Source organism: Pieris napi, chromosome 18, assembly GCF_905475465.1.
Source record: "Pieris napi chromosome 18, ilPieNapi1.2, whole genome shotgun sequence".
NCBI lineage: Eukaryota > Metazoa > Arthropoda > Insecta > Lepidoptera > Pieridae > Pieris > Pieris napi.
Window position 1 is genome coordinate 9463109 of NC_062251.1, and position 144179 is coordinate 9607287.

Consider the following 144179-nt stretch of genomic DNA (forward strand, 5'->3'; position numbering starts at 1 on the left):
CTTTCCTATGTTTGCCAAGACTGCTTGTCAGATCGACGATTTTTTATTCTCATAAAATTTTTATTTTTGACATTTGTGAGATTATTGATACTTAAATATTTGAAGCAATATTGATTGTCTCAGGCGCGAGCGCATTGAGGTGTGTCATGTGATTTTGTTACGGAGCTATCGCAGCGACGTATAAATTTCGTTATTTAAAATGACGGACGTTGTGAAGTGCAATGTTTGCAACATTGTTATAGATGAACTATCAAAATATTAGGTTTATGCCCCGTATTCATGGGAAACATTTGTTGAGCAACAAAGTTGAATCAACGTGTTGCGGAGTTGCTGTCAACATGTTGCTGGCAACACTGCGTGTTGCAGAGTTGACAGCATCATGTTGACAAGCTCTCGCCCGACAAGCGTAAACATCAGTTTAGCGACAATTGTTGACGTGTGTGGACGAGTTTGCAACAGTTTATAAACATGGCAGTAGTGTGGAGCAATGATAAAATAATGCAATTAATAGAATTATTTCAATCAAAACCATTATTATGGGATTGTTCTATAAAACAATACAAAGATAGAAACAAAAAGAACGATGCATTCGAAGAAATTTCTCAAGTCCTAAATATACCCAAAAAAGACGTAGAAACTAAAATACATGTACTGCGTACTCAATTTACTAGAGAGAAAAAAAAGATGTCGGCAAAAAAACTACAGGCAGCGGCGCAATAGAAAAATGTAAATGGATTTATTACGAGCCATTGGAATTTTTGTTATGTGGTGCAACTACTTCTGGTGAAACGGATACTATGAATAAAACAGTAAGTTGTTTTTGTATATAATTGTTTTATACTATTGTCTGTAAAATTATTACAATTACGCTACATTATTTTGCCATGGAACTCTTCCCTCTGGAGTTATAAAGTAATCGGCAAACTGTTCTCTAATACAAAGAGCTGATTGTGATGCAGGCCTGCCCCGTCTTTGCAAATCAATCATAGGAAACGAACTTAGTTCCCTTCGCCAAGAACCTTCTAATAGGTTACCTTCAGAGTCTTCAAAATCAAAAGTTTGTGGAGGTGTATATATGGATCTGGAAACTGAGTTACGTCTTAAGAAGTTATGTAAATATACACAAGCAATTACCACGAGTTCACAATTGGCTGGTTTTAACGGAATAGGTTTAGTGAATACACGGAACACCACACATAAAATGCCAAAAACATTTTCTATAATCCTCCTAGCTCTTGATAGTCTGTAATTGAATATACGCTTTTTGTTCCCACGTTCATGAATGCCAGGATATGGTTTCATGATGTTCTCCGTTAGCGCGAAAGCACTGTCACCTACAATTACATACGGCATTTCTGTTCCGCCTTGTGTTATTGGTTCAGGCCGTGGCAGTTTAAGTGAGTTTTCTAACAATGCATTATAAAACGGTGTTTCTTGAAATATTCCACTGTCGGACGACCGACCCTTAGCTCCATAATTTGCGTAAATAAAGTTGTAATTGCCATCTGCAATTGCCATAAGTACCATGCTGAACTGATTTTTATAATTGTAGTATTCACTTCCAGAATTATTTGGCGCCACAATCATAACGTGTTTCCCATCAATGGCCCCAATGCAATGTGGAAAATTCCATCGTATTTCGAATTCACGACTTATTTGTTTCCATTCTTGTTCCGAACTTGGAACCTAAAAAATAAATAAATATATAATAAGATAATAATTTACAGGTAGATGAAAACAATGCACTTGAAAGTGGTATGGAGTCAGAGCCATCTCAATCACCAAGGCCGAATGCTACAACATCTACATCTTCGAGGAAAAGAAATAAGACAGATGAATCAAATGAAATATTAGAGGTTTTGAAAAGTGCTAAAAAAAAGATGGATGAAAGGGAGAAGAAGGATCCATTTGATATATATGGTGAATATATTGCTGCTGAATTAAGAAGTGTTAAAGATGACCAAGCCGTGACACAGGCAAAGTACCATATTAATAATATACTGTATGAATTAAAAATGGGACGATATAATACATATGGATATCAAACGGCATCTTCTCATCCATCATCAACACCAAATAATGTTCAGGAAACTGAAATAAGGGAAATTGAGAGACACGAAACAAATAGACTAGATGCATTACGAGACGAAACAGAAGATTCGGCTATACTAAACTTAGTTAACTATCTCAGTGATGAATCAACGCAATAGCATACACTGTTTTTTTTTTGTGTTTTTTAATTAATAAAATACTTGATTACACAAATAGTGTTCTTGTACCTTGACATATCCTGCTAGTGAGTTAATTAGTTCTTGACATACATCTGGTATAATTTTGCTAATCAATTGTTTTGATACTCTGAATGTGTATGAAAGAGAACTGTATGAATCTCCAGTTGCAAGATACCGTAATGTAATAGCCAGCCTCGTTTGAGGTGAAACTGGCTGACGAATATTTGTTTCCCTTTTGGCTATTGATGGACCAATCATTTCTAGAAGATGTTCGAAATCACTTTTCGACATTCTCGTAAAGTTACAAAATGATCCATCTGTCATTCTGAGGTCACTCATCAAATTTTCTCTTTGCAAAAGATAATTTCGAATCCACCATCTTTTTCTCTTTTTTTTATTAGAGATTCTATACATCTGATACAGAGAACACAACAACACTACCTCCTCGGGCAACATTTTAACGCAGACTGGCGTGTGGACAACCTGTATTGATTTAAACATAGTTGCTAGCAACATTCTCGCCGCTCACCAACAATGTTTAGCAACTGTTGCTAAACAAATGTTTACCATGAATACGGGGCATTATTTTCAATATTGCTTAAGTCACAATGTCGGTGTAAATCAAACTCGTCTAAGTCCCATTCGACCAATGACAGACAGCTCTGCGCATTGTCATGGCCGCCATCGTTTGAATAAACTGGTGGAGTTCGTATCGTGCTTTAATTTTTATCAAATTATGGAAGAAAAAATAAATGTTGTGGAACCATAATTAGCGACTTAAAAAATTCAATATGTTATCTCTGTACAATCGGAGAACTCTAGCCGGTGTTACCTTTTGCATATATTGCTCAATAAACATATACAGAGCAGTGACCTCTTACAGGATATCAAAATTGTCGTCCCTTACTCATTCCCTAGATTTAAAATCAACAATATCTTCCAAATTCCTTCTGCCAAAACGAACCTAGAAGTTCAGGCATATCTCGTTCCAATTCTTCGCGATTTTAACAAATTGAACACAGCTTATCCGGAGCTGGATATATTCGGTAGTGGGCTGATCGGTTTTAGAGAAAGCATTGTGGGGTGCCTTTCTCGAACCTAATTTCGCTGTTTTGCTGTTGATTTAACTTTTTTTTCTGCTCTAAATTTCTGTAATTTTATTTTATTTTATTATGTGCTTGTAGTAACGAATAAATTTTAATTGTATTTTTTAATTTTTATTTAATATTTTTTTGTGAAACTTATGTTTACATTAACTGTCACACATTTTAGATGTAAGATTTTGTAAAATAATTAGTAGATTTATTACTGTGTGTGATGTCGTAAGCTTAATAACTAAATAAATAAATAATTAGCTAAAAAAGTCAAAGTTGAAGGTTAATGAAAAACATAAGAAAAGACAAAAGGACTTGTAATTTCACATTGCTTGAGTTGTGTTGTGGTCACGTAGTGATTCATACCGTTCCATAACAGGGCCTGACTTCAAATACTATATATTAACAACTCCGGGTTCACAGTTGTGTTTATAAAATGGAAAATATATATTTTACTATTATTTTTACTTAGTTACCCAAAATGAACCTTTTTAAGCAACTTTTTTTTAATTAAGGGTTTATAGTAATAAGAAAAACGTAATAATAAATTATTAAATTAATTTCCTTACCTAAATCTTTTAATTAATAATATTTTTTTCAAATTATTTATAATGTTATAAAGTTATAGATACGATTTCTGCCCCATATACCTACTATTTACGTTTTCCCTAGATAGTCATGTGTCTTTTATTGATAATAATACATGTATTTGTTTCTTAAGTTATGCTAATATAATATATATTAGTATTGATGCTTTCAGGTACTCTGCAAAAAGCTTACCAGAAGAACCGAAGTGTCAACACAACAAAAAAAGTATATACAAATGTGATATGTTAAATTCAAACGACATTTTTTACTTTCACAAAAAGTTTTACGTCATCCTAATAAAATTAGTTAGGACAACTAAGGTGACGGTGGCAAAGTGCGCCTACCGGGCAAGTGCACCTACCACAAATATCTCGAAAACTACCGATTTGATACTAGTAGTGACACCTTATATCGATGCTTTTTTTTTTTTTTTATAAAACAGGGGGCAAACGGGCAGGAGGCTCACCTGATGTTAAGTGATACCGCCGCCCATGGACACTCTCAATGCCAGAGGGCTCGCGAGATTATGCTACAAACTAAATCATAGTTCTTGGTGAAACTCATATATAGCTCTAGTCATGTGAGTTTGAGACACGAGCCATTTTATTTTTACTGATATTCAAAGTGGTGAGGAGAGATGACTATGGCGTGATCATCGTCGTAAATCTCAAGAAATCGAGTTTTTACCGATATACGAGTGAGGTAAGTGCACAATTTAAATATTTTGCTTTTAGATTCTGACTTTATTTCACTCCTATCTAGTAAAATATATATATTTCTTGCAAGTTAAATATTCAAACCTCAAATTTATATAGTTGGGGAAGCGCGCCATACTGACTTATTATATGGCGCACTTCGCCGCAATCCAGAGGTTACAAACTTTTTAAAATGTGTCTACAATAGACTAGTATAAGTCACAATTATTAAATCATTATTTTATTATTTATGATTTTTGTTTAAGATGGGGCGCTATGAAAGAAAAACTGTAGGTCCTTCGTGGTCCAGAGAGGCTTTGAATGAAGCAGTTGAAGCTGTTCGATCGGATAGAATGTCTGGGTATGCAGCCGCATCAACCTTTGCTATCCCAAGAAAAACTATTATGGACCACGTCACAGGTCGAAGGGGCCAAAAATCATTAAGTCTAGGCAGACCACCAGTATTTAAATACGAGACAAAATGATGGCAAAATGTTTGCCTATAATGGAAAAAAATGGCTTCGGCCTGACTCGTACAGAATTTCTAGATATTGTTAAGGGATATGTCAATCAGAACGATCTAAAAGCACCTTTCAACGTTGGTACTCCCGGCAAAGATTGGTTTTCAAGCTTCAAAAAGCGTTGTAAGTTATCAATTAAAAAACTGCAGGCTGTAGAGGTTGCTCGTAAGAATGCCGCAGACCCATTTGTCATCCAAGAATTTTATGATATTTTAGACAGAGTGATTGCCGACTTAGGGCTTCAGGACAAGCCTGAGCGAATTTAAAATTTGGATGAAACCAGTTACTGCAGTGATCCACAAAAAAACCAAAGTCTTAGGGGATTTCCATCGACTCGGACTACATCATCCTCTGGAACGTCGATCTCCTTCACTTTAGTGATTAAGTTGTAAGGGTAACAAGCCTTGCTTGATTAATGTTTTTGAATAATTACAACTATGTAATATATTTTAGAAGATGTTTGTCATTGATTTTCTTTTCGTTACCTAGTTTTGTTAAGAATTTATAATAAATATTACACTTAATAACTAATTTCAATGACTAACTTCTTATTTCAGTCCCTTTATAATACTGATACCAAATAAGTACCTAGTTCCAAACCATGGTATTCCCATCGTAAATAAAAGAAAAAATATACTTGACACTCGATTATCAATATTTAAAAAAAAGGTTCATAGCCTCTGACTTAAGATTGTATGGCGCATTTAGCCGAAATTTGGTTTTAAATACATAGATTCTTCTAGAATGTGGCTATGAAAAAATAAAAAATGGCATGCGTTTTGTTGCTTGTTTTCTAAAAATAATATAGGGCTGTTTTTATTCTGATGCTTTATTATTGCGTTTTATTAATACTAGGCGCACTTCCCCGATTTGTCGGCAAAGTGCGCCGGGTCAGACTGTTTTCAAATTTTATGCTAAAATTTATTAATTTGCCGTCAGATTCTAATGACACGACATTAGTTGTTGTTGCAAAACATCACAGATCCTTATGGTACCATGATTTAGTGTCACTCGTGAACTTAAGCACAAGTAATATTGCACCAAAGTCAACTATGAAAAAAGTATGGCATTATATTTTGCAACATTTAGTTTAGAACCCTGTTAAAAGGAAATGCCCAAGAAATAATACTCGAAATGGGCGCACTTTTTCAAAACAGTATTTTATTAGTAAGCACAAAACCAAAGAAAAAGTTTCTGTCTGCCTCGCTGCATTTTGTGGGATATTAAAAATTAAACAGGGCCGTATAAAAGGGGTTTCTAATCGATTCGCAGCAACAGCAGAAACTCCATCAGAAAAATGTGGAGGAGACCGAAAGTACTTCGATATCACAAGTTGGAAAGACAACAAACAAGTACTATTACTTTCCACGTATGTTGGCGCTGAACTAGCGGATACTATAACCCGCTACGAAATAACTAAAGGCCAATGTTCAAGTATCATGTCCTCGGGTCATAAAAGAATATAATGCACACATGGGCGGCGTTGATTTGATGGATAGCTTCATTGGTCAATATCGCATCCGCATAAAGTCGAGAAAGTGGACAACGAGGCTCTTCTACCACTTGTTAGACATGACTGTTATCAATGCTTGGGTACTATACAAAAAGGTAAACACAATGTGTTCACGCGCACAGCTACGCGCTCATCCCTAGCATGAGGGAACGGCGATTGTCTATGGACCGCGTCCCATCCCTAAGAAGCCCGGCGGGGAGCGGGCGGACGCGAGGGGAGGGTCCGAGCAGCAGCGCACGCGCCGGACACGTCACTAGCCACCTCCGCACGCTACTGAGCACACGCGCTCTTACCTCGATAATTTCTAACCTTGTTACTTTATCCAACTTAGATTAAATGTTTTGTTTTTGGGGTATAATTATTAAAAGAACCTAACATGTAAAAATCGTTTTGTTTAAATGAATCACAAACACAATGAAAGGAAAGCTTCAGAAGAATATTATGAAGATAGCAGATTTTAGAACTGAGCTTGCCGATACTTTATGTAGATATCAAAGTCACTCGAAAAATAAAAGGGGAAGACCCAGTACCAACAGTCGACAAGACACTACAGTACCTTCTAAAAGACCCCGGACAGGTGTACAAGTACTTCCCTCTACTGATGTGCGTTGCGATTGTATTGGTCATGAAAAAATATTTATGGATTCTAGAAATAAGTGTAAATTTAATGTAGGAAACTTACCTCCGGTTCTGTAAAAAGTGTAAAGTGTTGTTTATGCGATTATGCGCGTTATGCGATAATAAAAACAATCAATGTTTCGCATTATTTCATGCATAGGTATATCTGATTTCTTTATGGCGTTAATGCCTGAAGTACCAAATTGATACCTGTTTTTTTTTTCTAAATAAATATGTAAAATAAATATTGTGATTTTTTAGCTATTTTTCCCTTCATCTAGACCCAAGCAAACACAGTAATATTAAAAATAAATCACTTTCGTAAATCAGGCTACTAAGGGTTAAGTCAGACAGCAGAAATACCATATCCTCGAAATGACTTAAGCACGTTTGATAAGTATCGTGTGTCGATACTTATAAAAGATACCACTAAATTTGAGACTTCTATGAATGATGTGGAACGGCTTGCGTGGAAATCTTTTGTAGCAGTTGTAAAGCAGGAAATCCTGGGAAATCATAAGGCTGAGAACTATGTAAAATTAGTAGAAGATATGCTGGTTCGATTCAACGATTTAGGCTGTAATATGAGTATGAAATTTCACTATCTCAACAGTAATGTAGATCAATTCCAACACAATTTAGGAGACCTAAGCGAAGAACGAGGAGAACGATTTCACCGAGACATAAAAACAATGGAGAATAGATACCAAGGAAGATGGGACACTCATATGATGGCCGAGTACTGTTGGGGAATCATGCGAGATTGCCCAAGTCAATGTAATTCGAGAAAATAGCTGTAAAGACAATTTCTTGATGTTTAATGCCATAAAAATATATATTTATTGTAAAAAATGATTTTTTATTTATCTCGGAAACTAGAGCTGATAGAAAAAAACCGATAACATTTTTGATTTCACCATGTCTTACATGCTTGTAGGCATCAAAATGGATTGTAGAAATAAACGTCATATTGATAAGCTATTGTTAAAACGGTTAGATGTAAAGATATTTTATCTGTTAAAGTAGTTACTGGTGAATCTGTGTATCTTAAATTGTTTGATTCTGAAATGAATTTCCGATTTGAATTTGTATACCAGATGGTACTCGTAACGCCGTTCACCACATACGCACTACACCAGGTCTCCCGTATCTTGCACTCGACGTCGCATAGCTCCCTGATACGCTTATAGTTGTTAAAAAAGAGTTTGAACCTATGATTGTTTCTGGTGTAGCTAGACCATCAGAAAGTCAATGGTCTCCTCATTTACATTTGGCTCCAAAGAAAAATAATGGACGGCATCCGTGCGGTGATTATCGCAAACTGAATTATCGCACTGTACCCGACAAATATCCAATCAGACACATCCATGATTTTACTTCAAACATTTCTGGTTTTAAATCTTCTCCGCCATTGATCTGGAGAAAGCCTACACCTACTAGTGCTGCCATCCATAGACTGCTATCACGACACTCTTTGGATTATTTGAATTTCCATATTTGGTCTCGGAAATGCGAGAAAAAAACGTTCCAAAGATTTGTTGATGAAATTACACGTGGGTTGGATTTCGTCTACTGTTATGTCGATGGTTTCTTGGTATTTTCCAGGAGCGGTGAGGAGCACGAGTAACATTTACGCGAACTTTTTACGGTTATGGTAATTAAAATACGGTATACTTGTAAATACTTCCAAATGCGTTATTGATGTAAAGGAAGTGGAATTTTAAGGCTACTCTATCTATGAAGGTGGTACGAAACCGTTAGCCCAAGGTGCAATTTGCAATGTGCAAGGTTCAAGTTCAAGGTGCAAATTCTCAAAGAGAAGCAAGAGCACGAAGTAAGAAAAAGAACAAAGTTATGCCCGTTTTAAAGTACACAAAAATATTCACAAAGGTGATCCTTCAACTCTTTGTGCTAGTTTTGATCTCGAAAAAGTATCAAACACACCTTTTGCCCAATCTATGCTTCTGTACTACAGTAGAAAACTAGCAGTGTATAATTTATGTGTTTACGAAAATGGAACCCGTAATGTTTTCTGTTTCTACTGGGATGAGAGCAACGGAAAGCGTGGCGCTAACGAGATTGCGACTATAATGCATAAATATATTCAATCAGTGGATGCTAGAGGCAACGTCACTCGATTACTTCTTTACTGCGACTGTTGTCCGGGCCAAAACCGCAACTATACTGTATTGGCAATGTTGCACTCCTCATTACAAGAGTGTAAAAATATAAACACTATTCAAATAAACTTTCTCTTGACTGGACACACTTACATGCCCGTGGATAGTGTTCATGCTATAATTGAAAACAGATTAAAAAATACAACTGTTTATGCCCCATCACAATGGTTTACAGTTATTGTAACGGCTAGGCAGAAACCATCACCTTTCGCCGTTGAGTTACGAAGATTTTTATAAATGGGATAGTATTAGTGACAAATATGTTAAGGGTAATCTAACAGGAAAAATAAGCAAGATCCGTGTTATGACTTTCAGAAAGGACAAGCAAGTTGTTAAATATAAAACATCTATGAATGCAACTGCAGCATCTTTTGATGTTGAAGTTCAGTCAAAAGCTAAGGTATCACTTTTACCCTGTAATAGATCTCAGCTGCTCACATCAAAAGCAAAATATGATGATCTAGTCAAACTTTGTACTGATAAAGTCATGAATTTGTAAACATTCCATGTGCAACAAACGTCAAAGATTGTCTACCTGAATCAGATATTGAAGATAGTGAGTGAGTAGATGAGGTGCCGTCTCAAGAACTTGTAGAGTTAGCTTCATCAAATAGCTTACATTCTAAACAGCCTTCAACAAGCTCTGCTGAAGTGCAACCATCTACATCTGGTCTTCATCTGGATAGGGGCCGCTGTGGTATCAGCGAATCATCCTCACCCGATGTTGCTCCCAGTGTCCTAGCTCAATCACTAACACCTACGGTACCAGATACAGCCATGTCTGATACAGATGAGTCAGATACTGAGGAAAATGAATGGAAAAAGGTGCTTTACCCAGACTCCCGTCATAGAATACTTTGATAGCATAAATTTTGAATCTAAGCAATTTATGCCAAGTAGGACCAGACCTGTTACTTATTTTACGCATTTTTTTTACCACAACGTAGTAGATCTCATAATACATCAAAGTAATAATTACGCTGAGCAAAATCGCAGCCGTAGCTGGACGCCTGTTGACACTGCTGAATTAAACGCTTTTCTAGGCATTATTATTTTGATGGGACTCCACCCACTGCCAACTATAGATTTATGTTGCTCGAGTCATCCATTTTTTCGTAATTCTGAAATTGCATCTATTATGACATGGAAACGATTCAAGAAGGAATTAGAAAATCTACATTTGAACGACAATTTGAAAATGCTGCCGAGAGGAACACCTAATTATGACAAATTGTATAAAGTTCGCCCGCTTCTCGAGATACACAACAAATCCTGTCAAAGTGCTGCAAAAACTACAACTTCCCAATCTATAGACGAGTCGATGATACAATTCAAAGGCATTTCATCACTAAAACAGTACATGCCACTAAAACCTACCAGCTTTGTTTCTTAAAGTTTAGTTTAGTTAATTTCTGTATTCAATTCATGCTAATAAATGAAAAAAAAAAAATAACAAATGGAGCTGTAGCTCCTGATTCCCCTGAAGCCTCGACATCAAAATCTATAAAGACTAATAGATATTAATACACAGCCTTACTCTGATCTGCAGTTTATGCGAGGTGATAATAGATTAAAATGTATGTTCGAAAACATTGCTTAACAAAAAGGTAAGCTACAAAAAAACATGAAAAGTGGATTATTAATTTTAATTTTGTGTACGAAATTTGCTTTGTTTCAGAGGGTGAGTCACAAAGAATTGAGTCTCAGTGGAGGGCAGTAAAAAGACTTTTAAAAAAAGATAATTATAATAACACTGAAAATTTTACAGATCATATCTATGAATATTTATGGTTTCGAAACGATATAAAATATTAAAAAAAACCATTTTGGAGCTAATTAAAGTAGAACCATAGAGATAGTGGTAGAGTTGGAAGAGAAATCATCGACTCTACCGTAGAGTCAGTGGTAGAGTTGGTAGACTTTTAAATATGCAAAAGAGGAGAGTGAAGCCTTCGGACAGTGAGGATGAAGGAATGATCAGGGCCCGCTCCAATTCGAGGAAGCGGGCTTTTTAAAAAAAAACCGATTAGGGATGGGGACGAGGACGTGTCTCCTCCTCCTAAGGGTAAGCCGCCAAAGGAGGCAGAGGGAGTTACAGATGACAATCAGTCATGCTTCTGAAAATACTATACCTCGAAACATAGAATATATGATCAGAGAAACATACAACTGGTTTTGTCTATCATCAAAACGTCAAGATGAGTATAGAAAAATATATGAGACAATAAATTGCGACAAAGCACCTTTGAAAATACTTAAAGTGTGTACGAGTCGATGGCTTTCCAAACACCAAGCAGTCTTTCGTATTTTACAGCAATGGGATGAACTGAAATTGCATTTCTCTATTTGCAAAACTTGAGAAAACTTACTCAGCGGAACTTCTCCATTCTATGTTCCAAGATCCAAACAATTTGCTTTACTTAACATATATTCATAGCGTATTAGGTGACGTTATATAGCCTTAAAAGTATTTGAGAGTGAAACGCCGATCCTACAAAATTGAGGACACCCTTACTTTTCTTTTGCGATCGATATGTAGACGAGTGATTTATAAGCCTGCTAACATAAACGTCCTAACTACGTTTATTCAGGAAAGTCATCTCAATCCCTTCACGACACTTGGCTATGCTTTTGAAACTTGTGCTAGCAAATTACACTTAACGGAGGGCGATATCAAACTGGTAAAAAAAAGGTGCATTGATTTTACAGTGAAGCTTTTTTAGCATCATCTTGATGGTTGGAGGTCTTCCACAGTCCGTTTCACAAGGCATTTTCTTTTGCGAACTAGCGAACTGTGGAATCGGCTCCCGGGGGGGGTCTTCCCTCAGAGATACGCCCTCCAAATGTTCTAAAAGCGAGTCTACTCCTCCCTCAATGGCCGGCACTAAAAATGGGTGTCTATGGGCTGCGCAGACTGCCCTTTTTGGTCGTCAAGCTCGTTTGCCCCCCTATTTTATTTAAAAAAAAATATATATTAAAATCTTAAGTAAAATGAACAAGCCGTCTGTAAGTGAAGTTTTGCGAACTAAAACTAATGATAATGATATTATTGATCTAGCAAAAGAAACTTCATTCCTATAAAGATGCTGCAAAACAAAATCCATTTGAAGAATTTTTAGCGCCATGAATTTAATAAAATCAAAATTACGTAATCGCATGGGGCTAACAACATTAAATTCTATTTTAATGATTAAATGCACATTAAAAGGAATGAACAAAAAATGTTTTGACTACGAGTTACCATCAGACTCTCATGAAAAATGGAGCAAAATAGTGACGGAATGGTACCCTAGAGATGGAAAACGAAGAAGAGGTCGACCACGCAAGAGATGGGAGGACGAACTGAAACTAACAGCAGGCTACAACTGGAGAAGAGTCGCAAAAGATAGAGAACAGTGGAAAGGGTTAGAGGAGGCCTTTGCGAAGAGGCAAACCGAACTCCGAGATATACTCGAGTGAAAATATATTAAAGTTCAGATATATAAAATTACAGAGTTTCGGAATTTAAAGGCTATATTATTATTATACTATCAGATGTACTCGGACTTATTGGAACCAATAAATCATACTCATTTAAGAGTAACAGTGATCCACAACCTTCAACCTCAACATCCGGGCAACATCTTGATAGTACCATGATACCATCTCTAATTTATAATTATGACGACGACGCGGATGAAGACGAAACAGTAGATTTATAGTTTATGTGCTTTTAGAGGCCAATAATTAGCTTAGCATAGGGTTTACTTATTGAAGATTGTTTTAATTACATAAAATGTACATATGTATTATTAATAATATAATGTTTGACATTTGACACAAAAATGTGGTCACTGAAAGTTATCGTCCCATCATTACCTAACGAGATACTTTTCGGGATAGCCCAAAAGGGGGAGCTCGTTTATGCGAATAAAGAATATAATACCTAATTTAAAACTCTTCTGTATAATCATTTCTTAACCTTATCCTATCCTGATCAACCGTGACTTGTATAAATCTTGTATTTGTAAGATTAGCTTTTAAGTTTTTAGTCTGTTATTAATATTTTTTTTGTATTACTTTAGATTAAGATACTATATACATATATTTTTTTATATAACATTTGGTTCTGCACTTCTCGCACGCATCATGTTTCTTTATTTTTTTAGTTTTTCTCTTTAACTAGGGTTGCCTGGAAGAGATCGCTTATTAGCGATAAGGCCGCCCGTTGCATCCCTTATAATTTTTTTGTATTGTGTTTCAATACGTTTTTTTTAGGTTTTTCTTCATACCAAACAAACTTTCATCATCTAGCGACTTCTAGCGACTTTTTAACCTAACCTAGCGACATTTGCTTTAATCGAGTTGGCAACACTGTTCATGGGGCCGCTTGCTTTAAGCGAGATTATTGTGTGAAACAATTTTATTTAAACAACAATTCGCTCATTACTTTGAGACGCTTATTTCGCGTTGAATACGATTTACACGACTTAAGTCAATGTACGAGTTCCTTTACTTGTTCCTTTATTAAAGAAATGGGTGAAGAAGTTCGAACAGACGGGACCCACTAAATGTGAAGCAAACCGACGGCCAACGGACTTCTCGGAGCGAAGGGAATGTGCAGGTAGTTTCCGCTTCTGTTCGACGTGATCCAGATTTATCGACGCGCAAACGTTCGGCTGTATTAGGACTATCTCGCACATCATTACGCCGTATTTTGAAATTAGATTTGAAGTTACATCCATATAAGATCCAGATAGTGCAAGAACTAAAACCTAACGATTTGAATTTGCGTAAGTCGTATGCCGCAACAATGTTAGATCGTTTCAGTAATTATGATAACCTCTTATTTTCCGACGAAGCCCATTTCCACCTCAACGGACATGTCAATAAAAAAAAATTTCGTTCAAATTAGCGAAAATCCTAAAGCTAAACACGCGAGGCCACTTCATTCTCCTAAGGTAAGTATGGGCTGCAATTTCAGCAAAATGAATTATTGGACCCTGTAACGCGACAGACTCGCGTTGGCGTAAACAATGTCACACTACTGCCAAGACGCATACACGCAACGCACACATAGAAGCGCGTGGCTTCTATATAATGCGATGTCCGATCAAGCTCGTTGCAGGCTTTTTAGAAAGGGACGAATTTCCCCTTTCGACGGAGCAACCCACGTGCTTAGCTCACAGCATATGCGAGCGTTACACTGTTGCTACGTTTTAGCTTACTTATCGAACTATCACCATGTCAAATTATATTGATCCTTCCCGTCACGTTCCCCTTAACAGAGGTACATTCAACTTCAGCGATATCGACGAGGTTCTCGAATGGGTTGATTTCTTTCAACCAAGCGATGCCTTATTCACGATTTCCGAGTTCCAGCGACTAACGGGTCTAGACTTCCTATCGGAATACAGAAATGATTTTGGACGTGAATATCAACCACCTACAGACGACGTGCCTATGGTTGAACCAATACCCGAACCTTCTCCGGATTTTAAAAGAGAAGTTTTGTTCTACTGGGGTGAACTTCAACATAACCCCAAACAGAAGAAATTTATGGTTTACACCACGCCAAGAGACGTCGAAGAGTGGAATGAGAAATACGCTCCACGGGCTCATGCTTTGTCCCAGATGGACGAACTTGACAGTGTCGAGAGTGCGCCTCAACATCTTGAGAGCCAATGTGTCCTTCCTAATGACGAAAACTGCTCTCAGACATCTACCGAACCACAACGCCATCAGATGGTATCGGTAACTTCCGCAATAGCCAAGCTTAGCACCGGAAGAGTCACTACTACAGCTAGTAGGACCGTCATTGACACCATTGATCAAGTGGCAGCGCCAAAGACACTACAACAAGTGTCTGAAGAAGGCATGACAAGCCAGAATCTGTCCGATATTATGACAGTGGCTGATACGTATCGAAGGGATCCATCCGCCGGAGCAATCCGGAGTCCACGGAGGACCCGGTCGAGCAGTAAACTAGACGAAGTCTTAAGAACGAGACACCCTAAGACTGCGCCCGATCTCATTGACATAACAAACATGGATCAATCTGGGCGGCGCAAATTCGCTGCAGACAAAGAGTTCATCTGCCTCGAATATCATGGCAAGATGTATGCAGTTAAAGCGCAAGACCATTCTGCTGCGCTGCGCTATCTAACATCGTTTACTACTTGACTGACGTGTTATGCTGAAGGAAAACAGCAAAATTAAACAAACCCGTCCGGTGATAATAGACGTTAATCCATCCATCATGGCCTGAGTCATAAAATTGTTGGCTTTGACGACCCAACACCATAAAATAAATAAAACTTTATAACACACTACCGCCGCCGCCAGACTGCGCCCGGTGCTCCAGTCGAGCCTCCCATTGCGACAAAAACTGGCCCTATACAAGATCTATATAAGACCACATCTCACGTACGCGGCGCCCGCGTGGTACGCTCTCGCGGCCGAGACGCACCGGCGTCGGTTGCGCGCCGTGCAGAGCACCACCCTTCGACGTATCGTCGACGCGCCGCGTTACGTGAGAAACGCGACCATCTCGAGGGACCTAAGACAACAAGGTCTGGATGACTTTATCGGCGAGCTGGCGAGGCGCATGTTCGAGCGTGCGGACGCCTCCGGCTTCGAGCACCTCCGGCGCCTCGCCCCGCATCATACTCGGCCTCCAGACCACAGGCGAGCCTTCCCGCGCGAGCTGGTCCGCGCGGAGGCTGAATCCGACGAATCCACATAAAATTACGACAACATCCAAGACTAACGGGCTGGACCCCTCCCGTCGGCGTCTCGGAGCGCGCAGAGGATTCGTCCGCTGGTCTGCCTCGCTGGGCTTCCCTCGGGTAACCGAGGGTCTCACCTGGTGTGGTACGACCGCGCCCGCGCGCGCCCGTTACCGCCACGGGGGGGCGCCACCAGCCCCACGGACATGACACGAGAGACGCTGCGTGAGCGAAGACGCTCCGCAGCGCAAACGAAGTTCAGGGCCGCGCCAGGCCCAACCTAACGACCGTCCCGCCGTTGAGCGGGACGCGTACCCCGCAACCCCCCGCAAGCTCATGGGCGTAACGGGGTTTCCAGCGCCACTCAAGGGTGATTGCGCGGAGGAAAGCAGTTAGCTCGTTGCATTCGCTAGCTAGACGTCTGCAAGTACGATAGCCCACCGGGTCGTCTGCTTGTGGATCTTCAGTAGCTTTTCTTGACCGATGCCCCGCGTCGTTAAGTTAAGCCTTAGCTAGGTGAACATAAGGGTTGCGATGCCCCGCGTCCTCCCTACGGTTCAATGTTAGGTTAGTCGTATTGTACCTACCTACTGTAATGTTTTCAATATTGTAACAAGAAGAACAATAAATTACTTTCTTAAGGACAATTGAGTTTAATTCTCAACACGCCCTTACAACCCTACTTTTTCGAAGATTCTCGCGGCCGTTCGGTTAATTATTCTGCTGAGTATGTGAAAATGTTACGGGTGTTCTTGGCACCGATGCTAATGGAATTTTCTGTCTACAACCGTAACACACGGTTTCAACAAGATGGAGCCACTTGTCACACATCCAAGGAGTCCATGCCGGTGGTCAAAGAAATGTTTCCGGAAAAGCTGATTTCCAGAAGAGGCGACATCCCATGGCCACCCAGGAGCCTAGATCTGTCCCCAGCAGACTTCTTTTTATGGAGATTTAAAGAGTCGTGTCTACATCCATAAACCAAATACACTACATCAACTAAAAGAAAGAAGAAGAAATGTCGGCAATCTCGCAGTCTCTTTGCCGTCGAGTATCCGAAAATTTAGGTACTCGCTTAGAAGAGTGCAAAAGTCGAAACGGTGGCCATTTAGATATTATTTTTAAGAAATAAATTCCAATTAACAAGCTTGCTTTTAAATAAATAATTTTTAAAATATTTCAAATGGTTTTTTTTATAATTTTTTTTAAATGTTTACTAATTCTTGGCCCACCTTGTATAACGCTCTGGTGCGCAGTCATGTTGAATATGGCATTATGATATGGAATCAACTATATGCGATCTATTCGCAAAGCGTTGAAAGCATTCAAAGGTCTTTTACGCGACACTTGGCTTTCAGTATCAAGCTATCGATACCGCAGAGAAATGCAAATTACGAATTTCATGAGGAAATGAACACTCTATACTTGCAGCAACGCAACGACCAGCTACCTGAGAGGAGAATGCAGTCGACTTCTTCAATAAATCCTTCAAATAATGTTAACAGACCTTTCAGCTTGCCAGCTCCGCGACCCTTTACTTTCCCTTAATCGCTAAATTATATGCCAGGAACTTCTAGACCTATGTTTCAACCGCCTAGGCCAATACAAATTTGGAAACCGCAAACGCCTTTTATTCGTGGCCCCACGCGAACACAACAAGTTTTCGGTGCACCACCACCCAACTATAGACCTCAAAGTAATGTGTTTAGAATGCCCCAACAGAGAGGTTTCCAAGCCTCGAACAATGGCCCTCAGCCTATGAGTGTTGCTATCCACTTTGTTACTAAGCCCATACCTAGACCCCTGACAGGACACGACTGGACAAAGCAAGGCAATCCACCGCCGACTAATTATTTTAAAACCCGAGAAATGAACTTTAATGACACTGACCATTGTGATTATTACGTCTATAATTTTCCCTACAAATTTATAAAAATAACATCTCGTATTATAACCCTTTGACCAGGATGGCTCGTCAATATAACGAGATGGCAAAAGGCAATCACTTACTTGTGGACATATTCTGTCACAATATTAATAAATTCATCAGTGTCATTAAGACATCCTCCATCGTAGGTTAACTGCTGACCCTTGTGGCCCTGGTTGCTATACCTAAATGACCCACCCTCATCGTTAAACTGGTGTCGAGGAACTTCTTATTTTTTTACTATGTTACCTTTAATAGTCATAAGCTTTTTCATTATTGTAACATTAATTTTGCAGTGTGCACATAGTTATACGTTAGAATCCAGTTCAAAACTCTTAGTTTTAAGTTTATTTTTGTAAAGATTGTAATGTGTTTTGTGCATCAAATAAATAAATAAAATAAAATATAATGACTATTACGACTGTTATGAACCAACTTACGATGAACCTACATATCACCAAATGTATGAGCAACAACTTTATCATAATGACTATGTACCTGCTTATGTAGAGGAACCTCAAGACGAGGCTCCTGCTGAAAATCAGGAATTTCAGACCACTCACAAATCAGACAAACAAAAATAGAAATAAATTTACAAACACAAAAACAACTTGAGCTCCTTAACAATATGAGCTCCTTCAACTAATCATACAAGGCAAAGTGGCAGGTAGAAGGAGACCTGGCCGCAGACGCACGTCCTGGTTGAAAAACTTGAGACAATGGTTTGGTCAAAGCACCAAGTCATTGTTTAGAAGCGCGGCATCCAAAATTAAAATAGCCATGATGATCGCCAACCTTCGCAAGGAGATGGCACTATAAGAAGAAAAACAACTTCCGTACATACAGATTACAAATCCACCCTTAAAACTATTGGTTGATACAGGGTGAATCAATCATTTATAAGCCCCGAGGCTGTAGAAAAATTATATCCTAATACTACGACCCTTTTGAGGTTACTAACATTCGACCACTCGAAATGATTATTCCATAACTACGTAGTTGGTCCCAAAGTTCTGTCACTGGCACATTATTTCTAAATTTCGAGCAGTATTTTATAAAAAAGTTATTGCATTCTATTTTGGAATGTTTGACTATTGTTTTTAAACAAAAAACAATAACTTTCCGTAATTTTTCACGATATAGTGGACATTGAAAGAAGACCGAATAGTTGTTATTGTGTTGCACCGCTGTGGGCACTCGCCGAGTACTATTTTCAAGTTGCTCAAAAATTTGAATATAATGCTCACGTTTGTGTACGGTACTATTGATAGGTACCTTGAAGTCTCCTGTGTTAAGGACAATAAAAGAACTGGTCGGCCACGCTCCGCAAGTACACCAGCAGTAATCAAAGCGCGGATAGTAAGAAATTCTGTCCGAAAACAGAAGTTGATGGCTTTGCAGATGGGTGTCAGTAGGAAAACAATAAAAAAGGTTTTAAATGAAGATCTTGGTCTACGAGCATACAAAAAAAGAGTGGGAACTTACTTAATGCTTGTCTAAAAGCAATAAGGCTTAAGAGATCGCAGGTGTTGTTTAAGCGGTACGCGAAAAACCGACACCGTGATCCTCTTTACGGACGAAAATTTTTTCGATATTGAAGAGAAGTACAATAAACAGAATGATACAGTGTACGCTAAAAGTTCTGAAGAAGCTGAAAATAAAGTTCCGAGGGTGCAACATGGACATCATCCATCATCAGTAATGGTCTGGTAGGGAGTGTCCTATTACGGGCTAACTGAGGTTCATTTTTGCGAAAAGGGGGTCAAAACCAGGGCTAAGGTGTATCAAGAGACGGTTTTGGATCGCCTTGTCAAAGACCTGTCCAGCACCCTATTTGCGGGACATCACTTCGTGTTCCAGCAGGACTCTGCGCCTTCATACAAAGCCAAGACCACTAAAGCCTGGTTTGAGCGTCAAAACATCGACTTAATTAGACATGAGGATTGGCCTTCCTCCAGTCCGGAACTTAATCCTTTGGACTATAAATTTTGGCAGGTCTTAGAGAGGAAGGTCTGTGATACACCCCATAAAAATTTGGAGAGTCTGTCTCGTCGTCGTCTTTAAAAGTCGTCTTTAAAAAAAATCAGTGACTGAAATCGACATCGACAAGGGCCTGTATTAAAAATAAGGGAGGTCATTTCGAATATTTTTATGCTATTCCTATTCCTTAATTAATGTACTATGAATTCATATATCACTCATTAAAAACTGATCAGTACTTTTGTTTTTATCATTATTTCCATTTCTGACAGAACTTTGGGACCGACTACGTATACCATGTTTTCGCGAATTTAGTGAAGATTGTGATATAACCTTGTTCATATATACATTTCACAACTATTTCGATGGCTTAATTGGTCTCGACTTGCTGGAGAAACTGGAATCTAGCATTGATTTAAAAAACAAAGTCCTAGTTACACGGAGATCTACCAACCCCTGCGGATGATTCATGGAACTGTAATATTTATGAGGAAATAATACCGGCCAATAGGCCGGTATTATTTCCTCTAGAATATTTCGTGTTCCGATTAACTTTCATGACGGTGACGCATTTGTGACTGAACAGACAATATCTAATTGCACTATCCATGACTGTCTTACTAATGTAAAGAACAACCGAGGTATTATTGAAATTACCAACCCGACTAAACATGATGTTGTATTTTCGATGGACCGACCAGTTAGCGCCGAACTATTTAATACCCAGTGCACGCGCACTCAACAACATACCGATAGCACATCCGAAGTACTTTCGCGATTACGTACGAACCATCTGAATCCTAAAGAACGAGCCAACCTAGAATCACTCTGTGTTCGATACGCTGACGTTTAGTTGACAAATTTGTTTCGTTTTAGTAGGTGACATAAAAAAACGACCAACAGTGACAAAACCCTTCGAAACCTATACCAGAACGACTGTACAACTTTCTGAATCTAACTTGACCAGTGACGTTATTAACGCTGTGGCGAACAATAATATCACTCCTCTTTTCCATCGCGTCGGTGATTTTACCGCTATGTGTGACGACACGGGCGCGGTGGGTGGAGCCTGCAGCCAGTCGCAGCGCGACCAGCGGGCAGTGCGTTTAGAACTGTCAAAGGCGAAACCCGTGCGCGATTTAGGAATTATCCCTTAGTGACGTATAATTTATCTATTCTTGTACTTTCTTGTGCTTTCTTTTCTCTAATTGTACTACAACTCTTATCATTCAACTTCGTTCCTTCTGTATATGTTGTAATCATTATTATATACTTTTAAAGTCAAGAAGTTTTCTTTGTTTTCCCACTGCGGCCACTACCTAGCCTAGAAACTATTATTATATGGTGCTCGGCTCTCGCGCACCTATAACGCACCTATCTCGGACCTGTCATAATACACAAGTCCTGTAATAGTCGCTGTTCTTCGGAGGGAGGTGTTACGCTTCTCGCCTAAATCGCAGCATTGCATCGGCCCGACAAACATTCCACACGGCACCAGGAGGCACGAGGCGTATGGTCAGCGGAATGTGACGTTAACGTCGATCGCCCCGCGCAAGAATGGATTCCATTTTTATATAGTTTTATAATTAGATCTAACATCAATCATTTAGCACTTATTTGTAATTTTAATTAATTGTAATTTCTTTTAAATATAGTCTTTTTCTTTCTTTTGATTGGACAATTCACACCAATTGACCTAGTCACATGCTAAGCTGGTGAAGCTTGTGTTATGGGTCAGTACCCATAACTTGTTGTGTGTGTGTTGCCCAGTGGCAACGGATATACATACATATTATACATAGATAGACCTAACACATAAATACATATTTAAACACCCAAGACCTAAGCACAACACCAAATGCTCATTACATCGATGTTCGTCTCAGCCGGGGATCGAACCAGGGACCCATGGATTCGCAGTCAGGGGTACTAACCACTAGACCAATGAGCTTTTAATTAGTAAACTTGCATTTTTTTGCATCCCTCGGCTGCTCCCTACATAATTTGCCTTAGATTTAGTACTATGTATGATGTGGTAAACTTTAATAAATAAATAAACTAAGTTTATCGAAAACCATAAACAATTCGCTATTGTTGCCTTTTAAATAAAGCAGTGTTAGAAATTCGTATAAAAATTTAGTGTTTAAGGCACTCAATTTATCTCAATTAAAAAGGTTTCATTCAAAACATTTAATATTTAAACTTAACCTTAGTTTTTGGGAACTGGAGTCTGTTAATAATTAATTTTATTGTCAAAATATCTCAAAACTGTGGCAACACTGATACACTAAGTATGGCAACACCGACCCATCTATTCCGCGGCTCAAACATACCAATAGGCCTTAATCAGGCTTTCATGGGCCAATATATTGGTGAAACCCGTGTAAGAGTATAAATTACAGAGGCGTGTATCCCTAGCGGGTGGGCTGGTGGAAACGACTCCCCGTAGGAAGTACCGAGAGGTGGACTGTACCAATGCTGGGAACGCTAGGCCCCCACCACTATCCCCTTTACAAAGGGTTGTACCTGAAAAAAAAACATATATATGTATAGCCAGGTTTATATAAGGCTGATCAGATTACGTAACGTATTTTGGGAGGGGGTCCTATTGTAAAACGTTACGATGCGGGGCGGGGATTGAATTACGCGTTATTAATATTGTCTTTGATTGACATAAACGTTACACATTTAAAGAAAAAACTGTTTTTAACGGATTAAAGTTATGTATTATTATAACCAATGTCGATACCAACTCCGGGGAAATAAATACAGATAATGCAACTTTCTCTGCAGCTGTGATACTTTTTTGACATACAACATCTTTTGTCTTCAGTCACCGTGACCACGCACGCTGTAAAGCACGCGAAACGTCGGATAAATTGAAAATTATGTTAAATAATTGTAAATTTATAATAATACATAACTTTAATCCGTTAAAAACAGTTTTTACGCGTTATTGTTAATATAATTTTCGACTTTCCAGTACTTTACACCACATAATGGTAACTTTTAGGTATAAAGAGTCATTAGGTGGTCACGAAACGTTTTACTATTACAGAAAAACGTTACGGCGCGTTACATGGTGGGGGTCAATAATCTCCAAAAATTGCGTTACGTAATACTTGAACGCTCCCTAAATAATTAACAAAATATCCTATAATATTACGTTACACTAGTAATATACCAACTACACTAAACTAGACGTAAATCTTAAAATAATAATATTAATAAAATTTAAAAGAAATCTTTGGGTCAGAAGATTCTTAAATAAATTATTTTTTATTAATTATATCAAGGTATTGTAGACTTTAGTTCATCATATATAAAACTGGATTAAAAATATTGCAAAAATTCAAAAATCATTTATTCACGTAGATAACACAATGTACACTTGTGATGCGTCATTAAAGAAATAAATATTAATGCTTCTAATTTTACATTTGGTGCCAGTTCTCAAATCAAGGGCGTAGAACGGAAGAGAAGAACTGGCAATAAACTCTCCGCCACTCTTTTTAATCGCCATGTTTTTTTTTTTTTACACAACGTTTGTAAGGAGCTGCAACCTTTACACCATGTTCCACGAGACATCTTAAGTAATTAATAATAATAACATAAATTAAAAACAAAGACTTGCATATTCCTTTAGTCAAACCGTTGCTTGATATACAAAATTAAAGATAATGGCTATTCAACATGGCGTTTTCACATCCCACATTGTCGAACAAACATTGGCAGGAACTCACCAATTAATAGGTTATGTCGCTACCATAATGATATTGCACAGAGTTTTAACATTTTTCATGGTTCTCTCAGCTAAGAGTAGAATTAGGACACAGTACCGATAATTTATTTTCTTGGTTCAAATAGTTTAATTCTATTATAGTTTGCATTTTTAATTTTGGAACGAAGTTCCTTATCGCGCGTTGTGAAAGGGGGCTAGACGGAAAAAATTCTTACGAAAACTTGTCACGACACTTTTTTGCTATTTGCATAATTTATTTTCTTGGTTCAAATAGTTTAATTCTATTATAGTTTGCATTTTTAATTTTGGAACGAAGTTCCTTATCGCGCGTTGTGAAAGGGGGCTAGACGGAAAAAATTCTTACGAAAACTTGTCACGACACTTTTTTGCTATTTGCATAATTTATTTTCTTGGTTCAAATAGTTTAATTCTTTTATAGTTTGCATTTTTAATTTTGGAACGAAGTTCCTTATCGCGCGTTGTGAAAGGGGGCTAGACGGAAAAAATTCTTACGAAAACTTGTCACGACACTTTTTTGCTATTTGCATAATTTATTTTCTTGGTTCAAATAGTTTAATTCTTTTATAGTTTGCATTTTTAATTTTGGAACGAAGTTCCTTATCGCGCGTTGTGAAAGGGGGCTAGACGGAAAAAATTCTTACGAAAACTTGTCACGACACTTTTTTGCTATTTGCATAATTTATTTTCTTGGTTCAAATAGTTTAATTCTATTATAGTTTGCATTTTTAATTTTGGAACGAAGTTCCTTATCGCGCGTTGTGAAAGGGGGCTAGACGGAAAAAATTCTTACGAAAACTTGTCACGACACTTTTTTGCTATTTGCATAATTTATTTTCTTGGTTCAAATAGTTTAATTCTTTTATAGTTTGCATTTTTAATTTTGGAACGAAGTTCCTTATCGCGCGTTGTGAAAGGGGGCTAGACGGAAAAAATTCTTACGAAAACTTGTCACGACACTTTTTTGCTATTTGCATAATTTATTTTCTTGGTTCAAATAGTTTAATTCTTTTATAGTTTGCATTTTTAATTTTGGAACGAAGTTCCTTATCGCGCGTTGTGAAAGGGGGCTAGACGGAAAAAATTCTTACGAAAACTTGTCACGACACTTTTTTGCTATTTGCATAATTTATTTTCTTGGTTCAAATAGTTTAATTCTATTATAGTTTGCATTTTTAATTTTGGAACGAAGTTCCTTATCGCGCGTTGTGAAAGGGGGCTAGACGGAAAAAATTCTTACGAAAACTTGTCACGACACTTTTTTGCTATTTGCATAATTTATTTTCTTGGTTCAAATAGTTTAATTCTTTTATAGTTTGCATTTTTAATTTTGGAACGAAGTTCCTTATCGCGCGTTGTGAAAGGGGGCTAGACGGAAAAAATTCTTACGAAAACTTGTCACGACACTTTTTTGCTATTTGCATAATTTATTTTCTTGGTTCAAATAGTTTAATTCTTTTATAGTTTGCATTTTTAATTTTGGAACGAAGTTCCTTATCGCGCGTTGTGAAAGGGGGCTAGACGGAAAAAATTCTTACGAAAACTTGTCACGACACTTTTTTGCTATTTGCATAATTTATTTTCTTGGTTCAAATAGTTTAATTCTATTATAGTTTGCATTTTTAATTTTGGAACGAAGTTCCTTATCGCGCGTTGTGAAAGGGGGCTAGACGGAAAAAATTCTTACGAAAACTTGTCACGACACTTTTTTGCTATTTGCATAATTTATTTTCTTGGTTCAAATAGTTTAATTCTTTTATAGTTTGCATTTTTAATTTTGGAACGAAGTTCCTTATCGCGCGTTGTGAAAGGGGGCTAGACGGAAAAAATTCTTACGAAAACTTGTCACGACACTTTTTTGCTATTTGCATAATTTATTTTCTTGGTTCAAATAGTTTAATTCTTTTATAGTTTGCATTTTTAATTTTGGAACGAAGTTCCTTATCGCGCGTTGTGAAAGGGGGCTAGACGGAAAAAATTCTTACGAAAACTTGTCACGACACTTTTTTGCTATTTGCATAATTTATTTTCTTGGTTCAAATAGTTTAATTCTTTTATAGTTTGCATTTTTAATTTTGGAACGAAGTTCCTTATCGCGCGTTGTGAAAGGGGGCTAGACGGAAAAAATTCTTACGAAAACTTGTCACGACACTTTTTTGCTATTTGCATAATTTATTTTCTTGGTTCAAATAGTTTAATTCTTTTATAGTTTGCATTTTTAATTTTGGAACGAAGTTCCTTATCGCGCGTTGTGAAAGGGGGCTAGACGGAAAAAATTCTTACGAAAACTTGTCACGACACTTTTTTGCTATTTGCATAATTTATTTTCTTGGTTCAAATAGTTTAATTCTTTTATAGTTTGCATTTTTAATTTTGGAACGAAGTTCCTTATCGCGCGTTGTGAAAGGGGGCTAGACGGAAAAAATTCTTACGAAAACTTGTCACGACACTTTTTTGCTATTTGCATAATTTATTTTCTTGGTTCAAATAGTTTAATTCTTTTATAGTTTGCATTTTTAATTTTGGAACGAAGTTCCTTATCGCGCGTTGTGAAAGGGGGCTAGACGGAAAAAATTCTTACGAAAACTTGTCACGACACTTTTTTGCTATTTGCATAATTTATTTTCTTGGTTCAAATAGTTTAATTCTTTTATAGTTTGCATTTTTAATTTTGGAACGAAGTTCCTTATCGCGCGTTGTGAAAGGGGGCTAGACGGAAAAAATTCTTACGAAAATTTGTCACGACACTTTTTTGCTATTTGCTATTGTTCGACCACCGGTTCTCGTCCGATCACCTAAGTTAAGCAACGTCGGGCGAGGTCAGTACTTGGATGGGTGACCGCCTGAGGACACCTCGTGATGTGGGCTTTTTTTTGTAGGGATAAGAAATGAAAATTATTTTTGGAATCACTTAACTAAATAAGTCTTGTTGGAACGAAGTTATCGAGCGTTGCGAAAGGGGGTTAGACGGAATAAATTAAGACCAAAAGTTGTAACGACACTTTTTGCTATAGTTGTTATATTTTACATTTTCGATTTAGCTATCGCCAACGTCCATACCACGTTGAATACACCGGTTCTCGTCCGATCACCGAAGTTAAACAACGTCGGGCGAGGTCAGTACTTGGATGGGTGACCGCCTGGGAACACCTCGTGATGTTGGCTTTTTTTTTTCGTCGTAAGATTGGTGTCGAGAAAATCGTATCATACTGTTATGATACCAATTAACATATAAATTAATCGAAAGGAATTTCGTTCCATCCGGGTGTCCCTTGACACCTCTAAAGTTTTTATGCTTGTTTGTATTTAACACTGTTTTTTGTATCTACTTGATTTCGCTGGTCGTGTCCACATGTTATAGGGACGGCACCGCTTTTGATATTTACGTATGTATGTCAATTTATATCATGTGTTTGTCCTAATTTTGTGGTCCAAATAAAATAATAAAAAAACATTTCCTACCATTAGCATGTCCAGCGCAAATTTTGTCCGCAGCCAGGAACTCCTTATAATCCTTCGAAGTGTTGTTGACACAATCGTCAAATGGTACGAAAGGAACGTCTAGTACTTTCAAAACGGGCGATTCTGACCCCGCATAGCCCGTTGTCAGGCCCCAACCAGCTACCTGGAGTTTAAAGCATTTAAATTAAAAATATTGCCTAATTTTACGATTAAACAAGCTGGTTAGAGTCCGAAACGCGAAGGTTTTATTAATATCACACGTAATAAAAAACAGATTCCCTAGCAAAAAGCTTTAGGAAAAAGAATACGACGAGGGAAGGAACACCTTAAAATTCTTCATAAATATCACAAATATCCAAAATTAAATAAATTAAATTAGTTAATAATTAGACGCGCAAACCAAATATTAACAATCATCTTACACTTGTAGCCAATAAATAGCTTTTAAGTCTTTAGTTTTTTTTTTTTTTTGTATTACTTTAGAATAAGGTTCTATATATATAGATTTTTTTTTATATAACATTTGGTTCTGCACTTCTCGCACGCATCATGTTTCTTTCTTTTTTTTTAGTTTTTCTCTTTAACTAGGGTTGCCTGGAAGAGATCGCTTATTAGCGATAAGGCCGCCCGTTGCATCCCTTATAATTTTTATGTATTGTGTTTCTTTTATTTGCAACGAAATGTAAATTGTACGTAAAACATAATTTTTATTGCCCTCAAATGGGTCAAATATGTCCCTTTTTCGGTGGAGAACTTTTTTAGTAGCAACACCACCCGTTATGCCGTTGGTACACCTCCATTGCGAGTTTCGCACATTACTTACGCGAAACTATCAGCGAACCCTCCAGCACGGACCAGTTGAAAAATAACAAGAAAATGTCGTCACTTTTTTGATTTTGTAGTCAGGGTAGGATGATCAAGTAACTAGGTATTACGACACGCAATTTTTGGAGATTAAAAAAGTTACAATTATGTGGTGTAAAGTACTGGAAATTCGAATAATATTAACAATGACGCGTAATTCAATCCCCGCCCCGCATCGTAACGTTTTACAAAAGGAACCCCCCCCCCCAAAAATTCGTTACGTAATACTTGAATGCTCACATAACATGCACGCACGCGCCAACGCACGGGCATAGATGTAGACGGATTACGCCAGAAAGAGACAACATCATAGTCAGAGCAGGATAAGAACAGAACAGACCTTGCCCATATTCCCCTTTCTCAGTTGTTCCTCATTCAGTTTCGGATCGAAGTCCAAGCAGAGCGGACGTATGTAGGGGCGATAGTAGAACGGCTCGTTGACTACCACCACGGCGAGATCGTATTGATAATTCAAATCGGCGCCGTAGAACCGCGAGGCTAACTCTATTTTTGATACCTGAAATAAAGAAGTATATTATCACTGTATAATCTAAAAAAAAATGCGTGCGTACAAAGTACACATGTCAGAAGTGAAACTACTTTGTAAATTAACTATTACTAAGCTATTGCATAGCATTTTTTATCAACTTATGCAATTACTAGCCGTTTAGCGCCCACTTCGCTGGACGAATTAAAATAAATTTTATGTTTCATTATTTTATTTTTTTTCATATTTTTATTATTCTTCTTTTTAACTTCCCGCTAAGAAAATTGAAATATGTATTTTGAAAATCGAGTTTTTAACAGATGTTGACGTTTTGCGGTTCTAGGAAGCCTCTTTTGTTTTTATTAGCGGGAAAAATTTTCATAAAAGTAAAACAGAAATAAAAAAATTAAGGAACGTTGGAATTAAAAAAATAAATAGCCATAAACCATCTAGGAAAAATTTCGCATCGAATGGTGGTAGTTTCATGTCGATACGATGGTGGTTTAAGCGTGAAAGAGCCTCAAACGAACACCATTTTCTGTTTATATATATAGATATAGATAATAATTATTTATTTATTTTTTATATATGCAGTATTTGTTTTTCTTTGATATTATTTAAATCTACCACTCTATCTGACTCTCGTCAAAGAGATGGGAATGCGCAGTATGCGTTCTGTCCCACTCTAACGCGTATTTGCCGCACCTATATTACGTCATCGGGTGTTAGGTTTTTTTCGTTACGGAATTTCTTGATTCAGTCGCCGCGCTCAAAGCCCGCGATAAAATCTATGCAATAGCTTAAAAATGTTAAAACGTAATATTTAAATTATTTTACGCAATGAAAAGTTTAATTTTACAATCATCAAAATGATTATCTGTTTACAGTTAAATATAAGTATTGACCTCAGAATTTTTATAGTTTAACTAGCGGACCCCACAGACGTTGTCCTGCATGATATTTCAAGCGATTAGGATATTAAACAAAGTATGAAAGTACCGACTGCAGCGCCATCTGCCGGGATGATTTGTGAATATAAACCACCCAGGGCTCTACCCAGCCGCATACAAAAAAAAACATTCAAATCGGTTGAAGAGGAGTTCAGTGACATACACACGTACAGTAGAATTAAATATATTTATATGTAAGCTATCCTATCTTTTAAGTTAGATCAAACTGCACACACGGTGTGCAAATTTGATTGAAATGGGTTGAGTAGTTTAGGAGTCCATAGCGGACAAACAACGTGACGTGTAATTTATATATATTAAGATAACCCGAACGAGTGATTGAAATTATTACGATACCATGATTCGCTCTAAGTACTCCAGCATTTAGAAGTTGCTTAACACTGCGTATAATGCTTTCCAATTTTATTTTTCCAGTACTTAGAAGAGATAGCTCGATAAGGCCACTCGTTTTCATCAAGTGTTTTCACTGTACTGGTTTGGAATATATTGAACCGCCCTGTATTCCATATGCTAATAATAAGTAATACAACTTACGTCCCGTCGTTGGGCGTATAACGCGTCGTAGGGATGATCCCAATCCCGGTACAGTTTGCCAACAGCCACCGAGTACAAATAACTCGGCAATTGCTGTATCTTCTCGAGCCAGAAGCAGTGAGCGGCTGAAATTAGAACAGGCCTATTAGACCATCTGTCTCTTTCCAACACAGCGTAAACACAATTTGACAGATAGAGACGAAATATATGAAGATGGCGTTTAGCTTAAGGGGCGTCCATAAATTACGTGAGGTGTTTTTTTAAATTTTCTGTAGCTCCCTCCCCTCCTGGTGAGATGTCGTGAGATTTTATTCAACCCCCTCCCCCATCCCCCAATCTCACGTGAGATTTTTCAAAATGTGGGTTTCTTAAGTAAACGCGTTGGATTGTTATTGTAAAAAGAAGAAAAAATTGCATCGTGCTTTTATTTTCGACTAAAACAAAATAACTGAAATGTTGAGCGTTTCGGTATGGAGTTAGCGGGAAGTTGCAGAGATGGCCTTTAGGGTCAACCATTTTCCTAAAAAAAATTTTCAATCAGAAAAAATTGCGTGATATTTGCTGAGACCCCCCCTCTCTCCAACGTAAGATTAAATGAGATTTGACTCGACCCCCTCCCCCCCCCCTCAAACACCTCACGTAATTTATGGACGTCCCCTTATGTCTAATAATAAAAATGCCTATTTGAAAATCTATTTCAGATTATATATTAGTGACCCTATCAAAATCTGTAAAAATAATTAACTTTTGAAATCGAGCTTTCGTCAACTGTCATTTTCATACAAAGGTCTATCCACAGACACCGATACGACCGATAGGACGATAGACGATGGATAGCTTGTATCGACAGATGGCTATTACAATCGACTGGTTATTGGCACACTTTTTACTACATTTGGATTAAGATTACTATCTGAGACGGTGGGTTATGGATTGAGATACGTTATTAGGGTTCGGGCGTATGATGTTGATGGAGAAGATTGGCAAGAGATGCTCAAGACAGAGAAATGGAGCCAGTTGGAGGTAGGTCTCCTCCATACTCTCTCTATGAGAGGGCCTTAAAAAAATATAATTATTAATGTATAAAGTGTATCTTTTGTTAATATGGATGAATGTTTCTAGTAATAAATAAGGTTTAATTATTATTATGAATAATGCTTAATTACAAGTTCTACTTTTCGTGACTTATTACACAGATTAATCACAAAGAAATTATATTTTTGGGAATAAATACATTTTTCTGTTTCTTTCTATCGTTTTTCTGATTATTATTATAATCTAATTAAACACAAAATCAAATAACTTTCTCTAAAAACTACATACCGGATATAACAATTGAAGTACTAATAAGCGAACCCCCACAGATCTGGTTATGCGTTTCTGCAGTCATATTCTTTAAGTAAATGCCCACATGCCACGGCACCGCACCCCTTTCCGCCATCCCGCCCCCTATCACCAGGATCTCCCCTTTGGGGGTTACAGTCCCGCATTCTGAAATATATTACACAAATACTAGAATATGTTACTTATTGTTGTTGCTTCTACATTTTCCCTAGGTAATAGACATTTGCCTCGACATTTTCCCAAGGTAATAGACATTTGCCTCGACATTTTCCCAAGGTAATAGACATTTGCCTCGACATTTTCCCAAGGTAATAGACATTTGCCTCGACATTTTCCCAAGGTAATAGACATTTGCCTAGACATTTTCCCAAGGTAATAGACATTTGCCTCGACATTCTCCAAGGTCATAGACTAGAATAACTTTGTCTATTACCTTCATAGACAATTAATAGGTAATTGACATTTGCCTCGACATTTTCCCAAGGTAATAGACATTTGCCTCGACAATTTCCCAAGGTAATAGACATTTGTTCGACAATTTCCCAAGGTAATAGACATTTGCTTCGACATTTTCCCAAGGTAATAGACATTTGCTTCGACATTTTCCCAAGGTAATAGACATTTGCTTTAACATTTTCCCAAGGTAATAGACATTTGCCTCGACATTTTCCCAAGGTAATAGACATTTGCCTAGACATTTTCCCAAGGTAATAGACATTTGCCTCGACATTTTCCCAAGGTAATAGACATTGCTTCGACAATTTCCGAAGGTAATAGACATTTGCCTCCACATTTTCCCAAGGTAATAGACATTGCTTCGACAATTTCCCAAGGTAATAGACATTGCTTCGACAATTTCCCAAGGTAATAGACATTTGCCTCGACATTTTCCCAAGGTAATAGACATTTGCCTCGACATTTTCCCAAGGTAATAGACATTGCTTCGACAATTTCCCAAGGTAATAGACATTGCTTCGACAATTTCCCAAGGTAATAGACATTGCTTCGACAATTTCCCAAGGTAATAGACATTTGTTCGACAATTTCCCAAGGTAATAGACATTGCTTCGACAATTTCCCAAGGTAATAGACATTTGTTCGACAATTTCCCAAGGTAATAGACATTGCTTCGACAATTTCCCAAGGTAATAGACATTGCTTCGACAACTTCCCAAGGTAATAGACATTTGTTCGACAATTTCCCAAGGTAATAGACATTGCTTCGACAATTTCCCAAGGTAATAGACATTTGTTCGACAATTTCCCAAGGTAATAGACATTGCTTCGACAATTTCCCAAGGTAATAGACATTTGTTCGACATTTTCCCAAGGTAATAGATATTTGCTTCGACATTCTCCAAGGTCATAGACTAGAATAACTTTGTCTATTACCTTCATAGACAATTTTTTGAGTTAATAAGTTAACAAACTAGCCAATGATTTATAAAGAAATCTCACCCGGATAGCATTTAGGCTTATAATTCCAATGTCCATCCGTACAGAACATATATGGCAAGTCCTGGGGGCTGTAATAATTCGGGCGCCGGCATTCGGGCTGCACCGTCGTACCGTCCAGCTCCTCCTTCCCACAATCCCTGGTGCTGTCAATCCCACCATACTCCGTCACCAGGCAACGGTACACCACACTGTCTGATGGTTGCAGCTTGCAGGACCCTGAAGTTTCATAGCAATTAGATTGAAGATTTGAATTAAACAAATATCTAATTGAATATTGGAATAAGGATTAAGTTGGCGCCTGGTAGATAGTAAGGTACACTGCCACAGGGACATAACTTTCATATTATATTTTAACACGCTTTATATTAGCTTCACCTGTATGTATGTATGTGTGTAACCGACTCCTTCAGACTCGATTTTGACCCACTTTAAACGGACAAATTTAATTCAAACTTTGTACACTTATAAAGAATCAGCGACAATATAATAATTTCATAGGTTTATCTCGAAAAAACAATGAAATTTTTTTTAAGTCCACAAATAATACGATAAAATTGAGACAACACGTATTGCTGCTAGGACTAAAAAGTGGAAAATAAATATAGTTTAAAAAAACTATAAAACACGCTTTTAAAGCACATCAAACTAAAAAATGAAAAATAATTCCTAAGTACACTCACGTACACAAGTGGGCAAAGTCTCCACGGACCAGACTCCGCTGTAACAATGTATGGTCTCGTCTCCAACCAATTTGTATCCAGGCTTGCAGGACACGTTCAAAGTTAAGTAGCGATTGGAAGTCGCGGGTGAAGCCAGCCTATACAGTCCGTTCCTGGGATGGTCTGGTACCGAACAGGTTTTTGGGCTGAACAAAAATATTCTAAAATTAACTTAAAATTATTACACTATTAATTAATACTTAAGTATGGAATGGGACAGTCAAAAGTCAAAAATCATTTATTCATATAGGTAACACAATGTACACTTATGAACATCAAAAAAGAAATATACATTAAATGATTCTAATTTTACATTTACTGCCAGTTGTCAAATCAACGGCGTAGAACGGAAGAGAAGAACTGGCAATAAACTCTCCGCCACTCTTTTAAATCGCCAAGTTTTTTGTTCAGTAATTAATAAAAATAAATTAAAAACAAAGATTTATCCTCTATCAACAGGAGGCATGGAGAAATAGGAGCACGCACTTACATTCTCGTGGGAACAACACGCAAATACATAGTCGAATAACTAACATCACCGCATACACGAATTCAAGTACGACCAGTCACCACAAGTAGCACCCGTTCACGAGTATGACGCATGGCCAGCCATCCCCCTCGCCATATTTTGGGGAGAGACAACCCGACGCATGTCGCATAAGTAGGGGCATTTAAAATACATCGGAAAACATTAACGGGAACGGACCTCAAGGTTGTGAATCAAATTTACTTATTACGAAATATTCCTTCACAATGGTACATTCAGTTGGTTCATTATAAAAAACTGCATAAATCAGCCATGCTCATGTCATATTAGTTATCATAATAATAACAATTTATTATAAGTCTAGTTATATAGTCTTGTACCTGGTACAAGGCATCTTGCCTCTAAAAATGTAATCACCATCCCCTTGAAGGCGGAGGTAATGTATGAAAAGGTGGGAGCTTGTAGTTTATTGTTTATCAGAATGCCAAATCATAAAATGACTGCTTCACGACTGATTTGAGAGAGACCGCCGATGCGAAAACCGCTGTGTGAGTTCGAAAAGTGAGTTACAGAATCGCAGGGCAGTAAGGACCTCGGAGTTAAATCGTCTGCCATTGTGCACATGTCCCATCGAATTGATGCTGCATTTTATGAATAAGACGATGTTGGCGTCGTCAAGGACGTTATAAACAACTCACGCGACAATAATCTGCGCCTCCGTAGTAGTGGTTGTAGTTGTTATGGTCCGGTTACACAATAAGTCAGATTCATCAGAACCGTCTGCGCATTCTTGGATCTGAAATAGAAATGTTTGTTTCGAGTCACTTGTTCATCACCACCACTATGTGGAACCAGCTGCCCACTGAAGTATTTCCGAACCAATTCGACTTCGGGTCCTTCAAGATTTACCAATTCTTGAAAGGTCGGCAACGCACTTGCGAGCCTTCTGGCATTGTGAGCGTCCATGGGCGGCGGTATCACTTAACAGGTGAGCCTCCTGCCCGTTTGCCTCCTATTACATTTAAAAAAAAACTACAAATTCGAAACCTCAAAAATTCAAATATTTCGCCAAAATTCAAGTTTAAAATCATTTAATCATATAGGTAATGTACACTAATGAACGTCAAACAAATAAATGTATATGAAATGCTTCTAACTTTACATTTGGTGCCAGTTCTCAAATCAAGGGCGTAAAACGGAAGAGAAGAACTGGCAATAAACTCTCCGCCACTCTTTTTAATCGCCTTGTTTTTTTTACACAACGTTTGTAAGGAGCTGCAACCATTACAACATGTTCCACATGACATCTTAAGTAATTAATAATAATAACATAAATTAAAAACAAAGATTTGTCCTCTATCAGCCGGAGACATGGTGAAATAGGAGCACGCACTTACACATTCTCGTGGGAACAACACACAAACACATATTAGTAACACAAAATCCAAATACTAAGTTAAAATAAAACTTACATAGTTACAATCAGCTCCCTCATCGACGCAAGCGCCGTACGCGCACTGAAAGAGATTAGTTTGGCAAACTGCGCCTGCGCATCCCCGGAGCGACTCGTCCGACCGATCAGCGCAATCCGCATTCCCATCGCACGCAAGAAATAAATCTATCAGATCACCGCTCTTACAACGAAATTTGTCGCTGGAACAAGGAATTTATTTCACTTAAAATCATTTCTCGCATACCTTTAATAATAAAATCTTCCACGCGTTTTCTTTTTAAATTACTTAAACCTTTTTAAATTATTTAAACCTTTTTAAATTATTTAAACCTTTTTAATTAATTGAAACCCCAGCCAAGCATGAAATAATTTATTTAGAATGAAATTGGCATCCTTTATACTTCTTTAGTCGCACTCTTCATTTCTGAAGGTCGTCGGGCCACATATTACTATACATTGCGGTTATTCGTGTGGACTACATACTAATCACCAGATCAGAGCCGTAACTATACCTGGAGCTAAATTCTTTTTGATGGGGCCCTATCAGTAAAAATCGTCACGTTGTACTCAGTTTAATTTTAGTAAACTTCGAGATTTTCCGCGTACTCAATTATATGTTGTATATGTCCCAGTAATGGTCATAGGCCTCCTCTTTTAGGCGAGAGGGAATGGTCTGTAGTCCCCACGCTAGCCCAATGAGTATTGGAGACTTCACATTCATCCATAGAACATAATATCTCTTGGGCAGGGGCCCTTCTTGAGTCGAGGGCCCGTGGCATTTTGCCAGCCCTGCCACCCTATTGTTACGCCACTGCACCATATAGTTGGTTGAACCAAACGACGGCTCCCAAGGAAACAATTTTGCTCGGTTATGCATAGTCGGGCTTTAAATTTGTGCTAATTTTAAAGTTCATTTAAAAAAAATAGTTTAAAAAAACTAAAAAACACGCTTTTAAAGCACATCAAACTAAAAAGTGAAAAATAATTGCTAATTTAGGCTGAAAATGGTAATGAACAAAAAATACTGGTATTATTGTGAAAAAGCGTGGGAATGGCTATAGACGAAAAATATGGCGCAGAGGGCCTCATTTTTTTTTATTTTTTTTTTCGGATTATTGCATTGTCATCGATCTTTGACAAGTGCGCAAAATTTGAATAAAATCTGTCCGTTTAAAGTGGGTCAAAATCGAGTCCGAAGGAGTCGGTTACATACATACATACATACATACAGGTGAATCTAATATAAAGCGTGTAAAAAAAAAATATTAGAGTACATTCTCATAAAAATAGAAAAATGAAAAGTTCTCACCCAACAATATCGCTTTGATCACGACACCGTGGTTGCAATTCATCAGATTCGTCTGCGCATTCCTTCACTCCGTTACACGCAGCTGTGCCGTCCACGCACGCGCCGTACGTACAACGGAACAGATAGTCAGGACAACTTTATTTGAAAAAAAAAAAATTTAAGGGACACACACAATATACATACAGAAGAATAAATGAACGACATAAGTATCAAAAGTAATAAGGAATCAAAAATAAAAAATTTATTAATATCCTTGCCAGGATTTTTTCTTTTGTCATAAAAGCATAATTAAATAATCTCGTAGTACATTTAATTAACGAAATGCTTATAATCGAAAGCGATTCAGCCCGCCATTTTTTCCAACTTTAGATTTATAGTATGCGATATTTACAGGCTTAAGTTTTCCCAAACCCTATAGCCTAGTCATTATATTATTTGTCTGCGTCAAGTGGGTGACAGATCAAAAGACAATTGTCAACTTGCATTTGTCTATTACTGAATTGCGTTGAAACTAACTCCTAACCTCCTTATTAAGAATTGTGCGCGGGAAACACATTTCATAAGTTAAAATTGGTATTGGTGATTGTGGAGGTTTAAAAATAAGTATTACTGATCCAAATCCTAGCTAATGCAAATTGCCAATACAATTTCTAAAAAGATCGTGTACCCATGTGTCTGTAGCTATTGAATGTGCATTCTAGAACCACAAAAAATAGAATTTCAAAGTTTTAAAATTGTACCTAGTTCGATAGGCTTCCATTCAAAATCAATCAAAATCAAAATATGTTTATTCAATTTAGATGCGTCTTAGGGCATGCTTTATAATGACAAAAACGTTTACAAAATTCTCGAAAGAGCAAGACTACGCCATCCGTTCGCATAACTACCAGGAGGCCTTGTTCTGAGACGAAACTCTGCAAGTTTTACCCTCCCTCTACATTACAATTATTCAAAGGAAAATGTCATAAACCACAACGTCATTGAAGTTACATAAGTAAAAAAAAATATGTTCTGTGATTTACCATATTCACCATTACACATATATTCACATCATTCTCCTTTCAGTGTTAGTAACTTGGCATTTGAACAATAACTCTATCTTTCCAATACTCAGATCTACTTTTTATTGAGACTGCACTATAACATCTCCTACAAACACAAAATAACTTACGACATTTTCCGGCAGAGGGCGTGAGTTTCATCACTTCCATCAGCGCAGTCTTTTGTTCCATCACATCGCTTATCGACTGATATCCTCTGACCATCAAGACATTGGTATTGGAAAAACCTAAAACAATTTTTTATAGACAATTTATAATACTTAAAAGATGACTTATTATGATAAAAGATAAATTACGTTAGTTCCTTCAAAAATTACCTCTCACACGATGCCTCATCAGATCCATCAGAACAATCTAACACACCGTCACATTGTTTGTCTAGTGGAATGCAGAAATCACTACATGCATGTTCATCAGCACTGTAAGTAATAACAAATACATATATTAATTGTTTCACTACTTAAATTCTTACAATATTAATACACAAGACATCTATACTAATATTATTAGAACTCGTCCCATTTTTTTTTAAGTAACAAAAGAAAATACATAGCTAAGTAGACTGTCTTACTTAAAGACTTTAACCTACTTAAAACATATAGAGGTGGTACCAAGTTTATTTTTGAAGAAAGTATAATTTGATTTGATCACTCAACATAACACAAATTCCCTAAAGAACTTTCTCCCAAACCGAGTAATGGCCAACTGGAATAGGCTTCCGGAAAGTGTAATCAGTGCATCGCATTGCACGCGCATCAGCTTATTAAGCTGCTAGTGTGTTTATATACATAATAATAATAAAACTAAACTTACTTGCAATCAGTTCGTCTTTTGGATCGTAATATATTTCTGTGTGAAGAGTTACTAAAACAAAACAGGTTTACAATTAGTGATTGAAAGCATAAAAATTGCAAAATTTGTGTTTTTAGATAGTAGTACTTTATAATATCAAAAGTCACTAAATTATTAAAATAGAGGCAACTATTATGAATATTAATCCAAAAATAATTAAATGCATATTAATCCATGTATGTTTTGTTATCTCATATATAAATAAGATTTCTTTATAATTTGCTATATAAAAGAATAAATTATAATAAAATACATTTAAAAACATACCTGAATCCATCTGTTCCTAGATATGAAACCTCTGCAGCACCTAAAAGTTAATATAAAAGGAATCTTGATTCAAATATTGTACAAAATAATTCTGTATGAACAATACCTTACCAAGAGCAATAATAAAAGTAATCAAATACATTTTTAAATACTTTAAGCTAATAATGGATATGTGCACATCGTTACAAAATTGGTTATAGTATAATAGTTATCAAATTAGAATTATATTTTCCTGTTTGTTATTCGCGAATGACCTCATAAAACAATAAAATTATCTTCGTTGTTCAGACAGCAATTAAACATTATTTGAGTGCCGTATGGTAAATAATATTGATACACTATCGTCCAGCATCCTTGAATAAGGTCAAGGTCATAACGTCGGTTACTTCACTGTAGAGTGTAGGATCAGATTTTACTATACACGGCCGATATATTATTTATAACTTTATCTTTACAATAGTTAACCTAAAATTATCTGTTTAAACTTATCTAAACTTTGCTTACAATATTTCCTCTTTTTTAATTGCCCGGCTTTGCGATGATGATGATAATGATATTAATGTATCCCTAATGGGAAAGGCAAAGCCCAAAGGACAAAGGTGAGAGGAAGCTTAGCTAATTGCGACTGTTATTTTCAAAATTTAAACAAACTTAATTGACAGTTGACACTGACATTTTATAACCGAGTGCAGTGTTGTTGTAAAAAAGGCTAAACAAAGTTAATTTTCTTCCGAATCTGATTATTTTTATACTAGTCTGTTAGTGTGTTTAAATATTATTGAATAAAATACGTTATTTCACAAAAGACATAACCTTTTTAAGTCGTTAAAAGTTGTCGTGTTATCTTCCTACTAATCAGCAAACGATAATTAAAATTATGTAATTTACAATAGTTTGAATTCACTATTAACTACTAAACTTAAGGGGGATTAACACAGGTCGATTTTTGCCATGCGGCTAGTAATTAATTGCCCTATCAAGACGCATTGCTTGCCTATTTACACAGATGACTAAAATTGCATGTGGCTAGGTCATTTTGTTTCAAAATGTTGAGCAGAATGGCCAGAATCGAAATAGTCAACCAATTGTTCAAGAATTGCTGCAAGAATACAAAACTAAAAAAAAAGAGGGTTGTGTGGTTTTATGAAACCACGGTAAAAGTGAAACTTTTTTTTTCACATTATAGACATTTAACTAAAATTTTTTGGAATAATATTCCATTAAGGGTATAAAAATCGCTTTATCAATCTTAATTTTATACTTAGAAAATTGGAATGATAATGGGAAATAATAAAAGTAGACTTAGGCCCAGAACACACGGTGAAACGCAACTGCAACTTCTAGTGCGTTTTCCAATTACAGCACTAGAGCGTATTATGCGGCATAATGCTCAACGTTGAATGTTCCAACTACAGCAACGCTTCGCACAATTGAGCTCTCTCAAAACGAATGCTCTCGCGTGCTTCTCGCAATCAATACCAACACAGTGACAGAAAATTGACCAGTGTTTTTCTTTAAGTTGGCATTTATCGAAATTTTCGTTAGTAAATATTATTTATTGTTGAAAAATTTGTAAGGCTTTCGTTTCGTTGTAGATTTTGAAAATAAAGTTATTTCAAACTGCTAAAAAAAAATATAAGTATGGATGAAGGTATAAATAGTTACTTTTTTATATTCCACATTTAAAATATGAATACAATTATTTATTTTAAAATTCGGATCTGTAAACAAATTTATTTTACAGGATTATACTTTTGTAAACATTGCAATGGTTTTGAAAAAGTATATAATTTTTTTTAAAATCATTTGAAAAATTACTCAAAACGTAAATGATGTAAACTTCTTACATGAAACTAAATATTTTACTGTTAATTAGCTTGTTAAAACCTTATATTCTTTAAAGGTTTTCTCTTATTTCAGTAAAAAAATGTTAATGAAATAATTTGATTATTAAAATAAGCGTAAAAAGTATACATTAATGAGGTTGCTAACTCTATTCAGAACATTTTTTTTTCAACACTGACGTAGCGCACTCTGCTGATGCATTTGAAAACTAATTCACGTTCCAATTAAGCTTCAGCATTATGCGGCATTGTGCTGCACTGAGTCGCATTATGCTCTGTAATTGGAAAACGCACTAGTTACTTTTGAGTTGCATGTAAGTTTCTGCCATAGATTCCGTTGAGAGACCACACATGGCGCGACCAGTTTGAAACCGGTTTGAAACGCGTTGCAATTCAGTCGCATTGAAACCGTGCAGGAAACTCGCGTTGCATTTCATTCATCGGATTTGGCTTCTTTTGTACAAAATGGCTGACGACGAACAAAAAAACATTACATTTGTGTTAGAATCGTATCGGTAAAACCAATAAACATAAAAACAACAGTGGTAGACAACAGATAAGATAGATTTTTTTACTACATTTTTTTCGCAGGTGCAAAGAAAAATGGCGAAATCTACGTGTTGTTTATATGAGACATCTGAAACCTTTTTCAAGTCGTTCTGGATGAAAAAGGAAAATCCGTACTATTTACGTGATCATTTGCATTTTTTAACACCAAATCTAAAACCGATGAATCCATCTTAGGCAGGAAACTTCTGTTCTCAAAGAAAACCGAAATGATTGTGGTTGCAGCGTGTGTGGAAAATGGTTGAAACTGGTTGTAAGTCAATAATGTCAATAGGGTTTCGTTGCAGTTGCGTTTCACCGTGTGTTCTGGGCCTAAGTTTCCGAATATTTTTATTGAACTCTGTCTTGGAGAGTACGACATACATAATACTTAACAATTATTTAGATTATATACACATATTTATAACAATTATTTAGATTATATACACATATTAAATGACAATTATTTAGATTATATACACATATTATAAAAATCAAACAAAATAGCGTGGAGCACTAGCACAAATGAATAATGGCCTTGGCTGCCATGACGAGCGTCTTTCACTTTATCCCTACTCCGCGGCCGAAAAAATAAATTAGTACAATATTTCTGTGTTTGTCTTATTGTATTAGTATACTGCTTTTTTATAATTTTTAAATTATAAATCACCATTCAAGTAACAAGTTACAAGTACAGAATAAAAAGTCTTTTATGCTATAATTTTTTATCTTGAGAGTTGACGAAATATGGCTTAAAGGTTTAGATACCAGGCCATAAACTCCAAAAAAAAAAAAAGACTTGACAAACGAGTAACGACAATTTACAACGATGACCTATTGGCTATAACATTTTTCGGTTTAAAAACATTTGACTAATTTTTAATATGCCGAATTAGGCGGAATTTTTGTAACGAAACGAATTTATTTTTCATATTTCAGTACTGTGTGTATTGATAAAATCTAAAATGATATTTGTCAAATATTTGAATTGATACCAATAGTGATGGAAGAAAATACAGAAAGACCAAAGGAAATGAAGTTTTTCTTTGCGTTTATTAAGACTATAAAAGCCTTACTTTTAATATTCCTTAGTAAGTTTTTAATTTTTCTATCTACATATACAATAGTTGTTTATTCAGAATAAGCTACCTTTAAAATAATCTTATTTAGCTAATTTGAGACTAAAATTTTGAAACTTAATCTATGATAAAATTTGACTCATCACATGATCTTTATAGAATTCAATGACTACGTTTTTGTTTACATTTCATTGGTTACTTTTTCAGTATATATTGTGAGTAACTTGCACTCCAAGTATGTCAATTTTTTATTTGAAAATGACAGAAATTTCTTATACCTCTCTGACTTGGAGCGTGAAATGTCCTTCCGCACAGAAATGGGATTCTATTACTCATACTATAAGACAGTTGTGGAGGAGAAACCATTTGTTGCTGGCATTTCTAAGTTGATGTATGATCGAATTGTCGAGTATCCAAAAGAAGTAAATGCGTTTAATAGATTTAATATACACCCAGAGGTATGATCTTACCAAACTCATAACATTTTTATTGTGTAACTATTTTCATCCCATTTTTGATCTTTTAAGCTATAATACTCATCTCTCTCTTAATCACAGTGTAAACACAATTGGACAGAAAGATATGAAAGAGTACTTTTGTTAAAAACATGGATTTTACTCATTTAGGTTTTATGAATAAGGGGGTAAAAGTTTATCGAAGAATTATCCATTTTTTTAAAAAGGAATCCAACACAAGACCTGCAGATACATGTGTTAACCATTGTGTCTCACAGCAGTTATTTATAACACTACAATTTTACATTTATTGCAACAAAGATTGGTATAGAGTGTATTTAAAGAAAATGAATCATAAATTACAGGTCCTAGTAGGAGCTCTATACCGTTATTTAGCTCCATGGCTCAATACCACCACATATCGCCAGTGCCACATCATACACCGTGGAGAAGGTCACGATCCAGTGGAAAGCTGTGTTGGTTTGGGACACCCAATTTTCTTTTATTTGGAGGCTGTGTGGATCTTTGCTGGAATTAATGTTGCAGCATTGTTTTTGCATGCTTTGGAATTAAGGTGAGTGCCATAACAGTTATATACTACTAAATGTTTAAGTAATTTAATAAAGTAAGTTCTAGTAAACTTGGATTTTCAATGGAAATCTCACCAGCGTTTAACTAAAATGATTGACTGAGTATGTCCCAATTGATGTTATAGCAGTATTATTCAACTTGCAGTAATTTTAAACAAATTTTTCCAAATTTAAAAAAACTTACTTTTTATTCTAAAGCAACACCATTTTTATTTTTAACTAGCTGACCGGGCAAACGTCGTATTGCCATGTATATCATTTATAATAAAAAAATAGGGGTTGATCGTAGAGGGGTGAAAGTTAGGCGTTGTATGTATTTTTTAATGCTGTATCATAAAAAAATAAACCACAGAAAAAAATATATAAAAATAAAAAAAAATATTTAGGAGTGGACTACCCTTAACATTTAGGGGAATGAAAAATAGATGTTGTCCGATTCTCAGACATACCCAATATGCACACAAAATTTCATGAGAATCGGTCGAGCAGTTTCGGAGGAGTTTAACCACAAACACCGCGACACGAGAATTTTATATATTAGATTATACATATCAAGTATATAAGTTAAGTATGTATTTAAATCAGTTTGACGTCCTGGTGTACACAAAAACTGTGTCCAGTTTGTGTTTCCACCACACTGTTATAAACTTCTTTTTTATTTCAGATTATGTGTACATTAAATAAAAAACTTGTATTTTATCTTAATTTTAATTTTACCGTAAGAGATATCTAATGTTAGATATAATTTAAACAACAACTCAGTGTAGCTGTCTAATGGTAAACTATAATTTTTCAGTGAAAGCTACTTCGGTGGTGGTCTAGCTGTTCTACAATACTTTGCCAATCATGCGGAATGTACACGGGTCCACTGGGCACCCAATGAGAGGGAGAACTTTGCTGGGCCCTTATTGTTATTACAGACTTATTTGCTGACCATACAGATACATGACAAACGGAATACAGTACAGCTACAGGTAACTGATTAATAAAAAAAAAGGTTGCGTGTACTTATGTACGCGCGTAAGAAGTTATACTTTTTTGGCTTTCTTTATTTTTTTTTAAATATAACTAGCTGATCCGGCAAACGTCGTTTCGCCATGTATATCATTTATAATAAAAAAATAGGGGTTGATCGTAGAGGGGTGAAAGTTAGGGGTTGTATGTATTTTTTAAAGCTGTATCATAAAAAAATAGAAATTAAAAATTTTGTCTAAAAAATAAAAATTTAGGGGTGGACTACCCTTAACATCTGGCGGGCTGATTTGTGAATCTAAACCATTCCCAGATCCCCTTGAAGACACACAAAAAATTTCATCAAAATTGGTCCAGTCGTTTAGGAGGAGTTCAGTCACATACACACGCACACAAGAAATATATATATTAAGATTAATTATTAATTAATATTAATAACAATTATTATTATTATTTATTATTTTATTATATTGTTTATGATAACTTGGTATGTTTCATAACCTTTTAACTAAGTAACAATAGGTCTTTGTGAAAAAACATTGCTAAATTTCTTTGAATAAAATAATTAAAACCCCCTTTATTTGTTTAAAAGGTAAATGACAAATGTCATTAATTGTTATGGTCATTCAAAATTTGCGACAAACTTCACGCATATTCTATTTCTTTTTACTTGTAGATTGTCTTATTCCCATCTCGCTCGCGCACGCTATAATCACACTGACAACTTTGTGTCTCAGGTGCGCGCGCATCGTAAAATTTCACTCTCATCAATTTTTCATAACGCGCCTAAAGAAGTATAACTTCAAAAATCTTTTCTTACACCTATGAAATTACTATACAGTGTCCAATATTTGAAAATTGAGATATTTTTTGCTTAGATTTATATTTATTAAGGCTAAATATAAAATTATGTGCCAATGGCACTCCTGAAATATTTATGCATAAATTTTTGTTATTTCTTATGCTTTTTAATATCTGAAAACTTGAACAATAGACTAGTCTGGCTAATGAAAGAAGATAACGAAAAAGCGCGGCAAATTAAAAAAAAATAGCATGGTATCCCTATGAGTTTGATATATTTTGTGGATTAAACTTACTTGATACTTGATTTTATTTTATTATTTTTTACATTGATAGTAACTGTATATCTATGAAATTAAATACTATACGTTTTACTATTGATACTTAAAATGAATAGCATTACATGGAAAACTCCAACTATATTTATAATAAAACAGAACTTTATTCAGAATAATCAAATCCTGCGAAAGAAATTACATATTCTATCAAATAAAACAAAGTTTAGGCTATTATACCTGTTAACTATTCGGAAAAAATATATAATAGAAATAAAAATGAGTAATTGCATGAAGTATCAAGACAATAAATCATACTAACCTAAGAAATTCAATGACATTCTGTGTTGCCATCCGAAAGTTTTCAAATCATTCAATTATCTTTCATTAGCCAGACTCTAGCACCATGACTCCTATAAATCAAATTCCAATACATATGGCAGTCATACATATAATCACTATGGCTTGATTCTGAATCTTATTGTATATAGGTTATCGAAAGCTGGCGCGTTCACAGTACTCACACTAATGCAATTTCACTATACAGTATGTTTAAAAATATGACTTTTTTGCCAAGCTATATTTAGTCTACTCTGGTTTTGGTAAGGTTGGGTTGGTTGGGTTTTGTGTTTTTTTCTGGATATTATATATTATACGATACTATAATATATTATATTATTTTGATTACGTACTTCACTAACAATTCTTTCATTAAACTGTTTTTATTAAGATGCTTAAAATAATTAAAAACATTGTACACTATTTAACAAGATGGTCCTGTTAATGTTTTGCCGGAACCAATTATTTCATAACACATTTTTTGTAAGTATCTCCAACCAAATAAGTAAACAATCACAGACAAAATAATAATGAGAAAAAAGATCAACATGTATTTATAAACAGTAGCAAAAGCAAAACAATAACTGTCTCTTTTATACTCATAAGCTTGACCGAGCGCGAGAGAGACGGACAGTCTTTTCATGATGCATATTCAGTGTGACGTCACGCCTCGCGCTTATTCACAGACACTAAACAAGCAAAAGTGTAAATGTGTTGAAGCCGCCAGCTTTAGATAACAAGCCAATACCGACTGGGTATATACGAAGGAAAAGCTATTGGTACAAAGCCATGGTTTGAACGCAATTAATTATTCCATGAATATAAAATTTAAAGCAGTTATAATTATTATTATTTTCAGATTGGAATCTTACTACTCAATTGCCTATGTCTCCTATTTTGGCAATTCACACAATTCATATTTCTTACCCAAATTGCTATATTCTTTTTGATGGAACAGTTGAGGGTTATAGAAACACGGCAACTTTCTATTTTACTACACTCCCACTATTGTGGCTTACATATGGCAATACTTTTACTACAAGGGAATGAAATGTTAAAATCATCGTTATATGTTTGTCTATTTCTAGTAGTTTCTACATATTGTCTATTCTTTAGTGGCCTTCGTATAAAGGTCAAAAATAGATTTGACTTTTTGGTTGAGTCCTGGCTAGTTATACTTAGAGTGGCTATTGTTATCTGTGGTTCGATATCTTTGAAAAAAATAATTAGCGACTTCCTAGAAGTGGAAGAGGACACGCATGTCTGGGAGATTCTATTTTCAAAATTCACAGATTATAAAACATTCCATACAATGATGTATACTTGTTCCGAAGTATTTGACTTCCTACCGTTGAGTTCTATTATAAATATGACTAAAACCTTTTTAATTCCATATGTGTTATTTGGAGTAATAAACGCGGTATACTTTTGGATTAATAAGAGCAAGACAGAAAATGTTCATAAGGGGATAGAAGAGGAAAGACTGATCGATGACGAGGACAGCGGAATTGAGAATAATGAAGCGAATATTCGTAAAGAGGAAACAGATTTGGATGTTTTAGATAAGGAAAAAGATAATACAGAGAAGGATAATTTGATACAATTTCTCTCTGGTTTGTCTGTGGACGCTGCGGTATTCTATAATATATCGCAGATGGTTGTCTATGGTGTTATGGCAGCGTTAGTGATGCGACTCAAGCTGCTATTTACGACGCAAATGTGCTTGATGTCTTCTTTGGTGTTCAAGAAAAAGTATTATATGTGAGTTTTATTTTCATTAATTTTTATGGGATGATCAGATAACAGTCCATTGTTTACTATAATGAAGTACAGACATACATATAATGGTGTAGTCCAGCAGTTACTGTACTAGTTCATACTAAAATAAATTCGTAAATGACGAGGGTACTATTTTTTTGCAGCTACCCACATTCAGTTATGAAGTATTTAGTATTAATATTGATTGTGGGTATTATTCCTATGCTGAGCAGTCTAGTCAACAATGTCAGTAAGGAGATGTCTCACGAAGGTAAGATAAAAAAAAGGGTGCGTGTACTTATGTACGCGCGTAAGAAGTTATACTTCTTTATTTTTTTTAAATATAATTAATTAATAATATTTTACGTAAACAATTTAATAATATTTAATATTTAGTATATTATTCAATTATTAATTGATATTAATAACAATTATTATTATTATTTATTATTTTATTATATTATTAATTAAATTTAATAACTTGGTATGTTTCATAACCTTTTAACTAAGTAACAATAGGTCTTTGTGAAAAAGCATTGCTAAATTTCTTTGAAAAAATAATTAAAACTCCTTTATTTGTTTAAAAGGTAAATGTCATTATGGTCATTCAAAATTCTTTGCTAACTTCACGCATATTCTATTTCTTTTTACTTGTAGATTGTCTTATTCCCATCTCGCTCGCGCACGCTCGGCGCCCGGCTGGTTTAAAAACTTCATACTGATAATTTTGTGTCACGGTGCGCGCGCATCGTAAAATTTCACTCTCATCAATTTTTCATAACGCGCCTAAAGAAGTATAACTTCAAAAATACACTTAACTAAGTTATTTGTCATTGATATAGTGACTATGTTTGTTTATCTATCTTGGGTTCATCGTCAAAAAGAATTCCGGAAGTTAATGGAGTAGGTTCGATTCCCGGCGACACGCTTATATTTTCAGGCATTGTAGAACTTGTAGATGTTAACGTAAAATTGTAAACACCGTTAGATTGTAATCTATCTCGCGAGATTATAAACTGTCGAAAGATTGTGAACCTCAGCGTACTGCTTACAATTTAACGATTTATTATTCGGTAGATTGTACTACACTAACTTAGTTATCATTCAAACTTCTTTGGTCAATTACAGATTAATTTTACTTCCCAACAATTTCATATAACTACCGAATAATAATACGTTAATTTGTAAGCAGTTCGTTGAGGTTCACAATCTTTCGACAGTTTACAATCTCGCGAGATAGATTACAATCTAACGGTTTTTACAATTTTACGGTGACATAGAAATAGTTTTTTTATGTTAAATATCACATTCTCCATCTTCAAATTTCTAACTGTTTTCAGGTGAATTTAGTGATTACAACCAAGAGGAACTTCTGCTGTGGTTAAAGCAGCAAGGGCCCGGGGCGGTAGCGGGTTCGATGCCTCTCCTCGCCACGATAATGCTCACCACAAAGAGGCCTATAGTTGCGCATCCACACTACGAACATTTGGAAGCGAGGTAAGATGACATAGAGACAGACTTTAGAAGCTACAGAAATATCGTCACTCCATCGATATGGATATTTAAAAGGCCGGCAACGCACTAGCGAGCCTTCTGGTAATATCAGCTGAACCTTCTGCCCGTTTACCCCTGTTCTATAAAAAAATATATTTATTAGAGGGCGACGTGTGGATAAAGTGCGAGCACAATAGACTAACTGTCGTACAATAATTTAATTTGTATTAATTCCTTTTAAGTTACTAATAACACTAGCTATAAATATAACAAGCAGCTTTTAATCACAAACCAACAATGTCTAACATCTCATCAACACAATGCTCTACTGAGTATTCAAATTTTCAAAGTCATTTATTCATCTAGGTACAATTTGTACACTTATGTCAATTTACGCCATCTCATTATCTTAGGGAGCGTTAAAGTATTACGTCACGCAATTTTTGGAGATTATCAAACCCCCCCCCCCATGTAACGCGCCGTAACGTTTTTCTGTACCCAATAGTAAAATGTTTCGTGACCACCCAGTGACTTTTTATACCTAAAAGTTACCATTATTTAGTGTAAAGTACTCGTAAGTCGAAAATAATATTAACAATAACGCGTAATTCAATCCACGCCCCACATCGTAACGTTACAAAAGAATCTTATAGATTAAAAAAGAAACATTATTATTAACGTTTTAAATTATAAAAAGCACAAATCGCCCAAAGATACAGATTCAAAATTTGTTAGATTTACATTTCAATATTCCATTATTAACGGTAATAAAATATTGAAATGTCAACTGTCAACATCATAAGGATGAAATCAACAAGCTATAGTGGATAATTATTTGTGATCTGTAGAAGGCCATAATAAAACCTTTTTCTAATATCATTCTTCAATGTCTATATTTTACAAACCATAGACCTAAATTATACTTTAAAACTGACAATTTTACTAATTCTTAGATGTACTCATTTCGTAATCTATCTAAAATCTTCTATCGTAAATTATATAACTAAAAATAATTATACTAAATATATAGCCAAAGATGTTATACTTAAAACAAGCAGATCAGACGTTCACGAAAGGAAAAAATATATAAAAATTGTTGCACATACATGACTTTCATATTATTTTTTTATGGCTCTGGCACGATTTGTGCATTAGCCAGCGTCAAATATAGGATTTTTTATAATTCGTGCTTGTTTTTAAAAATTCGACCGTGTCCTCCATGTACGGTTTAGGCACTCGCCCGGTACCGCACAAGCCTCCCAAAGGCCAAGAACAAATTTAAATTAAATTAAAACTTGCCCTCGAACAGGGAATCGAACCTGGTACCCCTCACCTAGCTGCCACTTAATAAGACCGCTAGGCTATGAGGCCCCCAAACTTCCATATTGCCTCTGGTTTAAAAGTACAGTAAAAGCTCCCTATTCGCGCTTCCTTTATTCGCGTTTTCACTATTCGCGGTTAAAATAAATGCAACCCAATTTCTTTATTCGCGGATCTAAAATTTCATACAAAATTCCAATAGGTGTTTAACGCAATATCATATAGATAATATGGAGTGTAATCCTGATATGAATGTTATGGAATGCTGGAAGAAATTTGACATAGCAATATGCATCGTAAACATAAAAGAATCATTGGACGAACTGAAACCACACACATTGAAGTCATGCTGGAAAAAACTATGGCCTGCTCTGACTGCGGAAAATGACGAAGAATCCGTGCAAGTTCAAACTTTGACTGCAAACATAGCCGAAATTGCAAATGGAATAGGACGAGATGGGTTCGAACAGACAGAATCAAGTGACATTCAGGAATTGCTTGAATAGCAAGATATAGGTATTAAAAACTGCCAAGCAAGAGAAAATAACAAAATTCTTCAAACCATTGCCTAAGCATGAGGATGATAATTACATAATCAAAATGTTCAATATCATCAATAAAATTGATTTTCTTGTATATTTGTGTTTTTTATTTTGGCACCTAGGAACGTAACCCCTATAAACCCATATAAATTACCATTCTGTATTCACGGTTTCTGTATTCACGGCATATTTATGGAACGTATACCCCGCGAATAAAGAGATTTTACTGTACGCCATTTTAGTTTACCTTTAAAATAATTTCGGAATAAATAGATTGACAGGGTTTAGGAATAAAACAGGTATATATAATTATTAATTACTAAATGTCATGTGGAACATGGTGTAATGGTTGCAGCTCCTTACAAACGTTGTGTAAAAAAAAACATGGCGATTAAAATGAGTGGCGGAGAGTTTATTGCCAGTTCTTCTGTTCCGTTCTACGCCCTTGATTTGAGAACTGGCAGTAAATGTAAAATTAGAAGCATTAATATGTATTTCTTTATTGACGAGTCATAAGTATACATTATGTTACCTATATGATTAAATTATTTTTTTCTTTATAAAAATGACATAATAATATATAACATAATAATCAGTAGAGCTACAACATCTTTAGGTGTGGGCCTCAGATTTCTGAATCTGTTTAATGATCAATTTTCAATGGCAAGTAGGTTATTAGCCTCCTGTGCCTGACACATAACGTCGACTTTTTGGGTCTTAATACACGTCGATTTCCTCGCGATGTTTTCCTTCACCGTTCGAATGTTAAATGCGTACATAGAAAGATAGTCCATTTGTGCACAGCCGGGGATCGAACCTACGACCTCAGGTATGAGAGTCGCACGCTGAAGCCACTAGGCCAACACAGCTCTAGACTAGTAAATTTACAATTAATTTAACTTCTTTTTTGACGTTCATAAGTGTAATGGTTTACCTATATGATTAAAGATAAGACTGTCTGATACAACTTCGTAGGTAACTTTTTAATTGAAAATCTTCCAGACAGCGTGCGTACACAGTATACAAGATGTACGGCCGATTTTCACCGCACGAGCTCTACCAGGAGTTGAGCAAACTTCGCGCCACTTACCTCGTCGTTGAGACCAAGTACTGTTACGGAAGAAGCAGGTATGTGTTTTAATCATAGGAATTATCTCATTTTTGAAACTACCCTCTTTAAATTAATTTAAAGACATAAATGTATGTATAGACTCAGATGTTCAGACTCGTAATGAAATTGAAAAATGTACCCGGCTAAAAAGGTTTGCTATCACTGACATGTCAAAAAATGATAGCTGTCAGAATTCTACGTAATTAAAAATCAGAGTATAATAAAAAGGAAGAATAAGATTTGTGTGTAAAAAAAGGAATTGCACTATTTTCTTTAAGTTTAGATGTATTAACAGTCAAAATTTCATCAACATCGGTTCAGCAGTTTTTGAGATATGGGTTTAATTAAAATTTAACTTTTTCGATATATTTAATTTTACAGCAAAGGCTGCTCCCTAACCGAGATATGGGATCTGGAGTCTCCGAAAAACCGCGAATCGCCGCCCCTTTGCGACACGCTTCTAACAACGACGGTAGACCATTTCTACCCGCTTTTTCGAAATGCGCACTACGCTGTTTTTAGGATACATGACCTAAGTGTGAGGTTAGTATATTTTGGTTAAGAGTCAAAAATGTATTTATTCTATAACTCTTGTGAAATCATACACAATTAAATTTAAAAAAAAAAGGGTTCGTGTACTTATGTACGCGCGTAAGAAGTTATACTTCATTGGCATTATTAAAAATAGTTTTTGATTGCATGCAAATAATTAATTACAAATAAATAATCAAAGACTGGAAAAGGAGTCAAAAAAATTAAATAAATAAATATTTATTATTATTAGTCTCTTACATTAAGTGTAACATAAAGTCTATTATTATTCGAATGTTGTTTTTAAATTATATCCAATGCCGTAGCATCTTCCGTGGGCAACTTCATACTGATAATTTTGTGTAACGGTGCGCGCGCATCGTAAAATTTCACTCTCATCAATTTTTCATAACGCGCCTAAAGAAGTATAACTTCAAAATTTTTAGAATTTTTGTGTAGTGGGTAGGCAAAATTTTCTTTTTCAATTACACTTGAAAGTGGTTGCCCTCCCTTTTATTGATTTTATTTTAATTGTATTGTAATACTGCAACGAAGATTTAAATAAATAACAGAAATCCTGGAGATCGAAACCTGGAAATAATTGTTTCGAATAAAGGCAAGAAGTTCACAACAGACGCACAAATGTGTCTGCTCCATCTATCGACTTAATAATATAATTAAAATACATTTATTACAATTTTTTTTTACAGGTATATGCCAAGGAGTTTTGACACTTGACATCAACAAGTGATGTGAACCTAAGATTTTAGAATTTGAGACTGACATTGACATTTCGTGAAAATATTTTTTTTTTATTCACCCTTTTATAAATTTTTTGAAATTAGGGAATGCAAATCCAGTAATTTGTTTTCCCTCCGTAACTCGCAGAGAGGTTTCCAAGAGGCCCGAAGCTAGACTGAAGTGTCCATTTGTCTTCTTCGGCAGTGGTAATTTCCAAATATCTATGGTGAAATCAAATTATAAAAATTAAACCATAGTTTGTTATCACATTTTTAATTATCAATCCGCGCCAAGAATGACTCGTATGTCAAAAATAGCAATTGTCATACTTAGCGTTTAGTCTATTCATAAAAGATTCTAGCTGCACTCTATGAACTAATCATTCGTCTCTTTCTGTCAAATTGTGTTAACGTTGTGACAGAAAGAGATATGACTACAAAGCATTCAAGTATTACGTCACGCAATTCTTGGAGATTATTAAACCCCCTCCCCCCCCCATGTAACGTTTTTATGTGTAGTGGAAAGTCGAAAATAACATTAGCAATAACGCGTAATTCAATCCCCACCCCGCATCGTAACGTTTTACAATAGGACCCCCCCCCCCAAGTTCGTTACGTAATACTTGAACACTTCCTTAGGGTCCTTCAAGAAAATGGAGTACATAAAAGGCAGACAACAAGTTTTCTGGCAATACATGAGCTTCCTATCTACTTGCCTCATCTTACAAAAAAATATGAATAACATGTGAGGGTTTATGTGTTAAGCATGGGATAAGTTTAGACAAAATTGATTTATCTAAAATAACTTTTAATTTATTGTTATTGATTTATGTATAACTTAAAATGTAGGTAAAATAACAATTTTTAATTTTCTCGAATATATTTTAAAATATGCGTCAATTATGGCCTCGACATTCTCTAGAAGAATCTAGAAGTTATCAAGATAATAATCTCAGTCCCAAAGAATGTGGAACTTCATAGATGTACTGTTAATACTTAAAATCCTTTTTTTTATAACATGTTCATAAAAACTACTTTTCACTTAAGCAACACTTTTCTTTTAAAATTTGACAGAAAGTGTAAAAATTAATTTTAAATTAATTTTGTAGTTTTTATGATTAAGTTATATTTAATCATAATCTTTTTGTAATATCAAATAGTTTGTATTGAAGCAAAAATAAAAATATTTGAGTATTAAGACAATAATTTGATGTTTTAATATGTAGTGGAATATATTATTCTCATATTGAATTCAATTTTATTTAACATGAATAAAAATATGAGCAGCTTCAGCGTGCGACTCTTATCCCTGAGGTCGTAGCTTCAACCCTCGGCTGTGCAACGATAGACTTTGTCTATGTGCTATGTGCGTATTTGACTGATTTATTTAAACATTTTAAATTCACTAAAAATCCAATTATTGAAGTGAGACTTCTTTATCGACGTATGGGAGAATTTTTGTAGCAAATCGTCACGTGTTTCTGTTACGCGCCATGTTGCTTTTTGAAGTCAAACTTCTTTATCGGCGTTGGAAAAAAATTTACCGTCACATTTTTCGGTTACGCGCCATCTTTTTCTTTTCCCTACCACGATCGAAGCCATTAATAACAAAAATATATAATAACGATAACAATGATAGTAATAATTCTATTACAATTAATGAAATTATGTAATAATCTTAGTAGTAATAAGGTAAAATTAAATAATTGAATTTGTATTCATGTCTATGATAATAAAAGCCTTTTGTTAAACTTTATCTAATTTAACTTTATTTAACCAATTTCTGTAAAGTTGCATATAGTAGATCATTTTTCGAAAAATAAGGTCATAAAGAACTTTCACTTACGTGTTAGTACACGCACACATTTTTATAGTCCGGTAGATGGCGTTTATAACAGTAAGGTTAGCTTCGATCCTAGAGAAACACCTTTTCAGGATGAAGCAACAACGTTGATACACAAAATGTTGTTAGACGCATACCTCGCTAGTGATAGGCGTCTTCAAAGCAAGCAATGTGTGTGCGAATGAGCATCTTTTTTGTTGTTATGAGATAAATTCAAAAACTGCAGTAGGTTTTAAGTTTCTGTTAAATTATAAAACTCTTAGGGTCTGTTTCACAATGTACGGATAAGTTCTACATAAGTTCCAAATTAACTATTTATTACTTATTGGTAGGACAAACACTATTGTTGAGTTTCACGACTGTCAGATAGCGCTACTTGTCACATAAAGTCCATCATAAGTTATGAGTCCGATGAAGTGTCAAATAGCACAATTTATCTTCCAAATAATTTATGTGTTGCATAGCTATTTGGTACTTTATCCATACATTGTGAAACAGACCCTAAATAAATTAACATATTAAAGAGTTTTATAAATTAACAGTAATATAATTATTGTTGAAGAGGACACAAAACTCCTGTAATCAATGATATGTACAAGTTTTCAACCTTAGACACTGAGGCTTTCGGATCAGTTAGTTGTAAGACTGGTTGAGGATCTTCCCTTTAGGTTGGAGGAAGAACAGCACCTTCCTCCACAATCCACACAGGCGATAGCTAGTATAATTGTATTGTTAAATATTAATCTTGGTTATGAATAAACTGAAACCAACTTAACTAATATTTTAATATATTCCTTTCTACATAACACTCTCAATATAATGCAAGTCCAGTTCGAGTAGCGGCTTACTGGAATAGGCTTCTGGAAAGTGTAATTAGTGCACTTCTGCTTTGAACTCTTTTCAACGGGCGGCATAATTTCTCCAAGACTGCAGACACATGATTGTCAGTAAACACATAATAATAGTTTATCATGAAAATGGGATTTGTATTATTAATAAAGAATTAAACACAGAAATTTCCTATAGTAAAACTTTTTAGAGATAAAGGAACAAATATTACTCAGGAATAAATCAGATAATTCTGAAAAAATCATATTAATTTAAACAATTTTATTGTATTGATTTATACAAAATATTTTTTTTATCAATTAATATAATAAATATAACAGTATAAGGTTTCAAAGAATATTGATGTACTAATTTTTGCAATTAATAACTAACTAAAGTTAATGTACCAAAAAAGTTTAACTTCTGCAACAGTTAAACACTACACTATTTATATAACTTGTTTTTTAGAGTATGATTATTTGAGTTAATGAGTACTTGCATACATTAAAGCATAATATATCACAGGCAATATGTTATAAATTAGGCACATTTAACATTCTATTCATATAAACATAGTACAAATCAAATTCAAAAACAATTCTTATTCAAATTATAAACTAAAATATAAAAACTAAATTATATTAAATAATAAAATTTCCTAAAAACTAAACTCCAATCTTTTTTGTTAGCCTAGACTCTTGAAGTTTTTGAGTGTAGATTAGAGAACTATGTAATGATTTAATGAAATATTGTCTCACCTTAAACCTCATGGATCACATAATTCATATTTTTCAATACATTCTATGAGCCATCCGAGAGGTAAGGCTTTGATGTGTGCCATATTGTACATTGGTTGATAGGTATCTTTGAATATAATGTAATGTGAGCATATCTCCAATTTACCACCCTTCTTAGCATGATATGGAATTAGTTTTTCAGAATCCGGAATTAATTCTGGATTAGGTACACGCCGTAATACAATGCCACTAGCATCTGTTATCAATTTGGATAAAGTTGCTTTTGTCAATACAAGAGTTTTGGAGAGTTCATATGAGGTTGTAAAATTGTGTAAATAGAAATGGCAGCCGTCAAAGAGGCCCGGCAACTGTTTGTATTTGTTGTATCTGGAAATTTTAGGGCCTCTATATAACTTATTGCCAATACCCTTTACTTCATACTCTTCAAAGTGTTCCAAAAGGTCCTCGGTTGATTTGTTTACCCATTGGCTTGATAAAATCCAAACACCATATACAATCCCTTGTAATATATCTATACTGGGTACACAGACACCATCCTCTTCATCTGTTACTAAATGAGTTACTTTCTTTGTAAATTTTGCTTCTAGATGTAAATTATAATGACTCTTAGCTAATAGCTTCAACTTGTTTGAAACGGACCGAACATGAGATAAACAAAATACTCTTATGTCTTCAAAATCTAATTCGGAATGTATATTTGCAATATGTGTAATATTAACACCTTGTGTTTGCTGTAAATCCTCAGCAGCTTCTAATAAAATAGATTTTATTTCTTCTGTGGCTAACTGTAATGGGGTTTCCCCTTTACAATTTCGTGCTTCTAGGTCCGCACCATTCTTAACTAATTCTGTAGCAATATCTACATGACTATACCTAATAGCTTCATGAAGAGGTGTCTCATTATTCGGCCCTGGAACATCTATAAGGGTGTTAAATTGCAACAGAAGTCTGACTAATTCTAAATTGCCATTTTGTACGACTTCATGGAGTGGTGTCCAACCAGCATTGTCTTTTGTATTGGAATTGGCCCCCATATTTAGCAAGTCCAAAGCTCTGTCAACTTTGCCTTGTCTGCACGCTACATGAAGAACAGTTTCGCCTTTACTATTCTTTTTCTCAATACCTTTAGTATTTGTATTGGATAATAAAGAGGTGTTTTTATCTGATTTTAAAACTTTCTGTTTATTTTCCTGACCTGATTCAGATTTTTTATTACTCTTTGAAGTTTTTGCCGGTTTAGACGCTTCTATATTGGTTGGTCTCAAATCTTTACACAATTTATTAAGTTCCTTAATAGATTCAACACATGTTTCCAATTGTTCGTCTACATATGTAATACAACCATCAAGCGGAATCTTGCATGTCGGACAGAGTTTTAAGTCTCGAAAGTGATTTGAACAAATCATATGAAAACAAGAGCTAAGTGTAACAGGTTTTACGCACATTTCTTTGCAATGTCCACATGTATAGTCTTTTTTAACCGTCTCTACGGCTTTTAAAAAGTTAAATAACTTATCAGTTGACATTTTCTTATTTATTTTATAAGAAAAATATAATTTTTAATATATTTATGTACTATTAATTAAATATTAAAAATTGCGGGATCGTTGAGCTATAAAGTTTACAAATTAAGTCAACTTTCAAGTTTCAAGTTTTTTTTTTTTTTTTTTATATGGCTCTGGCACGATTTGTGCATTAGCCAGCGTCAAGTATAGGATTTTTTTATAATTCGTGCTTGTCTTTAGAAATTCGACCGTGTCCTCCATGTACGGTTTAGGCACTCGCCCGGTACCGCACTACCCTCCCAAAGGCCGAGAACAAATTTAAATTAAATTAAAACTTGCCCTCGAACCGGGAATCGAACCCGGTACCCCTCACCTAGCTGCCACTTAATAAAACCGCTAGGCTATGACGCCCCTAAGTTTCAAGTTTCAATCGTGAGTCGTGACTCGTGAGGAGTTGCCAACTCTCGATTTTAAAAGTGCTCTGATTGCTGAAGAAGTTAAAAAATCCTCTTTTTGAGCATTAATAGAATAAAAACTAAAGAAAAAATTATGTCAATTGTCATGTTATGTTTTTGTTAATTTTAAATACGTATTTATAGTCCTTTTCATGAAAGAAGTCCCTCAGACGCGGCGCTGCAATCGCATAACGTAATGTTGCCATTTATGAGTAAAAAAATTACCTATTTTATTCACATTTAGCAGATGTAATTTATCAAATAATATTATTTTCTGCATACTTCGATAAAACAATATTTCTGTTATGTAAAAAGTATATTTTTATTTACTTATATTAGCGGTGTTCTACCTACTTACAGGGAAAATATGAGAAAATAGGGTAAAGAAAAGCAATACAATGTTTTATTCGGAGTTTTATTGCATAATTCTTAGGTTACAATTTTTTTCGAAGTACACGCCGCTGTTATACCTTCGTTTGTAATTCTTGTTACAGTTTTCTCTGACACACCTGCAATTAAACTATGAACAATTAAAAATAATAATAACTTTCAGTTGATAATGCTTATGTAATATGTAATATATGTTTTAATTTCAGTTACCTAGTTTCATCACGTTAAGTATTTGTTCAATTTTGTCGCAAAAACGAATTTATATCATAAAAATCCCATCAATACAGCAAAAAATTATTAAATGCCATTTAATAATTTTAAATGGCATTTACTCTAAAAGTACCTGTTATGGCGGCAACTCTCTTCCGAACATTGTTTAGTGGTATTAAAACACCTTGATTCTTATGTTCCCCTTCACAGAACTCTTTCACATTTAATAACATTTCTCGAGCCGAACTTTTTACAACTTTTGGCATTGTAATCAATCTTTAAAATGCACTAAGCTAGTTAAAAATTCACAAAAGTCTACTTCAACAAACGAACTTGATAACATCGACGAATGACAACATTGCCAACCTGTCAAATTTAGTTCCAAAAATCACCGCGGGACTTCTTTCATGAAAAGCACTATACTTAGAAGTTTTTAGTGAGGAAATGGTTGTGAAATGTAAATGATCTTTGACATATGGAAGTCAAAGGTCATGCTTTATCTCGTTTCTGAATTGTACTCTCAATCCCAATATTAATCTTATCCTTACTCGCCTTAACTTCTGAAAGCTTTACTTTATTTTAACTAATGTTAGTGGGTAGAGAGTGGTAGCTGTGGAAGTCACAGAAGCTTAACCTTAACCTTTTTTTTTTCTTTATGGCTCTGGCACTTTAGTTATTTGTAATGCAATTTGTTATTTTTCTATCATGTAAACACTGGAAGTAGAGTAACCCTTGTTTTATCAATATAATAGGATATTAATGAAGATTATTGTTCACTTTACTAGGTTGTAAACCAAGAAGCTTGTGCATTTTAGTTTTATTCCTAAAAATATACTTGTGGACTTCCCTGACGCGAATTTATACATTAAATATTTATGAATTTATATATGTATTTTGGTAATATTAAGTCCAAAAGTAATTTTAATTTGAAAATTGTATTGTTTATATACAACAATTTAAAGCTTTTTTACCAAAATAAAAAGGCTTTAAATTGTTGTAATTAAGGAACTTGTATTAAACATATAACGAATAACTTATGTTTAGTCACTGAAGTAGTGCATAAAACGTTTGAGCAATGGATTTTATTATAGAAATAAAACAAATTTATAATCTTTAAAAAAAATTTTTTAATTTAACATTATTAAACATAGGACTAGATTTAATATCACTGTAAGGAATATAGGTACCGGTATAAATGCCTTACTAAAAGTGGAATCGCTAATTTGACAGTTATCAATCGTATTATTTAATATTCTAATTTCAAAATTTAAAGGCATCGCGTCATATGGATGCATTTTAAATATCTCTTCTGTGGCCAACATTTTTGTATTGTTATGGAACAAAACGTTTATTTGATGGTTAAATGGGCCATATATCGAAAACATTGGGTTGTGGAAGGGTTGATGTTTGCCAAAGAGTTGATCTAATTTAGTGAAGACATTTGTAATCTCGTGTCTACGCATTTGTGTGAGATTCTTCGTTGCATATAAATGGCCAATGTTTGCCCAACTTATGTAGCAATATTTGGCGTTTTCTTCAGGACACAGTGGTATGATGTCTGGCTGTTCCGCATGTAAAGTAATTAGTTCAGCTGAAAAAAACACGTCAAATTGATTACATCCTCCTTCATTATTTGAAGTTGGTTAAAAGAGGCTTATAGTGTCGTTCCTACTAAATAAGCTAGGTATTTTTTTACTTATTTGGTAAACGATTCTAATAAATAAAGTTATTTATGTTCATGTCAATAAGTTTAAGGTCTATAGCTGAAGCATTTACTATGTTTCTTCTTAAGATAACCGTAGTAAAATCAAGAGTAAATGCAATGAAGCTTCATTAAAGTAAAATAATATTAAGATATTTTTTTATCATCAATACTTGTTTTTACGAATTTTATCTCATGTTTAGTGTAATATTTATACTTTTTGCAAAATTTACACATACTAATAACTTACGCAAATGTTTATTATATTATGTACTTTAGTATAATATTTAATCTGTATATTGTTAGTATGTATTAAAAGTAAATAAATAATATAATGTTTAAAACAGATGCTGTTGGTTCTAAATTATATTATCAATCTGAATATAATAATACTAACCTTGATATTCATTAAAGGTCTCCATACTAACAAACGCTACATCACTATTTCCATGAACCAAAGACAACAGAGCTGCCTTTTCATTATCTTCATTTAGATAGCACGATTTAGTAAATTTGTCCACTATTTCTTTACTAAAATTAAAATTTTCAATTCCAGGCGCACAAACTTCATCAAAATAGTTAAATATTTCATTGCAAGTGATTTCTTTGTTTAAATATTGAATAACAGAATGCCACGCGAAGCCATCGTAACGCGGGAACGAGGCTCGTTTCCCGCGCAAATCAGCCATCTTGTTGATTTTGCCGCCCTTTTTGACGTATGCCACAACGGTGTTCATCTTTTCGACGATTGGTGTAACTTCGTACAGAATAGGTTTTAGATTGAAATCTCTGCAAAAACACATTGTAAATTACGTTACATTGAAATAAATATGCCTAAATTACATTTTTCGCCATAAATGTCTGAAAAAATTGCCTGGAAATTTACAAAGATTCCTTTATTGATTCAGAGATCTTTAGTGTCATTTTTAACAAAATATATACAAATGCAAGAATATATTGTGAGAACTTTACGACGAAGTCGTTTAAAAGCAGCTTTTTTTTAAACCGGTAATTATATCATTAACTTTGATAATTAGTGTGTTCATTTCGTGAAAAAAAAAAGCAGAAGTTATAACTACTTTTTGAATATTCCTTGTAAGTTCATATCAAACTTTTATATGAAGTTACAACGAAGATTATGAACAACAAATCTTACCTAGTAGCACTCAACATCCAATCACTATCCACGGCTGTGACGTCACTCTCCTGATTTTCGACAGCGGCCAAGCACGCCTGCTCATTTTCTCTCAAAATACACTGCAATGGCGGAGTAATTCCGTACACAGCGCCCGCTTCGCTCAACCAATCGCATTTATTTTTCGCTAATAGTGATGTTGTGCACAGGGTGACGTGTCTAAAAAATAATTTACAAATGGCTACATTAATAAACACTGCCGTTTAATAGAAGATCAAGGATTTGACAAAAGATACGAATATACTTTGATTCATTACTATACCTACGTATATATCTTTAATTTTGACGAATATTACAAAATTTAATACGAAATGTGGAAAAGCAATTAAGTTTTAGATAAATTAAAGCCGATCTATGTATGGCGATCACCTAGTTATTCACGCACAAAGGACTCTGGGGTCCCATTAGGGTCCCAGGAAATCATGAGAGCAAACATATGATATATATTTATAATATACTAGTAGACTCGGCCAAGCGTTGCTGTGGCTAAGGTTTTTGTTACAGATGTTAAATAGCATCTTATGTGAAACGTTGGTACTTTCAACACAGCGCGGCGCCATCTGTTAGAATTGTGATTTGTGACTGTCAAATAATAACAGACAAATAATTAGCAATAAAATTGCGACTATAATTTGAGATTTAAACTATCCTATCTCTCAAGTTAGATCAAACCACACACGGTGTGCAAATTTGATTGATATCGTTTCGGTAGTTTAGGAGTCCATAGCGGACAAACAACGTGACACGTAATTTATATATATTAAGATAACCTAGCATTAATTGTGATTCATGACGTTTAAGATTAGCTCTTAGGCTTTTCAAATTTTAGTTTTGCTAAATTTAGTTTTTCCACTTAAACCTTAGTACATATTTGTTATGCCTTACTAGGTTTTTTGAAAAAAATTGCTTCTTAGCGATAATTTGCTGACTTCTAAATATTTATGTTATCCGACTGTTTATTTACTATTAATGCAACAAAGTGTTAATAAATAAATAAAAAAAAATAATTCGTTAGTGGACAACTTCATACTGATAATTTTGTGTCACGGTGCGGGCGCATCGTAAAATTTCACTCTCATCAATTTTTCATAACGCGCCTAAAGAAGTATAACTTCAATAAATAAGTATACTTTACCTTGGCGGGTCGCATCCACTCTGGCTGTATGCCTCCCTAAAGCCCCGGGCTCCGGCCAAATGGTCCAACGGAGTCCTAGGCGGGTATAAGGGAGTTGGAGCCTCGCGGACTTCGAGTAGCGCGGAAAGGGCCCCGTGCCAATGACCGTCGAATAAAGCCCCATCAGTTAAAGAAGTAATTAGATTAGTCACTGCAACGGAGGCTTTTCTGAAATCGTTAAACAAGCTTACAACTTTGTATGAAAAAACAATTTATATTACACTAGTAGACTCGGCCAAGCGTTGCTGTGGCTAAGATTTTTGTTATATTACATAGTAGTAAACTATTCAAGAGAAACGGCAGGAGAACACCAATCCACCATGCTTTTTGGTTTATGCCATTAAATTGTAGCTTATGTGAAACGTTGGTATTTATTTTGATAAGGATACCTAGGTACGAATAAAGAGCCTTTTCGAGCGGTGGTATTTTAATTAAAAAAATAATAATAAAAGGACGCTTATTGTGACGTAACTATAAAAGATAGAGACATGCTGTCGCGACATTTTTTATAGATAGTGATGTGTCCTGAAAAATTGTAATACATCATTTTGTTCTATCATTAATAGTTTTCGCAGCGCACGCGATTGAAGGAAGTTTTTTGTTAATTTTTTTACACCTTGGATTAGGTTATTCAAGTTTTAGTAAGCATCCCTAATTTTTTTTGAAAATGAAACATAGCCTATGTCACTCGGGAATAGTGTAGCTTGCCAACGGTGAAAGAATTTTTGAAATCGGTCCAGTAGTTTCGGAGCCTATTCATTTCAAACAAACAAAAAATCTAATCTTTATAACATCGCTCGAATCTGTGTCATACATTATGGTATATTTTCTATGGTGAAAATTTATAAAATCAAAAAATTATTCGAGCTATTTGGCAGATCAATTATTTTTAATTAGGTTTTACTTAGTTAAATGTTAAATAATTTTTATTGATATTTTAATTTCGTAAAAGTTTGAACCTTTTTGTGTTATGTATTCCATTGGACCATCTTTAGTGTAATTTTTTTGTTATTTATAATTTATGCTAGCTAGGATTACGAAAAAAAAAAAAGCTCCAGGCCTGAAAGTTTTTTATTACCTTTTAGCAACGATGACCGGCCATGGTCGATTCAGCCATACACACGGCCTATTATTATCCTTTAGGGGCTGGTATGACCCATCACGGCACAAGTATAAGAACTCTGATGATGAGGGAAAGGCACTGGAGTTGGAGTTCAGCTGGAAGATAAATGTTTACTTAAGATTCAGAAACGAGAATAAACTTGTCTCTTACTTTTTGAAGTTATACTTCTTTAGGCGCATTATGAAAAATTGATGAGAGTGAAATTTTACGATGCGCGCGCACCGTGACACAAAATTAACAGAATGAAGTTGCCCACAGAAGATGCTACGGCATTGGACATAATTTAAAAACAACATTCGAATAAGTAGTAGTAAGAGAATAATAATAATAAATATTTATTTATTTAATTTTTCAAATGTAAACTGAACTTTATTGACTATAATGACTCCTTTTCCAGTCTTTGATTATTTAATTGTAATTAATTATTTGCATGCAATCAAAAACTATTTTCAATAATGCCAAAGTAGTATAACTTTTTCCGCGCGTACATAAGTACACGCACCCTTTTTTTTAAAGAACAGGGGGCTAACGGGCCGAAAGCTCATCGGGTGTTAAGTGATACCGCCGCCCATGGGCACTCGCACTTAACTAAGCTATTTAGTGAACAGTTTATCATTAAAATCTGCCATTGTGTCAAACGGTTCCCAGTATTTTGAGTAAAATATGTAAACAATTCAAAATGTTTCTAAGCAATGTTTATTTCTTATTATGCCTTACCCCAAAGTATGCCACGACGTCCCCCAACTCCCCCCACATTACGTCTCCTGCGCCGTCAACTAGACACAATAACGCCCCACTTGCCCCCCAATATCGGTCGAGCGAGTCGCAAGCTGAATTTTCACAAGCGGCACACAGAGATGGGTATTTATGCTCTGAAAAGAAAAAAAACTTTAGAGGTGTCAAGGGACACCCGGATGGAACGAAATTCCTTTCGATTATTTTATATGTTAATTGGTATCATAACAGTATGATAGATTTTCTCGACACCAATCTTACGTTGAAAAAAAAAAGCCAACATCACGAGGTGTTCCCAGGCGGTCACCCATCCAAGTACTGACCTCGCCCGACGTTGCTTAGCTTCGGTGATCGGACGAGAACCGGTGTATTACAATAGCAAATAGCAAAAAAGTGTCGTGACAACTTTTCGTAAGAATTTTTTCCGTCTAGCCCCCTTTCACAACGCGCGATAAGGAACTTCGTTCCAACAATAATTAAAATGATTTTCATAATTCTTGGATATTATCCACTCCTTATAAGGAAATTGTATTCGATTTTACAACAAACTCCCAAGCGAAATTAGAGAATTATCACTAAATAAATTCAAAGCCGTTATACGTAAATTAATCAATAAAGCTTTTTATAAGTTTGACGAATATTTAAATGATCCTAATCCTTGGGATTGATTTGCTCCAGTTCAAACAATCACTCAAAACTTAGCGATTAAAAAGAGTGGCGGAAAGTTGCCAGTTCTTCTTGCCCGCTCTACGCCCTTGAATTGCGAACTGGTAGTAAAAGTTGTTTTACAAATGAATATAGTTCTTTTGAGTTTGAGTTCTATAGAACAGGGGGCAAACGGGCAGGAGGCTCACCTGATGTTAAGTGACACCCATGCCTGTCATCGGACGTCGAGGACAGAATAGATTCCACCCATATTACCTCGAGATCCGCGGACCACCATCATGTGGATGCTACCAACTGAAGTATTTATGAACAATTTGACTTATGATGTTAAGTGATACCCATGGACTCTCAATGCGGGCTCGCGGTAGCGTTGCCGGACTTATAATTGATTGATACGCTCCTTTCTAGAAGGAAGGTCGTATTTGTTCGGATAAAAATCAGTATAATTTTTTTTTACTATCCCGTATCTATTACTCGTGGGAGCGACAACTTTTTGCATTTAATTTTTTATCGGAATGGAATATCGCTGTTGGTCTTGATAGCTCAGCTCGGGATGTTTTGACGAACGTAGCTGGGCCGGAATGGGCATCTCCTGCGCGACTTGGACCTCGCCCTCGGCCGTCGCGGGGTGGTCAATCGCCTGAAGGCAAGCGAATTGCGAAGCACCACGCCTTCCCCGACGAAGGCGATTTTTTACCCGATTTAATCTGACTGAATTCCCGCGCGGGCTTTTAATTTGTCATTAACTATTGTTATTGTAACGATCCGTTAAGACGTGGCGGGGGTTTCCCCGACAACACCGCGCGCCCTGATTTACACGCTTTATATTAGCTTCACCTGTATGTATGTATGTAACCGACTCCTTGGGACTCGATTTTGACCCACTTTTAACGGACAGATTTAATTCAAACTTTGCGCACCTGTCAAAGATCGATGACAATGCAATAATCCGAAGAAAAAAAATGAAAAAAATAAAAAATAAATAATAGTTAACAAAAACTAAAAAACACGCCATTGTCTATCGAGCAACCCACGCTTTTTCACAATAATACCAGTATTTTTTGTTCGTTACCATTTTCAGCCTAAATTAGGAATTATTTTTCACTTTGTAGTTTGATGTGCTTTAAAAGCGTGTTTTTTAGTTTTTTTTAACTATTTTTGAAGTTATACTTCTTTAGGCGCGTTATGAAAAATTGATGAGAGTGAAATTTTACGATGCGCGCGCACCGTGACACAAAATTAAGTTGCCCACGGAAGATGCAACGGCATTGGACATAATTTAAAAACAACATTCGAATAATAATATAATTTATGTTAAACTTAATGCAAGAGAATAATAATATAATTTATGTTAAACTTAATGCAAGAGAATAATAATATATATTTATTTATTCAATTTTTCAAATGTAAACTGAACTTTATTGACTATATTAACTCCTTTTCCAGTCTTTGATTATTTAATTGTAATTAATTATTTGCATGCAATCAAAAACTATTTTTAATAATGCCAAAAAAGTATAACTTCTTACGCGCGTACATAAGTACACGCACCCTTTTTTTTATAGCTGAAAACCAGTTGTATCACTTGTAATATTTTCTATATGATAAAAAACTTACTTAGTTCAGCATCTCTGACAGGATCCGGAAGCCAGGGTCCAGCTTTACAGGCCTTGCCGAAGAATTCGGCCACGGATTTGATTCTGTTTTCGGTAAGAGACAGCTTCGGGTCACATGACCTCGTGATTACTAGCGATTCGAGATACTGTAAATTTAAAAGAAATACCGATTTGAATAGGAGGTTTACATTTTCATATTTAAGTATTTATCTATAAAGACATCCAAACATATGACATTCTTATTTAAGTATTTATCTATAAAGAGTTCCAAACACATGAAATTATTATTTAAGTACATATTTATCTTGAAAACTAGGGAATAGCTTGACATTCATCACAATCGGCTCAGAAGTTCTTTATTCACACGCATTCAAGCTTCACGCTGTTGCAAGCGAAAGCAAATAGTGATATATAAACAAAAGAAAAATATAAAAGTACCTATAACATACACACAAATGAAACAATAATTGGTTAATTAGCATAATTAGTTGCTCTTCTCCCTGGGAGGACATATAATATATATAAGGGAGTTAAACTCAAATGTGTTGCGAAAATATTTATTTTTAAGAAACAACATTTAGAGTTTGCTATTTCAGTTGTACTTTTATCGTATTTCTTTTATAATCAATTAAAAATGTACTCATGACAAACCTTCATATTCAAATTAAAAATGACACATACATAGACAAACAAAACTAGTGTCTTTTCCACAGACTAACAAACAAAACTAAATGAACATTTATAAAAACAAAATAGATAATGAATAATCTAATTTAAGAAATATAATTATTTCTTTACATATATATATATATATAAAAATGAAACCCGTTTTCCGTTGTCACGACATAACATGAAAACGGCTTGACCAATTTGTCTGATTCTTTTTTTATAATATACCTTGAAGTACGAGGATGGTTCTTACGGAGAGATAAATTAAAAAAATTGAGTGAAAAAGTCTAAAAACAACTTTTCTATATTCCCATACAAAATATTTGTAATAATACTTAAAAGTCAATATGAACTTTAATACCATACCATAAAGTTCAAGTGTTAGTGGAGGGGTTCCGGGAAGGTAAATTTTAATTTTTTGACATAATGTATTTGTTGTCTTATCAACTTTCTTTTTTTATCTTACTAGCTAGACCGGTGTCCCGAATGCAGAATAAGTAAAAAAAAATAAAGAATCGACTGTTAGGCGGTACGATGTTCGCCAGGCCAGCTAGTATGAATATAAAAATATATAATATATATTCACAATGATGCCTACATCGGGACCTTAATGTAGAGGACATCAGCAATAATGAAATAGGTTTTTGGAGCCAGGAAGGAGATTGAAAAGGATAAAATCATTCCAATAAGTGAATTAGTCTTAAGTGCTAAACAGTAGTAAATGAAAAAATAGAACACAAGAACCGAGTTTCTTCTCCTGAATAGAGACTGTTAGTAGTGTTATTGGACACTATGTTAAATATCCTTTTTGTAAATAAGGTAAGTTTAAGTTACTAATTAGTCAGTTAGATCGTAATGTTTATTTTGGTGCAGACAATTAAAAAAAATATCACTCACCCCGGCTAAAGTGTCGGACAGTGGCCGGAGGTCATTGACCCCGTTACCAGGGTGACATAATGTGGTGTTCCGAAGTACTGACCCCAGGGACCAAGCACCTTCCACTACCAGACGACGATTTATCACCGCCACCACTGTACGCTCATAGTCCTCTGAAATACATCGGGTTTTTAGAAGAAGAAAAAGCAATCTTTTTACGAAACCCTTCCGTCTCTTTCTACCAAATTGTGTGCTGCTGTGATAAAAAGAGACAGAGAACCTTGAGAATATGTCATTTAAAAAAAACAGTGGCAAAAACCTTTTTCAGTCAGGGCCTCAAATTTATGTATCGGTTTCATAATCATTTGTCAACCTAATAGGCAAGTAGGTGATCAGCCTCCTGTGCCTGACACACGCCGTCGACTTTTTGGGTCTAGACAAGACGGTTTCCCCACGGTTTCTCCGCTGGAACCACTAGGCCAACACTGCACTGTTATTTATTATTAATTTAAAAGCAGGTCTGTTTTAAGTTAACCAAATAACTTCCAATTCTAAATTATTCCAAGCGCAATTTAAGAGTTCTATAGCTACCAATGCTAGTTACGAGGTAAGCTTGCTACTAGTACAGTGTTGACCTAGTGGATTAAGAGTTCGATCGACCGTGGCCGTGGGTTCGAATCACGGTTGTGCAACAAATAACTTTCTATGTGCACTAACACTCACTACAGCGTAAAATATCGTTAAGAGACATAAATCGTCGTGTGTCAGGCACAGGATTATAAATGTCTATAAAGAAAGAAATATCCAGAAATTTGAACTTTGACCAACTGCTGACACTGACAATAATAATATTATGTCATGTGTGAATAGGTGTAATATTTAAGATGTTTTTTTAAACAATTAATCAGATTTGAATATTGCTCTGTGTTAATGAAGGATAATGTGAAAGTTAAAACTAATTTATTTTCTAAAAAAAAAGGATTATAAATTAAAGATGATGTTTTCTTGATCAGAGGTGTAATCAGAATTACCAAGTAATATTGAAAGTTAAAATACGCCTTGTTCCGCTTGTAGTAGATATGACATCTGCTGCGTAGTTGCTATTTAATAACTTCAGGCGCTATGCACCAACACTGTCTTATTGCCGTTTCCTATCAAAGTGGTGAAGACCCCTTCAAGCCCTTAATTATCGAGGTGATGCCCGATAGCTTTGAGATAATCTCTTGAACCTCTGATCTTACCCGTAGGGCTCCGTCTGTTACCTTAGCTCTCTTGGTGCAGACATCCCGTACTTATTTATATATTCACTATTTATGCGTAAGGGTACATCTGTAGGGCTTAGGGGTTGGAAGATTCTGAGGTCTCATCCTCTCAAATATTTAGTTATCTAGTGCAGCTTGCACATATACACTACATATACTATACCGATACTCCTGACATTTATCTTAATATATATAAATTACGTGTCACGTTGTTTGTCCGCTATGGACTCCTAAACTACCGAACCGATATTAATCAAATTTGCACACCGTGTGCAGTTTGATCTTACTTAAAAGATAGGATAGCTTACATCTCAATTTATACCCGCAATATTATTTTATTGCAAAATATTTGTTTATTATTTGATAGTCACAATTCTAACAGATGGCGTTTTATGAAAGTACCAACGTTTCATATAAGCTACAATTTAATGGCATAACCACGAAAAAAGCATGGTGGTCCCCATAACTGGTGTTCTCCTACCGTTTCCCTTGAATAGGTTACTACTATGTAATATAACTAAAACCTTAGCCACAGCAACGCTTGGCCGGTCTGCTAGTTACATATAAATTTAAATACACATTTCACAGTCCACTGCCTTGCAATACACCAAGCCACATCAGAAGGATTTGGAAGGAAACATAGAAATTGCATTGAATAAGTCAACTTACGAACTCTATGCCTCAGCTCATTTGTAACCAGTACATCAACATCAGCCCACTGAGCAGCTACAAGATCTTCAGGTGAAAAGGCGCCAAAGTCCACTGTGCCTTTGCTGATGCGACGGAGACAGTCCAACCTGGAAGATAATATCTGCAGTCTGGAGTCATGTATTCTTTAGGTTTTTTAGTGAAAGCGTATCAATATATAAGCGTTATGTCAATAAACCTCGAAGCTGATGGATCTGCAATCCTTTTTCGCAAACATATCTTTTTTATAGAAAAGGAGGCAAACGGGCAGAAGGCTCACCCAATGTTAAGTGACCCATGGGCAATGCTAGATGGCTCACAGTGCCTTTTAAGAATTGGTACGCTCTTTGCCTGAAGTCGAATTGGTTGGAAATACTTCAGTGCGCAGCTGGTTCCACATAGTGGTGGTGAGCGGAAAAGAATGTCGAGTTGATACGAAAGTAATGTAATTTTACAAGTCAAGACTCATTATGAGCTTAAAATTGACAAAAGTATCATTTAACAGTGAAATATAATACATAATAATAAAAAGTGTGTGCGTGCAAAGTACACATATCGGAAGGGAAACTTCTTTGTAAATTAATTATTACTAAGGTGATGATCATTTACCAGTATATGATCACTCCATGTATTTGTATATCTATATTCGCACTGTTTACATGCTGTATACGTGCTAATGATAATATAAATAAATCAAAAATTTGCCTTTACTGCACAAGACGTTATGCGACAGAATTGCCATCTAAAGTTCTAATATGTAACTACATACTAAACGAAAACATCAACCAATAGCGTGTATTTTTTCTCGATCTCTCTTATTCTCTTTCTCAATCTTTCTCACTATAGCTGTCTCCCTCCTATTGCTCCATGGCACTGTGCGTGATGCGACATTCGCTCTATCTTACTCTCTCTCTCCATCTTTCTCACTTGCTTGCTCCCTACGCTCGCTCCATCGCTATCTGTTTCATCCTACATTCGCCCCTTCGCATTTTCTCTCAATCGGTCTCAATCGCTATCTCCCTTTTCTTCGACAAAAACGCTGCACATCTTCGTGACGCTAATATTATTATTATTGCGTTTCATCCGTAAAAATTTTACCCTCATGCACCTAAAGAAGTTTCACTTCAAAAATAAATACCTATCAGTTCCCAGAACACACTCCACGCCCGACGATTCTTCATCCAAGATGGGACAGAACTTTGCACCTCGCTTGTATGCGCCACGCCCTTCCACTATACATAGTCGTACTGAAACAAAAATATTACTATATATCATTCAATTCGAACACACGACCTCACGGTTGAAAGTCGGTCGCTTAGACATTGGGCCGGCATTTATACATAGTAACAACAACTTTAACGTGGAGCGTTTGAACCCCTGTGTTTTAAAAAATATATTGATTAAATATTTAGTCTAATAAATACTTGGTATAATACAGTGAGGGAATGCATGTTAGACCGAAATGTGTCAGGCGCAGAAGTTTTGCTTTAACGTAATATAAAGACGAACTTTTTGCGCCATCTCTCTTCTGTCTTAAAATTTATACCTTTAATCTATACTAAAACATTAAAAAAGTAATACGATGAATTTATTATCCTAAAAATACCTATAATATACTACGAGTATAAATAAAACTGTTGCGTCATTGCGCACATTTTCCATCAGGCGCAATTTCTTCGCTATGCAATGACTGTGTAGTTCGCTGCGCGCGATAATGAAAAAGTCGTACGGACATACGGCAGTCATACATCGCGCTAAATTTCTTTTCTGAACATCACCTTATAGTTTCTAATGGTGCTTACGACATTTTTGTATACAAGTAGTTCTCTTAATTTAGTATCTTTTGTTAGAATGAATGAACAATTCATCATCTTAAGCACCTACTTACCTACTTGACGCTGGCTAATGCACAAACCGTGGAAGAGCCATAAAGGAAAAAATGTGTGCGTGTACTAGGTGTACACACGTAAGAAGTGAAACTTCTTTATGACCTTATTTTTCGAAAAATGATCTACTATATGCAACTCAACGAAATTGGTTAAATAAAGTTTAACAAAAGGCTTTTATTATCATAGACATGAATACAAATACAATTATTTCATTTTACCTCATTACTACTAAGATTATTACAGAATTTCATTAATTGTAATAGAATTATTACTATCATTGTTATCGTTATTTTGCTACAAAATTTCTCCCATACGTCGATAAAAAATTCATTCTAACGCCGATAAAGAAGTTTGACTTCAAAAAGCAACATGGCGCGTAACGGAAAAATGTGACGCGTAACGAAAAAATGTTACACTAAATTTTTTAGTGTAACATTTTTTCGTTACTTCTTATAAAGAAGTTTCACTTCAAAAAAAAAGCACCTACTTTTCTCGATACGACGTAAATCTCGAAATCTACCCTCAGATTTCTTGGATAAAACACCTAAATAATTTGAAAATATCGTTAAGTTGTCTGGAGAAATAGATATACCATCTTGTTCCGAGCTATTTGATTTGCTGGCTAAAGAAGGATCGTGTACTTTTACTCCGACTATTGGGGAGGATCTTTGTCCAGCCTAACTGGCCCGAAGGTCCCAATGGTTAAGGTTGATTTTTTATATAAAAGCGGAACTAAGAAACGCGTTCCATTGTAAAACTATTTAGTGGGTTAATTAAAATAAAACATTCCCACACAATTAGAAAGATGACCTAGTCGCTTAACCGTGCGACGTTCAGCAGTAAGGTGGTGATTTCGAATCAAATTATTTATTTTTATCAATGCGCAAGAAATACTCGATTACTCCAGCGGCAACGGCGGGCGCAGCCCGGACATAAAACGACCAATATTTAAGCCTTGACTTGAAGCCTAGGCTATCGCGGAATAGGGTTAAAAAGAGTATTAAGAATATCCATAGCGCCAAATCACCTCCATCATGAGCATACCCCACATATACACCTTCACGTACTAACCCTCACTTTTACACCATCACACAACACAGCCAAATTAGGTACTACTTAGTTAAATGTATTGAATAATTTTTATTTGTTTGTTTCCTTTTGTTATTTACTTTTTACGACAAATAATGGCTAATTTTCGAAGCGATTTTAACCAATACAGCATTAATCCTTATCCAATTAAATACCTAAAATATATTGTTGATTTAATATAGAACTATATAGCCCTTTATAGCAAATGATTTAAATGAATATTTTCGAAGATATTACAAATTTAAAAATTGCGGTACGCAGCGCGTCGGTGGTCGCGGTTCTCCCTATACTCTATAGCACTTTGAATTTAGTATCAGCATTGCATCCGTACTAAGCCGGGGCGGGTTGCTAGTTATTTTATAATACATATTAGGGCAGCGCTGTATTGTGGCTTAACGTGGTCGTGAATTCAATTACAGAACGATCACCTTCCTACGAAAAATTCTTACGAAACAGACAACATGTCATCATCTCAAATAAAATTAATTGCAGCACTTCTAGAATGTTTGCCTACCAGACTTGTAATCATGCTTTATTTCACGTTCCTCACATCAACACCAACTATGCAGAAAACTCAGTTTTGTATCGCGCAGCCCGGACATACATCGACCATTATTAAGGCTTGAATTCTTTAAGCTATTCCGAATATGCTTAAATGGAGTGTTAAGTATATCCATACCGCTAAATCACCTGCACACCCCACTTACACACCATCACACAACGCAGCCGAATTAGGTATTACTTCATTCTAAAACTGAGCGTTTTAAGGCAATATTTGCCGCGCACCACAACGCTGTGGAAACAGCTGTCTACTGCACTATTTCCGAAACAATTCGTGGGGAGAAATAAAAGAGCGTACAAATTCTCACTCGCGAGCCCTCTGGCATTGAGAGTGACCATGGGCGGCGGTATCACTTAACATGATGCTTCTGCCCGATTGTCCCATCTACTACATAAAAAACTGGGGCACTGGTTTGCGAACGCATAACAAGGGTGCTTCATTAACTATTAATACATTTAACTTACGATACTCGCAATACCGTCTTCACCATAAGGGCACACGGGGCCCGTGCCCAGGGCCCCCATTCACAGGGGGCCCCGAAGGGCCGACAATTTCTCTCACACATTTACTCTCAAAAAAATTTTGACGGGCACATTACACTTTTTTCACAAATCAGTAATCATATCAGAAGGTATTTACAAGGCGTATACTATGCCGTTATATCGATAACTGCGCTTATTCCTACTATACTAATTTTATTAATAAGGATATAATGGACTCAACAGAAATCTCGAAAGAAACCGTTATCGTAATCGTAACCAAAAAACCAGCAGCATTCTAATATTATTAATGACATAATATATCATACTGTATTTGATGACCAATAATAATGGTCATATTTAGTATTTTGTTTTTCATTATAATTAGCTACTTTTTACTTTCGAAAAGGCCACAAATTCTTGTGTGCCCAATGGCCCCAGCTTAGTTCAAGACGGCCCTGGATACTCGTGTTACAAAAACATAATTGGCCAATCTGATATCGCCCTAACAATGGCACGCAATTAATTACTAACACCTTGTATTATAATATTCACGTGCTAGACTAATTGCTGTGTTAATAATTATTGTTGCACAGGTAAATAGATTTGTTTTTCAAACACGTATAAACATATTTTATTGTTTATAAAAAATAAAGTTTAGTTGGCGCCTGGTAGATAGGTGCCCCAGAGCTGGTGCTTTCCTCGCTCAACGAAATGTAAATACACTGCCATAGGGACCAAACTTTTTAAATTGGTTTTAATTTAACTATTATTACTATTTAGGTTAATTGGAAATAAATATCATATATTTTATTTAAATAATAACACTGGTTGCAATAACGCAGAAATACCGTTAAAATAATTAAATAAAAAGGAGTGCAACTGGACGCCTTTCGAGCGATCTCTTCCAGGCAACCATTGTGGGAGAAAAAAATTAAATTAGACAAGGTGAGCGCAAGAAGTGCATAACTACATAAAATATAAAATTACTTAGACAAAACTGAAGCCTATTTAGGCTATAGACAAATTGTACTATAAAAATGGTATAGAAAAATTATATAATTATAATCGTTGTATCGCTCTCAAAGGTAACTAACTATATTGAGTAATCAAATCAAATTCTATAAAAAAAAGATTTTTTCTATGTTAGCCTGTATTTCACGATAATATGAATTACAAGGAAAATGACAGTTTTTATTAGCACTCAACAATTAACCGTTTTTGCGTGAAATTATAGATGAAGCGGTTATTATAAATTAAAATAATTATACAGTTTTTTTTTAAATATATTTACTTTACTTGAGTTTTGCTGTGTAGGTACGCATCGCATAATATGTATTATTATGTATTAAAGTATGCTCCAACTTTGATTATGTTCCATTTGGAGTAGAGTTGGCGCCTGGTAGATAGTACCGGTGACTCCAGAGCTGGTTTCCTAGCTCAACGAATAAGTATTGCAATACAGCGTGAAAATGCTAGCATTAAAGGTACACTGCGACAGGGATCAAACTTTTTAAATTTGTTTTAATATTAGTATGAATAAGAATTTTGTAAATAATATATATTTGTGTATTGGAAATAAATATAAACTAATTTAGGGAATAATTACTTCCAATACCTTACTGTAGTACATATCCAATGAAATACGTAGATATATATATATATTAACGTATAAATATATATCTATATCTCAATCGATTCCTTCGAAGCTTGGACTGTAAGGACCGAAATTTGTGGACATATGGGTTTTACTCAGCTTCTTTCTTTCCTCTTCTTCTTCTTCTTGTAGTGCCTCTTAAAAGTACACTTTGTAAACAAGCATATTACAAATAAGATGATTATATTCAAGATAAGAATGCTTGGAAACATGCTGGTCCTGCTCCATAGGACAATCATAGAGCCTGGACAAAATCAAATTGCTTGCTGATTTTTTGCTTTAACATATTTTTGTTATTATTATTATTTTTTTAAATTTATAATGCTACAAATGTAATTTTTTTTTTGTATCTCACACACTGTTTTGTTGTGTTTTTATTAATATTTTTATTACTCTTTAATGTTAATATTCTACGGTTTCGATATTTGTAAATATGTGAGGAACATGTATACTAACTTTTTTAGTATAGTAGTTTATTCTAAGAGTACATTGTCTTCACATATAATTATTTAACAAATGTAACAAAATATTGTAAACCTATTTTAAAAGAGTAAGTGTGGAGTTTCTTGCCCATTCTTCTCCACACGAAACTACCTTTTGGAAGGGGCAACTAGAATCTTCTTTATATTTTATTTTTGACGTTCAAAAGTGCCATTTTAGAGGGTCTAATTGAAATAAATGATTTGACTTTGACTTCACTACTGGAGGTTGGCGGTCATCTCGTCATAGTTCTTCTTATTCAGTCTTATTCTACAGAAAAATCCTTGTTGAAGTGTGTTAAAGGTAATTTTCCGTTCTTCTTGAGTATTCTATTGTCTCAATCTTGTTATTAATTTTAATAGCCAAATAAATGCATTTGCTGTTTGGTCTCTGACACAAAAAGTTTGACCTTTACACGGACTTCCCGAAATAACGAGTTTTATACTGCCTTCTCGAGTGAAGGTCAGTTAAAATTTCGGTTAGTCATTATTATTATATACTTTAACTAGTAGGTAGACCGGCCAAGCGTTGCTGTGACTAAGGTTTTAGTTATATTACATAGTAGTAACCTATTCAAGGGAAACGGTAGGAGAACTTATGTGAAAGATAGCTTATGTGAAACGTTGGTACTTTTAACACAGCGCCATCTGTTAGAATTGTATCAAATAATAATCAAATATTTGCAATAAAATAATATTGCGAGTATAAATTGAGATGTAAGCTATCCTATCTTTTAAGTTAGATCAAACTACACACGGTGTTCAAATTTGATTGATATCGGTTCGGTAGTTTAGGAGTCCATAGCGGACAAACAACGTGACACGTAATTTATATTAAGATATATCACAGTGCTGACCTAGTGGCTTCAGCGTGCGACTCTCATCCATGTGGTCGTAGGTTCGATCCCCGACTATGCACCAATGTACTTTCTTTCTATGTGCGCATTTAACATTCGTTCAAACAGTGAAGGATAACATCGAGACGAAACCTTAGACCCAAAAAGTAGACGGCGTGTGTCAGGCACAGGAGACTGATGACCTTCTTGCCTATTAGATTGACAAATGATCATGTAATATACAGAAATTTGAGGCCCAAGCCTAAAAAGGTTATAGCCCCACTGATATAATATTTATTTACATAGCAGTATTCAATGGAATTTGAAGGTGAAATTTAAATACATTTTCCAATACTCTATTAAAATGAATTTCATCATCGGATGTTGACGCAAAATACGAAATTGCACTCGTTTTTAAGGCAGTTTTTGCCTCGCAACAATACTATGTGGAGCCAGCTGTCCACTCAAGTATTTCCGAACCATTTCGACTTAGGGTCCTTCAAGTAAAGATCATACGAATTCTAAAATTCCGGCAACGCACTTGCGAGCCTTCTGGCAATGTGAGTGTCTATGGGTATCACTTAACATCATGTGAGCCACCTGCCCGTTTGCCTCCTGTTATAAGAAAAGATGTAGACAAAAGAAAAGGTGGACATTAGGATGGAAAAATTGGGTGAATCTTGCTCAACACAAAGAACATGAAAATAAAAATAAAATAAAAAAATAAAATATGTTTATTATGGAACATAAGATACACGTATCACTTATTCCACGTCATTAAATTTGAATTTGTAGGCATCCCTACTCATCAGCAAAGAAGACAGAGGGTGTAGGCCGAGAGAAAAAGCAGGCGTAAAAAATCTCTCGGTACTCTTTTAAAATATCAAATCATCAAACAACACTTATTTTAAAACAAATATCGCAAATTAATTAGAGGTAGCCTGTCTAGCACTAGTCCCAGGCCCTTTTATCAACTAGATAATCGTTGACTTTATAGTAAGCCTATATATGCCTTAAGGAAAAATATGAAAGAGGCTTTTACCCTAAAAGGGGCGATACAAAAACTAGACCACTGACTGGCCCGAAAGCCCCAGACTAAGGTCAAGAAGATGTATATGTTAACGTAAAATTGTAAACACCGTTAGATTGTAATCTATCTCGCGAGATTGTAAACTGTCGAAAGATTGTGAACCTCAGCGAACTCCTTACAATTTAACGTATTATTATTCGGTAGATTGTAATCTATCTAAGTGAAACCGACAGTTGACAACTTTCAGATTGTAATTTGACGGTTTCACTTCGGTTAAGGAGTACGCTGAGGTTCACAATCTTTCGACAGTTTACAATCTCGCGAGATAGATTACAATCTAACGGTGTTTACAATTTTACGGTGACATATATAACCTTAGTTGAAATAACTATGATAGCGCGTTACAGGGTCTAATGTCGTATAGTAACCGCAGATTGTGTGTGACTCTAGATACACTAAATATATAAATAACAATATTTCTTATGTCTTTAAGAAAGAGAGTTATCGCGGAAATTTGCTTTAAAGGAGAACTAAGATATCTATATCTCTCTATCTATCTCTCTCACATACACACCATCACTTTACACCAAAACACAGCTTAATAACTCTGAACTGAGACCGAAGAGCTGGCAGCTACCTTGGACAAAGAATAAGTCTAGCTATTCAAAGGGGGAACGCTGCCAGTATCTTCGGAACTTTTAATAATATATTTTAGTTATAGTATTTTAAGGTTTTTGTATTTAAAGCTAGGTTAAATTATATATTATTGTTCAATAAATGTCAATAATGTAATAAATTCTCGCATTTATACTTTCAAGAACGTTGAAAAACAATACACTACAATATACCAGAACATTTAATAGATATCGACAAACCCAACCCTCACAACTTACAAGAAACAATAGCTCATAAAATCACTTAATATACAGATCTTTAAAATGAAATTAAAAGGATGTGGACTCTTAACAAAGCATAATAGTCTACACGAATCTATCAAATTTTATATATAAAATATCTCGCAACACAGGCTGCAATTTCCCCGTACTAGACTATCTAAAGTTAGTAATACTTTTTTGGGAAGAGGGATACTCTTGTTTAATAAAATCCTTCTTTTATCTCTGCCTTTTAATAAATTTAAGAAATGAATTAAAGAAAAGCTGTGTAAAAAGGCTTACTATAAAGTCAACGATTATCTAGTTGATAAAAGGGCCTGGGACTAGTGCTAGACAGGTTACCTCTAATTAATTTGCGATATTTGTTTTAAAATAAGTGTTGTTTGCTATTTTAAAAGAGTACCGAAAGATTTTTACGCCCTCTTTTTCTCTCGGCCTACACCCTCTGTCTTCTTTGCCGATGAGTAGGGATTAATAAATTAATGACGTAGAATAAGTGGTACCTGTATCTTAGCTGATAAACATATTTTTTTTTATAATTATTAGTGGTACATGGTTTAAAACAAAAGTCGTATAAGACCTGTATGACGAGGAAACTTTTTGGTTTTTCTCTACTAATAAAGCAAATATGCAAATCTGATCATGGGTTTCTTTTCTTCAATTTATTGTAGGTGTTTCCCCACGTGTCTGCTGGGGTTTTTACGGTTCCAATACAGTGTTAGTAATAACAAGCGACACGCGCAAACGAGTGTTATTGAGATACTAATAAGGTATCGTGAATGATAGCATTATTATTGTTATATTTTTTATATATCTTCTAGGATAAAATAAGAGTAAAAAAAAACAGTGGCGTACAACCTCTTTAGGTCTTGGCCTCAGATTTTTTGAATCTGTTTCATGATCATTTTTAAATCCAATAGGCAAGTAGGTGCTATTGTTATATCTCCACTTTGTTCAGGCTATAGCTTTCCTTAGCGCAGCAGTTTTAGGGAGATCAGTGAGAATCGTGACACAACAGCGGGATGGCGATCTACGGCCTTTTGCCTTCTTCTTCTTCTGTTGCATATTGTTGAGAGTCTTTAAGGCTCTAGCGTTATCTTCCACAAGTTTAAGAGATTTTTCAAACTCAAAATAACTTTATTCATAAAGGTAACCAAGGACACTTATAAACGTCATCCGAAAATATGTTAAATTAATTCTAAATTTACATTTAGAACCAGTTCGCAAGGGCGCAAGAAGAACTGGCAAGAAACTCTCCGCCATTCCTTTTAATCGATTCGATTAAGGATAAAGATGTCGGAATAGTAAATCTATAAATCAAAAGCTTTGTTTTACTTTGCGATTACCTGGTAAACATTTGAACAGGTATTTCCCCCGTACTTGTGGTTTTTTACTATTTCTCAAGACAGGTTTAATGGATGACGTGATCTTCGCGTGTCTTTGTAATTTACCAAGAAATCGCTGTCTAAATTACATAGAGCAATGTTAGCATTGTGGTTAGACTATTGACCTTCACCTTGAGGAAGGCCCAGCTCAGACTAGCTTGTTAGCTAGAAGTGTTCTTCTACAAGTATATGTTTCTTTAGCTTTAACGCAATTTGACAGGAAACGAAAACAGGACAATTGAATTTATTTTAAACTAGGTGCCCCCGCGCAGTGTTGGCCAAGTGGCTTCAGCGTGCGATTCTCATCCCTGAGGTCGTAGGTTTAATCCCCGGCTATGCACCAATGGACTTTCTTTCTATGTGCGCATTTAACATTCGCTCGAACGGTGAAGGAAAACATCCTGAGGAAACCGGCTTGCCTTAGACCCAAAAACTTGCGTGGCGTGCGTCAGGCACAGAAAGCTGATCAGTGATCACCTACTTGCCTATTATATTATCAAATGACTATGACGAACCAAACGAGAAGTATGGGAACGAACATTGTGACAAATTTTATATATTACAAGATAAGCTATGGCTAATGATGGGTAATACCGAAACGAATTCCACAAAAATAAATTTTGTACTTATTTTGAAAATTACCTACTTTCATTCTCTAAGTATTATGAGAAAGACACACTAAAACGCAACCAGAATACCACATGGTTTTAGACTCAGTTTCCGCACTTAAGACCCATAATCGGTGCGTTGTCTTGGCTAATTGCCAGCCTACCTTCCAGAAGCACAGAACTCTCCTTCACTTCGCAGGCTTCACGGAGCGACCTCACCATAATACCACAGGTTCACTTCCATAGAAAACATTGTTACGCTTTTATCATTCCATATTACACAGAAATATAAATTGAATTGAACAAGAAAAAACAAACAATGCTAAGTGCCTATGTGAAACCTAATTAAAAAAAAGAAAAGATTGTAACATATACTGTATATAGCATTATGTGATGTGGTGAACTTTAATAAATAGATTATAAGCATTATATAAAAAAAATCAGTTTACGCCACAGATGGGAATTGTTACGAATAATTTAAAAGACCATTATGCGTATAAGTATCAAAATAATTTTGTATTAATCATAGTAGTTAGGTAATCATTAACGCCCTTAGGAAAATTAGGCTTTTTTATTTTATTTCATTACTAGCGACCCGCCCCGGCTTCGCACGGGTACACTGCTGATACTAAATACACTACAGAAAAACTGTGCGGCCGGCCGGTACCGCCGCAAACGCTACGTCCCGCAATTTTTAAATCTGTAATATCTTCGAAAATATTCACTTAAATCATACGGTGTAAAGTTCCATATAGATCTATATTAAATGAACAATGTATTCAAGGTATTTAATTGGTTAAGGATTAATGCTGTATTGGTTAAAATCGCTTCGAAAATAAGCCATTATTTGTCGTAAAAAATAAATGACAAAAAAAAGTTATTGTGGGTTATCCATAAGAGATAGACATATACCATCACGGACTTTTCTGTAGACCTTTTCAATGTGTACAATACTTAGTACATTATTTTCATAAAACTCGTAGGGTTCAGCCTGCGTTTGCAATGTAAGCGGAAAATTTTTAATTATTTACGACATCACATTAGAAACCTCAAAAATATAGTACTTCTCCACTATTTAATGGATGTTATTATACATATAAACCTTCCTCTTGAATCACTCTATCTATTAAAAACCGCATCAAAATCCGTTGTGTAGTTTCAAAGATTTAAGCATACAAAGGGAAATAGGGACAGAGAAAGCGACTTTGTTTTATACTATGTAGTGATACAATTGCGAGATATATTTAAATATTCTTATAATTACAATTAAACTTTGAGTGAAATATAATCAAGTTAAACTGACATTCTCTATTCAATTAAACATAAAATATCCGGATAGAAGGCATTTATAGATTACTTCCCCTATTTACCTTTTTAAATTGTAATGCTATTCTGACATTGTACCTATAATAAAATTTTAATTGGCGTCTATAATTAATATCACCTATTTTCCGCATTTGTATATTTAAAAGTAAATACAATTTTTTATTTTAAACTTTGTTATTTCGCGTGCTTTCAGCATGGTCGCGGCTTGACATTGTAAAATTGTGATAATTAAAACGATTTTATAATCTTTTAAATAAGTTTTTAATTTATTGTACTCTATAGATAAAATACTATAATATACCTAGTCTGTGGAATAAATTTATTTCTTTTCTAATTCATATACGTACCTACTGTCTTCGTCCTTAATATTTTTAAATTAATAAAAAAGTGTGTGTGTGTCAGCTACGACGCACGATTGGAGTTTACTCCTTACGAACGATAATTATGATATATATCGAATAGAAAGAAATAGAAATGGGTCGTAATAATTTAATATAAGTATTATAAAATATTATATAAATATAAAATATATTTAATCAATTAATTAAAAATAATAAACAAAGATGGCGATAATGTTCTGTGGCTGTCGACCATATTTTCATACTAAAGGTGGTAAGAATATATGTTTTTATAATATAAATATTTGTAGTAGTAATAAAACGTACCTACATCATCTATGCCCAAATAGGATTTTCTTTCTGTGACCAAAGTTACCATTTTAGTAAGAGAAGAATAAGAATGAACAATCTTTTTAGTTTTAATTCCACTGACCATTACTATTGACAAAACTATATGGCACACTAGACAATCTACTTTTATTTTTTACACCTGTCAGCACTGACAATGTTGTATGTATGTTTGTCTCTTTCTACATAACGCCTCAACTATTCGTGTTACACTTGATTTTACTCCTCATAAAATTTCCGTACCGGGCCTTATAACTCAAATCGTTTCTTAAGGAGTAAACTCAAAAAAAAAACTTATTAAGATATTAATCTATATTATATATTATAACAAAACTTACAATTTCCATTATGTCCAGATCCAACTCCTTGCAAACAAACAATTTTGACTAGCGAACACAGTATCAAAACCTTTAGTCCCTGCATTTTTCCCGCCAAAAACGTATGACGTTTAACTGAATCTCGATGTCAACACGACATCTTACACTAAGCACATTGACAGACTGATGCGTCAAGGTAAACACGATGTAAATATACTCGGAAAATAAAACCAGCGCGATCGAACTGGCCGAAACATTCGCAAGAATTGATTTAAATTCAAAACCGGATAGACGCAATGTTAATAATCTTGGAGAAGGTCGAATTATGAATAGTTTAAGTGTGAGATGGTGTTGCGTATTTTCCTGTACGTGGAATAAAAACCTTGTATCGAATTAAGTTTGGTGGCGGTTGTTGTATGGATATGTTCAAATAAAACTGAACAGTTTGAAGCTGGGTAACAAAATGGTTTTAAACATGAGCTTATAACTAATATATCATTAGGGGTTACGACTCAGAATTACCAAAAAACTATCTTGACTTATGAAGAGTTCGTAAATCTATTATCTATTACTATTTGTTATCGGAAACGAGAATGTTAAATTACAATTTATGAGTGTGGTAAAAACTAAAGGGCTCATATTGATGCGATGATTGCTTACATTTTGTTGACGCTTCTACTTATTTAACAGACTAATTTTGTTTTTGGCACCTTTGGTATAAATTTAAAAATGGAGTTTCACGAAAAAATTTTAAGTTTTTCATCGATCTGTTATAAGTTTTAATGAGCAGTGTTGGCCTAGTTGTTGGCTTTAGCAACATCCGGAAATATACCTCTTTTTAAACCTTATGTTATATACGTTTAATATTGTCGTAATAAAACATATGTTATGAAGCATTGTTTATGACGATGCAAACAATTTGTATTTTCAATTAATTTTAATGTTTTTGCGAAGTGTATAATTACGATCATATCAATTTATAATAAATCATTTAATAGAAACATTCCTACGTTTAATATTGTATGCTTCATATAGCAGAGATCGTTGGTTTAAATCCCGATTAAATAATAATTTTATGAAAACCAAAGTATACTTATTATTTACTAGCTGACCTGGCTAACTTCGTTCCGCCCTACAACCTTATAATATCGTTGTTACTTTAATTTAACTTATTTTAGGATTTCATTAATTTTAAGTATTACATTAATACAACTTTTTTGCAAATACAGAAATGTTTTATTGCTTGCCATTGCGAAAGAAGAATGGCAGTTTTACACATTAGGCATCTTGTCTGTAGCGTCAATATGGCGATACTGCATGTTAAGCACTTTCTGATATCCAACATCTTTTGATCAGGATCAAAGCATGGTTATGCATCTCCTCATTCACCTCAAGATCGGAATTACTTGAACTGACACGAATTCGACGTAAAATGATGCGTAGTTTTGTCAACAGATGGCACCATATGGTTTTTGCATTCGTAAAATTAATTAATTTATTTATTGTTATTATTTATATTATTATATTATTTATTATTTTATTTATTGTCGATAACTTATCCGATATTTTATTGCTTATTCTGCTATTCGGGACGGAAACAAATCCAACAAATCAAAAACCATGGCAATCGGTCCAGCCGTTCTCGAGTTATAAGTGTTGTAACAAACACGACTTTCTTTTATATATATAGATTAGTTTAGTAGTAACAGTAGGATCATTAATTTTAGCAGAAATTAAGTTTGAATAAAATAAACAACGCATTTTATATATATTGGTCAACAGCTCAATGTTAAATAAATTAAAATCCAAATTAGAAAATATAAATTCAACACATATTAAACCATTGGTTCTTGATTTAGAGATTCGTGACTATTAAAACTACTCAATGTTGCGATACTTGTATCTGGATTTTTCAATGAACCGCCAGATTTACTCTGTGGTTTCGATGCCCCAGAGCTCGATGTCTGTGGCCATTTCGCGCGCACTTCACTGTCATTATTCGATTTGGAGCCTATCTTCAAAATCCCGCCATTGTCACCGACGTTTTTATTTTTCACAAGAACATAGGCACATTGACTTCCGATCGTTCTAAATTTGGTTCCCCATTTTCTTATTGGCTTATAAATTGGTGTTCGCCGCTTATACTGGGTCTTTGATTGTCTTTTACGGTAAGTGTAATTTCTTGAAGACCTTGTGTTGGATGTGGTAACCTAAAAGGAATAAATAAATAATAAATAGTCCACAGATCATTATCAGAAACGTAGAACCGACGGTAAATACTCAAACTCAAAATATCTTTATTCAAGTGGGTAACCAAGTACACTTTTGAATTGTCAAGTTAAATTAATCGTAAATTTACATTTACTACCAGTTCGCAGGTCAAGGGCGTAGAGCGGATAAGAAGAACTGGCAAGAAACTTTCCGCTCTTTTTAGTCGCCAAGTATTGTCATACAAATTGTTTGAACTAGAGCAAATCAATCCCAAGGATTAGGATCATTTAAGTAGTCCTCAAATTTATAAAAAGCTTTGTTGATTAATTTTCGTTTAACGAGGGCTTTGAATTTATTTAGTTAGAATACTCTATAATTTCGCTTGGGAGTTTTTTGTAAAAACGAATACAATTTCCATATAAGGAGTGGTTTTTCTTTTGGAGCCTGGTTGGTCGTACACTGAAATTAGTTCTATTTCGCGTATTATACTGGTGAAAGTCACCATTTATATTTTTTTGGACATACAACAAGGCTTCAAGAATATATTGACCAGATAGTGTCATAATATTTAATTCCTTAAACTTATTCCGTACCGACTCCCTCGGAGAAACACAACAAATACCCCGAACAGCCCGCTTCTGCAGCATAAATATGGATTGGACCTCTGCAGCAGCACCCCACAGTAAAATACCGTACGACATAACGTACAAAATTTTGGACGGAATTAACGGACAAATATTCGTTCACCTATAGAAAACTAACCTAACATATTTATTTATTTAGTAATCCTACAGCTAACATAAATTGTATATTAACTAACATAAATATATAGCCAAAGAATATACAAAAGTGTGGCACTCGTGTCCTGCCGCGGTAAAGATATGTTCCTGTACTCATCGACAACTTCCCGAGAAATACCTGCCCGGCCAGTGTAAAGAGTATCCCCAGTGCTGTCATCCGCATAGCTAAGTTGCAACATATCATTGATATGCAGAAGAAACAGGGTCGGGGATAGAACACAGCCTTGTGGGACCCCAGCGTTCACGGGTTAAAGGTCGGAACATGCTCCGTCGATGACGACCTTGATGCTTCGATCGACCAGAAAGCTGGAGATCCAGGCGCATATTTCTCGGTAAGCCCGTAGGCTGGAAGCTTCGAGAGCAGTACTCTGTGCCACACCCGATCGAAGGCTTTCGCTATATCCAAACTAACTGCTAGCGCCTCCGCCTTGGACTCAATTGCCTCTGCCCATCTGTGTAAGGTATACAAGAAGGTCACCAGCCGAACGATCACGACGAAAGCCGTACTGATGATCGCTTATCAGCTGGTGGCCCTCTAGATACCTCAAGAGCTGGCCATTAATAATGGATTCCATTATTTTTGGGAACAAGGAACTATTGGGCGATAGTTGTACGGAGCAGACCGATCGCCATTTTTAGGGTCTTTAATTCTATAGTAAATTAGTGGTCTAGTTTTCTTCTTACAAAACAAGATATTTAAATCGGAATCACCATTACTATACGAAGGAATAAAACGCACCTTAGCCGTAGACTTGCGTTTGCGCATCTCATCTATAAGTTTTGGATGAGCTGTGTTGTGTTTGTTCACTCTCCCTACGCGGTCTGTACTGTGCTTACCGCGCGCTTCATAATACTCCTGATGCGTGTCCCAGAATTTATCGGCGCCATTTTTTATTTTCTATAATAGACCAATATAATAAATTTATATATATCACATAATTTAGTCATGATTTATTGTCCTGTTATCAGAGAACTTCAATAGTCCTATGAAACGCACCAGCCTGTCACAAAGACGGCCAGTACCTATACGTTTGTAGGGCAAACGAATAACACACATTTATTACTAACGAAACGCACACACAGAATAACACACATGATAATAAAAAGGGAAGGAACAAAAAAATATAAACAAAGGATTAACATTTTAAGTGTGTAATGTGTGTGCGTTGTGGTTGTAACTGGAAAAAAAAATGTAATGATAATAACAGTAGAAAAATTAATAAAAATTAAGAGTAAAGAACTCTTCTATGTGCCTCTGCTGCCTGACACACCAGTACACTCTGTTCTAGAAGGGTCCTGTCGTATTGGTTAAGAGACTGATGGCCGAAACGAAGAGAAACTATTAACATTATAAGGAACAGCCTGAGCATGTCCAGGTACTTTGTATGTTCCAATAGCGATCCCGCATTCGGGAGCCGATCCCTCGTATTGCCCATGAGCGATCACTTCAACTATTATCAACACTTCATTGCATCATCGTTAAATTCAAATCAAATGATTAGGGCGGCTACGGCCTGATCGCTATCGAGCAACCCAAGCAACCGTAGTAAAGAAAAGAAAAGGAGTGCAATGATGATAACAAATATAAAATAAATAAACAATTATTAAACTATTATAAAAATACTAAAACCTAATCTTAGTTTCATAAATAAGATGCATCAATGCAAAATACAATCGTGCAAATGCGTCATACTCGTGAACGGGTGCTACTTGTGGTGACTTGAATTCGTGTATGCGATGATGTTAGTTATTTCGACTATGTATTTGCGTGTTGTTCCTACGAGAATGTAAGTGTGTGCTACTATTTCACCATGCCTCCTAGTGATAGAGGACAAATCTTTGTTTTTAATTTATTTTATTATTATTTATTACTTAATATGTCATGTGGAACATGGTGTAATGGTTGCAGCTCCTAAAAAAAATGTGTAAAAAAAACTTGGCGATTAAAAAGAGTGGCGGGAGTTTATTGCCATTTCTTGTGTTCCGTTCTACGACCTTTATATTAAAAATACATATTTATGTTCTGTAAGAATACCTGAGCTGGCTTATAATTCTTCATAGGCTTTGGCTCGTCATCGTCCATTATAATTTTGTAGAAACAATCCACTATTGCAGTTGGAGAATTGTGTTTTCTATTTATCCTCATACCAATAAGATCTAAAAGGAAAATATTTGAAAAAACTAAAAATACATCTGGCCTTTGGTCACTTTATCGTTTTCCTGTGGTTTTTCACGACATTTTTCCAATGACGCAAACCGCATGCAACTAGTTTACACTCATTATAGAAGTTAACTAGTGCTAGACAGGCTACTTCTAATTAATTTGCGATATTTGTTTTTAAATAAGTGTTGTTTGATGATTTGCTATTTTTGCGCCTGCTTTTTCTCTCGGCCTACACCCTCTGTCTTTGCCGATGAGTAGGGATGCCTACAAATTCAAATTTAATGACGTGGAATAAGTGATACCTTTTTTTTTTATAGAACGGGGGGCAAACGGGCAGGAGGCTCACCTGATGTTAAGTGATACCGTCGCCCATGGACACTCTCAATGCCAGAGGGCTCGCGAGTGCGTTGCCGGCCTTTTAAGAATTGGTACGCTCTTTTCTTGAAGGACCCTAAGTCGAATTGGTTCCGAAATACTTCAGTGGGCAGCTGGTTCCACATAGTGGTGGTGCGCGGCAAAAACTGCCTTGAAAAACGCTCAGTTGTGGAACGGCGGACGTCGAGGTGATACGGGTGGAATTTCGTATTCTGAAAACCGTACCTGTATCTTATGTTCCATAATAAACATATTTTATTTTTATTTATTTATTTTAACCATGTTTGATACTGATGAAATGCCAACTGAGGCCCAAAAACTACAAATACGCCATTACAATTTCTTGTAGTTTTTTACCCGCCCAAAAATATTTATTTATGTATGTATTTCTTAACAATTATTCTTATTTTTAATTTTACTTTATTAACACAAGACTTCATTACTCACACTGCTAACTTTTACTATTTTTTTGTGTACTAAGTATTATTATTACATAATTTTTCTTTTTTGCGACTGAGGCGCAAACAAGCTGCTGTGGTCTCTGGCAGAATGACCAGCGCCGTGGAACAGTCTACTCCTCAGCATAATGATGAGCCAGGGCCAATTACAACCACAACACGACGTAAAAGAAAAAAAAATGTTATCTTTCATTCTTTTCTATAATTTTTATTATTGTTATTTTTTGTGTTACTGTGTGTGTGTGCTTTGTTAGTAATAAATGTTGTCTATGTGTAATGTAGTTAAACTTTTCAGTTTAATATCACGCAGCCTGGACATACAACGAACAATATTTAAGCCTTGACTTGTTAAACTATCGCGGAACATGCTTATAAGAATAAAGATATTCATAGATCTAAATCACCTGCATCATGAGCTCACCCCACATTCACACCATCATGTACATACCCTCGCATTTACACCAACACACAAGACAGCTGAATTAGGTATTTCTTCATTAAATGTATTTAATAATTTTCCTTTCGTAATTGTTTGAACCGTTTTGTATTATGTATTCCATCTTTAGCTATATAAGTATAATGGTGTTTTATATATAGGATTACGACATGAATAAATAAAATTTAATGTTAAATACAAATGTTTATAAGGTAAGGGTGTATGGTCCGAAAAACAGGCAAATCAATCTAATTATTAAAATGATTATCATTTACTTCTGAGAGCAGTGTGGGCCTAGTGGTTCCAGCGTTCGACTCTCATCACTGAGGTCGTCGTAGGTTCGATACCCCGGCTATGCACCATAGGATTTTCTGTCAATGTGCGCATTTAACTTTCGTAACACATAATATGTACATTTCCGTTTATGTATTAATGAAGTTTTATTTAAAAAATACATTACGATAGTATTATACGTAGTAGTAATATATGACGACTCATTGGTCTAGTCATACCCCTGATTGCGAATCCATGGGTCCTGGGTTCGATCCCCGGCTGAGACGAACATCGATGTGATGAGCATTTGGTGTAATGCTTAGGTCTTGGGTGTTTAAATATGTATTTATATATCTATCTATCTATAATATGTATGTATATCCGTTGCCTAGTACCCATAACACAAGCTTCACCAGCTTAGCATGGGACTAGGTCAATTGGTGTGAATTGTCTTTAAAAAAAAAATTATACTCTTTTTTTTATTTTTGCTCTCAAAACATCACACATATTACTGAAAATAATTTATAGAAAGGATATACATGTGCGCAGCCGCTAACCAGATACATGCAACTTCCTCACAATGGAATAGCGTACCTGTCATATTTTCAATTCTTCTTGGCATAGATAAGTTTGTAGGTTTACGTAGTTATTATCTATCACTCACAGAGTACGCCAAAATGGTAATTATGGAGTAATTTCAACCTTAGTAATGATTTAAATAAGCTGCGGGGAATAAATAATGTAATCTAAAGGATTGAGAGTTGGTACTTAGACATCCTGAAAAACGCAGATTCGACAAACAGAAGTGATAGTTTGCGTGTTGTTCCCACGAGAATGTAAGTGCGTGCTCCTATTTCACCATGCCCCTTGCTGATAGAGGATAAAGCTTTGTTTTTAATTTATTTTATTTATTACTTAATATGTCATGTGGAACATGGTGTAATGGTTGCAGCTCCTTACAAACGTTGTGTAAAAAAAACATGGCGAGTAAAAAGAGTGGCGGAGAGTTTATTGCCAGTTCTTCTCTTCCGTTCTACGCCCTTGATTTGAGAACTGGCAGAAAATATAAAATTAGAAGCATTAAATGTATATTTCATTTTTGACGTGCATAAGTGTCCATTGTGTTACATAAATAAATGAATTTTGACTTTGATATTCCTCATGCCCGCAAAATCCTTGTGCCAACAAGGAGGACATGGAGTCCGAAAAATGCCGAAATAGAGGAGTTAGTAGTCCAGCCCAATATTATAGTTAAATCCAAGGTCCATCGACTACGTTGGCACCCTGAGAGCATGGGCCAAGAACGGGCGGTGAAGTAAACGAAGCGAAGAGGTGGGAGGCCAGTAGGTCGGCATAGGTTTTGGATTGACAGAGTGAAAAAGGACATCATGCAGCTGAAAGCCAGCAATTCGCGAGAGCTGGCACAGGATAGGGAGCGCTGAAACTTTCTCAATTCAGAGGCCAAGACATTCTTAAGGTCCCAGAGCCAGCGAGGAGAGTATAAGTTATATTCCTAAATCTAATAAATCTTTATTGCTTCTTTAAATTAATCAGGCGTTAAATTTTATAAATAGTATTAATTACACACAGGGTCGAGTACGTCGTTAAGACGCTTACATAATTTTACTGTAAGAAATAATTTAATGGGCGGACTTTGAATATAATTGTGCTTATAGAGTAAAGTAATTTTTTTTTTTTTTAAAGACAATTCACACCAATTGACCTAGTCCCATGCTAAGCTGGTGAAGCTTGTGTTATGGATACTAGGCAACGGATATACATACATATTATAGATAGATAGACATATAAATATATTTAAACACCCAAGACCTAAGCACAACACCAAATGCTCATCACATCGATGTTCGTCTCAGCCGAGGATCGAACCCGGGACCCATGGATTCGCAGTCAGGGGTACCAACCACTAGACCAATGAGTCGTCAAAATGATAGGTATATCTGCATCTCTGTGCCGGGACATCAAATTAAAATGTTATATTGTGTTTTACAATTAACAAGGACAATATACAAACAAGGGCTATAAAAGAAATTTATTAACTTTTTTTTTTTTTTAAAATGGCTCTGGCACGGTTTGTGCATTAGCCAGCGTCACGTATAAGATCTTTATAATTCGTGCTTTTTGCCTTAGAAATTCGACCATGTCCTCCATGTACGGTTTTAGGCACTCGCCCGGTCAACCCTCCCAAAGGCCGAGAACAAATTATAAATTAAAACTTGCTCTCGAACCGGGAATCGAACCCGGTACCCCTCACCTAGCTGCCACTTAATAAGACCGCTAGGCTATGAGGCCCCTATATAAACTTTATTATACAGTTAAATTTTTTTTTTTTGAGTTTATGACCTGGTGGACCTAGACCTTTAGGCAAATTAAAAAATTCTTTTATGTAGAAATGTTGCCACATTGGAGGATTTTTCGTTGTCTCAATCTATATGTATACCGTATACCTTGCCTTGTATTATAAAGACAAGATTTGTATTTTTGCACCATACAAAACTCAAAATATACTGGACCAATTTCATCAATTCTTTTAAAATTACAATGCCAAAAGAATATAAAATATTTTTGAAGTGAAACTTCTTTAGGCGCATGAGTGTAAAATTTTTACGGATGAAATGAAATAATAATATTAGCGACACGAAGATGTGCAGCGTTTTTGTCGAAGAAAAGGGAGAGAGCGATTGAGAGAGAGTGAGATAGAGCGAACGCCGCATCACGCACAGTGCCATGGATCGAGAAGGGGGAGAGAGCTATAATGAGAAAGATTGAGAAAGAGAATAAGAGAGATCGAGTAAAAATACACGCTATTGGTTGATGTATTCGTTTAGTAGTTACATATTAGAACTTTAGATGGCAATTCTGTCGCCTATCGTCTTGTAAACGCAGATTTTTTTATATTATCATTAGCGCGTGTACAAAACAGTGTGAATATACAAATACACGGAGTGATCATATACTGGTACATGATCATCTATCGGGTCTTTTACCATAGTAATAATTAATTTACCAAGAAGTTTCACTTCTGACACTTTTTTTATATTTTACCAGCCATGCTGGGACAAGCCACTGAGTTAGAGTACTCTAAGCCCCTTAATATGTTTTATAACTGATTAAACATTAAAATGACTAATATAGATACTAAATAACCTCCTCTATCTCTAAATATACATTTTGAGAGCATACTAGGTAATGCATAAATAAAAATGGTTCCTGCATGTTTAGATATATCTTTGTTGCATATAGATATGTGATCTGGCCGAGCCCTACAGGCTGCTTTATTCCACCAAGACTTCAAAAACACTTAACCATTCAGCAATGGAGCCATTTAGGTTTTATAAATAAATAATAATATAACTTACTCTGATAACATTGAGATAATAAAGACCCTTTTGTTTTAAACACATTTAAGAACTAATACAATAAATTTTTATACCAATCATTTTTTCTAATGTCACATATTGTATTGTCAAATTTAAGTAATTCTATGACCAAATTTAATATAGACTATACTGGCTGGCAGTATTTTTTAATATAATAATATCCCAATGCAACCAAAAGCAACATACACTGTCTAATTTTATCATGCATGTTATCTTGTTGGAATTCGATAATATTTGAGTATAATATTTTTTTAAACAAGGCTTTCAAGCATGTGTGCATCGGAAGTGTATGTTCCTCCATAAAAATCATGTCATTGGCATGATGAACTTATTTCTTAAAATCGGGTGAACTTCATCTAAATAAGCCAGTCCAGTTGGTGATGTGATTTGGCTATCACATCTTGTTTAAGCTGAAATTATAGAACAACAGAAATGCTATGGGCTTTTATTTAACAATAATACAGTCTTTAAACTTATTGTGTCTGTCACTAGAACACATTTCAAAAATTTATGAACTGCTTGTTTATCATCCAAAGGTAATGTGTTTCTTACCTTGATGATCAATATTTCCTAAGTTTAATGATAATATTTACTGTCTTGTCAAAGCTAGCATTCTACTGATTCAAGAGTAAAGATACCCTGTTTCGTTCCTGTAACAGTATATCAACAAAAACAATAATATGCAAAGTTGGAAATTGTTTAATTCACATCAACTTACATCACAATCACTTATCCAATCTTACTTATGGTTTTAAAATAGCTTAGATCTAAGTTATAGACTATCGACGTCCACGGCCGCGTCCCCCGCGACCTCCCCTCGGGCCTCCACGGCCGCCTCTTCCTCTACCACGACCTCCTCTAGTACCACCTCGCTGGAAACCTTCGCGTTTCCCTCTGCCCTTGGGTGTGTCATCAATTAGAAGAGTTTCCAAAGGTAGACTGTCAGGAAGTAAGTAGTACCGAATGTTGTTCCCACGTATACTCAATGTCTCCAATTGAAGCTCCTCTTTGTTCTTTAGCGTTACTTTTACAGCTTTCAAATGTGTGTTCATCGCAACATCGACGCCGGTGATCGTTCCATGAACTACGCTTCCATTTTTGAGTTCAATTGTAACCGTCTCGTGACTCAATTTCATTAAAAAACGCACTAGCTTCATGTTTCTTTAGTTTTATTATCTAGTATTTATAAAAATAATAAAAGCGTTGATACGCCGATTATAACCTCAACCTAAAATTTATGATTATTTAAATGACAGTGATACTATCAAACACTAACAATAAAAAATATGGCGGGTGTTTCTATAGTCTCTGACTACCACAGTATCACTTTTTTTTTTCTTTTTTTTTAATTTATTTATTAGCCGAAACAAAGACCATTGGCCCACAGTATAACTGCATTAAAGTATTGCTAGTCGTTGTCTAGAAATAAACATTTTTGGTTGCCAAGGTTTCTGTTAGATTCACTACGAAAGCTTCAATATAGCTATTTTGAAACGCGTTTTTTTCTTGATAGAATTAATAGTTAAATTCTGAATAACTACTTATACGTCTTAACATTTTATCACTATGAATACTGAAGTCATATTAGAAGATCCAGAAGTAGATACTGAGGCAGCAACCGAAGAAAAAGAAATACCAATTTGCGCTCGTTTAGTATTCACAAAAGAGCAGGTATATTACTCTATATTAATTTACCTAGGTAACATTGTAATCCGTAACCTAATTCGAATATAAAATACTTAAATCTATTAGTTGAATCAAGTTGGTCATTACATCGTTCACGTCTCTTGCTTGTCATTATAAATAAATAAAAATCTTATATAATATCATTGCTATAAATGGAAAATATTAACTTGGATTTATCTGTGACTGCTGAATTTTCAAATAAATCCGATAAAGATGGGAAAGAAACTCATCAGACTGAATCCTTAAAAAATTTTGATGTTACAGCTAAATTAGAGCTAACTGAATATCAGGTAGGTACACAAAATAATAATATAAAAACTATTCTCAGAAATTCTGACCCAAACAAATAAGTAATCTGAATTATAATCTTCCTGGAATACAAGACTTCGATGATAAATTACAAAAGAGAATAGAATAAAAAGGAAAGATAAGCTTTTGCGTGGTGAAGATTGCACTGAGTGTTTTAAGCAGTAAAATTTTTAAGTTATTTTTTTACTCTTGCCAAATATTTACTACACGTCAATAAAAAATTCCGGCATCATCGATAATAATGTATATTTTCTTCTTTGAAAAAATTTCATAGACTATATTTTCAGAAAAACGATTTACACGAGGCGTTCAACCTTTTAGATTACAATGGAGAAGGCAAAATCAAAGCAGAGGATTTTCGAGTAGCCATAAAGGCTTTAGGTACATTTACTGTTCTTATAACAAAGAACCAATATAATATTTTTTTTTTTTACATTATTAAATAGAATTACGTATTATTAAATTAATTAGAAAGTAATTTTTTTATTTTCAATAGGATATGAACCTACGAAAGAAGAACTTCAAAAAATGATTAATGGCGTGGATAAAGGTCTTACTGGTAAATTAAGTTTTGAGAACTTTGAAACCGCTATAATGCGTAAAATAATGTCACTGGATAGCGATGGTGATATAATGAAAAGTTTTAGGCTTTTTGATATGGATGACTGTGGTAATTAAAATTTGAGTTTGAGTTCTTCTTATATATATTTTTTATTATTTAAAATTGTATTTTCAATGACGATATCGTAACAAAGCTCCAAAAATAAATGAAGTAATATGGTTTTAGGATTTATTAGTTTTGAAAATCTAAAACAAGTTACTAAAATATTAGGAATTTACTTAAGTGATCAAGAAATAGAAGAAATGATTGATGATGCTGACAAAGACTTCGACGGATTCGTAAGTTTTTTATCCAAATATACTTATACATTACATTTTTTTTTTTAGTATGTTTCGTTTGTTACAGATTTCTGTTCAAGAGTTTATGAGAATGATTAAAAACTCAGTTGATATCGTTACTCCATAACCACACACAATCAAAATATTGATGTTCATTGTTTCTGAATAAATATTACACTAATATTATCTGTAGTACAACAATCATTTTTAGAGTTGGTAATACTTATAGGACATACATTTTTAATAAAAAAAAAGTCGACGTTTAAGGCTAGAAAAGCCGTTGACAGTTTGACATTTCGCTATTTAAATTGAAGAATGTTAACTATAAATATTTGTTTTACTATAAACCCTGTTTATAAATATCGTGGACGAGCCTAAGTAAAACAAATTGTTAAGTTTAACTCAAGTGCAATCATATTTAATATGGGTAAGTAAATTATGTTAGTAACGGAGTCAGTTCCGATTCGTTTGTGTCGCGTCTGTATGGTCAGATCATTGATCAAGTTAATTATTTCGTATATTATTCATACATGTTCATTCATGTAGGTTTTGTTCTGTTCTTCGGATCTGTTTCATCAATAGACATTTCCAACTAGAATATAGATACATTAATATAGATGACTATATTATAAATATGTAAATAGTTCAAAAATAGTTGTTTAAACAGGAATCAAGTTGACAACTGAGGTATTAATTAATAGGCGTGTTCATTAAATGCATTTATTTCCAGCTTCAGATGCTTTTGACGAAATAGATGAAAAATGTGAGAAATTGATGTGGAAAGTAATAGAAATACGGAAACATTATGGGAAGCAGTGCATAGAATACCAGCATAAATCATCACAGTGTGAAATGTCATTATTAAAGTTGCGTTTGAATACAATATCAAAATTAAAATCACCAACGAGAAGGCATGAAATACCAAAACTACCATACAAAGAAATGATGCAAGATATGGATGATTTCAAAAGTGAAATTTCAACAAATGAGAGAAATATACAAAATTTAATGAAAAAAATAAAAACAATAGAGGATATTGCTGTTCATATTAAAAGTGATAAAATTAATAAACTGGCAAAAAAACCTTTTACAGTCAATACATTTTTGTTAGCTGCAAAGGGTAAAATCCAAGATGGATCTTAGTAAATTATAGTATAAGTACAGAGTTTACCATGGGATAAGTATTGTTTTAAGGTGAAATTCAAGCGCCAAGTGGCCTACATGGTACTGAATCCTGAATTGTCTGAAAGACAACTATTGCATATAAAGCAGAATAAAATCCTAGTGATGAATGCACTCTTGAGTTCAATTGTATATTATAATACTTATCAATATATTTAGTGCCATTCTTAAATGTATTATTACTAAATACATATAGTAGATTCCAATAATATATGCTATTATTGATAAGCAATCACAATATGCTTGTTTTCTTTATTTTGTTTTTGATTATATGCCTTAACCATCTTTATAAATAATACTAGATATTGGTGAAAAAATTTAGAGTATAGAACCATAGTCCGTCTACATCTAGAACTCAATTTTATCTCTCAGGCAGCATTTATAAGAAACATGAAAAAGTTAGATTAAGATATAGCCTATGATATACACTCACAAATAATGTAGCTTTCTATTCGTAACAGTATTTTTATAATTGCTTTACTAGAATGACTCCTTCACCTGTCATATTAGGAGATAGTTGATTTATAAAATAAGGGCAGTAATAATTGAATTCAAATGTGTTATGAAAAAAAAAATATTTTCCAGTTAAAATTATTATTGTCTTGTCTCCACTTATATCAGAACTATTAATTGTTGATCTTAAAAGTTAAAAAGAATAAATGTTTGCACAATAATACATTTTTCAGCAGAACAGATGTCTTGTTTGTTGTTGTTGTATCAGGAAAAACATGTATGTGTAGTGAGTAATAGGGCAAGAAGATTCGATCGGTGTTATAGAAAACTAAAATTATACCTAAGCTACAAATTAATATTTGTGTATGTTTAATGTATTGAATAGGATAAGGAATGTTAAAAAATGATGTTGCCTACAAATTTCTTATTTTAATAACTTTTGAATTATAACTTGTCTTACAGTTACATAAAACAATATTCTTTACTAAAGTTGACTATGAATAGTGAATCTTGATTTGGTTTATCATAGGACGATGATAGATATATTAGATATCTGTCTGATATTCTACAATATATATGACATTGGATGGAAATGTGATCAAATACTTTTATTTTTGCAATGTTGTCTAGTGTTTCTATAACCAATGATATACTTTAGTTTCCACAGATATTTACTTAAATATTACTTGAATCATACTACTAAATTATTGTTCTTGATGTAAAAAAAGGGAAATAGTGTATTCAATAAATGTAAGTATTCATAGCTTAATTTATTATTTATCAACTTGCCTTACTTTTCCATTTTTCTCATTACTGTGTTTTTCTATATTATATGTTTGAAATGTATTAAAATCTTGAACATTTTACCATAAGTAGTTCTTTTGCTGAAATTGTATAGAAGAAAATAAGCAGGTATAAGCGAACGAAAGCTTTATTATCATGATTATTACGGCCCATATTATGTCGAAATGATTGAGATTTGAGTCACACGCGTTTATTTTACAATTTCACCTTCTGATAGTAATTAATAACAACACAAAGTGTGTTCTTCATATTTTCTTCATAGTTCTCAGTATAGATGATAATTATTGATATATATTTTATTATTATTATTTTTTTTTAAATTTATTTATTAGCCGGAATCATTACATTACAGCCCACTGTGTTGCTAGGCTGTATTACGTATACGGCTTGATATCATTTCTACAGACAAAATACACTATTAGTTAAAATTACAATAAACGAATGGATCTCCTCCAATAATTAACTTATAATTTTATGCTCTTAAGTCATTATCGATTTAAATATTTTTGTTATTAAATTATATTATTAATTTGAGCTATGATTATTTTAAAAATAAATTTTGTAATTCTCAATGGGTATTGTTATTTATTCAGTTATTTTGTTCCAAGCAAAACAACTGATTACTGATTACACTGTATTTCGGTGGTACTTATAACTTATATTATAACTTATACATTATACATATAAAGCATCTAAGGTTCACCGTTCAAATAAATAAATCTAAATGCCTTTCTCTGAAGCCTACTCAAATATATTAATATTATTATTGATTATCTGTGGGGTATAGTATTTTTTTTATTTGTTGCTATGGTTACCAAGTTATTTGGCGAAGTCAGTAGGGCAAAACTAGTAACAATTTTATTAATTGTTATTGATTTGATGTGCAATAATGTCGGACGTGCAAAGTCTTTTTAAGAAAAACTCGATCATTCCGGATATTATAACGATTGCTCCTTCAGAAATATTAAATATTAAGTATCCAAGTGGGGTTACTGTTGATTTGGGTAAGGAGTTGACTCCAACTCAAGTCAAGGACAAACCTGTAGTAAAATGGGCTTGTAAAGATACCGAGTATTATACTTTAGCCATGATTGACCCTGACGCACCTAGCCGTGAAAACCCAAAATTTCGTGAATGGCACCATTGGTTAGTGGGAAACATTTATGGGGGTGATCTTAATAAGGGAGAAGTCCTTTCTGACTATATTGGTTCCGGACCTCCGAAAGGTACCGGATTACATAGATATGTATTTTTAGTCTTTAAACAACAAGAAAAATTTGATTTTTCTAAAGTCCCAAAACTTCCCAATAATTCAGGAGACAAAAGAGGCAAGTTTTCTATTGCTAAGTTTGCTCAAGAATATAAGTTGGGTACACCTATAGCTGGAAATTTTTATCTTGCAAAATATGATGATTATGTCCCGAAATTGTACGCTAAATTAAAGGGATAAATATTTGATGTACCTATTTATACAAAGTACAAAACTTTCTAAAAACTGGTAATTTATATTGTACAGGAGCATAATAGACTACATTTTGTCTATGGCGTCAATCGATATCTATATCCGCCTCCGTTGCGTGACATTCCTCATTTTTCGGTCAAAGTCGCCATCATCCGCCATTACCTTTTGGAGTTTGCGTAAATTGGTCGTTGCACTGTCTGCGTGTTACAATCATCATCTTTGTTAGTGACAGTTTTCAGTGCGTTGCATCGCAGTGTTTTATTGAAACAAAGAGTATCGACGTTATATCGTATGTCCATCCAGAATCTCAACACATTCGACCCATTCGCCGATGCTATCAAAAGCTCGGAAGACGATGTTCAAGATGGATTAGTCCACGTGCGGATCCAGCAGCGGAACGGGCGTAAGACATTAACAACGATACAGGGCCTCTCCTCGGAATATGACTTGAAGAAGATCGTGCGGGCATGCAAAAAGGAGTTTGCGTGCAACGGTACAGTAGTGGAACATCCCGAATACGGAGAAGTTCTGCAACTGCAAGGCGACCAACGTGAAAACATTTGTCAGTGGCTCACCAAGTCAGGCCTGGTGAAGCCCGAGCAACTTAAAGTACACGGTTTTTAGACCGCAACATGACGTGTGACATCATCATAGTTTCTAAATCGTGCGCGTAACCTATCGAATAATGTATTTAGAAAGCACAGATATATACAGAGATTATATCGAAGAGGCCTGCTTCGCGCCCTGTGCCTTGCTGTCTCCCATTAATGTAAAAAATAAATATATAACTAATCAACGCCGTCTTCACGGACAGCTTTAGTTGCAATTAATACCGAACGAAATAGTTAATAACTCAAGTTTTGTTTTTTACTACATAATTATTAAATTGCTGTAATAAGTATATGATGTGTCTCAATAATTAAAAACATGTTTTTGTATGTGTTCTCTTTCATTCACACCGGGTACAATGTCCTCTAACAGTAAATTCAGTGAAAGTGGGTTTTGCTAACTGTATAGTGTATAATTTCCAAATGCCACTTAGTTAACACCTTATTAAATTAAATATTTCATGAATAATTTCTTTAAATATTTCAGCTAAAATATTCCGCTTTAATTAATCTGTGTATAATCTTATTACTGTCAAGTGGTTTCAGCATAATTTAACAACAAATTAAGTAGTATTAACAATTTATTAAATGTATTGCCAACTAGCACAGGAATATACTACTATGTCATCAATTATATATATTGATGACATAGTAGTTATAACAAGTTGTAATATCTTAAAGAAATTAGCACAATGCAAGGAAGTTATGAGTCATGGCATTAATTTATTGCTACACAATATTGAGGTCATCTACTAGTAACAATAAAACATATGATTTAGATATACTTCTTGTATGATGGCAAATGCTTGAAAATAATTTTTACTATGCAAATTATCAATATTCATACTTTTCAATTTATGTGACATTCAATGTGTAACTTGTCCTTGCTGTAAGTTCCTTGTTATGTGTATTGTTTCTTGATGTTTTGTATTGTCAGGTATACACAATACCTGTGATTTTGAAATAAAACTAGGGCATAAAGACATTTTTATAGTAGACATTTAAAATATACATTGGTGTATACTTGTATAGATTACAGAATGCATTGGAGATTGAATTAAAAGATTGAAATTTTGTGGTGATGAAGATTTTGTATTTTTAAATAAACGAATTATTGGTTTTTTTTGGTATGTTATAGCTTAGTTCTTTTAGGTTTAACCTAGCAAACATACTATTATTGGTTGAAGTTTAAATATTAATCTCTTGAAGTCTGCTAGACGGTTCTATTCTTGTATAATCTAAATACGTCTATTTTTACGTCTATTTAATCTGTGGTGACAATCACAGGACACAGACTAGTATATAATAATACTAATATTATTTTAGATTCTATGATTTGATACACATTTGCCTTTGCTTTTCCCATTAGGGATAAAAATATAAATTAATATCATCATAATGATACACTTTTGAGATAATTTTCGACAGGAGAACGAAGAACAAAACCTTGCTGTATGGTCTAAAGTCCTTTGCCTTTCATTCATCATAATAAACTTTTGACTTTCGGTAAATGAATGTTGAAAACTTGAAACTGACATCTTTGACACATGATTCAAGTACGAGAGTACAAGATTCAGTTTTCGTTATTCATAAATTTTACTTAAATCATTAAATAAACAATAATACATTTTTAGAACTGCTAATAGGTTTAATATATAAAGCATTTAGAATAATGAACTAGTAGGACATTATTGTAATTACATCATTGTACCACATATCTAGTCTTAATAAGGTAAAATAAAATAATAGATCGTATTATTACAATTTTTAACATTTACATAAATGGTTTTTTTTAATGTTGTTTAAGAGAAAAAATGTCTGGTAAGCACTTTAAGTTGGGGCAGAGGGTGCTAGTTACTGGAAAGAATGTGAAAGGAGCTGTCGCCTATGTTGGTTGTCCAACATTTGCAACTGGCAATTGGGTCGGTATTATACTAGATGAGCCCAAAGGGAAGAACAATGGTACAGTACGCGGCCACGCATATTTCCAGGTACAATAAATGCTCTATTATTCTGTTAACCATACATATAACTGATCAAAAAATTCTTAGCTTGCCTCTTTAATGGATTCAAAAGGGCATAACAAACTCAAAACTCAGGAACTGCTTTTCATATAGCTAGACAATCTAAGACATTGTGGAATTACTCAACTATATCAGCACATTACTTGGCTAGATAGGTTTGGACATGGTAGGAAATCATTTGACGACTTATGTGTACCGTATATATTATGACCATGGTCATATGTTAGCAATAATGTTTTATATGATTATAGATTCTCATAGAATTTTTAGAATTTTTGTGTTAATGATTGTGAAAATTAATTTCATTAGAGAAGAGTAAAGTGTATGTTTCCTGATTATTTAAGTTATACAGTCAAAACTGTTTAAGAAGCCATAATTTAGAACAACATATCGGTTATATCCATCCAAAATTAAGGTCCTGGCTGAATTCTATTGTATTAGGTACTTAATAACAAAGTCATTGTCTGTTACAACTGGGTTACCAAATATTAGTAGTCCCTTTGATGTCGTTATAACAGATTGACTGTATTAATAAATATGTAATAATACTATGTATTTTACTGTTCACTTCAACATAATAGGTTATGTTTTAAATATGAATAGCAATGACTTGTAAATCAATATACCAATAAGACTTAAAAGTTAACACAATTTATTTCAGTGCGACGAAAATTGTGGTATGTTTGTTCGTCCGAGTCAGCTTCAAATATTGGATGTAGATGATAATCCAATGGAGACCTCCATGACAACATCCAGTGAGGACACAAAGACATCTATACCAAATCGGCGGCTGAGCAGGTATGTATTAGAATTAGCACAAAATTTATTTATTTTAGGTCATAATAACTTTAATTCAACATTAATTATAATTTCGATTAATCATAATAATATTTTAGTAGAATTAGTACCCATGTATCTAAAATTATTTAAATAACTTGATTTCTATATTGTTCTCATTAAATTTTATTGTATATAACCATTTGTAAAATACATTAAATCCCATGTGAATATGATACGGACTAACGTCAAAAGTCCCATTTTAACCAACAATTTCAATAATAATAATAAAAACAACTATCTAATAATTTTCTCTTAACAATAATAAATTTTATAATAAATAGGTAATTTAAATAGTATATTTCTAAGTGCTTCAACAAAGAGACAGTGTATGGAAACTGGGAATAAACGGTATACAATACATATAAGATATACGAAGCAAGTAATTTTGTTATTTTATTAATCTCATAAAGCTAGTCTTGCTCAGTAAATTATTAATATACAATAAATCTTTAGTGTTTATAGAGGGTTAGGGAATTTAGTTTTAATAGTGTTGGAAGTAATAAATATTTCTCATATGTTCAAAGATCATTCCTGAATCATAAGCTCGTTGCTATTTAGATGTGGTTCTTAGTTAATATATTTATATAAAATTGTGTTAGTGGAGTTTCCTTGGATTAAATCCATTTGATTTGTACCATAAAATTTGTTGAGGTGTCAGTTATGCCTACAGCTGTATATTATTTCCAATCCTAAATGATTATTATAATTTTATGATATCTAGTTTATGTGTGTTATTTTAAATAGATTTGCTCTATAAATAAGTGTAACAAAGAAATAAATGGAGTCTTATCTAATTCTCTAGATGAATTGTATTTTAGTTAAGATATTTTTTTTTTAAATTTTGTCTGATTCAATTGTTTCTAGATAAACAAAATGTCATGCAAAAATAAAATGTACTCCTGTTAAGCCTAGAATATCCATTTATCTCTTCCGTTTTTTACTAACAAACAAATGATGTTTTATGAATGGCAAAAAAATTAAACAGTCGAAAATTCAGACCACAACATGTATTTTAGTTGTAGTGATAATACAATTAACTTTATTGGTCGCTGTAAATTTGATGAGTTACAAATTTAAATGTTATTAAAACTGATTTAAGCCCGTCACAGACTTAGCTATAATATATATTAATATACCATACTATAATATATATTATAGCAAGCTACCACACACTGAGAAATATATATTTTGCCTTAATTTAATTGATGTCTTGCTATACCATAATATATAGTAACTAGCCGTTTCGCGCCCGCTTTGCTGGACGAATTAAAATAAATTTTATGTTTCATTATTTTATTTTTTTTCATATTTTTATTATTCTTCATTTTAACTTCCCGCTAAAATTGAAATATTTCGAAAATCGAGTTTTTAACAGATGTTGACGTTTTGCGGTTCTAGGAAGCCTCTTTTGTTTTTATTAGCGGGAAAAATTTTCATAAAAGTAAAACAGAAATCAAAAAATGAAGGAAAGTTGGAATTAAAAAAATAAATAGCCGTAAACGAATGGTGGTAGTTTCATGTCGATACGATCAGTGGTTTAAGCGTGAAAGAGCCTCAAACGAACACCATTTTCTTTTTATATATATAGATAGATATGCAATAATGTGTATTACGGTATCGCTTGGTGACGTCACAGAAATATATATTATAGCTGAGTGTGCGGTCACGCGAAAATTAGTATAGAAAATATATAGTAATATGTCTAGCCATAAAAATATTAATATATATTATAGCTAAGTCTGTGACGGGCTTAAATGCTTCTCCAAAAACTTCTCTTGGTTCCAAAGACTTAGACTTGAGACAAAGTTAACCACAACAGTCAATGAAATTTTTGTGAGATTGGTCTTGCTCTTGGTCACGTGACTATTGCCTTTGAAATAAGTTAGGCGTTTGTGGGTCACGCCTGACGCCAAGTAATTTTGTCTCATGCCCCCCAGGAGTGTGAACTTCCATCTGTCAAATTAAAGCAGTGTTTCCCAACGTGGGCTAAACAGGGAGGAAATTTTATTATTAAGGGGCAAGCCGATAATTTATTAAAATTATTTGTAGTTTGAATTTCAGTTTTTCATTATATGTTTTGAAAATTTACTATGTTTCGTTAACAATTTAATTGTAATTTCTTCCTAAGCTTCTTAAATTAACGATTTATTAATATTAAAAATGATGTATGTTACAAAAGGGGCATACGAATTTTAGAAAGGCTTGGGGGAATGGCACAACAGAGGTTGGGAAATACTGGTTTATAGTATTTTGACAGATGAGAAAATTATCGTTATTGTAATTTTCTGACTGGAGACTTAACACATCCTGTATGTCAAAGTCAATACGTTTTTGACATACGGGAGACACGCTTGGCGTTGTCTTTTTACTCTAAAAACTTACAGCGACCAAAAATTTATGCTAGATTCTATCATAGTGTTTTTTTGCTAGTGTAACAGTTGCGCAGAGGTCTAGGCCGACTACGTAAGTACTCATTAGATCTATAAATCACGCTTTGCTTTGTGCACTTCAATACGTGTCCTGTATGAATAGGATTACTTTTCTTAGGCCCAACCCCCTTTTTTTAATTTTTGAAGTGAAACTTCTTTATCGGGGTTGGAAAAAAATTTAGTGTAACATTTTTTCGTTACGCGTCACATTTTTCTGTTACGCGCCATCTTTTTGAAGTGAAACTTCTTTATCGACGTATGGGAGAAATTTTGTAGCAAATCGTCACGTTTTTCGGTTACGCGCCATGTTGCTTTTTGAAGTCAAACTTCTTTATCGGCGTTGGAATGAAACTTCTTTATCGAGGTATAAGAGAAATTTTGTAGCAAATCGTCACGTTTTTCGGTTACGCGCGATGTTGCTTCTTAAAGTCAAACTTCTTTATCGGCGTTGGAAAAAAAGTTTACCGTCACATTTTTCGGTTACGCGCCATCTTTTTCTTGTACAACGTACCACGGTACCACGGTTGATCCGAAGAGATTCGAAGCCATTAATAATAAAAATATATAATAACGATAACAATGTTAGTAATAATTCTATTACAATTAATGAAATTCTATAATAATCTTCGTATAAGGTAAAATGAAATATTTGTATTCATGTCTATGATAATAAAAGCCTTTTGTTAAACTTTATCTAATTTAACGAATTTCTGTAAAGTTGCATATAGTAGATCATTTTTCGAAAAATAAGATCATAAAGAAGTTTCACTTCTTACGTGTGTACACCTAGTACACGCACAATTTTTTTTTATGGCTTTGGCACGATTTGTGCATTAGCCAGCGTCAAGTATAGGATTTTTTATAATACGTGCTTGTCTTTTTTAGAAATTCGACCGTGTCCTCCATGTACGGTTTAGGCACTCGCCCGGTACCGCATAAGCCTCCCAAAGGCCGAGAACAAATTTAAATTAAATTAAAACTTGCCCTCGAACCGGGAATCGAACCCGGTACCCCTCACCTAGCTGCCACTTAATAAGACCGCTAGGCTATGAGGCCCCCCCCAACCCCCTTGTTTTCTGTTAAGTGACCCAGAACACCTATATATGCCTGTGGTCAAGGGCGGATTAATGGAACTGGCTATAGTTAGCCAAGTTATTTACTAGATCCGCCCTTATCTATATGTGCTGTGTAGAGTTCGAAAATTAAAATGTCGTAGAATAGAGACAAAAGAAGATAGTAGAAGAATTAGCCTCAGTCTGTAGCTGTTTCGTGGTGATTTTTTGTTTCGACAAAGATCTTTTAGATAAGTCACGGCGCTTTATTAAAGATGATTTCCTGTTCCTGTACCGTACGAGCGAGTGTTGCCAGATTCCTATATCTAAAGCATTGGTTATTGCTACGAGTCTAAGATTTTTGGGCAATTAGATGTACGACCTGAAAACTTGGATGTTTATAATTATTCAATCTTTAAGTTTTAATTCATTACGAAGCTAAAGGAAGGTGTTAGATATAAAATTTTATTTTAGCGAGTCCCACACTCTGAACTGCATTCCCCTAGATAAAGGAGCTAACTTAAAAGGGCTAAATCATTTTGACAGATGGCAGTTGACATTTGACACCTATTATTTACTAGTGTTTCCGTGCTCACAATATATCTTATTATTTATTACTAACTGACTCGGCAATCGTTTTATCATATCAAAATGAATACAGTACTAACCGCTATTAATTAGGTATGGTCACTAAAAATGTATATAAATACAGATGTATATATACATCTTTTTTAAGCTAAAATGCGGCCTTCGTCCGGGAGAAAGGCTCTTCCAATTTTTTCCACCCTATTATATTTTTTGCCGTTAGCATTCAGTCAGGCCTATCGCTCTTTTGGTCTGCCCGTGTTTCTTTGTCCTTTTGTGCCTCCTTACTGACGGGTGTTAAAAATAGTTGACGACCTACCTATACACAGTTGTATAAATATCGGTCAAGCCGGAACTGAGAGTTTACGAACACTGACACAAGAATTTAATGTATATAAAGTATACAAAACACCGTCACTTGCGAGGCTTCTGTCAATGTGAGTGTCCATGGGCAGTATCACTTAACATCAGGTAAACCCGTTACATAAAAAAAAAGTGCGTGCGTACAAAGTACACATATCAGAAGTGAAACTTCTTTGGCAAGGAAGATATGTTAGGAATTTAATGAATTTAATTGTCATTAAAATATTAAAAGTGTCGCAATTAATACGAATTGTAAATTTAATTTTTAAATTATTTTGCATAAAGTCCGCCCTTCTCATTCTCTCTCAATCGCTATCTCTCTTTTCTTCGACAAAAACGCTGCACATCTTCGTGACGCTAATATTATTATTATTGCGTTTCATCCGTAAATAATATAAAATAGTATGTATATTTCTGTCTCATTCTTTCCTGGCTTCATCCTACACATTTTTGTATTTGTGTCTCTTACCTGTCGCTTTCTCACTCTCTCCCACGCCAAATCCTATTAATTTATGTGTCTGTCTCTTTTTACTGTCGCTTTCTCACTCTCTCCCACGCCAAATCTTATTAATTTATGTGTCTGTCTCTTTTTACTGTCGCTTTCTCACTCTCTCCCACGCCAAATCTTATTAATTTATGTGTCTGTCTCTTTTTACTGTCGCTTTCTCACTCTCTCCCACGCCAAATCGTGTTAATTTATGTGTCTGTCTCTTTTTACTGTCGATTTTTCCGTTGCATCCGGTTTGAAATCACAACGATTCTAAAGAAGTTTCTCTTCAAAAATTATATTTATGTAATTCTAATTGCATTCACGTGGTAAGGCAAGGAGATTCTTGTAAGGTTTCCTCGTTAATTGACATCTTAAGTATGGGCTAAACACCGTATACAGGTACGTCGTTATGTTATTTAATTATTTGCTAAATTGTGTTTGACTGAACCCTAAGAAAACCCCCAATCCTCAATGTTTTTTAACAAAAAATCTATGGAAACATCTAGAAGTGTGTGGAAGATGTAGAATGGTAAATGAAATGTAAAGAAATCTAACACAGGAAGTACGTAGGACTAGGACTCGTAGTAGAATGCTAGTTTCCCCATTTGTGACAGTGAGTTTGGTGGGGTTTTGTACCCTCTATTTTAGCGAGTCCCACACTCTGTGCTACTGCATTCCATAAAAAACTTCTAGGCCGCTAACTTAAGACGGCTAAATTATTCTGACAGATGGCAGTTGACATTTGACACTTAGTTGACAATTCAGATGTTCTATGGAACACTTAATTTTTGATATTTTTGTATATAATGATGTCATTCAAAGATGATGGCCACATGTGGGCCCATATTTGATTTCAATAAAGACGTATTTGTCTTTTTTTTAATTGTCTCTGTACAAAGACATTTAACATTACTAACCTGAGAATAACATGATTATTATTTGAGGATATTTCCGGAATAGTTGCCCAGGCACGGCGGGAGATGCCAAACCTTTTAAGTAAATATATTCACGTTGTAGGAAAGGAAAGATTTTGACACTCCCCTGCTGCCTAGATTCTCGGCCGCATATCTGCCTGATCTAGTCCCTATAATGTAGGAAAAATACTTAAGACTAATCTTATATATAAAATTCTCATGTCACAAATCACAATGTTAGTTACCATACTCCTCCGAAACGGCTCGACCGATTCTTATGAATTTTTTTATGTATATTCAGTAAATCTGAGAACCGGCTACTATCTATTTTTCAAACCCCGAAATGTTAGGGGGAAAACCCCTAAACTTTTATTTTTTAGATACAGCATACAAAAATACATACAACCTCTACGAACAACCCCTATTTTTATTTGTTAATTAAAATCTTATGACTTGAACTCTTAGAGGAAAATTCACAGAAAAACCTAAAAAGTTTTCATTCCAGAAAAGCGAACAGTCTCTTTGGTAGCATAGCAAAATGTTCTATGTTGGTATGTACTAAACAGGTAGGCTAAGTAAAATCACATTAAGGCGAAAAAAAGTTCGCGGAGGCAGCTAGTAAGTAATTTAAAAATAACTTATTTAAAAAAAAGGATATTTAATATAAAGTATCCAATAACACTACTTATAGTCTCTATTAAGGGGAATACACTCTGTCCTTGTGTTTCTTTCACTTACCACTGTTTAGCACTTATCACTAGTGTGCACTAACACTAATTCGAGTTATTTTTTTTATTGTTTACTACTTTCTATAACAATAGCCATCAGTTTTTTCATCAAGTTTTTACGTATTGTTCTTTGAATAAATAAAGTGGTGTCTTTTCTGCGCGAGAGATTTTTTTTTGTAAAGCAAATAGGCAGGAGGATCACCACATTTTAAGTGATACCGCATAGACACATTGACTGAAGGATCGCGAGTGCGTTGCCGGCCTTAAACGAATACATTTATATTGCATTTACCGCATAGATTTAGTAAAACTTTTGATTTTTCGTTAATAGTTTGCCGTCATCATAGATATCACCGGCATATTATAGCAAAGTAGAACAAATACCAACTTTATCTCAAGCATGAGTTTTTAATTAAGACGATGGATTGACGATAATCTAGTTTTTCGTTTACGTTTTTGTTATATTTAGTTGAGTAGTCGATTAAATTTTAGATTATTGCTACTGTTGTTTATTTAATGCATCTTCGCTAGAGTTGTATATTGATTATCAAATAACACTACTTGAACAAAAACAATATTTAAAGCATTTTTTTTAAATACAAGGGGTAAACGGGCACGAGGTTCATCTGATGTTTAGTGGTACCACCGCCCATGGACACATTGCCAAAAGGCTCGTAAATACGACGCCTTTTAAGAATTGGTACGCTTTCAAAGGACGATGCGCTTTCATGATAATTCAGGAATTTGGATCAGATGAAGCGTCTTTTATAGTAGTGTGTTTCTTATTCACGTTAGTATGTCGTGATATCGTGAACTCGTGCTTGGGGTGATTGTTACAATAATTACATGACGTTCACGCTCTGATGCACAAATCAATGCGTTTGTAATATGTGTACTGTGTCTATTTTTGTTGTACCACTTTTAACGAATTGCTTGAGAATTTGACGCCGTACTTTGCACTTGCATAATTAATGCACATATTTTAAAACTTGTAAGACTAATAGATGTGTACTAACTAATAAATTAAAGGGTGCGTCGCAAACCGTCGCCAGCGCAGTCGAAAGCCGGGAATTTATCGATGTCAAGGTAACATTATATATTTACTGCACATGTAAATTTGAGCACATTTTGTTTTTTTTTTTATTATGTGGCTTGTAGTACCTAAAGACGTTTCGTGTAAGTTTGTAGCGAAAGTTTTTTTAAATGTATTTATATGGCGCTACAACCTTTTAGTTCTGGGCCTCAGATTTCTGTATCTGGCGTGATCATTTGTCAATCTAATAGGCACTAATAAACACACGCCGTCGACATTTTGGGTTTAAGCCGGTTTCCTCACGATGCTTACCTTCAACGTAGCGAGTGTTAATTGTCCATTGGTGCACAGCCGGGGAACGAACCTACGACCCCAGGTATGAGAGTTGCACGAAGCTACTAGGCCACTACTGCTTATTTAATAAACACTTGAAAAGTAAAGTTTATGTCATTAAATACTTAGAGATTTGAAATTTAAAACTAAATAAGGGACGCTACTTGCCCCTCTGAAGCATCGTGGACAAATATAATCTTCTGTAAAGTTTTTTTTTAATTCTATATACAGCGTGAACTCTTTATAACGCGATTCGTTATAACGTACAACTCTCTATAACAGAAAAATTCGATATTAATTGTTTGGTTACCCACAAAACCCGTACTTTAGTTTACTCTTTATAACGCCACACTCTCTATAACGAAGAAATATTTTCGTATTTAGACATCAACGAAATACTTAAGTGTAATTGTTTTTATAATCATCTTACAAAACTAACCTATTGAGCTGCCGAAATTGATAAGACACCTGAAGTCATAAACAGCCTTCTCGCCTTTGCTATTCTTAATTGCATTAACACGTGTGCAATTATTGTAATTGGTTAAATTTCTTTATTTCCCTTCCCTCCATATAACGAAAACAAAAGTCGGTCCCTTGAAATTCGTTATAAAGAGTTTACACTGTATATCTTTTTTATAGTAATGAAAACTTTATAGTAATATATAAATGTTTGGTATAGAGCGTTAAGCGGTCAATCACGTGTACTACCACCTCTTATATATAACGACGTTTAGTACATAATGTCTGTAGGTACTCTAGAAGCCTTTTATGTATACGCTATTTTGTTTGTTTGTTATTAGTTTGCGTCAGTATTGCTGTGAGAGCACGATTCAATCAATGTGTAATTTGACGTTTCTTTACGTAAATGTTCACCATTAGCTACTTATGAAGATTATATTTTCACCTTGTAATTTTCAGTTAAATACATTTATATCTCCTTATTTTTAAGGCCTCTTCCAAATCGTGCCATTTCTGTCTGCACTCTGCCACTCTCCTACTACTACCTGCTGTTTCCTTAACCGTGTCTACCCACCTTCTAAATTGCCTTTCTCTTTTGCGTTTATATTATTACACTCTTCGTCCACTTTTCTGTTACTCTTGCTTTGCGCAATTTCCACTTAAGTTTGTTTATTTGTATTGTAATATCTGCTAAGTTTATTCTTCTTAACTATGTGTTCTTTATTTTATGATTTTTTTCGTTCCTATCATACATCATTCCATAGATCTTTGACACACCTGTAACTTTATATGATGCGCTTTAGTTTTAATTTTTTTAATTAATTTATTTTAGTAAACAGTGATTAATTTTGTTTTCAATTGGGCATATACAGTTGTAACAAAAATTCTGTGTTTAACTTCGCAAAAAAACGAGTTTATTTTTCAAACTTGGGGTCATTCACCCCCAAGGGCATAAACTCTTAACTGTTACTATTAGTATAAGATCCCGCTATACAACGACCTTCACCGAGATGCTTATTTAATGAAACTTATTTTATATTTAATTTAATATGTCATTAAATATAATGCATATGGGTTGCCTAGCAAATTTCAGTCCAGAGTATGTTTAATTAATATTTAAAAAAAAATTTTTTTTTATAATTAGCATGTAGTAAATTTTTTAAATTTTTTTCAATCAATATTTTTAATGAGGGTAGTATTATACACACATAAAAAATATACACATAAATAATTAATCGATTAAAAACAACCTAACGTTTGCATATTCTATGGGCTTCATACTTTCGATTGGTATAGAATTTATCTAATAATCATACCGGTGAAATGTTTAAAAAAATATATTTTTTTTAAAATTAATTAAAAATACTCTGGACTGAAATTTGCTAGGCAACCCATATGGATTATATTTATTGACATATTAAATTATATATAAAATAAGTTTCATTAAATAAGCATCTCGGTGAAGGTCGTTGTATAGCGGGATCTTAGACCATATACTATATTCAGGGGGCCTACCATGAACTCTTATTGCGAGCCTATTGACAACCTACAACTGAGATGCATCGCTAATTCGTACCATGACATCGAAAAAACGAGACAGTTTAGGTTCCCACGTGACCTTAGCGATTATCAGATTTCGTTCGTTCAATTTGTATGAAAATCCGTACCATGACCGCTCGGCTGAACCGAAATTTGACAGTTGCGCCTTCCAACTATGACAGGATAAGCGATTCTAAAAAAGTTACTTTTTGTTCAACTTTTTTGTATCGAAATGTCCAAATAATAGTTTAGAACCTATAAAATTCAATATTTGTATTAAAACTTGTTAATAAAGTTAAAATAATAAGATTTATCTACTATGGCTAACATATGAAAAAAAATATAATTTTTATATTTTGGGGTATTTTGAGTTTAGAGAGTGTGATAATAAATAAATTATTAAAATATCGACGGAGATGAGAAACAAGACGGCAATGCCCTTCTACCGACTTCGAAGATATTGATTTTATAATTTATTATAGATTAACTACATAGACTCATTGAAGATTTCAGTGTACCTACAAATAATTGCACATGGTTCAATAATATTTTAATTAATTATTTAGGCATGTCTAACAAAAACATAATTCCCCAATATATCATATTTACAATAAATAATAATGCCATATCACTAGTAGATATTTATTATAGTTAAATTTTTCCTCATTATGTTCATGAATTGTATTATTCTCCTCTGCTTTTTCATTAAAAAAACAGAGGTGTTTCTCAAATTTATAATGTGTAAATAATAAGCCATTTGAAAGTATTACAATAACAGTATTTATTTAGTTAGGATGACTCCATCAAGATAGAAAAATCTTGTCTTGTCTTGTCTTGAATCAGGCAATGTTCAATTGGATATAAACATATATTCATTTATATATTTCCTTCTCTCAATTCAGCGAGTTTGTCAGGTTTAAGCTGTAAAGACAATAGAATTATTTATATTATATGAATTAGTTAACGTATAAATTGAATTTGTAAAATATTAAGGAATCAATTTTTATCATTATTTACTTGATGATTTTCGATTCGTTGATTCGTTGATTGTAATATCTTATGCAAAGAGTTTAATATCAGCAATTCACTTCGATATAGATATTTATTTTTAATAAACCAATTTTTGAACAATACTTACCCCATCATATTATTTTATAAGTTAAACAACTTGTAAAACTATATTTATGAAACCGAAATTTTGTAAACACCAAATATATTGAAAGCTCCTATCAAAATTTGAAGGAAACGTTTAAAAATAATAAGTGTCAACTGCAAAGCACCAGAAAACTTTAAATTTAAAATATATCAAAAGAATAGTTTTATATTAAATAAATATATATTAAGACATAATAGCTTATTATAATTGATTAAAAATTATAATAAGAATTATTTAAAATAATTTTATATTTTATTTATTTTTATATAAAACATCTGTCGAAGTAAGTTTGACAGTTAAATTTCTAAACTTACATAGAAACCACAAACAAAATTATCGTTCTTTCATTCGGTCTTGCGATGCTAATACGATTCAGCTTATAGGCGGTCATGGTACGAAAAAATGCGATTGACTTTAGGTACCTAAACTCAACTGCATCTCAACTGGATTGTTTTAAGAAAGTTCATGGTAGGCCCCCAGTTTCAAAAATTGACATTTAAAATACAGAGTTCTTGTTATGTTATTATGTATATGTTGCATGCCTGATTTGTAATGCTATCTATATTCTTGCTGCAAAGGTAAATTCTTGAATTCAAAGTTTTCTCAAGGCTGCTACTATATATTCTTTAAATTAGCCTAAATTTTTATTGGTTCTATACGTTTCATTAAAACTTATGTAACAGATATAAACGCGAATTAATTATTAATTTAATGACATTTTATTATATGTTATGCTTAACAGTATTCTTAAGATACTCTCGAATAGATTCGCGTGGTTAATAAGTTTTATTTAATTTAGCCTAAATCGCTTGTATGTGCAATCTTTGAATTCTTTTAAGTTTTTGAAAGCGAGTTTTCTGTTATAGTCTGTGGTATATTGAGAATGTTAAGACGAAATTCTTTGGGAATTTGTAATAGAACTAGCTGTATTGCGTTGTTAATTTTAATAATTTTCTTATCTGCTATGCTATGGTTATTGAATCTTGTCTTCTGTAAATAGAAACGTACACAGGTACACGATTTGGATATTTGGAAGGGTCTATAGTAGAATTTACAAGAGAGTCCTTAGCGGGCCATAGATGGACCGCATGTTGCAGTCAAGACCGACTGCAACATGCGGTCGCCGCACGGCGATCTGCAGTTTCCATACTAAATTCATATTCGCAATACACGGACCGCTCGAGCAAACCGCATATTGCAGTCGGTCTTGACTGCAACATGCGGGTCCGTCTATGGCCCGCTTTTGACTACAATCATTTAGTTTATTATTTGCGCGGAATTGCGTTGCCTACAATACCCTTCCATGTTATCTATTTTGTGGGTTATGCACAGGCGCACTGCACTTTTTACTTTGTGTATGAAAAATATGTTAGATATTTAAACGTCATACTACTAAAAACTCAATAACTTTGTTGAGTTAAATGTCTACGGAGAATAAATAAAACACTTTTGACGGGACAGCAATCTCGTTCCTAATGTAACAGATTGATAATTTTTTGGCGATCAGTCTTCTAGCATAACAAATGTAAAGCGAATCGAGTAGAACAGAGTTAAAAGAAGTTTTTGTCTTCTACATTTTAAGGCATTCAAACAAGTGGAACAAATTAAAACACTTTATTACTAAATTTTAAGTTCACGTTTAGAGGGTCTAATTCTCATTTTAATCAGTCTGTCTCTTCATTACAGTGTTAATACAATGACACGCAAGAGTAGTTTACTAAACATAGTTTTTTTTGAAGAAGGGAGTACAGCTCCAAGTCTTCCTTACATCACATCATCACGTCACAGAACCACTGTCCACTAAGCACTATTGCACTAGCTTTTGTTTTAAATATAGGCAATATTAGAATGAATGGATTTATAGAGCGTAGGTGGAGCTGTTCAAGTATTACATAAGCGCTATAGTGGGGGGGGGAGTCTTTGATTTTATTTTTTGATGATTACGTCAACAGTAATTATTTACTTTTTTACACATTACCCACACATTGTCTATGCTTGAAAACGAAATGCATTTTCGAGGATTCCTACTAAAATACGTTTATGTACTATTATTTTTGAGAGCTTTGCTTACTTTTGCTGACAAGAGGAAGGGGGGGTAATGCAGTAAATGTGATTACGTAATACTTGAACGCTCCCTAAGTGACTTCGTCTAAAATCCCTACGCTTTATAAATGTCAGAACTAGTCCACTAAGACACTTAGAGTAAGGTCCGGAGGCGGAAAGTACCGCGAATAACTCCAGCCCTGCGATTCTGTAACTCACTTTTCGAACTCACAAAGCGGTTTTCACATCGGCGATCACTCTCAGATAAGTCATGAAAGAGTCATGTTATGATTTAGCATTCTAAAAGGTGGGAGCTTGTAGTTTATTGTTTATATGATGTGAAAACCGCTGTGTGAGTTCGAAAAGTGAGTTACAGAATCGCACGGCTGTACAGTTCGCGGTAAGTTTCGACTCGGCTTACAATTTATAAGTCGAATTACATGTTGGCTGAATATTCTGAATGTTATATTGATTAGAAGTCTATCAGTTCCAGGACATCGTTGGCGAGTAGCCGCCAGTCATTGTCTTCCTTCATCTCGCCGACGACTGAGCGCGCCTCGTCACCTGATTTAACTAAGCGATCTTCTTTTGTTGAGGTAAATCAAATCAAACATATATTTTTTTTTTAATTGGACAATTCACACCAATTGACCTAGTCCCATGCTAAGCTGGTGAAGCTTGTGTTATGGGTACTAGGCAACGGATATACATACATATTATAGATAGATAGACATATAAATACATTTTTAAACACCCAAGACCTAAGCACAACACCAAATGCTTATCACATCGATGCTTGTCTCAGCTGGGGATCGAACCCGGGACCCATGGATCCGCAGTCAGGGGTACTAACCGCTAGACCAATGAGCCGTCAAACATATGAAAAATAAATCAGTGGTTCAACCTTTTAAAGTATGGGTCCAAGATTTCTGTATCTGTTTCATGATTTGTCAATCTAATAGGCAAGTAGGTGATTCGCCTTATGTGATTGACACACCATCGACTTTTCGGGTCTAAGGCAAGCCGGTTTCCTACCGATGTTTTCTTCACCGTTCGAGCGAATGTTAAATGCGCACATAGAGAGTACTTTGGTGCACAGCATAAGTACAAAAAACAAACATTTATCATATATGTAATATGTATGTCCAACTATGAACAAAAAGTACATATTTAAACAAAAGTCATTGATTGCTTGGATTTTGATTAATAATTAAAATTAATTATTAAAGCGAAAAGATATTCACAATTGTCCCATGTGCCTTGGGGAGCGTTCAAGTATTACGTCATGCAATTTTTGCTCCCGTCATGCTCCTCCCCTCCCAATGTAACGCGCCGTAACGTTTTTCTGTACCCAATAGTAAAACGTTTCGTGACCACCCAGTGACTCTTTATACCTAAAAGTTACCATTATGTGGTGTAAAGTACCGGAAAGTCGAAAATAATATTAACAATAACGCGTAATTCAATCCCCGCCCCGCATCGTAACGTTTTACAAAAAGATTTTGATTTTATTTAGCATTAGTAGCGTCTGTTTTGGCTTTGTTTATTGTATTGAGTATGTTCTATTATAACATGTGTGCTCTAAGATAACTTATAAATAAATACAATAATTTTTCAAATATTTCCAGACGGGCTTCGTAGAAACCTTGACACCACAATTTACTCCTGGCCAAAGTATCACCTCGCCACAACCATCAGCTGAAGATAAATTGGCGAATATGCAGGCGCAACAAGAGGTATGGGCTTTAATTGAAGTGAAACTTCTTTATCGGGGTTGGAAAAAAATTTAGTGTAACATTTTTTCGTTACGCGTCACATTTTTCCGTTACGCGCCATGTTGCTTTTTGAAGTCAAACTTCTTTATAGGCGTTGGAATGAAAGTTCTTTATCGACGTATGGGAGAAATTTTGTAGCAAATCGTCACGTTTTTCGGTTACGCGCCATCTTTTTCTTGTCCCTACCACGGTTGATCCGAAGAGATTCGAAGCCATTAATAACAAAAATATATAATAACGATAACAATGATAGTAATAATTCTATTACAATTAATGAAATTCTGTAATAATCTTAGTAGTAATAAGGTAAAATGAAATAATTGTATTTGTATTCATGTCTATGATAATAAAAGCCTTTTGTTAAACTTTATCAGTTTTCCTTCACGTTTGTTCACTTTTACGTTTCACTTCTTACGTATGTACACCTAGTACACGCACACACCTTTTTTTTTATTTTTATTTTTCTCTATCAGTGAAACCGACTGAAAATATGCGCAATAGTATTTGAGGTAAATATTTTATATTTTGGTGGGTTTTCTTCAATAAGACACCAACTTGTTAGGAATCGTACGCTCAATGACGTAATTCATATTTAATTAATAAAATATTTTATATTTTTATGCCTTAAATTTAATTTTTTTGAGGTAAAACTTCTTTAGGCGCATGAGGGTAATTTTTTTACGTATGAAACGCAATAATAATATCAGCGTCACGAAGATGTGCAGCGTTTTTTTCGAAGAAAAGGGTGAGAGTGCTTGTGACGTTATACTTGAACGCTCCCTAACGTGGGCCCCACGCCCCACAAGGGGCAATTTGATTGAAATCGACGTTTTTCATTATATATTTTAAAAATTTACTTACTGTGTTTCGTTAACAATTTCCTAGTAATTTGTTCCTGAGCTTTTTAAATGAACGATTTCATTTATTCATATTAAAAATTATGTTATATAGGGGGATTAAAATTCTTATAATTTAAGAAAAACTAAGGCTAGATTATATGATGCCACAAACCTCTTCTTGTGTCGGCGGTTAAAAATTGCCTTCTGTACAAAAATCAGCTAAAGAGGATACACCATATTTTGATGAATTTCAGATAACCAACCTCAAAATCGAAGTGGAAGACCTAAAAGAGAAGCTGGAAACGATTAAGGTCCGTCGCGCAGAAGATAGAGAGAAAATCCGAGAGCTGGAGCGGGTCAGGCTACAGCTGGAGCAAGCCAACGAGTTCAAGGTCAAGATTATGGAGTCTCAAGCCCAGCTCCAAAGGGACTTGCAAAGGGCTAAACAAGAGGTGAGATTGGATTTCATTGTTCATGATTAAGAGTCAAGAAATATGGCTTATTGAAAATTTAAGAATACTTAACCACCATACAATTCAAACTTTTTGAAGTTATACTTCTTTAGGCGCGTTATGAAAAATTGATGAGAGTGAAATTTTACGATGCGCGCGCACCTGTGACACAAAATTAACAGAATTAAGTTGCCCACGGAAGATGCTACGGCATTGGACATAATTTAAAAACAACATTCGAATTATCATAGAATAATAATAGAATTAAAATAGCAAATCATCAAACAACACTTATTTTAAAACAAATATCGCAAATTAATTAGAAGTAGCCTGTCTAGTACTAGTCCCAGGCCCTTTTATCAACTAGATAATCGTTAACTTTATAGTAAGCCTTTTTACACACTTTCCTTAAATACATTTCGTAAATTTGTTAAAAGGCAGAGATAAAAGAGCCTCTGGGATTTTATTAAACAAGAGTATCCCTTTTCCCAAAAAAGAATTACTTTAGTCTAGTACGGGGAAATTAGATTTCGATATTTAATTATTACAAACAGGTTCGTGAAGCTCAAGAAGCGTTGACAGTCCACAACGATGAAACGGCAGAGCTACAAGAAGCGGCAGAGATGGCAGCGCTCGACAAGGAAATGGCCGAAGAGAGGTCGGAAGCGCTGCAGCTGGAATTGGAACAGTGCAGGGAGAAGCTGGAGGAGGCAACTCTGGACCTGCAGCTGATGAGGGCGGAGATGGAAGCTGGTGGAAATATACGTGAGTGCCAATATCCGATTGTTGTATTTTAGCTGTCAAATCTTTTGACATGTGTCTAATATGACAGATGACAGACAGAATTTTTTTGGTAAATGTCGTATTGTATGACATCTGTCATCTGTCTTTTTTGACAGATGAAGTATTTCGAAATAATTGTCTTTTCGAGAGATAATAAAAGTTTATCCCCGAATTATGGAAGCTATAATAAAGATTAAATATGGGAGCGGTTAAGTATTACGTTACGAGTTTTGGGAGGGGGGGGGGGGTCAATTTGTAAAACGTTACGATGCGGGGCGGGGATTGAATTACACGTTATTGTTAGTATTATTTTCGACTTACACCACATAATAGTAACTGAAGAGTCACTAGGTGGTCACGAAACGTTTTACTATACTTGGGTACAGTACTGTATTTGGGTACTGAAAAACGTTACGGCGAGTTACATGGGGGAGGGGGGGTCAATAATCTCCAAAAATTGCGTTACGTAATACTTGAACGCTCCCTATGGTAAAATAGTTTTGAAATTAATAAAAGTGTAATTTTAACAGAGAATATGAGCCAGGGCCACTATCGTAAGTTGACAGTAGGTAGGACGTAGGAAACTCGGCTGACGAACAAAATGTCTCTTATTTGCTGCTATGGTCTTTATTATAAAAATTTTAGATTTCATTATCTTAGAATTTGGGAACTATTATAGGAGATGCCATGCTATAAATGGTTACAAATAATGATAAATCAAAACAATTTAGCATTAATAACGAAAAAAAATATCTAAATACGTCTAGGTATGTTATCTAAATTCTAAAGCTGGCGGCTTAAACACATTTACACTTTGTGCTTGTGTAGTGTCTGTGAATAAGCGCGAGACGTGATGTCAAACTGTAATACAATCACAAAAAGACTGTCCGTCTCTCTCGCGCTCGGTCAAGCTTATGAGTATAAAAGAGACAGTTATTGTTTTTCTTTTGCTACTGTTTATGTTGATCTTTACTGTTTTATATTATTATTATTTTATACATGTTGATCTTTTTTCATACATTACCAGGGCAATCTCGTGAAATGGTGCACAATGTTTTTAATTATTTTAAGCATCTTAATAAAAACAGTTTAATGAAAAAATGTTATATTTCATTTGACATCAGATGCGTCTGGGGTTTCTAAGTTTTCGAGTATTGAAAGAATACTTAGTGAAGTAAAAGTGAAGTGTCTTGAGCTAGATGGAGCTTATGTCGAAAAATGAAAAATTATTTACACAAACGTTACGTAATACGTTCTTGGTCGGGCTTAGAACTTTTGGATCCACCCTCGTATGCACATAATATTTATATGTATTTGACACATTTTTATTCATTTACAACCCACCCAAACTTACTAAAACCGGAGTAGACTAAAATATATAGCTTTGCAAAAAAGTAATATTTTTAAACATACTGTATAGTGAAATTGCATTAGTGTGAGTACTGTGAACGCGCCAGCTTTCGATAACCGACCTATAATTGCAATGAAATAAAACAAATATTCATAAATAGAAAAAAAGTATTTTTCCTTGATGAATTATTCCGTAAGAACATTGACACGATTATTCCACGTTCTTGGGGAGTAAAACGGTTCATGTTTATTTTCAGTGTATTTTACATTTGTTCACTACACAATTTTCAACAACAGAATGACAGGAAATGTCATATTAAAAAAAATAAACAAATTTTCTTAGTGCCAGTACTTTTGCGCCACCCAGTATATGGAAATAAAAACTAAGCTTTAAAATAAAATAATTTTCTTAACATAAAAGTGAAAATTTTAAATTATAGCGTAAATTACTTCAAACATTAATTTTATTAAATTTTAATAAATTTAATTAAATATTACGAATTTTGTTCGTCAGCTATTATGATTTTGTCCTCTTAAACATTTTACGATGCTTTTAATTATTGAGGTCATTTTGTTTATTTTTTTTGCAAATTATTTTAATTTCCTACTTAATAACATAAAAGTTAGAATCATAAGCATGTCTATATTATTGTAAGCTTTTTGTGTTTATTTTATAGAAATGTTCGCTCAATTAAAACGTGTACGTATAATTTTGTGTACGTGATTTAAGCATAGTCAGCCATTGAATGTAACAAAAACTTCTTGAAGGTTATAACACAAATGTTATCCACGGTGCAATTGACAGTTTTGTGATGGACATTCTGTCATAGATTCCAAGCTTCATAATGTTTTGACAGATTAAAATCAAATGTATGTGTATTCTAAAGTATGATATACCTAAAGCTGTATAAGCAGACTATTAAACGAAAAGGAGATAAATAAAAACTACAAAATCATTATTGTTATTAAATTTTCTATGAACAGCTGATAACTTCGTTGGAGGTGATTCCCCTGAGGTGAATGACCTTAAGTTATGTCATTGAATTATGTTTGATTAAAATTCACAGATAAAAAAAATACAAATTAACTATGTACTTATAAATTTTTGAACAGCTGATAAGTTGGTTTGAGGTCATTGCCCTGAGGTTAATGACCGTTAGCTTACGGTTATTCACCGTCAGTCATTGAACTGTGGATGATTTAAATTCGTTTGAATGGGTTTTTGTTACATTTTCATCGAGATATTTTAAATAGCAATCATTCTAATTAATGCATTTCATTGTTTTGTTTCATATGAGATCGATTAGCCACGAATTACTACTTTAATAATCTATTATTAGAATATTTTTACAATAATATTTGAAGATCATTGCCGTGAAATTGCAATATTTGTAATAAAGTCCATAAATAAATAATCTTAAAATCACATGTAATTTAAAGAGTGACAAGTATATTGTTGAATAGTAATCATTTAGTAAGTTTATTTAATATAAATTTAGAAAAAAATAAATTATTCCTTATAAAAATACAGCAAATGCGCGCTAGGCTAGCAAATATAACTCTTAAAATATATAATAATTAAAAAAAAATCTCTAGTAACCGCTCTCGGCTAATATAATGTGCTGTAATTCAATTAATTTTTGGCTCCCTTATACTCGCCATGATTGAATATAAACAAAAAAGGCAAAAAAGGGGTGACTGTTTTTTTTTATGGAGGAAAATATTGTATTGTGTTTTTAATTAGAGTCAACGATTGAGGGACCCATACATATTTATTGTTTTTAATCACATACTTAGATAAAATCAAATGTAAGATGAGTGATTTTGTTCAAAGCAGTCTTACTCTTGATTTGATTTACCAAAATCTATAATTTATGATTGGCAATACATTTTTGGCACTGTGAAAGAGTATTTCAAAGTCAAAGTCAAATCATTTATTCCAATAAGACCATCTAAAATGGCACTTTTGAACGTCAAAAAAAAATACAAAGAAAATTCTAGTTGCCCCTTCCAAAAGGTAGTTTGGAGAAGAATGGGCAAGAAACTCCACACTTACTCTTTTGAAATAGGTTTACAATATTTTGTTACATTTGTTAAATAATTATATGTGAAGACAATGTACTCTTAGAATAAACTACTATACTAAAAAAGTTAGTATACATGTTCCTCAAATATTTACAAATATCGAAACCGTAGAATATTAACATTAAAGAGTAATATTATTTAAAGTATTCTTTTGTGGCATGTGTTACCATGTATGTTGCATGTTGTGTTAACCCGCCCCCTTGGTGACTGTGACCGGAGATTTCGGATATCTGACACTGACAGATGACATAACACAACTGTCATTTAATTTGATTGAATATTTTACATATGCAACACCAGAGATAGAGGGAGTAAGAGAGAGTACGAATTAGTTTTATACTAAATCAATTGCAAGTCCTCATGTAAAAGTACTATAATTTCTGACTGAAACATAGTATAGTTTGTAGTTATAATAATAATAAAAAAAATCCAATTATTACAAAAGTAGAATTTACAGCTTAGATTTGTTATAAATTTTTGAAGTGAAAACTTCTTTAGCGGCTTTGTACACTTTTTTTTGAATGTGTAAAAAATGTTAAACTCGCGTCAGGACACGTGACCTGATCGTAAATTCGTAAGACGGATGGAGAGTAGACAGCTGGCGTGGCGTATTTAATGTAATATAATGTCATGTTTGTGTACGATAGCGCAATAAATAAATACCCGTCCTCCAGCTTTTTCCATCTGACTCTGTCTATGGCTTTCTTTCTCCATTCGCTACCTGCTAGTGCTTCTATTTCTTCTATCCGCCTTTTATTGAGGCGCCCGCGTTTCCCTCTTGGGTCTTTCCATATAGTTTTAGTTCGTAGTTGCCCACTCCTAATCTTTATATATATAATTCTTCTGTGAGTGTGTATGTCACTGAACTTCTCTCAAACGACTGGACCGATTTTGATGAAATTTTTTGTGTGTGTTCAAGGGGATCTAGGAATGGTTTAGATTCACAAATCAGCCCGCCAGATGGCGCTGCAGTCGGTACTTTCATACTTTGCTTTACTAATCGCTTGAAATATCATGCAGGACAACGTCTGTCGGGTCCACTAGTACCTTATACAACTTTAAACTAAATTATTAATTTCAAGAGATTTGGAGCCTAGAGCGGTTAAAATGGATGAACGAGAGTTATTGCCAGTTTATCTCGTCGGTTTATGCCCCTGATTTAATAACTGGCAATTAATGTAATTTTATATTATCTATGTGAATCATGATTTTGGTTTTCGTAATTTACCACTAAGGTAGAGGAGTGTTGGCCTAGGCCCTAGTGGCTAGTGTCTCATCCCTGCGATCATATCGATCCCCGGATTTAACACTCGCTTGAACGGTGAAGGAAAACATCGTGAGGAAACCGGCTTGCATTAGACTCAAAAAGTCGACGGCGCCTGTCAGGCACAGAAGGCTGATCACCTACTTGCGTATTGATTGACAAATGATGATGAAACAGATACAGAAATCGGTGGCACAGACCTGAAAATGTTGTAGCGACACTGAGTTATTTTTGACGTGATAACGTCTTTAAAATCGTTTTAGTCGGGTGACATGTTCAGAAACTTGTGTCACACCAAAACCTCACGAGCGCGATCGCAGGTATGACGAGAGAGAGACGGACCGATCTCCCGTCTCATCTCGAGCGCTGCCAGTCATTCCGTGAATGTATGAAGAAAAATGTATATCATAGTCGAATAAGTAAACTTGTCATTTTACACCCGAAATTTATCATCAAAAGTGTGAATAAAACGATAGATGTAATTTAAAATTTGAAAAAATTGTTATCTTCATTAATTCCTTACTTCCCAAAAACTTATATCACCAATAAGACGTTATCACGTAAACATCTCGATCGTAAACCTACTTTACAAACAACCAATTTTTTTTTTTATTGGAGTTTACTCCTTAAGAAACGATTTGAGTTATAAGGCCCGGTACGGAAATTTTATGAGGAGTATAATCAAGTGTAACACGAAAAGTTGAGGCGTTATGTGTAACACGAAAAGTTGAGGCGTTATGTAGACTTTTCTATTTTGAATTCACGTTTTGACAGCCACGTTACAACATTGTCAGTGTTGACAGGTGTAAAAAATAAAAGTAGATTGTCTAGCGTGCCATAGAGTTTTGTCAATAGTGATGGTCAGTGAAATTAAAACTAAAAAGATTGTTCATTCTTATTCTTCTCTTACTATAAAGGTAACTTTGGTTGGATTTATATTATAAAAACATATATTCTTACCACCTTTAGTATGAAAATATGGTCGACATCCACAGAACATTATCGCCATTTTATCATTCGTAAGGAGTAAACTCCAATCGTGCGTCGTAGCTGACACACACACACATTTTTTATATTCATCAGTAGTATTTGAGTGACAAACCAAATTGACATTAGCAGTTACGTTTGACAAATGACTATATGACAAGTGATCACGTGTGACTGACAAGGGGGCACGCATGTATAAAGTGTGACGTCCGCTGACCAGAGCACCCGTACGCAGCAGCGGGCGACGGGGCGACTGGCTACGAAGTGAGGCAACTCCAGCAACAGAACACCAGGCTCCGAGAGACACTCGTTTGTCTGAGGGACCTCATAGCACACGACAAGCATGCTATGCAGAAAGTTCATAAGGTAACCCACAAACCATTCGTAGTTTTAACCGGGCGTATATTAATTTAGACTCTTCTCTCATAGACCGCAACATTGTATTTAGATTTATTAAGACCGATACAGCTTGTTTGCCCCACTATTTTTTATGAACGTAATACTATATAAAAAACCTAATTAATAATTTGTAAGTTGTAATGTTTGGATATTTAACAGAACTGAATTTCTCAAAAACTTGATTTTAAATTGAATATTTCACAAAAAGGGAAGAAGGAAAGTATCTTGTGAAATATTAGATTATTATAATTATTATTATTTAAATAAGCCACGTTACTCTGAAGTTTATTCTCTTTTTTCTTGCCATTTCTGGATAATTTCTGGATCCTTTAATGGATCTAGAATAAAGATATCTACACAAACGTTCATTTGGTATATAATATTTGAACAAAATATACATTTGGACTATTCGGAAGAGTGTTTAATTGAAATAAAAAAACGAAACTATCGTGGTTCTCGTCTCTTCTTCTATCTTCTCACGCCCTCTCTTCTGTCAATAGAATTCATATTTTGGCAATTTTTTAAATATCGTAAATTAAAGTATTATTGATCTAATTTAGGATATAGATCAATACAAATCGGAGATAGCAGAGCTCAGCAGGACTAAAGAGAAGTTGTCCTCGCGTGTGGAAGAGCTGGAAGCGCAAGTGGGTGACCTTCGGGAGCAGGTGGACGCGGCCCTCGGCGCTGAAGAGATGGTAGAACAGTTGGCCGAGAAGAAGATGTCGTTGGAAGATCAGGTTAGTCTAGATTAATGTTGCTCAACCTTTTTTGGGCCCCGCCTTTGCCTTTCTCAAGTTCTTATATATATATTAACTAGCCGTTTCGCGCCCGCTTTGCTGGACGAATTAAAATAAATTTTATGTTTCATTATTTTATTTTTTTTCATATTTTTATTATTCTTCTTTTTAACTTCCCGCTAAGAAAATTGAAATATTTCGAAAATCGAGTTTTTAACAGATGTTGACGTTTAGAGGTTCTAGGAAGCCTCCCCGAATGTTTCCGCGGTGAAGTCCGTATGGATAAATTTTCATAAAAGTAAAACAGCAATAAAACGTAAAATGAAGGAACGTTGGAATTTAATAAATAAATAGCCATAAACCATCTAGGAAAAATTTCGCATCGAATGGTGGTAGTTTCATGTCGATATGATCAGTGGTTTAGGCGTGATTGGGCCTCAAACGAAGACCATTTTCATTATATATATATAGATACCAGCAGCTGAGTTTCATCATCGGACGTCGAGGGAGAATACGAAATTCCATCCTTATCACCTCGACTCGTTCAACTGAGCGTTTCTTAAGGCAGTTTTTGCCGCGCACCACCACTATGTGGAACCAGCTGCCCACCGATGTATTTCCGAACCAATTCGACTTGGGGTAAAGAAAAGAAAAGAGCGTACCCATTCTGGTAGTGAGAGTGTTCATGGGCGGCGTTATCGCCTAACATCAGGTGAACGCCCTGCCTGTAAGATAAGACCCATTTTGGCCTCGTTATTTCGTTAATTATTAAGCTATTGCATAGATTTTATCGCGGGCTTTGAGTGCGGCGACCGAATCAAGAAATTCCGTAACGAAAATAAACCTAACACACGATGACGTGATATAGGTGCGGCCAATACGCGTTAGAGCGGGACAGAACGCATACTATGTCTCACATCGGTCTGGCGTGATCGGTGACGTAGCGTAAGCGCGGCCGGTGCAAAGAAAAAACTTGCTGAAGTTGATTAAAAATGCTATGTTTTACCGCGGCAGTCCCTGAGGGCCACACTTTTTATTTTATTTAGGAAAGAAGTCAGCTGTGCCTGACACGACGATTTTTAACTACCATGTTCCTTGATGTTTTCCTTTTCGTACGTATAGAAAAATCACCCCCAGCTTTATATGTGTGCTTTACTAAAAAATCCAGGTGGAGCAGCTGAAACAAGATGTCCAGGAGCTGGAGGCGTTGCAGGAGATTCACGAGCAGCTGGTGGAGTCCAACCGGGAGCTCGAAATGGACTTACGGGAGGAGTTGGAGATGGCTCACGCTGCAACTAGAGAGGTGAGATGGCGAGGATATTTTTTTTTTTTTAAAGACAATTCACACCAATTGACCTAGTCCCATGCTAAGCTGGTGAAGCTTGTGTTATGGGTACTAGGCAACGGATATACATACATATTATAGAAAGATAGACATATAATTACATATTTAAACACCCAAGACCCAAGCACAACACCAAATGCTCATCACATCGATGTTCGTCTCAGCCGGGGATCGAACCCGGGACCCATGGATTCGCAGTCAGGGGTTCTAACCACTAGACCAATGAGCCGTCATGTTTCCTGACTTTTTAATGGCTAATTTCTTCGATACTTCCGCTTCATAAGACACTTTCTTTTGCGGACTAGAGAACTCGTGATCGAGAAAATCGTGTTGTGAACGATTCCACAGTTCGGGAGATACGACCTTCAATTGTTTAAACTTTAAACAAAGAGTATACTCCTCCGTCAAATGCCGGCAACGCACCCGCTAAATTTGTTGTATCGTTTGCCATTCTATAAAGAAAATAAGTCTAATCTAGAGTTATATAATCAATACTTAGAAGCACAACCCAAATGTTAGCAATCATCGCACACTTGAAGCCAAAATTAGCCCTTTAGTTTTGCCCACACTCATAAATCTAATATATAAAATTCTCGTGTCGTGGTGTTTGAGGTTAAACTCCTCCGAAACGGCTCGACCGATTCTAATGAAATTTTGTGTGCATATTGGGTATGTCTGAGAATCGGACAACATATATTTTTCATCCCCCTAAATGTTAAGGGTAGTCCACTCCTAACTTTTTTTTTAAATTTTTAGATAAATGTTTATTTTTTTTATAATACAGCATTAAAAAAAATACAACCCCTAATTTTCATCCCTCTACGATCAACCCCTATTTTTATTATAAATGATATACATGGCAAAACGACGTTTGCCGGATCAGCTAGTTGTAATATAATATTCTTATTTCCTAATTTTGTTATCACACCTAATGTTATCTTAGTTATAAGTTGTTACCCAACATAAAACAAAGTATTATTTGAACATATACAACTGCCAACAAACTTAACTCGAGATGATTCATTTTAGGTAAGTCAAATTTTCATCAAAATCGGTTCAGTAGTTTATAAGATATGTACGTACCTATATCCTTCATATTCCCAGAAGTGACATGCATAATAATAATGTTTACAGGTATCATTTAATGATGATAAAAATAAGGCAATAATTTGATGATCTGAGGTTTCTTTAAATATTTTCTGGTGAAAGCGTAATTTTCTTTTTTCAGGCGGTAAGAGAAAGAGAAGCAGCACTGGAAACGATCTTGGATCGTGATTCCACGATTGTGAAGTTCCGAGAGCTCGTTCAACGGATGACGGAACAACACAACGATATGAGGAATCAGCTCGATTCCAAGATTGGTGAGAACTTGTTTTAACGCAAACAATTTAGGTATTTTCTAAAGAAGAAAGAATAGGGCATGGGGCAATCATTTGAGCTGTTTTATTGTTTCCTTGGAAATCGAACTCAGCACTGGTACTATGTAATTATTAATTATATCGCATAGAAATTGCTATATTGGAAGTTATCCGAACTATACGCTTTATATATATAATATATAACATATAACGTATGACATAATAATAATAATAATTAAGCCTCATTTATTCCTTGAAAAATTTACAAAAGGTTATAAAATATACACATACACACAAAATACATACATATACACATTACACACATATATATATACATACTAGCAGACCGGCCAAGCGTTGCTGTGGCTAAGGTTTTTGTTATAGTACATAGTAGCAAACTATTCAAGGGAAACGGTAGGAGAACACCAGTCATGGGGACCACCATGCTTTTTTGGTGGTTATGCCATTAAATTGTAGCGCCATCTGTTAGAATTGTGACTATCAAATAATAAACAAATATTTTGCAATAAAATAATATTGCGGGTATAAATTGAGATTCAAACTACCCTATCTTTTAAGTTGGATCAAACTACACACGGTGTGCAAATTTGATTGATATCGGTTCGGTAGTTTAGGAGTCCATAGCGGACAAACAACGTGACACGTAATTTATATATATTAAGATATATCTACATATACATATTTTGTTTTTCCAAGGACCTCTTATTGAGTATAGGCCTCCTCCAATTGACTCCATCTCTCTCTGTTTTGAGCATTTTTCTCCCAATCCTCTCCACCAACTTTCTTAAGCTCGTCGGCCCGTGCAAGAGGGCGACATGACATATATAACTAGAAATACAGCATACAACATATAACGTGAAATATAAATATATTTTAAAAAAAACTAATCAATAAAATTGACGACTCATTGGTCTAGTGGTTAGTACCCCTGACTGCGAATCCATGGGTCCCGGGTTCGATCCCCGGCTGAGACGAACATCGATGTGATGAGCATTTGGTGTTGTGCTCAGGTCTTGGGTGTTTAAATATGTATTTATATGTCTATCTATCTATAATATGTATGTATATCCGTTGCCTAGTACCCATAACACAAGCTTCACCGTGGGACTAGGTCAATTGGTGTTAAAAAAAAAATATTGGTTGTTTGTAAAGTAGGTTTACGATCGAGATGTTTACGTGATAACGTCTTATTGGTGATATAAGTTTTTGGGAAGTAAGGAATTAATGAAGATAACAATTTTTTCAAATTTTAAATTACATCTATCGTTTTATTCACACTTTTGATGATAAATTTCGGGTGTAAAATGACAAGTTTACTTATTCGACTATGATATACATTTTTCTTCATACATTCACGGAATGACTGGCAGCGCTCGAGATGAGACGGGAGATCGGTCCGTCTCTCTCTCGTTATACCTGCGATCGCGCTCGTGAGGTTTTGGTGTGACACAAGTTTCTGAACATGTCACCCGACTAAAACGATTTTAAAGACGTTATCACGTCAAAAAAAAAATCTAACAGACAAATTCTAGTCAAAATACGGTAATAACTCTATAAAGCCAGAATTATCATAGGCTCTCCAGCGCCGTCGGAGCAAGAGACTCCAGAAGCAGTGGCCAGGTCACCGCCAGAGCTGGGTTCCCTTGTCCAGCAGTCCCGAGCTTCTACGCGCTCTATTGACCTGCAGCTGAGGGCTCTGGAGCTCAACCAGGCCAGGGCTAGAGCCAACATGTTGGCCGCGTGTCTGCCTGATCACTTCATGGCCAGTGGTGGTAAGAAAATTCTTCCGAGTACCGTAGTTCAATAGCTAACATGCAACCATTATAGATTTGCCCGTTTAAAAAAAATAAGGAGCTTGCCATATATCCAGGGTGTCGGTTTTTTGTGACGGTGTGCGCGCGCATCGTAAATATTTACTCTCATCATTTTTCCCTAATGCGCCAAAAGAAGTTTAACTTCAAAAACTTTTTCCTCAAACCGCGTGAACCGCCGTTTTAAAGTTTTGGAGATTATTGACCCCCCCCGTGTAACGCGCTGTAACGTTTTTCTGTACCCAATAGTAAAACGTTTCGTGACCACCCAGTGACTCTTTATACCTAAAAGTTACCATTATGTGGTGTAAAGTACCGGAAAGTCGAAAATAATATTAACAATAACGCGTAATTCAATCCCTGACCCGCATCGTAACGTTTAACAAAAGGTCCCCCCCCCCAAATTCGTACTACGTAATACTTGAACGCACCCTAGGTTCTCGAACATAAAGTCATTAATTTCACCATTTATAACAACGGTTAATTTAAATCAGCGCCATCTGTTTTCTATTTTACAAACTCAATAACAATCCAAAGTTAGCCAATTCTGACATGTAACATGTATATGGAACATGGAGTCGTGTCATAATGTCTACAAATTGTCAAAGTGTCAAAAAGTTATATATAATTTCTGAATTGCATATTTCAGGTGACCACGACGCCATCTTGTTTATCCTGTTACTACAACGACTTAACGCCAAAGCTGAAATTATCCTCGGACAGATCAGAGAAAGGTACTTTTTTAACTATCTCGTTTGTACTGTTATACGACACACCGAATTGAAAAAAGGATAATTTAGGGCTCCCACACAAAACTGCGATGCGATGCGATGCGAATTCGCATCGCAACTTACTGCGATACGATTTAGTGCGGCAAACCCTTTGGTAGGGCGACCATTCCTTCGTAGTCAGCCGTACTGGACGTGTTTTTAGGAAGCGTAAGATGGATCACAAAAAGATTATTGCACTGCTGTTATTGTTAAATAGATATAAAAGAAAAAGAAGATTCTGGGTGAACTCTGATGGGAACTATTTTACTCAAAAGTACTAAGCGTTGAGAACTGAAGAAGATAAATTTTTTGATTATTTTAGAATGAGTATACCTTTTTTTGAAGAGCTTTGAGTTTATTATCACCATGCCTTCAAAAACGAAGGCGGCGCAGGCGCCGCGCGTCGTTCTCTAAAGCTGTCTAAAATGGCGTCACCAAGGATGACGTAATATCGCAGGAATGTGCGATGCGAAGCCGATCGGAAATTCTTGCGATGAGTTCGTTTGAATTCGCAAATATTTGCGATGCGATGCGAATTCGCAGTTTTGTATGGGAGCCCTTAGACACGCGCTTGGGCCGCCGGTACCAGCGCTCTAACCATAATTTTTCTTTTTTAATTTCGTAATAAGACTCCTGATGAACCGCCATACTGGTACAAATGACCCACTATTTTGTGTCACTATCTCGCGGCCTATGACTTGTCCCGCGATAGGATTTGTTACAATACGAAGCAACAATCTCTTACAGAAGGATATAACAATACGCTTCAGGTCTTGAATTCAATATCTGACAAATAATCTGGTACAGGAACTGTACTGAACATAAAATGAAACAATTCAAATATGTCTACCCTCTAATAATTTGCGGGTATTTATATTAAGTTAGTTTTTAAAAAGTAGTGTTGTATTATAGGTTCCCGGCTGTTAACGTGTGGGATCGTGAAGCTATAACCAAGACACACACCGCTGTGCAGTACAGCTTCCGGTGCCAGCTGGAGTACCAGCTCATGATGATCCAGGTATATTCATTTGTTGTCCCACCTATTAAAAAGATTTTAAGATTAAGATTTGAATTTGGAATGTCAATATTATTATATATTGCCAACATTGATATACAAAAAACCCAAGATGCACAGTCTCGAATAAAAGTAACGCTCGAAAGTGTCCCGAAACACTATTTCTGTCTCTTTCTATATGTTACAAGCATATATTATTGCAAAATCAACCTTACCCGAATTGCTTAAAGTTGTATACGTGTATACGTACTTAAAGCAATAAAATTTTACGACCGACCGTGGTCGGTAGGACAAGGTATTGAGTGGAGTCGAACATGACTTTTTTATTTACAACTATTTAACATAATTTTAAATTTATCCGACTTTTCGGGTGCTTTACAGCGTGTGTGGTCACGGTGACTAAAGCCAAAGGTGTTGGATGTTAAATAGTTGTAAATTTATAATAATACATAACTTTAATCCGGTTAAAAAGTTTTTTCTTTAAATTAAAAAATAATTTGTTAGTAAATATATTTGTCAAAAACTACACACAAAAAAGTTCAAAAGTACATAAATTTATTTATAAAAAAAAACACAAATAAATAACATCGACTCCACTTATTAGACGCGAGACTATTTGAAATGAGTGCACAATTTAGAATGTTGCGCTCATTTTTTGAGGACGTTTTTTAGACGTTGAGTGTGCATCTTGGGTTTTTTTTGTATATCAATGATTGCCAAGTTCAATCGGAAGACGATAGAAGACGGCTACAAATATATTTTAATTTGAATTTGAAATGCGGGTATTGCTGTAATTTAAAAAAAAAAAATACGTTTAAAAGTGGACATTGTGTTACCTGTTATATTTGAATTTGGAATGTGGCTATTATTGTATATTTTTTAAATTATTCTGTGACATTTCAAAGTGGTCATTCTGTTACCTGTGAAATTTGAATTTGGAATGTGGAAATTGTTGTATTTGCTTGTAAATTTTTTCTTCCGTTTAATAATGGACATTGTGTTACCTGTGGTATTGAATTTGGAATTTGGAATGTGGATATTGCTGTATTTGTTTTTTCGTTTGAAACTGGACATGTAAAATGTAGATTTTGTTCGAATTGTCTGTGGTTTTACTTTGATAATTGACTATTAGACACGTGGTCACTAAGTTTTAACTAGTTTTGGAGTAAAATTAAATGTTATAAATCTCTTAAGATACACTTTATTTCATGTTTATTATTATTAAATTCCAGTGCATGGTTTGCATGTGGAGCAACGCTTTGGAGCTGTGCACGCCCGAGGTGTTATTAAAAGCAGCATCGGCTCTGCCCGACGCGGCTGCTCAAGAGCGGGCATTGGACGCAGCTGCCCATTTGCTCAAGACCAACGAGTTGGATGAGAACTGCGCTCTGGATGGTATTTTTTATTTAAAATGCAGTGACGTCATTAAAGCTTGTTCTTCAAACGAATGTGGATATTATTTGGACATTACTTTTTAATACGATATCATATGTACAGAATTTTTCTTTTAAGGTTTAGCTATTTTTTTTAACTTTTAGTTTAATTGAAAAACAAATAAAAAGCTACAAGATAACTTAATATATAACAGGATGAAAAAATACATACAATATTAAAATTTATAAATCTTCTAATATATAAAATTCTCGTGTCTCAATGTTCGTTCCCATACTCCTCCGAAACGACTCGACCGATTCTTATGAAATTTTTTATGCATATTCAGTATGTCTGAGAATCGGCTACTATCTTTCAAACCACTAAATGTTAAGGGTGGTCCACCCCTAAATTTTGTTTTTATGATACATCATACAAAAATTCATACGACCCTTAATTTTCACCCCTCTACGATTTCCCCTCACGGGGGCAGTGAATATATATTATATATTTTAGTGAAAATTTAAAAATACACATGATATATTGACTTCAGGCATGGAGCGTTGCTGGTCGTACCTGTCAGCCATGTGGGCAGCCCTGGGCATGGCGAAGGTGGAGGGCGCGGGCAGCACGCGCGAGGCCGTTGTGGTCGCGTGCGGCGCGCTCGACGCCCTCGCACGCGCATTGCACGCGGACGCCAGCGCACTCACGCAGATACTGCAGGTGGGAACCCAATTAATCATCAAGCAATATTCAGTAACGAAACCTTAAGTTTACCAACCACCAAACGGATAATCGTGAATTAAAAGGCCGGCAACGCATTTGCGAGCCTTCTGGCATTGGGAGCATTCTTGTAAAACGTTACGATACGGGGCGGGGAATTGAATAACGCGTTATTGTTAATATTATTTTCGACTTTCCAGTACTTCACACCACATAATGGTAACTTTTAGGTGTATAGGGTCACGAAACGTTTTACTATACTTGGGTACAGAAATACGTTACGGTGCGTTACATGGGGGGGGGGGTTCAATAATCTCCAAAAATTGCGTGACGTAATACTTGAACGCTCCCATTGAAAGTATCCAAAGGTATCACTTAGGAGTTTCTTGCTCGTCGCTCGCCAAAATAGCCCAAGCTGAGGTGTAAAGGCCCCTTAAGGCCAACATCGAGATTCCATTAAAAAAAAATTGTAGAAGTTTTATAGTTCCATGCAATATAATCATTCCTCTCTTTGATTAATATTAAGGTATATTAACATACACATACTTTGTGTGGGGTGTCATTCTGTGTGATAGGTTATTTTCGTTCAACAATTATTTAATCAACCCAATTAAAATCAGAAATTATTCTATCATAACAGGCTTCATGTAAAATTCAACTTACAAGCCAATACTCACCTCTTTCCACAGACTAACTCTCAAACTTACAATTACATAAAACGTCAACTGTCACACATGACAGATGTTTAACAATCTAAAAGAAATGTAATTATTTCTTTAGATATGTCTTAAAGAAGATAACGAAAAAGCGCGGCAATTTTTTTTTTAGTATGGTATCCCTAAAAGTTTGATATACTTTGTGGATTAAACTTACTTGATACTTGATTTTATTTTATTATTTTTTACATTGATAGTAACTGTATTTCTATGAAATTAAATACTATACGTCTTTTACTATTGATACTTAAAATTACTAGCATTACATGGAAAACTAAAACTATATTTATTATAAAACACAACTTTTTTCAAATAATCAAATCCTGGGAATGAAACGAAATATTCTAACAAATAAAACAAAGTTTTGGCTATTTTACCTGTTAACTATTCGGAAACAATATATAATAGAAATAAAAATGAGTAATTGCATGAAGAAGAAGAAGAAGAAGATTTTATCAAGACTATAAATCATACTAACCTAAGAAATTCAATGACATTCAGTGTTGCCATCCGAAAGTTTTCAAATAATTCAATTATCTTCTTTCATTAGCCAGACTCTAACAATGTTTCTGAAACCTTAAACGTATAGTGTAGTATTTTAATGTGTGACAATTTGCAGGCGTCCGAGAGACAGCTAGAGTTGGGTCTGCTGCATGAAGCTATCCAATCCAGCAGTTCTTCGCTGCAGCAGCAGCTCAAGGCCGTGAGGAGGCGGCTTCCGCCTGGAGTTAATCTCACCAATTTGCCACTTGACCTGCAGGTGATTTATGATGAAAATATTATGAAAAAGAGATGAAAAGCTTAACTTCAATCTAAGTTACATCAAAATCAATTCAGTAGTTTTTGAGATATGGGCATCGAGGAGTTAATATAGGTTTTTTGAAGTGAAAACTTGTTTAGCGCCGCTTTACACTTTTTTGGAATGGGTAAAAATTGTTAAACTCGCGTCAGGACACGTGACCTGATCGAAAATTCGTAAGACGGCTGGAGAGTAGACAGCTGGCGCGGCGTATTTAATGTAATATAAATTGTCATCTTTGTGTACGATAGCGCAATAAATAAATATTGTATTCTACCACATAAATGATATTACTTTTATACTGATAATTAAAACAATTCGTGCAAAATTATTCCATAACCATTCCAAAATATCAAAAATGCAATACGTTATTATTCAATTTTCACTTCTGCCGGCACTCCCGGAGTGCAACCCGTCGTTTTTTTTTAAATATCTTTTATAAAACCTTCAGCTCCTAGACCGTCTACGCGGCGAAAGCGCCATTGCCCTGTGGCGTTGTGCGCGTGCGGTCTCCTTAGCCGCGAGAGCGGCGTGCGCGTGCGCAGCCACGGCCGGGGAGAGGGCGGACGGGGCGCCTCTGCCTCACCAGCAGTTGCAGGCCATCTGGACGGCCGCCACTGACAAGATTTACCAGCAGGTACATTTTTATTCTCACTCTTTCTCGCTTGTGTTCACGCTGTGAGGAAAAGAGACAGACCGATTTAGTTTTAAATTTATAAAGAACATTTTCTATTAAGGAAGCGTTTCCAAAGACAATATTTTGATTAGAATTAAGTTAAAAAACTATTTATTTAACCAAATTGACCAAATGTTTTTACAATAAATGTAAAATTTAACATTTTTAACAGAATATATTGTCTTATGCGCAAACGCATTTAAATAAAACCTATTCGTTGAACAGGAAAACCCATATTTTTAACATGGAAAATCACACAATTTTGAAACGTTTCAGGACGACCACGGCCCAGTGAAGACGATTAAGCACGGATTGTCTATAGTGTCGAGTGACGTCATCAAATTGGCCAACTTCACTCAGGACAAGGAGTATGACGTCATGTCCCTCACGAACGTCGCACAGGACAAGGTGAGAGGGAGCGTGGCTTCTTATTTAAAGCTAGACAATGCTTGGTCCCTTCAGCGTTGCTATGTAGAATTTATTTACACCAATTTATTATATTTTATACAGGGAAGCGAGTAACTTAGTTTGAAAGTAAGAAAATAAGCTAGTAAGTTATTAAGTATGTTAGTAAGTCGGTTAGTAAGTTGTTAAGTCAGTCGTGGATAAGTTGGTAAGTTGTTAAGTCAGTGGGTAAGTTGGTAAGTTTTTAAGTAAGTTGGTATATAAGTCAATAAGTTAGTATATAAGTCAGTTGGTAAGTTGTTAATAAGTTGGTAAGTTAGTCAAATGTAAGTTGTTAATAATTTGTTAAGTAAGTAAGTCAGTTGGTAAGTTGCTAATAAGTTGTTAAGTAAGTGACTTGGTAAGTTGTTAAGTAAGTTAGTCAGTTGGTAAGTTGTTAAGTAAGTAACTCAGTTGGTAAGTTGTTAATAAGTTGTTAAGTAAGTTGGTAAGTTAGTAAGTTAGTGATATCCAGGCAACTCGTGCTAAACGAGAGCTTGACGTATCACTATAAACAATACCCGTGGTTCAAATACTTCCGTTGACGTTTCCAGCCGACGCCACCAATAGTACTGCGCGCGCAGCACGTGAAGAAGCAGCTGGAAGAGACGAAGACCCTCACCATTCGTCTCGAGAACAAGGAAGCGGACATAAAGGAGCTCAAGAAAATACTCAAGGCACGTAATTTTTTGTTTTATTGTTGTCTATGCGTAGAGGGTTTGTGCCAAGTGGCCAAAGAGCTCACGATAGGCGTGACCCACTAACAAACTGTATGAGAAACATTGGCCTCGTCACGTGACCATCTTCTATGATTGGGATCTGTATTATTCCTTACGCTGTAGATTGTATTTGATATAGAAATCGAATCTTTGTTTTTTTACATATATAACAGGTGGCGAACAGGAGGCTCACCTGCCAGAAGGCTCGCAAGTGCGTTGCCGGCCTTTAAATTTTTTTTTCAATTTTACGTTCGTTCTAACGATTTTCTTATATGCGTTTTGCGAAATTGTCCGTTACTGTCACATTATTGTGCGCTACACTTGACATATGACAGTTGACATTACGTATAATGGTACAGACGAAGCAAGAGGAGATATCGGAAATGCAGATCCGCCGCGACTTCGCGGAGAAGAAGCTGTCGACGGCCGCGAGGGACGCGGAGCTCAAGGCGCAAGAGCTGCAGAGGAAGCTGGAAGATGTCAGCAATCAGCTCAAGAGGTGAGGTGTACATACAGGTTCTTGGAAAATACAATAATCTTAGATTCAAAAACATTGGATTCTGTCAAATGGGTGTCATAGTTCGCGTTTTGTTTCTGAGTTTCCGCTTAAGTGCGACTCCTGTATGTCAGAATTTCATTATCTTTTGACATATTGTAGTCAAATTTAAAGAGTTGTCAAATCATTTGACATATTTGACAGTGCTCAAGCGGAGATTGTAACTTGAGATATTTTATGGTATTGAACTTAGTCTCCGGAGTCTGAGGGTTTAGCGCTACATGTGACTGACATAATTTCAGAAAAGAAAAGGAATTCGAAGACACAATGGACCACCTGCAACAAGACATCGACTCTTTGGAGAGTGAGCGGGGCGCGTTGCGGGACAAACTTAAGATGTACGCCAAACCTGGCGGACGAAACCACGGTCAGTATATACTTGCTATGTCGGTCACCGGTGTCCACATGTCAGACACTCGTGTCCAATTGTCAGGCACCCGTGTCTTACTTATGATAATTGGACGACTGGTTTGAGTCAATTAGTTGTGACATTAGTCCATGTTTGAACATTAGGTGTCTTACGATAATAGGCACTCGATTTACAGGTGCATACCCAAGTGGTTGTACAAATTAGTGTAAGAATGAGTTTGTATTATGGTTGGACACCGGTGTCCAACGGTTGGAGACAGTCCGTCTACAAAATTTTCCGGCAGCACAGACTTTACGCATCGATTAATATTAGAGGTCATGAATTTGTCTAAGATTCGGCTTTTAATATTACGGCCGAATACCGAACCGTCCATTGAGACATTTAAACACTGGCCGAATAATTTCGCCGAATATTCGGCAATCCGGTCAAGGTTCGGTATTCGGCAAGTCCAATTAAATAATGTTAATTGTACTGCGCAGCGGTGGCGCCACCAGTGCCGAGTTTGCGAGACTTCTCACGTAAGACTATGTTGTATGTTGTAACGTATGCATGCAAGTGTCGAGTTCAAACCGATATTTAAAATATGTTGAATCACTTTAGAGTCTAAATTTCATCAAAATCGGTTCAGTAGTTTTTGACATAATATGACAAGTATTGGAAGTCAGTTTTAATAATATCGGTTTGAAAAAGACACTTTGTTTCTAATTTTGTTAACCATTCGTTATTAATTTAATGTATTTTCATTTTTTTAATACAATTTAGTATGTGTTGAACAGCAAACACCGATAAAGGCATGCCAAATTAATAATATTTACCACAAAAATAACATTTTTAAGTTTGCGGGTACTTCAACTGGGACAAGCAAGTACCCGCAAAGTTACATACATTTTAATCGTTACTGATACAATATTCATAGAATGCTACCCTTTATTGGAACGAAGTTCCTTATCGCGCGTTGTGAAAGGGGGCTAGACGGAATAAATTCTTACGAAAAGTTGTCACGACACTTTTTTGCTATTTGCTATTGTAATACACCGGTTCTCGTCCGATCACTGAAGTTAAGCAACGTCGGGCGAGGTCATACTTGGATGGGTGACCGCCAGGGAACACCTCGTGATGTTGGCTTTTTTTTCGTCGTAAGATTGGTGTCGAGAAAATCTATCATACTGTTATGATACCAATTAACATATAAATTAATCGAAAGGAATTTCGTTCCATCCGGGTGTCCCTTGACACCTCTAAAGTTTTTATTTTTAATAAACATAAGTTTTAAGTAATAACCGAATTTAAAGTAGAAATGTTTTATTGATAGAACTTATTAGGGGTAGTTCCAGAGTCTTGCTTTTCAGCAAAGACCCCATCCCCAAGCGTTCTTTGTATGAAATTGAATATCAATCTTTAATTTTGATAAAAACTAAAATAATTAAAGTTTGAAAGTCAATGAAACGAAAAAAAGACAGTAGAAAGAGAGACATACATTCATAAGATTTAACGTGGGAGAAATATAATGCTTCCTATCTCTTTTTCTCCCACGTTAAATCTTATGAATTTATGTTCTGTCTCTTTTTACTGTCGCTTTTACATCGACTTTCAAATCACAACGCTAAAGAAGTTTTCACTTCAAAATCAATTTAATCCGCCTCTCTTTAAAACTATGTAAAATATATTTAAAAACGTCGAAAAAAATATTTTTTAAAACCAAAGACAATTAATTATCTATTTTTAGCGGTGGCAACACCAACGCCCATAAAGGAAACACCACGTAAGCATAACGCTTTCGCATGGAATTTTGTTGCCATTAATTCCATAGTGGATATGGAGCTTTTTAAATGGCCTCGATGTTTTATTGTCATGTGATAGTTTTGAATTGGAGATGGGTAACTGCGCATGTTCTTACTTAGATATAATTAGGCCCATCAAATGTTAAGTGATATCACCATGGACACTCTCAATGCCAGAACGCTCGCGCTGCCGGCCTTTTAAGAATTGGTAGATCTCGTGGATACTTCTGTGGACAGCTGGTTCCACATAGTGGTGATGGTGGCAGTCTGCCGTTACTTACTAGAAAGTTAAATAATAAAAAACGACGGGTTGCACTCCGGGAGTGCCGGCAGAAGTGAAAACTTGAATATTAACGTTGTACATTTTTGATATTTTGGAATGGTTAGGGAATAATTTTGCACGAATTGCTTTAATAATCAGTATAAAAGTACTATCATTTATGTGGTAGAATACAATATTTATTTATTGCGCTATCGTACACAAACATGACATTATATTAAATTAAATACGCCGCGCCAGCTGTCTACTCTCCATCCGTCTTACGAATTTTCGATCAGGTCACGTGTCCTGACGCGAGTTCAACATTTTTTATCCATTCCAAAAAAAGTGTACAACGCCGCTAAAGAAGTTTTCACTTCAAAATAGTAACATTAAGTGAATATTTTCTGATACCCATCTCTTAATTCACATTTGTTTGATAAGTTATTAGTCTGAAAAAATGTTTTTGACAATTTCACTTCCCACTTTCTTGATGGGGCTGATCTAGCGGAGGCATCATGGCATGGGAGTTATGACGGTTCAGGGTATTGGTTTGTCCCAATTTTTGAAGTTATACCTCTTTTGGCGCGTTAGGGAAAAATGATCAGAGTAAATTCTAATTCTGAATCTCGAGTATGGATGCCTTCCTTTTATTCCTGTTAAATTAATTTCCTGTTAATTTAGAGAAACTCGGGAGTAATGTCGGTTTAAACCTTCCTTCCTAAAAATATTATTTGAATACCACATTTACCCTTTAGCATAATACGGCTGCAATAACGTCGTCAATAATAAGAATAATTACATTCTTTTATTACACGCTTTATATTAGCTTCACCTGTATGTATGTATGTAACC

General features: G+C 34.9%; 11 protein-coding genes, 1 long non-coding RNA gene and 1 other non-coding gene across 20 annotated transcripts in view; 7 read left to right on the plus strand and 6 right to left on the minus strand.

Annotated features, from left to right (window-relative positions):
• The first annotated feature begins 620 nt into the window (after positions 1-620).
• LOC125058667 lies at positions 621-2816 on the plus strand. The gene is made up of 2 exons (XM_047662785.1): positions 621-809; positions 1728-2816. Exons 1-2 carry the CDS (start codon positions 798-800, stop codon positions 2208-2210), a joined length of 495 nt encoding a protein of 164 aa, XP_047518741.1. The 5' UTR covers positions 621-797; the 3' UTR covers positions 2211-2816.
• LOC125058666 (protein ANTAGONIST OF LIKE HETEROCHROMATIN PROTEIN 1-like) lies at positions 815-2747 on the minus strand. The gene is made up of 2 exons (XM_047662784.1): positions 2280-2747; positions 815-1686 (listed from the first exon to the last, which is right to left on the minus strand). The coding sequence occupies exons 1-2, from the start codon at positions 2745-2747 to the stop codon at positions 865-867; spliced, it is 1290 nt and encodes a 429-aa protein (XP_047518740.1). The 3' UTR covers positions 815-864.
• A 19413-nt stretch (positions 2817-22229) lies between the features above and the next one.
• LOC125058602 (modular serine protease-like) lies at positions 22230-39466 on the minus strand. Of its 2 annotated transcripts, none has more exons than XM_047662707.1 (15): positions 39194-39466; positions 39083-39113; positions 38777-38827; positions 38281-38382; positions 38074-38190; positions 36903-37037; positions 35613-35793; positions 34839-34936; positions 33615-33799; positions 32935-33150; positions 31456-31623; positions 30133-30257; positions 28481-28657; positions 27277-27439; positions 22230-22580 (listed from the first exon to the last, which is right to left on the minus strand). In XM_047662707.1, the coding sequence occupies exons 1-15, from the start codon at positions 39222-39224 to the stop codon at positions 22378-22380; spliced, it is 1983 nt and encodes a 660-aa protein (XP_047518663.1). In that variant the 5' UTR covers positions 39225-39466; the 3' UTR covers positions 22230-22377. The 2 variants fall into 2 exon arrangements, with proteins under 2 accessions (XP_047518663.1, XP_047518662.1); XM_047662706.1 differs by having other exon boundaries at positions 39083-39122.
• LOC125058939 lies at positions 26861-26979 on the plus strand. The gene has a single exon (XR_007118553.1). It is a non-coding gene; the product is annotated as a 5S ribosomal RNA (ribosomal RNA).
• A 2836-nt stretch (positions 39467-42302) lies between the features above and the next one.
• LOC125058553 (probable C-mannosyltransferase DPY19L1) lies at positions 42303-53910 on the plus strand. The gene is made up of 10 exons (XM_047662647.1): positions 42303-42563; positions 42759-43009; positions 43372-43580; positions 44393-44570; positions 46843-47744; positions 47906-48012; positions 49082-49238; positions 52100-52225; positions 52590-52751; positions 53450-53910. Exons 1-10 carry the CDS (start codon positions 42476-42478, stop codon positions 53475-53477), a joined length of 2208 nt encoding a protein of 735 aa, XP_047518603.1. The 5' UTR covers positions 42303-42475; the 3' UTR covers positions 53478-53910.
• Positions 53911-56088: 2178 nt separating this feature from the next.
• LOC125058764 (BRCA1-associated RING domain protein 1-like) lies at positions 56089-58548 on the minus strand. Its single transcript, XM_047662919.1, has 2 exons — positions 56909-58548; positions 56089-56249 (listed from the first exon to the last, which is right to left on the minus strand). The coding sequence occupies exon 1, from the start codon at positions 58432-58434 to the stop codon at positions 56917-56919; it is 1518 nt and encodes a 505-aa protein (XP_047518875.1). The 5' UTR covers positions 58435-58548; the 3' UTR covers positions 56089-56249; positions 56909-56916.
• A 2030-nt stretch (positions 58549-60578) lies between these two features.
• On the minus strand, positions 60579-84673 carry LOC125058520 (transferrin-like). The gene is made up of 11 exons (XM_047662609.1): positions 84431-84673; positions 72312-72420; positions 71156-71283; positions 69246-69397; positions 67681-67825; positions 65380-65534; positions 64618-64757; positions 63501-63707; positions 62327-62524; positions 61568-61959; positions 60579-61059 (listed from the first exon to the last, which is right to left on the minus strand). Exons 1-11 carry the CDS (start codon positions 84513-84515, stop codon positions 60596-60598), a joined length of 2175 nt encoding a protein of 724 aa, XP_047518565.1. The 5' UTR covers positions 84516-84673; the 3' UTR covers positions 60579-60595.
• A 10532-nt stretch (positions 84674-95205) lies between these two features.
• LOC125058516 (probable small nuclear ribonucleoprotein Sm D1) lies at positions 95206-95819 on the minus strand. The gene has a single exon (XM_047662604.1). The coding sequence runs from the start codon at positions 95679-95681 to the stop codon at positions 95304-95306; it is 378 nt and encodes a 125-aa protein (XP_047518560.1). The 5' UTR covers positions 95682-95819; the 3' UTR covers positions 95206-95303.
• Positions 95820-95973: 154 nt separating this feature from the next.
• LOC125058515 (caltractin-like) lies at positions 95974-97605 on the plus strand. Of its 2 annotated transcripts, none has more exons than XM_047662603.1 (5): positions 95974-96195; positions 96807-96900; positions 97016-97189; positions 97307-97419; positions 97487-97605. In XM_047662603.1, the coding sequence occupies exons 1-5, from the start codon at positions 96091-96093 to the stop codon at positions 97544-97546; spliced, it is 546 nt and encodes a 181-aa protein (XP_047518559.1). In that variant the 5' UTR covers positions 95974-96090; the 3' UTR covers positions 97547-97605. The 2 variants fall into 2 exon arrangements, with proteins under 2 accessions (XP_047518559.1, XP_047518558.1); XM_047662602.1 differs by lacking the exon at positions 95974-96195 and adding an exon at positions 96275-96500.
• Positions 97606-100655: 3050 nt separating this feature from the next.
• Positions 100656-101583, plus strand: LOC125058439 (protein D2-like). Its single transcript, XM_047662511.1, has one exon. The coding sequence runs from the start codon at positions 100748-100750 to the stop codon at positions 101306-101308; it is 561 nt and encodes a 186-aa protein (XP_047518467.1). The 5' UTR covers positions 100656-100747; the 3' UTR covers positions 101309-101583.
• LOC125058440 (eukaryotic translation initiation factor eIF1) lies at positions 101476-102258 on the plus strand. Its single transcript, XM_047662512.1, has one exon. The coding sequence runs from the start codon at positions 101612-101614 to the stop codon at positions 101942-101944; it is 333 nt and encodes a 110-aa protein (XP_047518468.1). The 5' UTR covers positions 101476-101611; the 3' UTR covers positions 101945-102258.
• A 1187-nt stretch (positions 102259-103445) lies between these two features.
• LOC125058431 (dynactin subunit 1) overlaps positions 103446-144179 on the plus strand; it is a 47770-nt gene continuing 7036 nt past the window's right edge. The window contains exons 1-27 of one of the 6 annotated variants that reach the window (XM_047662499.1): positions 103446-103660; positions 103736-103919; positions 104614-104750; positions 107223-107255; positions 112383-112439; positions 118404-118512; positions 119545-119652; positions 120785-120982; positions 121537-121747; positions 122296-122319; positions 127672-127817; positions 128411-128590; positions 129759-129893; positions 131164-131296; positions 132889-133086; positions 133775-133859; positions 134808-134913; positions 136143-136305; positions 136835-137004; positions 138340-138480; positions 138971-139156; positions 139472-139603; positions 140194-140316; positions 140718-140857; positions 141157-141281; positions 141764-141802; positions 143011-143046. In XM_047662499.1, coding sequence (XP_047518455.1) covers positions 103743-103919; positions 104614-104750; positions 107223-107255; positions 112383-112439; positions 118404-118512; positions 119545-119652; positions 120785-120982; positions 121537-121747; positions 122296-122319; positions 127672-127817; positions 128411-128590; positions 129759-129893; positions 131164-131296; positions 132889-133086; positions 133775-133859; positions 134808-134913; positions 136143-136305; positions 136835-137004; positions 138340-138480; positions 138971-139156; positions 139472-139603; positions 140194-140316; positions 140718-140857; positions 141157-141281; positions 141764-141802; positions 143011-143046 — 3292 coding nt within the window. In that variant the 5' untranslated portion in view covers positions 103446-103660; positions 103736-103742. The remainder of the gene's footprint in view (positions 103661-103735; positions 103920-104613; positions 104751-107222; positions 107256-112382; positions 112440-118403; positions 118513-119544; positions 119653-120784; positions 120983-121536; positions 121748-122295; positions 122320-127671; positions 127818-128410; positions 128591-129758; positions 129894-131163; positions 131297-132888; positions 133087-133774; positions 133860-134807; positions 134914-136142; positions 136306-136834; positions 137005-138339; positions 138481-138970; positions 139157-139471; positions 139604-140193; positions 140317-140717; positions 140858-141156; positions 141282-141763; positions 141803-143010; positions 143047-144179) is intronic. The other 5 variants (XM_047662500.1, XM_047662503.1, XM_047662501.1 and 2 more) reach the window with 5 other exon arrangements.
• Positions 115474-115912, minus strand: LOC125058432. Its single transcript, XR_007118402.1, has 2 exons — positions 115856-115912; positions 115474-115638 (listed from the first exon to the last, which is right to left on the minus strand). It is a non-coding gene; the product is annotated as an uncharacterized LOC125058432 (long non-coding RNA).

Coding starts and splice junctions, on each gene's coding strand:
- LOC125058515 (XM_047662602.1), top strand. CDS start 96,363: ATGGAAAATATTAACTTGGATTTATCTGTGACTGCTGAATTTTCAAAT. Junction 96,501..96,806: donor TAGAGCTAACTGAATATCAG/GTAGGTACACAA, acceptor CTATATTTTCAG/AAAAACGATTTACACGAGGC. Junction 97,190..97,306: donor TTTTGATATGGATGACTGTG/GTAATTAAAATT, acceptor ATATGGTTTTAG/GATTTATTAGTTTTGAAAAT.
- LOC125058520 (XM_047662609.1), bottom strand. CDS start 84,515: ATGCAGGGACTAAAGGTTTTGATACTGTGTTCGCTAGTCAAAATTGTT. Junction 71,284..72,311: donor TGTGTTCTGGGAACTGATAG/GTATTTATTTTT, acceptor ATTATCTTCCAG/GTTGGACTGTCTCCGTCGCA. Junction 65,535..67,680: donor TGTCAGAGATGCTGAACTAA/GTAAGTTTTTTA, acceptor TTTTCTTTTCAG/AGCATAAATACCCATCTCTG.
- LOC125058553 (XM_047662647.1), top strand. CDS start 42,476: ATGGAAGAAAATACAGAAAGACCAAAGGAAATGAAGTTTTTCTTTGCG. Junction 48,013..49,081: donor TAAGGAGATGTCTCACGAAG/GTAAGATAAAAA, acceptor AACTGTTTTCAG/GTGAATTTAGTGATTACAAC. Junction 49,239..52,099: donor TACGAACATTTGGAAGCGAG/GTAAGATGACAT, acceptor AAAATCTTCCAG/ACAGCGTGCGTACACAGTAT.
- LOC125058602 (XM_047662706.1), bottom strand. CDS start 39,224: ATGTATTTGATTACTTTTATTATTGCTCTTG. Junction 35,794..36,902: donor GATCAAAGCGATATTGTTGG/GTGAGAACTTTT, acceptor TCCTTGTTCCAG/CGACAAATTTCGTTGTAAGA. Junction 33,151..33,614: donor GACTTTGCCCACTTGTGTAC/GTGAGTGTACTT, acceptor ATGAAACTTCAG/GGTCCTGCAAGCTGCAACCA.
- LOC125058440 (XM_047662512.1), top strand. CDS start 101,612: ATGTCCATCCAGAATCTCAACACATTCGACCCATTCGCCGATGCTATC.
- LOC125058516 (XM_047662604.1), bottom strand. CDS start 95,681: ATGAAGCTAGTGCGTTTTTTAATGAAATTGAGTCACGAGACGGTTACA.
- LOC125058439 (XM_047662511.1), top strand. CDS start 100,748: ATGTCGGACGTGCAAAGTCTTTTTAAGAAAAACTCGATCATTCCGGAT.
- LOC125058666 (XM_047662784.1), bottom strand. CDS start 2,747: ATGTTGCTAGCAACTATGTTTAAATCAATACAGGTTGTCCACACGCCA. Junction 1,687..2,279: donor CACTAGCAGGATATGTCAAG/GTACAAGAACAC, acceptor TTTATTTTTTAG/GTTCCAAGTTCGGAACAAGA.
- LOC125058764 (XM_047662919.1), bottom strand. CDS start 58,434: ATGTCAACTGATAAGTTATTTAACTTTTTAAAAGCCGTAGAGACGGTT.